At 41.5% G+C, this 144,179-nt stretch overlaps 4 protein-coding genes across 4 annotated transcripts; 2 read left to right on the top strand and 2 right to left on the bottom strand.

The window, feature by feature from the left end:
• The first annotated feature begins 20,047 nt into the window (after nt 1-20,047).
• CCR6 (C-C motif chemokine receptor 6) lies at nt 20,048-22,085 on the top strand. The gene is made up of 2 exons (XM_065632766.1): nt 20,048-20,056; nt 21,003-22,085. The coding sequence occupies exons 1-2, from the start codon at nt 20,048-20,050 to the stop codon at nt 22,083-22,085; spliced, it is 1,092 nt and encodes a 363-aa protein (XP_065488838.1).
• A 17,325-nt stretch (nt 22,086-39,410) lies between these two features.
• On the top strand, nt 39,411-72,906 carry LOC135986437 (centromere protein J-like). The gene is given in 20 exon segments (XM_065630360.1): nt 39,411-39,707; nt 40,454-40,598; nt 43,983-44,228; nt 45,463-45,558; nt 46,595-46,736; nt 48,498-48,606; nt 49,549-50,977; nt 52,129-52,252; nt 55,607-55,772; nt 57,954-58,169; nt 59,902-60,048; nt 65,065-65,223; nt 66,026-66,137; nt 66,575-66,681; nt 66,944-67,096; nt 67,940-68,038; nt 70,572-70,712; nt 71,389-71,473; nt 71,846-71,966; nt 72,717-72,906. Coding segments are annotated over 20 exon segments (4,284 nt in total).
• A 4,305-nt stretch (nt 72,907-77,211) lies between these two features.
• TTLL2 (tubulin tyrosine ligase like 2) lies at nt 77,212-78,885 on the bottom strand. Its single transcript, XM_065632624.1, has one exon. It carries the CDS (start codon nt 78,868-78,870, stop codon nt 77,212-77,214), a length of 1,659 nt encoding a protein of 552 aa, XP_065488696.1. The 5' UTR covers nt 78,871-78,885.
• Nucleotides 78,886-85,359: 6,474 nt separating this feature from the next.
• UNC93A (unc-93 homolog A) lies at nt 85,360-104,090 on the bottom strand. Its single transcript, XM_065632317.1, has 8 exons — nt 104,004-104,090; nt 101,435-101,616; nt 100,406-100,635; nt 97,204-97,329; nt 94,136-94,353; nt 92,822-92,957; nt 91,098-91,229; nt 85,360-85,625 (listed from the first exon to the last, which is right to left on the bottom strand). Exons 1-8 carry the CDS (start codon nt 104,088-104,090, stop codon nt 85,360-85,362), a joined length of 1,377 nt encoding a protein of 458 aa, XP_065488389.1.
• Nucleotides 104,091-144,179: the final 40,089 nt, after the last annotated feature.

A 144,179-nucleotide genomic window follows, 5' to 3' on the forward strand; every position in this document is an offset into this window, starting at 1 on the left:
GGGAGTGCAGCTTTCCCAGGAGGTGAAATGTGGCTGGGAAATGCTGTACGAGGAGGAGGGGTGGTACAGCGAGGGGGTCCCAATATCCAGCTGGAACCCCCGGAGCCCCCTGCCCTGTCTCTTCCCTGGGCTGTCACAGGAGAGAAGCCAGCCTACAGTCACCCAGGCAAGTCCCCAGGACACCTTGTGGGCTGAGGCACCTACAGAGGCATGGACTCACGGTGGGATGCCAGTGAGGACCACTGGGGAGTGGAGAAGTCCTGTTATGGGATATTTAGCGCCGGGACCGAAAGGGAAATAAGGGAGGGATCACAGTGGTTTGAGGGAACAAGTGTGGGCCAACAGAGGGAAAAGGGGGTATAAGGGGCAGGTTGTGTGCAAACAGGCTGCAGGGCAGCAGCTTATCTGGCCATGCCTGTCCCTGCCCAGCACTGTCTGGCCTGCCTCCTCACTGAGCACTGCTTCCAACCCTTTCTAAACATGAATAAAGGTGCTTAAAACAGGCTAAATGGTTGTGGGCTGTGGATGAATTAGGGATGAATTTAGGCAAAATCTTGAAGCATGCATTTCCTTGAAATCAATGTAGTATTTTCCTACCCGAGGAGAGTTTTACAGAGCTGGATTTTAACCTAAAATTATTCTGCCAACCTTTTTGAAAATAGGTACCTTTATAGTGCTAAATGTTTCAAATGAGTGGTTGACATTTTGGCCGATGTTTTCTTCATCTCTTTTCAACTGCAAAGTAGGAGGGCTGTGCTCTGTTTATTAAAAGGAAACTGAAAAAACTGAAAGATAAGTAGTTAAAAAAATTCCAAGCAAACTAAGAGGGGACTACAAAATATTAGTTTTATTTTTCAAAGACTGAAGGGACCTTGGAGATGAGAAATATTTACACTTCATAGTCTAACACACATTAGTAGGTGAAATATGAAATTTAGATAAATTCTTTAAGGAATAAATTGTAGATTTAAGTAATGGATGCTGCCATAACAAAGCAAGCCCTGCCTCCTGCCTCAGCTATTGTAAAATGTAGCACTGCCGAACTGGTGTTCCTCTGTTACACTTAGAAGACTAAGTTAATTAAGCCTTACGTGAAATTTTAAATTAGGCACTTAAATCAGAAACTGTTCAATGAAACTATGAGAAAGTCTGAATTTAAAGCAGGTTTTTGCACTGCAGGTCACTTTAAGGTGTGGTTACAAATGTGGGAAGGTGCTGACATTAGAAATCTGGTGTTCCCAGAGAGAAATAAGATAAATTCTTGTAGACTACTTCTATGAAAGAAAAAATAAATTTTATTAATATTAATACTTTCTTTTCCCCTAGTTTCATGTGCTAATTTGATGGTACTTAATTTGAAGGAGTTGAAAGTACCTGTCAAAAAAATGAGTGCATTGGAGCCATAGGTCTCGTCTAACCTGAGAAGGCAAGGTAGAATAAACCAGTCTGATGTTAACACACAGTAATTCTTCCGTGCTGTTTCCTTGCATGGATGCCCATTTTGCATTAAATATCAATATGAATTAAGCCAAACTGTGGAAAGATGCAAAGGATTTCAGAGAAGTACTAAAAATGTAAGCAGAAATGAATGCCAAGTACCACTTTGAAATAATCCAAAGCAATCCAGTTTATGCAAAGAAAAAGAAAGCAAGCACATACCCATGAGCTGAAAGTAGCCCAAAGAACAGTGAAGCTGAGAAGGCAATGGGTGGTAGCAGAGAGCAAGTTATGCTAAACTGATTGAAATGGTGAGTGTCCTCAGTCAGCACATGAGAGCCACGGCTTGGTGCAGCAAACTGCCTTCGCATTGCCGAAGGGACGGCTGAAGCTGTGCTCCCTTCCCTGGGGTGGATGGCCATGCTCTGTGTAGTGAAGCAGATACTGACTTGGGCAATTTAGAGCAGGGAGCAGCAGATATGGGGATTAATTTGAGTTAAAAATTTAAAAGTCTGAAGAAATAGCAGCAGCACATTAGAGATTAACTGTGAGGAGCACTCTGGTTTTGAAGCAGAAAGTCAGAATTCCATTTGTAAAAAAAAGAAGGTGGACTTCGGCTTTGGCTGTGGCCTGGTTTTGTAGGGGACTTGCTAGAAAACATACTTTTTGGGACGAGATGAAGAATTACAGGAATTAGCAGCTCATGTAGGCTATGTGATCTCATAGCTCTGACCTGCTGGTTTTTGTGTAACAGAAATACCTACAACCCAGCAGCTCTAGCAGTGCATGAAGTAGGCATGGCTTATTTGCAGTGCAAACCATGTAAGGAGTTGTTGTGCCTATGAAACGCACCCTTTCTAGGAGTAGCTCCGCAAAGGCTACTTACTCCCGTCTCCCTCGTCAGTGGTTGGAGCCGGACCGCAGAGCTCCCCTGCCTGCGCTGCAGCACGTTCACCAGCACAGGCAGCAACAGCCCCAGCCCATCTTGGGCTTTGGCTCTACCAAGCAGCTCAGGTTCGGGTGCAATACAGAAAGAGGTGCCTGAGAGAGAGGGAGCTGATAATCTCTTTCTATGTCTCCCTTTGCTGAAGAGAAGCATTTAAGATTCGGTTTAGGCTTAGGGCCGTGTGGAAGTAAGAAAGCATGCAAGTTACAGAGCCATGAACCTCATACAAGACTCGGTACCCAGCATTGACCATTCCTTCTCCTTCACTGCACAGGCTTTGTACCAAAGGATCAAATCTCTGCAGTACAGCTACAAACCTGAAAGAAAAATGGGGTCACAAATATAGGCCAATTACCCATGCATCACGGAACAGGAAATCTTGCAGAACAGCCTTTTTCTTTTTCGTTTGCTCATCTCCCAATGTGGTTTGCTCTTGCGGTCTTTGAATTTTTTTAAAAAAGGATGCATCCTGACTCATGCTGTTGTATTACAATGCTCTTACTGATCACCAAGGATCTGTTTGTCATGGGAAGCAAACTGAAGACTGTCCAGTTGCACGGTCCTTTGCAATAAACAGCATTTATAAATTTTCTTGTCACTACTGTGCTTTGCTCAGGTTGACTGTTTTTTTCCTGCACAATAGAGCCAAATTCTGCTAAGGAATCATTCCGTTGCTACTTGTCCTCCCTGTGCTGCCTTGAGGGGTTTGGAAAGTGAAATGAAACAAACTTTCAATGGGTAGGAACATAAAAGAGATCATCCAGACCAAGCAAACTTAATCTGTTGGAGCTTATTTTCTCCCTCCTTGGTTCCAACAGTACAGGAATCCAGAAGCTGAGCTGTGATAAGCCAACCACATAGCTAAAGACACAGTCCTTCCTTGATTAACAGCTGCCCATCTCCTCCCCTGGCTTTTGTTTTTAACCTGAGAGTTTGATCTAAAACCACAGTAGTCTGTTGTTTGCTACCAGCTAGGGGTACACAGGTATTTGGAATGATTGTTAGTAAGCTATATTCATTAGCCTAACAAACATGATACTTCGTAGAATTTAATGCTCCAGCTCAAAGATGCAGCAGTGCAGAAAAATCTCACACAGTGGAGAATTTCTCAGGGCTTTAGGGAAACCAGAAGTTTTGCCACTTAACGTATTGCCCATCGGCATGAGGAGCTGAGGGTACTGTCCCCACCATGCATTCTGGCTGGGAAGGGGGAGTGCCTGCGCTGTGGGCAAGGCTGCACAAGGAGAGGGAAATTCAATAGTGCATTGTTAAACCTACCTAAGTGGATAAGTGCAGGGACACTGACATCTTCTATGGCCTTGTGTTAACCTCTACCTGCAGAAAACCACATGTTTAGATAAAATTACACAAGCACAAATTTGTATCTAGTCTCAGGCACAGAAAGGAGGGATGAAGGACAGTGGAGGATGCTCTGCCATATGTTACGAGACTGAACAGCCAGTGGTGAGGCAGTGTGGGACCAGTGCTGAGGTCCTGGTAGAGCATGGTGAGGTACACTCGGGCTGCATGGTGTGGAGCCTTCCTCCCTCTCAGACCTGTTCAGTGGTGTTAGCGAGAGGTTGAGGTATTCTTCCTTCATGTTAGTATGATGCATTGTGAGAAGGTAAAAACCGCTATTCTCAGTAATGCCCTCTACATTCATAAGTCCTGAGGCCTGACAGACTGGGAACTCAGCCATGCTAGCCACACCATAGGTAGCCACAAGATGGTGGCTTAAAAAGTCCCTTAACCAATTGTTTCGAGTTCCATCCCTTTGTACATGGTCTATTTCCTCTTTACTTTCATTTCTAACTTTCCCCACCTCCTTTGTTGCCTCTATTCCGCTGTGTCTCCTACTGGATCCTTCTCCCTCTGTTGCTGTGCCTGCAATGCCCTGCTCATCCCATCTCCCAGTTGCACTTGGTTTCTGCAGAGTGACACCACGAACCCGACTGACACAGCTGTGCTCTCACCAGCCACCTCTGCTCCCAGCACCAGGAGAAATCACTTTTGTCCGAACAGGGTTGGTGGAAGGGCCATCTAGCCCTTATGGCACCAACATGCATCTCCCAAGGTATGTTCACAGGTCTGCCACAGGCTTTACAGGTGACTCTGGCTAAGCTGCTTAAAGTTTCTGTGTGCCAAGTCCTCGACTGTAAAATGCGGCTGGATGGACCTGCTGCAAGCTGGCCGTTTGTCAGACTGTACAGCTCGTGAAGTTGGTTACATCCCCGAGCACCACTAGTGCCTGCGTGGATCTTGTCCCATGCTGGTCCAGCCACTCTCTTCCTCTCCAACCAGGGACAGTGGCCTGTCATTACAACTCAACAACTCTGCTGAAAGATGGGATGGTTTGCAGCTGGCCCACTGTTTCAATCTGGGATAGTTCTGAGGAGACAGCAACGCTGTTGCTCAGAAGGAAATAAAAACCACCTGGTGGTGACCCTAGCCTTTAGAGCAATTTGGAGATGGGAAAGTGAGAGATAACAGGCTCTGCTCTGGATGCGAGTAAAGACAGTTCAACACACTTTTGTATGTGGGTAGGAGCACTGACTAATGTATCTACTGGTCTTTTCAGGGTCCTGGAAGAAAACTCTTGAATTACATTCAGCTTGAGCAGAAGATTTGATTTCCCCCTAAGAACACTATGTAGTTCCAGAAGAGTTCAACAGTGGAGACTTGCACTTTTGGTAGTACACTAAAGCTGTTGTGCGGTAGAAGGAGATGAAGGAACTGGGCAGACTGAGAGCTTAAACCTTCACGAGGGTCTGCTAGGCAGAATTGAGCACCCCATAGATCAGAAGTCCTCGTACAGGGACTGTGTTCAAACTATAGTTTGAAGCTCAAAGCGTTTGAGTAGGATAGGGACAGAAGAGATCCACCTTGAGAGAGCTGGCTGGCAGCTATCTCAGGAAGAGGCTGCTGTCTGCAAGAGCTCCAAAGCCTCAGTGTGAGCTGGATGCTAAGGTACTCTAACACAGACTGAAAACCACTCCGGGCCTTGCAAGACAGCAGAAAGAGAGATGAAAGACATTTAACATAAGATGTTACCACCTCAAATATAACAAGATAAAGTTGGAGGCAGAGAGAAATCTCTGCATTTATGACTATTAAAGAAATAAGTCTGCTTCTAGTCTTTTCCAATGATTAGAATAATGAGATTTCAATTTCATCAGAAATGATTTGGAGCCCTCTCTAAAACAAAGCAGCTGTAGCATACACTTTATAGCAAACCAAACTCTCTCAAAACTTCTTTCCTCTTTATTCAAATAGCAGCTTTTTATTTAACATATGATCAGAGGGGAGCTTTTACGAATAAAACCTTTTGCCGCCCTCAGTGAGGGGGCATCTCCCACAGTAAAAGCTCAAAATAACTTTTAATCACAAATCTCCTGTTGCTTCTAAAAATCTTTCAGTCTCATGTTCTGCCCTGCCTTCTACACTCCCTGTTGCACTCAGCTGTGACAGAAAAGGAAAATTAGTGTAAACAAAAGTTGCATCAAAGTCGTAAGAAAACCTTCAGGGAGAACTGAAAAAATGCTGGCTTTTCCCACACCCTGCATTTCACTTAACCAGGCAGGATCTGCATTATGTGGATGAGGGCTTCTCCCCAGCCTCCTCCTCCCCTTTCGCAGGTAGCGGGGCACATCTGGGCAGAGGTGTCAGTTCTGGAGTTCAGCCTTTCCCTTACCTACCACTATCTTGCACCAAGAAGTGTCTACCTGAGTACTGAAACCTCGCAGCTAGCTCAAATGATGAGGAACCTGCAAGGAGATAAATGACTATCGCAATACCATACCATAACAGGAATTTGTTTTTTGAGTCATTAATCCTGACATTGGTTCCACTTCTGTAGAGCTGAGGGAACTTCTAAATTCTGAAGTGTCGCTCACAGTTACCACGCAGTAACATCTCAGTAACACCGGACACAAGTCTAGTAATTATGATTAACTCCTTTCATAGTTACTCTTCAGTGATACCATTAAGTGAGGCATTACAGTGCAAGCTCTTTTGTTGTATTTTTTGGCTTACATTTTTTAAGCAGCCCCACGTTATCACTTCAGGATGTCCAGGAACTTTCTGGCTGAGCTCAGCTGGTGGGAGTCCATCCCTTTTTCCAGCCCAGCTGAGGCATGGTGTTTAGCACATAAAATTACTCGGAAAAATGCAGCAAAAATTCTGTATTAGGGGATGCTGTTTGCCTGGTTTAGCACCACTGAAGCACTAACAGCAAGGATTCTTTGACAAGGTTGCAAGCCAGCCTCTGCTAGAGGTGGTGTGGATCGGGCTGGCCGGACAGGTCTGGCAGTGTCTGAGGAAGAACAAACCCCTCTAGTCCTGTGGCCTACATTTGCTGTGGGAAGTGGCATGACAACCTTCTCTTTTTCACCCATGTAGATTGAGACCTAGAATTGCCCTCCCCACTTGTGATAGGAGTAGTGATGACAGGGAAGCAGGTTTTCCCTCCATCCTCACAAAAGAGAGTAGGTAAAGCTTGCATCACAAAACACCTGTATATGTCAAAATGGAGAGAACAAAACAGCCCCCTGTACACACCCTGGATAACAGTAGGTTGCTGTGTGAACTTGAACATGAGGAATATACCCCACTGTGAGGCTGGGTGAGGAAAAGACCTGGCTTGCCAGTGAATGCTGGTCTTGAAGTCAATGTAACAGAAATCTCTGCCTGTTGGACAGGGAGAAGGGGGCTCCCAAAGGATGGGATGCTCTGTGTGCCAGCCCCAGCAGGGCAACCCAGACATGATCAGCAAACACAACACATTGTGTCCTTCCAGGAAGCCGTCATTGTCCTGCCAGAACCAGGACAGGATGAGGCTTAGGGGATCCTTTCCAGACTTTACGTGTCACTGTGGGTTACTGCAGACAAACCTCACCTGTGTGGATGAGACCTTCCCTCTTAGCTGCAGGTGGAAAGGACAGCTCATGCCAAGGACAACCCTTTTTCCACATGCAGAAGGAGGGGAGGCAAGATGGACCCAAATCTACTTAGGACCAAGGTCTGGGATCTTTCCACTGGCTTTCACCTGATCCCTGAATGAGTTGGTTCCATTTACTAAACAAGGGGAAAATTCCTCACTTGAAAAACAAAAACAAAAAAGAAAAACAAAAACAAAAAAAAAAAACAAAACATGCCAACAAAGAAAGGAATAACATTTTTCTGTTGTTTCAGCAGGCTAAGACAGCCACCTGGAGAGAAAGATGGGTTCCAGAGCCCAGGAGAACGGGGGCAATGGCTGCCTGTGACAGCTGACACGTTGTCTCAACTGTTTCTTGAAACCTGGCTGAAAAATACCTTTGGGACTATTCACACATTTAGACGTAGGCAGAAGTCAAAATGCCTCAGTAGACTGAGGTCTCCCCTGATTCAGAAGGGGCTGAAGAGTCAGTGCTGCAGCATTCAATGAAATGCCATGGTTAGCAGTGGGCACGCTGACCCCATGCCTTCACTTTACACTAATGTTGAGAAGTCAAAGAACAGATTACACAAATTTCACGTAGCTAACATTTGAGAAACTGATTACAGTTTTGGATTCTTTTTTTTTGTGTTTGATATTAAAAGGTGGCCTGCTAATGGTTCTTGCGATGTGTGCCTCGAGTTAGAGAATTAGTCCTGGCACTGAGGACTGAACAGGAAGCGGATATGCTTGAGATGAACAGAAAAAAGGTGCAGAGGAGCAGCACCTCCACCTTGATGGCTGCTAGCAGGTAGAAGAAAATGACTGGTTGGGCCAGGTCTCATTTCAGCATTTCAGCTAGCAATGGTCAGAGGTGTTTGAGGAGAAACTGAGGTTTGAAATAGGAAAAGGAATATTGTGTCTGTAAAGTAATGGAAGAACAAAACTGCTGGCCCAAATATTCCCAGGTGAGGTGTGATCCTGACTCCAAACACAGACTGTTGATGTCAATTGAATGTGGACAGAAAGAACGCTTTGAGGGGGGGAGAAAGAAGCGTATCTGTCAGATGGTCCTCTCTGAAGGGAGGGACTATGCTGGGGTATGTTAATATCAGTTCCTACCTGTCCCTCTTTGTAGAAGGAAGCAGATGGAGTCAAGACTGCTTTGTGTGAGGCCACAGAGAGCAGCTGTGGGCAGCAACTGCAGATCCTGGTGAAGGTCTCCTTGCTGGTGCCTAGGTGGTGATTCCTGAGTTAGGCACTAAAGCTTCTGGGTAGTGAGAGCCCACTGGGGATGAGTGACAGACCAGTGCAAATTCAGATGTCTGCCAAGCCTGGTCAACAAAACAGGAGGAAGTTGTTGTGAAGCAGAAAGTGGTTAATATTAGCACACTTTCCCAAATCTTAGTGGTGGAGGCAACCACAACATCCTGGGGAGGAGGGTGTATGGGCAGCTATCAGTCACCAGCTTTCTCAAGTGTGTCATTACAGATATCTATGCTTTTTGCCTTCAGTAAAGAAATGTGCCTGTGCTGCACAACACAATAACATGAGGAAATGGGTGAGGTGCCTGGACAGGCATCAAAACCAGTGTAACCTGGAGCAAGATAAATAGATCCTTTGGGGCTGTACTGCATCTGGCACCTGAGTTATCTGGCATAGCTTTGCACCAGGCAAGGAATATACACTAAGAGAGCTGTTAAAAAGTCTTGGACTTGCTGCAGTTAGAGAAGTTTCCTTGCCAAGGTCAGGAGCCATAACCAAGTTTCCAGTTTTCTAGCTCTAAATTCAAATTGATGCCGAAATGGCTACATAACTGAATCCAGCCCTTTGTGCTACCAGTGCCACCTGGCAGAAGAGTTGTACCTGGATATCTGGGCTAATAATCTACTGTTCTTCACTATCCAGCCTGTTGCACTACCATATTGATTCAGTAGATTTAGCTGTGCTGGATGGTTCTCTAACATACCTGCCCCACAGCATTCTCAGGTGCCTGTCTTAGTGTGGGTAGATGATATTTATGGAAACAAACTCATCACCTCTCAGGAATGAGATGTAAGGACATGCTTGCATTCTCTGTGCAGCACAGAATTAATCAATAGCAGTTGCCAACTTGCTGCTCCTGTGAGGAAACGATCAGTAATGTGCCTCCTGTTACTTCTTTGGTTTCTTTTTTTTTTTTTTCTTTTTTACCACCTCAATAATCACAGTGGAAAAATCAATTTTATCAAAGACCTAGAGATCAAATGATAACAGCAGTTGCCCACTCTTAGAAGGGAAGTGAAAGGTGAACCGTCTGCTGCAAGATGAATTCAGAGAGCTGTGTTAGCTCTTCACAGCCGAGGATCCTGTGCCAGGAACCGCTCTCTCTGTGATCTGTTTGGCACAGCACTCTAATGTGCATTTACTTTCTCTTCTAATCCACACTGAAATTCAGGGGTATGCTCAAGTCTCTAAAGGGAATGAGGTACCTAGCTTCTGTTCATTGGACTAAGAGTTAAGTGCCCAATATGTTTAAAGCTTATTAAAAGGAGAATGATTTAAACATGTGCTTGATTATCTCACTGATCCCCATCTGACTAGAGTGGGAATCCGTGATTAGGAGACAACCTCCTTCCTGCACCAGTCTGCACAAGTGGCATTTCAGTGGCGACTGTTTAGGAACCGTGATTCCTGCTGTGCAGAAGATCTGAAAAGAGATTTTCCCCCCTTGCAGAGCAATCTCTTTTGGGAGTTTTTCTTTGGGTGGCCTCAGATCATTGGTGTGGTTAGTGGTTATAGCCTGCAGTATGGTGTAGAAGAATTATAAAATGAGGGAGTCATTGTCTCATTGAAGTGGTCAGCCAGCCCCTCCAATTTGTCTTTATGATTGGGTAAATCACAGTCCATGAGCTGAAAAGCACACGCTGCACCTTGATCCACACAGATGGAAAGAATTCTTCTTCGAGTTGTATCCGGCTAACCCAGCAACCACATGTCATTCAGGCACAATTTCAAATTTCATTCTTCCATTTCAGCATTTATGGTTTTAGGTGGGAGTCAGGATCGCAGATGCCTTAAAATTTCCATGCGAAACAACCAATTACATCATTAGTAATAAAAGCACCTTTCAAACTCTTATGTTTTACTTCTTACTCAGGCCATGGAGGCTACTGCTGTAATAAAAGAGGTGACTGGGGCATTCCACAGTGTAAAAGCAGTCATATAAAGAAAGTACAACTCTAAAAAGAAATCAGGTCAATAAATTCAACATAGTCAGGTTGAAATGTCGGTGCTTGGGAGGACAGACTGATGACAGGCTTTAAGAAACTACTTCGGTTGTTATTTCAATGAGACCCGAAACAGAGAGCAAGCGACTGAGTGAGCAAGAAAAAGCGTTACCACAATGGGTATGGTCTGACTATAGCATCAAAAACATAGAAATTATGTCAGCGACTGCATATTGAACTCTGCTTGTCTCTTTGCCTTGTGTTTGCAGCATTTCTGATATGGAAACTCACTTGTCCTCTACAGTCTAGTGTAAGTTAGTCATACATTGGCAGGCAATTCAGCAGAACTTTCTTGCAAGGGACTATTTACTTCAAAAGGCAGCAGATATTTGGAAATATTTTGCAATATTCTGTCTTCTTTGTAGTGATACATTTCATTTAAAAAACTCAGATCCACTTTAGAAAGAATCTGGGTTTAAGCCTCTCAGTGTAGCTCCTGTGTTAAGCTTGGTCTTATAATGACTTACTGTGTAAGTGTTGCAATAACATGGGCTTGGTTTCATGGATTTGTTGACCCAGATGGGGCTGAAGAATGTTGTAATAGGTACTTTTGATATATAAATCTCCACTGGATGAGGATTACACAGGAATGAAGCCACTTTCCTCCTCTGTGACCTCAGAAAGGACATTTACAATGAAAGCAATCTCTTCCCGCTGAGGAAAAGAAAACGGCAAAGCGCACCTGTATGCAGAGCATTGCACAGGTGGTGGAGACTAAGAGACTGGGACTCATGTTACACTTTCTTCCTTGGGATTTCAGGAACAAACACATATTTTTCGGTCCGTAAAATAGTTTCTTCTGGGCAAAGTAGGTAGATAAGGGAGAATACAAGTGCCTGTCATCTTCATTCAATTGCCCCTTGGCAAGACAAAGATTGTATCATTCTGTTCATCATAACCTTGGGAGATGCTCTCACCAGATATGGTTCTTAAACCTCTTTAAGATAAGCAGCTGAAGGGCAATTGTAGGAAACAGACCGAATACGATATAATTCAGGTAAAAATTCTTAAATTAAAGAAGTATAACTGATAGGAAATTGTCTGCTCAAGTTGTTTCTTAATGGAAAAAATAATTATTTCAATAAACCAGATTTTTCCCTCAGAATGTCTACTGTCTCAGAAACATTTTAATGAAAAAATGAAAAATTGGAAAATGCTGTTCCTATATCTCAAGGAAGTTTTTGTTTCTTATGAATTCCAATCCTTTTCCTGTCTAGGCTTCTGTGAAACCTTAGACCTTGGAATGATATTACTCATTGCCTACTTTCTCTATCCAAAGCTAAGAAATGTAGTCTGATTGGTAAGCTCAGACTAGAAAAGATAATAAAAGCATAAACAACTCTATAATAACTCACCTGTGCATCTTGGTGCTTTTTCTAAACAGTCATTTTTTGCTATACAAATTTCCATCAAAAATACGACAATTTTTTGTTTAAAAGTTTTGTTTTCATCAGCATTTTCTCCAAGAAAATAAAATATTTTTAAACAGCTTTTCTGAAGCCAGTGATTATCAATTGGAGGATACACTTACTGTTCTTCATGCTTCTTTCTGGAAGCCAGGCCAGCTAGGAGCTAGGCTGGTTCTAAGAAGTGATGCTGCAGTGAAGCAGAGGAGTGCTCTGAGTATGACTGTGCTCCTCCTTCAGAAATTCCATGTTCAGCATGAGAAGAAATCACCTCTGAGCTTTCACCATTTTCACATGACTAGCAAATTGTTTCCCATAATTTTTTTTTTTAATCACGCTTCATTTTCATTTTAAACAGAAGGTACATTGGTGGAAGAAAACTAGTGGATTGCGAGGTCTTACAAATGCAATAATGAGTCTTGGGCTAGGGGCTAAACACTGGTTATGCAGTCCCTCTCCTTCCCAACTGCTCTGTTTAATAACTTCAGTCATTTAATCTCCTGAGCCTTATTTGCCCTCAAGGCAAAAACCCTGTAGACGGCTTTGGGAGGGCTCTGTCTTCTCTAATTGGTTTGACAGAGGGGATCAAGTAATTAAAACATTGATGGGCACCAGTCAATGCAGGATGTATGTCAGTGCTGGGATGAAGTTATTTCAGTCCCTGACACCTCACAATGTGTGCAGAGGGCTGTGTCTGACATGACGGGGTAGATGGAATCAGGTGGGAGTGAGGCTGAAAATACGAACAAAAAAGATCAAAGGGGAAGCGAGTAAGTGGTGCTATAAATGTAATGCTGGAGAGAGGTTATGAAGACAACAAGAGGTGGAGATAAGAGAAATCTATAAAACCTGATCAAAGAAAGTGGAAGAAAGAGGCAGAACAGAAAACTAAATACAGAAACACCAAAACCAGAAAAAGCATGTTTGAAAGGGAGTGAAAAGCCAGATGCAAACAAAATAAGGAAAGTTTGAAAGAATTAACGAGAAAAAATATATTGACAATATAGGATGGTAATGATAAAAAATTAAATAGGTAATACAAACAATCTGAATGTAAATATATATAGTTTATATTTTGCAGCCCAAAAGAATGATGGAAAGAGCAGAATCTCAGTGGATGGCTGGATTTTTGAATAAGATTAGACTAATCTAGGTTTAACTGAATGAACATTAAAGCAGGATGGAACAGCATGGAGTGTATGTGCTGCCTCTCTTTTAGAATTAAAAAAAAAAACCAAACCAAAACCAACCCAAACAATAACCTGAGTCATTCCAGAAGAAACTTGTGGATTCTGGAATAACTCACATGGTGGTTTTGTTTTCCTTATCTTTCATTATTTTCTTTCCTTAATTAGTGGTGCAGAAAACTAACATGTGGTGAAATTTGAGAAACCACAATAACCATATTAGCTAAATGAGAGTAGATTCCTTTCAGGGCTATAACATATGAACGAAAACTAACTACATGTGGGGGCTTAATTTGCATAATATGCAGATTTTCGAGTAGTTGTCTTAAAAAGAAAAAACCCTTTCCACTTGCCACAGCGTGAAGGTGAAGCAGAAAGTGTCTGCAAGGAAGGCTGCCTGTGCTTTGTAACTAGGTCAGAAGAAAATGTACTGAGAAGGTAAGTTAGACTAATTACCTTGTGTTAACTTCGGCATTTACCACCACGGTGAATTCTTCACCCTCTGAAAGACTATTATTCATGCTGAATATTGCATATGTTGCAGACTAAAAGCATGAGATACAGTTAAATTAGAGAACACCTGAATACGGAACAAGATGAGCAATAGTTTTTGTAATGGATAAGCTAAAATTCTGATTTATCTTTTAATTAACCGTTAAAAATCCGATTTATCTGTTACTGACTCTCATTCCATGAAATAGTATTGATGATATTCTGCTGTTTCACAGGCTAATCTGTTAAAATTCCAAAAGTAAGTTGTTATCTGAACGAGATGTTGGAATCTGTTACTAGCAGCAGAAGTGCTTGTTTGAATAAAGACTACAATCATCATGGACTTGGTTGGTGATTTGAAGTCACATCCATTTTTTTAATATAGAGGGAATTTCTACTTCTATTGCTCATTATTCGCTGCTTACATGACTGCCATGGATTAGGTTTGTCTTTGCGTAATGAAGTTTGCTTTGCAAGAAGCAGATCCATCTCTTCAGTCCCAGGGTTACGGTAAAAAAAGTATTTGAAAGATCCACAGTGAAATGGGCCACAACGAAATACCGGCAAATTCTTTTACTGACATAGAATGTGCTCCTACTCTGATTCTGCTGGTTTTAACAGGATTTGAGCCCATGTTTCAAAATTTCAGACACCGTGAGCAGGAATCAGTGGTTTGCTTCAGACAGCATTTAGACAGAAAGTGAGTTCTCTGTAAACAGGATCTCGACTGTCATATATAGCTGTGTTTTACAAAAAGTATATGTGTCTCAACTTATCAAGAATAAATGTACTGGTCCTTGCAGCACTTGAGGGACAGGAGATTTTAAAATGAAGCTTATATTTTTTTTCCAGAAAGTCCAGAAAACACCTTATGAGTCTCATCTGAAGCCCAAGTCAACTAGATTATTTCCATTACTACATTTTGACATGCAAATAACAGCAAGCTAGCGAAACAGTACAAAAATGTAGTTGAAAAAATTAAAAGTACCTCTTAGCAAAGGTTAAAAGAGTGGCCTGAAAACTTGTGAAGTTTTAATGATGGAAATTGTTATGAATTATGCAATAAATAATATAGTGAAAAGTACTTCACTGTTGTGATTCAGGATGTCCCGAAAGATTCACAAAATCTGGGCACCTTGCCAATCATCTTAATGTAGAATGCCAAAATAGAGTGCAGTTGTTTAGCACCCTCGACCACATCATTGCTGCTGCACCCTCCCCGCTCACAGCCCTGCTGCTGTGCTGTCCTCTCACATTGACCAACAGCTCAGCTCTCCTCACTCATCTTCACAGGCCAATCAAAACAAAGGTTTCCTTCAGCAGCTGCTGCAAATCACTACATCTGGACTGCTTCAGACAGTTAAGATACACGGTTGAGTGTGGTGACTGCTAAGAATACAAGAACTGTCCCACAGACCAAAGGTCCATTCAGTGCCATGTCCTACTTCTGAGGATGGCCAGATGCAGAGACCTGTGGAGAAAAACATCTGTCTCATAAATTGTCCTTTGGTATTCTTGCAGCTAGCAGGAGTCTGTCTTCTGGCCATTGCTGCACCCTGGCTCCCTAACTGCAGCTATTAGTTTGATCTACCAATAGAAATTTAAAACAGAGATAATCTTAGTTGTCTGCTAAAATTATTTCTCCTGGTCTTCTATCTTTACCTGTTCTCTGCACTGAAACTCACACATCTTCTTTCCTCCATTTAACTGGACTTTACCAAACCATATTTCAAATGGTCAACTATTTTATGGATTTAATAATAACTTTCCCCAGATCTGTGATGACAGGAAACAGTTTAGTCCAAACAGCAATATAGAGGCCAAATTAATCTTATAGTGAGCCCATTGAAGTTATTGGAGTCAGAATCCCAAGAGATTTCACACTTCTTTTACTTGTTGTGCCTCAAACAGTGAAGATTGCTTTTCAGCAGTAAGAATCAAAAGATGCATGCACTGTGTCCACATATGCACATGTATATAGGAAAAAACTACTCACATTTCAGGGGTTTTAGGTATCTCTGTGTTGTTCTATGCAAATATGTTGGGATTTTGCCATAGCTGAAGTCAAGGTCTTGGATCCTATGAAAATCGGGCATTGAGAAAATGCAAAGTGCCTGCTTACATGATTGCGAATCATTATGACATGATACTTTAAATCTACCAAGTCACATTTTGACATTATGCAGCATTTTTGTTCCATTCACTGGGTATGGCTAGTGGAAAGCAGCACCACGCTTACACTGCTAGGGAGCCACTGCTACTATGATGTGCTCAGTTTTGAAAAGAAGATGAGTGTGACATCCATCATCCTGCATTTCTTTAGGTTCAGTGTTGTATTAATTTAATCATATCTTTCAAGGCTGCCTGTATTAATACCATCTGCTGTCTCTAATGAGATCATGAGCTGCAACTGAAAGTTCATACACACAATTTCTAAAATAAAACAAGTTTGAAAGGTTTTTTTACTAGTTTTGGCTTTTCCTGCTAATGCAAATATCTAAGGTCTGGAAAAGAAACATTTATAGGTTTTAAAATTCAGGAATCATAACATGAAATATTTTCATGTCTAGCTGCAACTAACTTCAACAAGAGATCTGAACAAACAGGCAAATACAATTGCATTTTCCTTCTTTACCTGGGCATTTGCATATTTTGTGTTAGCAGTTCGGGCAAAACATTTGGATAATGTGCACCATGACATATACAAGATTATTACTTTTTCTTCAAGAAGCAGCTATTATTCAATTCAGCAATTAACACTCGTCTCAGTTTTGCAGTTCTACTGTAAGTGATCTTGTTGATTGAAATTATTAATGATTAAACTGCTCATCTGCATGACATTAAGTGCACTCTTTGCAAAAACAGGCCATCACTCAAGATGTGTTCTGACCACCGTGACAATTAACACCCTGCTTTTTATGAGTCAAATGTTAACCTGATTATTTCAAAAATAATATCAGTAGGTAGCTTAATTAGTAAATGGCTTCCCTCCAGCTTGCATATTTCCAGCACAGATAAGGTTAAATATTTTCCTTTACGTAAAAAAGTGGGTTATTGTTAATGCTTGTCAGGAGGAAGTGGTGATTATTTCAATTTAACTCTGTACTTTTAACTAATGCTGTTATTTCTTGTTTTTTGAATTGAAGTGTACTCCTGTTGAGACTGACGGTACATGTGCTCGAGGCAGACACAAAAGAATGTGACAGAATCACGCATTTTCTTTCACCTGATCTTCAGACAATTTTCAAATCTGGTAAGTACTAAAATAAAATACATAATCTATTATGTGTGTATGTGTGATGAATATATTAAACTGAACATGTCAGTAGGAGTGTACTTACAATGGCCAGCAAAGCTTAAAAAGTCCTTGATTCCCTCCAAGTACTGAGAATTTCTTTCCTTATAGAAATCTGTCTTTTTCCTGAGGTCTTTCTTTATCTGTTATCTTTTGCTTCTATAATTCAAAAACGTATCTGTATTTAAGATTGCAGTTTAGTCTTACTTTTGAGTATACATATATTGCTTTCATAGTGAAAAGAAATATGGTAGAGTGGATAAAGTGGAAAAACAGTAAGCTAAAAAATGCAAGGCTTATATATTTAATATTCAGAACATAATTTTGTGTGCACATGCATAGACATGTGCCCATATGTAGTATATAAACAATTTTAGAACACACACCCACCCTAGTAGATATGGACTTTTTTATAATTACCTAATACATTAATGTTAAGTAAAGCCATAAATATGCAGATTATAAATTATAAAGGTGCCTATTGAAAGACTGTTAGAAAGATTTAAATTGAAAAGAAAATTGTGTTTATAGGATTTCTGATTCAACTTCCTTTGCAACCAGTATGCCTTTTAACAACTTCATTGAATGCTGTTTCAAATTCAGAGAAGGAAATCAGCTCAAGAGATTTAAACCAGGTCCTAAATCTGATCTCCAGAATTCTGGTTTCAGTTTGAGTCCTTCTCTACTTTCATACCAACCATCCTCAAGACGCTTTTGCTGGACAGTGGAAGTCCTTTTGTGAATAAATGTGCGAGTGGTGGTGCCTTTGTGGATTCTTGTAGCACCAGGACAGCTCTCCCACGGTGAGTAGTTGTTCCCTAGGGGCTTTCTGCTGAGCTCTAATGGGGACTAGAGAACCCTTCTTCAGTGCTATTCCAAAGACATCTCCTTTCTTAGCCCTCCTCGCAGGCTGTAGGAAATACCCGTGCTCCCTTTCTTCTAAATGCCTTCACCCTGTCTTCTTCCTTCTACATGTTATACTAATGTTTGACAGTTGTTTTGGCTAAGAGGAATGAAGACTGACTGTTATGTAGAGAATATATACTGTCAGGCTCTCTTTGTTTATTATAACCATGTATGTCCTAGAAAGATATGAATGACAAATGCCTAGAAAGTAATTTTTCTTGCAGCAGTAAAATAACAGTTTCTAAAATAATAACCTAGACAAGTACCCCTTTAATGCTGTTACCAAGCAAGAGCATGAGTGTCCGGCTGAAGGGCATCAGAGGAGAGTAAAGTGGCAGATTGAGACTACAGTTGCTCAAAGATGGGCTAGGGACCACAGCCCCAGATGATCTGTACAGCTTACCTGCTTGCCTTATATATCTTTTCACTTCTGAGACACACTTTAAGTTGTTTAAAGCTTGCTTCAGAAAGTGTTCAAACACTTTCAGGCTGTCATATTCTTGCAGCTTCTAGAAATCATCTTTGAAAGCCAGCAGAGGAAGCTGGAGAGGTGGTTGAAGATTTATTTAAAGAGCAGGAAAGCCAGAGAAGCTGTGATGCTTACACAACATCATGCAGTATGGGTCTATACCCATCTGCAGCCCTCTGGTGTGAGCCAGCCTCCTCACATGAGTCACAGCAAGTCTCATCCTCATTACACTTTTGGAGAACATTCAGTCCTCTCCCTCCACCAACTTCCCAGACATATCTGGACTGTGTCTGCCCCACTTTTACAGATTATCTGTTTCTGTCAAAATTCAGGTAATTCCCAAACAGGAAGGATTTGTTCATCTAGACTTAAAGCTGACCCATGTGCACTTCCTAGTTAACAGCACAACCAACAAAAAGCAGAGAAACTCTAGATGAAAATGCCATCCACAGCCTTAGCAAATATGGGATTTCATGTTGTCCAGTCCCTGCAGTTCCTGCTTTGCTGGTATGTGCTGTTCTCCCAGAGCAGGTAATGGAAAGGAGGACTGAACTCAAGCAAAAAAATGCTGAGGAACTAAATCTCCTGCTCATGAGTTCCTGCGTGAGGTTAAATGAGTAATTTAAGCCCAGCTTTGCTCATGTGGCCACCAATGGCATGTTCCTTATTTTATCCATTTATCTGTGACTTTAGACTCTGGTCTGATTTGCAGGAGTCTGAGCCTTGCTGCAACCAGTGTCAATGGATTTAATCCTTTACATAACTGAAGTCCTTCATAATGCTAAACACTCTTAAAAGTGATGTTAGGGGAACAGATATCTCAAACTGAACATCTCGAGTGAATACTTACTGTAATGACTCAGTACTCAGGTTCCTTCCCTGTAAAATAAAGGAAATCATGCCTCCTCACCACACAGTGTTGTACAAATTAATTAATTACTATTTGTAAAATACTTAAGTATTACAGTGATAAAGAAAATAAATTATTTTAATAGAGTGCAGTCTATAACATGAAGATCTGTGCACTGAACAAAACCAAAACAACACTAGTGCCCAGTCTGTTCATACATTATGTACTTTCCTTTGCACTATAAGAAGCAATTATCCTGGAACTCTTACTTTACCTCACTAGTGTAATAAAAAAGGGCAAGTAATGTGATATTAAGAGTGCTGAGACACACTGATAAAATGCCACAGTAAAAAAAAAAATGTTAAAGTGCCATATTACTTTTATGGAGTATACTAAAGTAGTGCTGTTTACTTGTCTGTACTTCCCTCAGTACACTGATTGTCATTTCAGAATTTCTGAAAGTAAAATTTAATTTAATTTATTGTGGTGTAAAGTCAATGTGAAGTAAGAGTCATTTATTCTCATATATTACCAGCCCTATGAATAAACATTCCATATGTAAGACTATACTCTTAATGATACTGATACAAACCATCCACTTCCCACAACTGCACATTGTGCTGCAAAGATGTCTGATTTGTTGAGATGCTCCTGTGTATTGTTGATATACCTGAAGTGATGCCATTTTTCTTTGAATGATTTGATTTTCTTTGATTGCTTCATTTACAATTATGGTTTTTTACTTGTTGACGTTTCTTGTGCTGTACCCCTATCCAATCTACTTTATTTTCTTGTCAGAAATCCTTGAGAAAGCATTTTGAAGTTGTCCTCAAGTTTTCTCCTCAATTTTTCTTCCTCAGAAGTGTACTGCCAAAATGAATTTTGTAAGTACCTAACTGGTAAACTATATTAATACATCAATAAAGCAATGAATCTGGAAGTCCCAGCTCTTTCAGGCTGCTGGTCCAAGTGCCCTAATCTCAGGAGTGATTAGCTGAAGACTTGTTCTGACAGCAGAGTTTACTGTCAAAGCACAGTGTTTATTGGTTTTGCACTCTCCTAATGTAGCTCCAGGTTTGGTGCCCATGGTGCGGGTAACTGTGCCTCAGGATGGCCATCCTGGATCGCCTGTCTGGCTGAGCGGAGAGAAGAAATCATTTTGGGGCTTGATTGAGCCAAGTTGTGTTGGTATGAAAAGTATAACATACTATTAAGGCCTGTTCCCCTCCCTTGATGGTAAACCAAGCTTAGACCTCTACTTCAAATTCAGACTTTTACACTGTGAGTGTTATCTGACAGCAGACTAATCCTTTCTGCATAATGGAAACCTTTGGGCCATCCAAAAATATTATCTCCATGTTCATATTTTAATTAAGATTTTATGAAATTCTCTAGTTAGTTATAGAATCATAGAATTGTTTAGGTTGGAAAAGAACTTAAAGATCATCAAGTCCAGCTGTTAATCTAGCACTGTCAAGTTGTTTCAAGTCTCCTTTACAGGGTTAAATACACTTGTAATTGGGGTGTGTGGTTGGTGGAAACAGTGCAAAACATGTAGTGTTGGAAGAGACAACTGTGTACTATTTTGAGATGAGTTTGATATAGACTTGAAGGTGAGGCATGGGAAGAACTGGACAGAACTATTACAGTTATCAAAAGGGAAATGTCACTTCTATTTCAAATCAGCAAGCCATATGATACTTCTATACTATTTTTTAAAATTTTCCAGTGTACCTTGTATTTGTATGACTTTGTTATCTATCATCTTCCTACTATATAGAAATTAGAGATTAATGCCTATGTGTTAACTGGTGATCTTCTTTTTTACAGACAGAACCTCGTACCGCAGACTATCCATATTATTCAGACTACGCTTCTTTAATCACACCACCTTGTTCTAAGCTGGAAGTCAGGAACTTCACAAAATCATTTCTGCCAGTTGTGTATTCATTGATTTGTGTCATCGGCCTAGTTGGTAACATCTTTGTAGTGATGACCTTTGCTTTATATGAAAGAACCAAGTCCATGACGGATGTGTACCTCTTCAACATGGCCATAGCAGACATACTATTTGTTCTCACTCTCCCGCTGTGGGCAGTGAATTATGCTGCTGAAAAATGGATTTTTGGTGATTTTATTTGCAAAATAACCAGAGGTATCTATGCAATCAACTTCAGCTGTGGCATGCTGCTTTTGGCCTTTATCAGCGTGGACCGGTACATTGCTATAGTACAGGCAACAAAATCATTTAAACTCAGAGCAAGAACACTCGCATATAGCAAACTCATTTGTTTGGCCGTGTGGGTATCATCAATTTTAATCTCTAGTTCCTCTTTTCTATACAGTGAAAGTTACACCCTCACCAATGAAACCAAAGAGATTTGTGATCACAGATTTGACAGAATGTCTGAAAGCACAATGCTGAAATCATTGCTGCTGTGCCTACAAGTGGGATTCGGATTTTTTATACCTTTCTTATTCATGATTTTTTGCTATACATTCATTATCAAATCCTTACAACAAGCTCAGAATTCCAAAAGAAACAAAGCAATACGTGTGATCATATTAATTGTAGCTGTTTTCTTAGTTTGCCAGGTACCTTACAACATTGTTCTTCTTGTGACAGCGATAAATATGGGCAAGGTAGGCAGATCTTGTGACAATGAAAAGATAATGGCCTATGCAAAATACATCACTGAAGCCATAGCATTTTTACACTGTTGTGTGAACCCTGTGCTCTATGCTTTCATTGGAGTGAAGTTCAGAAGTTATTTTGTGAAGATAATGAAGGACCTATGGTGCATGAGATACAAGAAATACAATAAACGTAGTTCAAGGACAAACTCTGAGATCTATCATTCAAGACAGACTAGTGAAATTCTGACTGACAATGCATCTTCTTTTACTATATAATACAATTTGAACATCATTATTACCAAAGGACTCTTCTCACCGAGCAACCCAAACCAGTGTCACTGTGCCTGTGACAGCAAGTCATTTGGGCTTCTCTGCACCTCTAAGGGAGCTCCCACAATCTATAACTCCTTTAAGAAAAAGAATTCAGATAAAAGAATAACACTGTCCTGTGGAAAACTGAAATCTTATTCACCTCAACATTCATGCTCTTCTGAAGTACACTCTCTTATAATTATCAGAAAAGTGAAGTTTACAGAGGAACCTGCCTTGTTTTCTAAGGAAAAACTGCATCTCATCTGTCCTACATCACTGAAATATCCCAAAAGTACTAAGTAAATGAATCAGGTTATGTCCAGGCTCATTCTACCTACATTTATGTTGTTTCTGTTAATTACTTCTACCTGGAAATCCTATTTAAGTGTAGGTCTGTGCTTTTGTTGCAGACAGGTCACACTATGGCAATACTAACTTAAAGATATGGAATTTTGAGCAAAGCATGGCAAGGAAAGCAAACAGAGAAATGAAGAAAAAGGCTCAAGGCTGCTGACATAGCTGGGCTTAGGTGTTAAGTCTCATACAGCTTTGCCCAATTCTATACTCCACCTGCACATCGGGAGTTGCTTACATCAAGGCTGATACTGTTCTAAGCCAAGTGACATGTCTATAAAAAAGAATACTAGAAAAAATGAAAACTGTTAAAGAGAACACTGAAATATCCACACAAAGGTTTTCTGACATCTCTTGAAATTATCTTCTGAATGGAGAATGGAGCTTTGCTTGACAGATTCTTCTCTATGTTTGGCACAGGATTCAGCTGCTGGAATCCATCAAAGCTGATCAACTGGTGAACATCTCTGCAAAAAGTTGTTTCTTTCTAGCTGAAATTCACGCTCTACTTTTTAGAAGGCGACAAACTGTACAGAACTTCAATTATTCCAACACTTTTTGTTGGAACTTGATAGGTGACAAAACATGATGAGTTTCTTGGTATTTAGGTAGCCATTAGCAGAGTTTCCTTAGGAATGGATTTACTAGGACAAACACGCATATATGAAATTTACTTTATTATCTTCAGAAATTATTAAGGACTGTAACTAAAAATAAAATCGGAATCTGACTTAATTCAGCCAGAATTTTTAGTGAGTCAGTATTTGACTCACTATGAATATAGGAATATTTATGATGGTGTGTGGATTTGCTCCAGTGTAGGACATTACACTCCTACGGCTGTGTAAATTAATGCAACTTGCAGCTTGCTGTTTACCTTGGTTGTGGTTCTTTTTTTAAGTTCATGGCTGAAGAGATAGCAGAGTTTGGATCACTAACCACACCATTCAGTGGCAATGGAAAGGGCCAAGAAGGACAGTGCTGGAGCTGAAGATCCCTTGAGGAAGGGCATTGATATGGCACCACGTTAGCACCGCCTTGACTGGTGCAATCCATCCTTGCTCACAGTGCAGTATGAGGTTTTTAAATGTCAATGCCAGGTGTGATCAAGATTGCATATATTTATCATGACTGAATAACAACTTAGGCAATACTATGATACAAAATTATGTAAATGCAGATGCATGCATTTGCTGTATATAGCACTGAAGATGTTCTAGAGGAGAATTCAACAAATAAAAGAAGTAACTCAAAAGTAAAAAATCCCTTCAGATCTAAGGATTTCTTGCTACATGGTATGCCTTGAAACATTCTCTTATTTGGTGCAAAATCTCTCATATCTGAACGATGTAGCCTCTCTCTTTCAAAGCCTGCATGAGGCGACGTGCCCCAGGGCAGGAAGTCCATGACTGAAGCCCAGCGAGTCCCATGGTGGCTCCTGGGCAGAGGCTCAAAAGGCCTACAAGGCTCAAAAGTGTACCCCCACCTTCCTGCCGGCCCTGCTGCCGTGTCTGCATTGGCCTTCAGCCACCGACCAACCCAAGTGCCACCCCAGCAGCTGCCAGAGTGGGGTTGTGGGGGGAGATGGCAGCCAAGGGGCAGTTGCTGACCCTGTCACTGTCACTGTCCCACTGGAGCGGGATCACTGACAGGCCCTAGGTGGAGAGGGATGGCCCCTGGGCAGGGTGAGCACTCCATAGCTGTCAAGAAGAGGTTCATGGCTGAACGGTTGAGGGAAGAGGGGAAGGAGGGCAAAACTCAGTCCTGCTGGCCACCAAGGTGTTCCCCAGGGACAGGGTCCCACCGCGCTGCCTTGCAGATCGCCAGCCCCTGGTAACCGGAGGGACCCTGGCACATTGGAAAGGGTGGCAGTGGGACATCTGCCTCAAGTGGGAGGCAACACAGACTCCCCGCTGCTGTCTTGTGGGAGGGAAAAATGCTCACTGGAAATGATGTTGAAATGTATTAAACGTACCCATGATTCTTGTCAATGAGAAGCGTCTTGACGGGAAGAGGAACATCGCGTGTCTGTGAGAACACAAAAGTGCTTGGGGTATGAATTGTGCTGATGTCAGTGTCTGGCGAATAATTCCACTTGAGTAACAGCTGAAATATCAATTGCCACGAATGATTGCCCTGTCTCCAGGAAAAACAGGGGTGAAGGGTAGGATGGGCTCCCAAGGGGCTGCTGAGCAAGGTGGAACTTCAGCTCCAGCCTGTGGGGCACTGGCTTTCTTATTTACTTACCTACTTAAAAATTTAATTTACATACAACACGTTCTTACCATTCTTTGTGGAATCTACTGTAAGGTAAAAGAACAAGGCCAGTTCAGAGTGAAAGCAGTGGCGGAGCAGAACTCCACTGCTTAATGTTCAGAAGCAGGTGGTCATAATGGCAGGCTGGCCAATTGATGCTGCTGATGGACCCTCAGATATTCTGTCTTTCTTTTCCTGGCCATGTCAGCAGAACTGAGAGATGAGCTAGGGTGGGTGTTGGGATTTTGGGACACGAAAAGAGCAGATATATAGGAACCTGGGTGTTACTTTCTCTGCTTATGGAGTAATTTTTTGGAGCTTGCTGTGGAGGCTGCTTTTTATTTAAATATTTAAATTTTGTGGTAGCTGTGCAGTACACTGCATAGCAAACACATGGTGAAATTTTCTTTTTTGTTGCATGTATTCTGTTATTTTTGAAGAAAAAAGATTTGGTTTTATATAGATCCTTATTTCCTACCATATTTAAAGAGAGAAGGATACATACTGTATTGCGTCACATTGTACACACATAAGATGCAGCTGATAAGACGCAGCTGATAAGCTTTGAGAAGACAATTCATATCCTCCTTCAGCTGGGGCTGGGGCTGGGTTGTGGTATTGGCTGCATGTGCAAGGTCTCTGCTTGTTAGCAAGTTCCATTCTGCTTTTGGTGGCTTCATGGCAGCCCTGCTTGACACTTCCTATTCAAGTAGTTCAGAAGGAGGCAGGTCATCAGTGCATGGTGTTAAATAAAGGCATAATATCTCAGTGCCTAAAGCTAAATCTGTTTTCTGACATATATAATCTTGAAAAGGGACCTAATCTATTAATCGGCTTTCCATAAAAAGCATCAGCTTTCTTCCCATAGTATTTAAATGTCATGTGTTATCTTTTCTATTTATATATTCATTTTCTTTGAAAAGTGATGCCCGTAAGTTGGTGAACCTTCAAGAGGGTCACAGTGGACAGGGGAGATCGAAGTCATTTGGGCCTTGTTACTAGCAAGGAAAGGCACAGAAAAGAAAATGAAAATTATATGCAAAGATAGATAGCAGTTTGAGATGAGTGGAAACTAAAGAGAAACAGGAAAAGAACAGTCTACAGAGGAATATTTTTGTGATGGAAGGTTGTTGATTATGATCAAGTACATAACTCTGATTTTATTATTTAGACCAAACTCTGCTTTAGATCTTTGTAGGGCAATCTTGTTGACTAGAACTGTGGAAATTTTGGGGGGTTTTGCTACAAAAGTAGCAAGAAGTTGGTACTTGAAGATTTCAGAATTTGGATTGAATTGGAAAAAATAGTTCTAGATTAGATGAAAATGATAGTGTTTTCAAAATGTCAAAATAGTTTGTCTCATAAAACATCTAAAATGTTTTGACATTTCTGGTTAGTTTTCAGATACTATAATAAGAGCCAAGGAAATTATTTCACTAAACCACTGAAAGAGGCTCATAATCTGTTTTTTTTTATGGTGCTGTGGAACAATCAGGGTATTCCCTTCTATCACCTCCTGTGGTATGAGGTACAACTTCTGGGTTAGGAGCTCATAATCTCTTTGTCCACGCAAAGTACAGTTCCAAAGAGAAAAAAAAAAAGGAAAAAAAAGGAAGATGTTTCACTCTTAAATTGTGCTACACCAATAGCTCTTGATTGTTTTCTGGGCAGTGTAGTGTCCTTCAGGCTGAAGAGGGAATTAAACGACATCTTCTCTACTGTGGGTGAATGACATGAGACCTGGTGGTAATGATATGACCACTAAGCAAGGAGTTGTGCTCAGGGCAGCTCTGAGCATAGTTAAGTTCCTTTTATGACAAGTTCCTTAAAACAAATTCCTCAAAACAAGTTCCTCATTTTTGGGTGAATGAACTCCTTTATCTAAGCTGAGATGAAAAGTGTCTGGGTTTTACTTAGTCAAGAAAATAAAACCTATTCATTAAAAAGATATTTTGATGGTGACTTATCCAGCAAGTCAGGATCCCTTTCCCTAGAAAATGAAAAAACTTTTGCTTGTACAATTTTGTAGCTGATATCCATAGTCAGTTTTCTTTGGATTGATGATATTATGTAACCCAACTGTATATCCTGATGCACCATTCATATTTTTAATGAAATCATCATCTCCCATTTATTTTCGTTGCCTTTTAATTAGAAATACACACTGAATTACTGCATTATCAATTTGAGCTAGAGCAGTCAAATTAATATGCTTGTATTAAAACTTTTAAAAGCTCTTATTCAGTTTTAGTATAGATTTGTCATTCCTAGACATTTATTTTAGTTAATACAAGTTATGAAATAATATGTATTTAATCTGTAGGAACTAGAATTTATTTATAAAGTTGTGATTCACCGAGGACTAGGGGAAGTAGATAACACCCAGCTCCTCCCATAAGAAACAATGGCTGAACATTGAAGTAAGAACTTTTCTTCAAAATATAAAATATCCATGATCTTTATTTATGTCAACCGTAGACAACCCTGATGTTTTAATACAAAATATGGTACTTTTATTTGTGAATAACTTGTCATAAAGGAAAAAAAATTCTAATTACCAAAAAATCAGTGATATTTTTTTGTTTCTTAGCCTGGATTGCATTGTCCAGCTATAGCCTCGTTGTGATTTCTGGTCCCATTTCTGAAAAACTTTTACAGACATAGGGAACCATTAAAGTAATTACAAACTGGAACTCTACTTGCTATCCTTGATCTTATTTGTTCATCTTTTGCTAGTATTCAGTTTTTAACCTCTGAATTTCTCGTCAGTATCAGATCAATTTTTGCTTCTAATCCACATAATTTGTTATAAATTTTTGCTAGTATCAAATATGTTTTTAGAAAAACAATTTCTAGATTCTGTATTCCATTACAAAAATATAGAATGGAAGAGAAAAAAAGGAATACTAACATACAGAAAATATATTATTTGTTAGAATGCATGAATGAAGTGTATTTATGGTAGATGGTTTGATTTCTAAGTGACACCCACTTGTGAAAGCTAAAATAGTCTTAGCAATGTATCCTAGATGAATTGTGATGTATCCTATGTGAATTATAATGTATTGTAATCATCTGTCTCATAACATTTTAATAGAAAAATGTAAATACCTTTGTATTGATTTTTCTGATTCAGATTCAAAACAGATTGAGCTCATAACAACAGTGCTAAAAATAGTACTGTTTTCAGAGGCTTTTTGCAGTTTATTGCCTTTTCAGACTGGTGGATATATTTCTTGGTCTTACACTTCAGAAGCAACTGCTAGTAATAAAGGACAGTATCAGCAGGGATGCAAATTGTCCAAACAGAGACTGAAGAACCTGGTGTGCCTTTTACATTGTAGTTAATTTGGCTTGAACACAGTGTTTGTTAATGAAAACATTATGTACTCTAGGATTTTCATATAAACAGGATTTTTTTGACAGGCTTATAAATGCAGGAAACATTTTCTACTCTGTGCTCATTAACCTCTCTTGTTCTTGTCTTAGGCTGCATGCAGCTGGATTCATTTCAAAATATTTCTAACTGCTGCTGCTCTCAACATCCTCCCTCTCAAGTTTTCTATAAATACCTGTAGTTTTGTAATTTGACTTTAAAATCTGTTATTGAAAGAAGCTATAGAAATCATGGTTTTAAGATGGCTTTATTGCTCACAGTAGAGGGCTAGATTTCTTTTCACTTTTTCTGTTCTTTGTATTTATTTCCATAAAGGTACATGTTATTATTTTGTGGTAATGATACAACAGCAGAAACACATTAACTTGCATGAATTTATAGCTAAACTTGCAAAATATTAGACATAAAACCTCAGTGATGGCTAATTCCGCTCACTTGATCTTTGTATGAAATATTCTCTAAAATGCTTTCTTATTTGAATCTGTGAAGTCACATTTAAAATATTCATGCTCAGATTATCCTAAACTAACTTCCTGTCTCTTCAGTCCCTATAGATTTAAGGCCTAAAGACATGTTTTTAATCACTTAGTTTAGACTTTTAATATAATAATATGTTGGTATATTATAAATATATCATTAATAATATACGTGCATTATAAGCTTTACCTTGTTGCTTTCTTCAAACCTAAGGTTTGTGGCTAAACTGAAATTGCATAAGATTGTTGCCTGTTCCGTTTGCTGATATGTCCCTTCCTAGAGTTGTTACTGCTTCTTCTCAGTGAAGGAGGACAAAAACGAAGAACCTTATATTCTCTGAAAATAGAGTAGTTTTCCTCCTTTCAACCTTTAAGTGTTTTTATCTGATCTTAATAGGTTTGATAATGGTAAGCTGTTACTTTACCACCAAATATTCACTGGCAACTGGAACATCTGGAAGTGCAACAGCTGCTCTTCTGCAGAATCAGGTGCAGCTGTGCCTCGTTAAGGTCTCAATAATTATGAGGGGCCAGGCTGTGTGCTTATTGTGCAGTTCCAACAACAAGTATTTTTGCTGGTTTTCCTTACAAAACATTCAAAAATCAGTCGGGTTTTTTTGCGTGTGTGTTTTTTTTGGTTTGGGGTTTTTTTTTGTTTGTTTGGGTGGGGTTTTTTGTTTGGTTGTTTTTGTTTTGTTTTGTTTTGTTTTTTCCCTCCCTCCCCATGATAGAGGCATCAAGTTATTTAACCACGGATACATGCTCTAAGGATATTTATGGACAAATATTTCCTAGCAAAAAAATTGTTTAAGAAACTTATTTCCCCGAATTTCTTGCTACAAGTCTCACATTCTCAGGTAAGACTTTGTACCTGACTCTGAGTTCTGCTCACACCTTTTTGCAGTGTTTTATTCACATGCAGTACCTGGGCTTTCAGGTTATTGAAAGTTATTGTGACTCAGGTGAAGGTCACCAGTGACCTCCCAAAGGGAGGGAGCTTTTTAAACTTTAGCAAATATGAAGGTGTGTTTCAAAATAATCCCAGAGAAGGCGCAAAACACAGGAAAAATATGAATGTAAACAACTGGAATAAATCCTGAAGTTTCTTCACAGTTCTGCACCTGGTCTTTAAGTTCGGTAGAAAATTAGTTGAAACATTTTTGTTGTATTTTCAAAATTTGGTAATAGTAGTACATTATTGTTTTGCAATCTTCTCTTTGGAAAACTATGTGATACGGAGAACACCAACTGTTTTTATATCGACCGAGCATCTGACTTTTCTTAGCAAGTCAGATCCTTCTTAAGATAGTGTTTATTCGTAATGGCTGGTGTTGTGTTAGCATCTGAATGTCTGTTAGTTTTGCTGTGTGTAACTATACATTTAGATGATTCTTCTCTGCATTATACTAGTTTTATACTGTTGCAATTCTGAAAATCTCCATCAACAGATTGTCATAGGTACATATTTGCACTTTTTCACTATCTCACTTAGAATATTACTGAAATCAAAGGGGCTTTGTCCCCTAAATTCAGTCCCTGCTCAGTCTGTAAAAGTTAATTTCTGGTATATATCTGTATATTTTCAATTCACTAGGTTATATGATTTAATTATACAGTATAGTTCCACAAGGAGAGAAAATAAACATGTATAGTGCCACAAAAACTGCATTTATCTTGTCTGAAAGCTCTCTCTCTGGTTTTGCAGTTAATTGCATTGTGGGAGAATATTGAAGGACAATTTCATTTTACACATTTCAGAGTCTGGTAGCCTGAAGCAATTTGTAATATTCATGAAGACTGAAAATGCTCAAGAGATTCAAGTGAAGACCAAGTTTTGATACAGCATTGGTAGAATGAAATTATTGGCAGAGAAGATAGAAAAGTTCTTTATTTTGCTGCTCAATTATACATTGCATGATCTCTGATAAAGTAATGGGTATTTGGTGGTGCATGCAGTGAATTAAGGTGGGTTTTTTTAAATTTTGTTTTGCTTTTTGTTGTTGTTTATTTTGTTTTTTTGCTTGCTTTTTTAAAATCTGTTTGCCCTTTAAGTAAAAATACATTCTTGTGTAAAAATTACTTCCAAGTACTGTTTCATTACAGAAATGTTCACAGTTTTAATGTACATTTTATGCATTTAAAACAAAATTTAAAGTAACTGGTTTTAAGGAAAAAAGGAGAAAGAGGTAAAATAAAGGCAAATAAAGGGCCAAATCTGGATTGAAGCACAAAATCAAAATTACAAACATTCTTAGAGCTTTGTAAAGGCCTTCACCGCAAACCACAAACCCAATAGCTCTTTGAAGGGTTCTGCCTGGACGCTGTGGCTGTAAAGTCTGTGACCTTTCTGTCAGTGCCCTTGATCACTTGATAAAAATTAGTATTTGTTGTTAGAGCTGTAAAACCAGGTTTTTGGGAAACCTTCTTGACTCCAGCTTGTCTGCTGACTTCTACCCTACAGGAAAACTTCTGGGAATGCAGTTATCAGAAATTAATATTCCTTAAAATCTGCTTCCTCCTAAAAGGCAGCTAATATGCCTGAGACTTGGGCAAATTTGGATACTCCAGAGGGCCTGAGAAAGTCCTGAGTTTCTCCAGCTGATAACTGGAGCACACAGGAATCTTGTTAGACATGGTTCTATGTTCATATGCTTCTTGCCTCAAGACAGGAGCCAAAGCACGACAGTGAACTGAAAGGATAGACAAAAGTTGCTACATGACAGTGCAGGATATGGGATTTGACGGCTACAAAAACATACTCGGTGATGTTTTCAGCATATGTTCATTTATGACTCGTCCCATGGACTTTCATATCCCATAGAACCAGGCATAGAAAAATCTCTGGGGGAAAACGATTGAAGGAAACCTCAGCTGTTATAGGACCTGACATCAGCTGAGACATATTTACAGGGTTCTGGCTGCAGAGAGGTTTATGCCCCCACATTTCCACATTGCCACTATCGGATGCATCATGTTTGGGTAGAGAAGCTTATCTGGAAGAATTGTGCATGAAAGGAACTTATAGTGAGATTTTAAAATACCCTTAATGAAGAGCCAAAGGCACAGCTCTCAAACTGTCCATAGAAGTCTGCCTTGCAAAGGAAGGAGCGGTTAGTGGTAACTGGCAGAAAGTCAGTTTTGTTGATGTGAGCTGTATCCACATTATTGCTGTTACAGTCTGTTATAATCAGAGTGCCCCTCTTGTGGACTTTGCTCAAGGTGGCCTGGTAATTCTAGCTGGAAAAGTAGATGTGATGGTATAAAGAGACTGAGTCAATTATGTAGTATCACCTAGTTCAGAAATATAGCAGTGCTCCAATTTAAATACTGTCTGCAAATTATCGTTACTGTCTTCTTGACCTGAGTTTGGAGGCTTGGGAACTTTTTGGGCTTTTCATCAGTCTGAGTTCTGTAGCCAGGAAGTTATGCCATTGCTCATCGATTATGAATTTTTGAAATTTCACATTTAATATCATGACATGTTGTGAGACATTGATGCTGTCCTGAGAACCTTTTCAGACAGCATGCCTTTCTTTTAGGTGTAACATTATTTTCGTTGTTACATTTTTTAAAAAAGTCTGCGTGCTCAAATTTATGTTAGTCTGTTTGCTCACTCAGAATAGTGCAAGATTTCCCTCTAGTGGTTAAAACTCGTACAAATTTTCTGAAAGCATAATGCAATATCTGTAGTACGTAGTTTTTTGTAATTTTACACCACAAAAGATGCGCAGGAACGTCACTTTAAATACATGTTATTTGTAGATGTAACCAAAGCTTTTCTGCAGCTAAACAGAGACATACTACAGAGCATAGTGCAGTCATGCAGTTTACCCTTTTTTCCAAAGCCAGGTCTTTTTCATTGTTGTGGGCTTGAGTTGCTTTGCGTAATGGAGAATATGTACCCATTTATATCAGTACACTTAACTTTCCCCTTCCTCTGTCGGCGGAGGGCGGGTATTCTTCAGTTAATGGATTTTTTTTTTTTTTTTTTTTTTGTGGCAGACACCAGTGTCTCTAGAGAATTAAACTCTGGCCCTTTTTTACTCCGCCTGCAAACTCCTCTTCTTCTAAGACACACCAACAGATCATACAAGGGATAAAACATCACATGGTCATTCCAGAATTTCAGGCTTGCTTTCTGGGAGCTATTTGGTTAATTCCTGTTCTGTCTAGGGATTAATTTATAGAAATGAACAACAGGAGAGGAAGTTTGAAGTCCATTGTCAAGCTGCTTTTAATTACTATTCTATTTTGGGGTTCAATTATAGTGAGTTGCCCATGCCTACTTGTTTTGTCTAAGGGAGGTACTGGTTTTGTTGCACTTGTCAATATGCAAATTGATCCCAGTTCCACCCTGAAAATTCCACATATCCTTGATTGCCAGGGAGTAAGCAGAACTATTGAAAAGGATCAGGCCAACCTTGCAGAGGCAAATGTGTCTTTTTATGTAGAGCTTTTCCTCCAAATTCGGTTGTACATGGTTCTGATAGCTTCTTTGTAAGCTCTGTGTGACATTTATGTATGTATTTGTACACATATATTATTTACTTATGTATTTATATATTATGTATGTATTTATACACTTGAGTAGTGCTTCCTGGTTTGTGAACTTTCAGGTGTCATTTAATCCAGCTTTTATCTTCCCTAAAATGGTTGTCAGAGGTCCCTGTGCCCGAAGTGTCCCTGCTGGTTCATATTTGTCAGCTTCTCAAGGCTTTGTGATCACTTCCTCTGCTAGACAGCCTCAGCTAAATGTACAGCAGGGTAGACTTCAGCTGGTTTTGGACTGAGTTTTGCTCCCATCATGTTTGCTCCCATTACGTTTTCTTCTTGAATAGGATTGGTTTTGGATATGAGAGGACTGCCAACATCTCACCATGTTGGTGCCATGGATTCTGAGGATGTGGCAGATCAGTCACAGCCCCACTGTGGGGCAGAGGGTTGTTATCAGAGGCTTGGATAGGAAATGGGCAGTGAGAGAAATGTAACATACCTATAACACGAGAACATAAGAAAAACTGTAGGACACTTTTGCAGTTCCAGAGGCATCTTTATTATGACATGCTGACAGCTTTTGTTTAGCTTCATGCAATTTGTGACCTCCTTCCATGTTTGTTTTCAATTCCAGACTAGTCTTTTTGTTGGGGCTGGTGAAAGGCACAGGTGGCTTTCATGTCATTGATAGAGACAAGCTATGCGATGTGTTCACAGGCAGCAGGATTTCTCTTTAGTTCAGCTTCTGCTGTCTGTAGCTGTATTTTTTTCAAGTACTTCTTTCAGTGTGACTGAGAACAAATCAACAGGAAGGTCAATAAACTGTATAGCGCAGATGTGTGTGAGGAGGTAGGGGAAGATGTAAGTACCCAGAAAGAAACTTGGAGAAAAAGACTGAAGTTGAGCAATAAAATTTCCATATTGGAAAGACAGTTCTTTCTGGAACTATGTTAATTTATTTTGTAACATATATTCTAGTTTAGTTGTATGAAGCAAACCACAACCTCATTCCTTCCTCCAAACCTCTTATCTGCCAAAATTTAAGGGAAAGAACCGGGTCTAAGTAATATCTGCTCCCCAGTCACAGGTCTCTTCTCTGACATTTTGACTTTTTTTTTCCTTTAATTTGTTCATCCTTTCCCTCCTCTTGCAGTGCTGTTTGTTTCTTATTTTGTGTCTTTGTAGAGCTACCTGAGTTGGTCTCGCAGTAGGCAGGAGAAGAAACTGAGGGATCTGTAATGCAAAGGGAGCTGACTGCTAAACGGATGTTCTTTCTTCAGTGACTTTCCCTCTGCTCCAGCAGTGTGGAGCTCTCCTGAGCAAGCCAAACAAGGTGGCTGTTTCAGCACTTCTTTGAGCTGCATTTTCAGAATGTTGATCATATTTAATAGGTAGCTGAGCCATCCTATATTTAATAGAGGTCTTTTTCTATATGGCATGGTGTACAAATGGGAAAAAAAATCCTAAACAAACTGATTTGAAAGATTTCAACCATGACAATAATTCTGTTGTAGTGAAACTTGAATGAAAAATATGCATGGCAACAGAAATCTCTCCTGAGGCTTCTTTGCAGAGGCCAAGATAAATCATATGCACTTAAAGTACCCTGGAGTATCCTAAATGGTAGATTATAAATGAGCTGTGCTTAAATGATAGTAACTCATGTCAACTAGATTATACTGAATTGTGGATACCGTTACTAAGTTGCTAGTAACATACACTCAAAACTAGTAAACAAAACACACTATCAAGTAACCAATTCAAGAAGAGCAAGCTCTTATGCTGTGGCAGCTACATCCTGGGGGAAGTCATGAGCTTGGTCTGAAACTGCTTATCCAAAAATCCAGGAGCAAATACCAAAAGGCTGGATGTCGCAGAGATTTAAAAAACCCCAAACAAACAAAAAAACCCCAAACAAACAACCACCACCACCAACAAACCCAAACCAAACCACAAGCAAACAAACAAAAAGCAACCAAAAACCAGAAAAGTGAGTCTGTGCTTTACGTTTTAGCTGCTTTCAAAGACTCCATCTTGCTAGTGAGGCAGCCTGCAGCATCTTGCTGGAAGGAGACCTGGCATCCACTTGGAGAAGGAAGGGAAAATTCTAGAAACACCGATGTTAATGTACACAGACTTCACAGAAAAATATTTCCATGGCAGAGGTGTCAGGCTGCGGTTCAGCCGAGCTGCTCAGGTTGAGCAGCAGTGTCACTCCACCACCAAGGAAGGGCTTCAGCGTTGCTCCACTTCACTATAGTGGCACGAATGATGCTGCAGCAGCAAAAAATGAGACAATAGGTGTGGAATTGGCCATAGATAAGAAATAATTTGTCACCGTTCGATGTTGGTGATTACAGTAATGAGTTTTAGCAGTCGTCAAATAGTGGCTTTCAAATGGCTAGTCATTGTGGTCATAGGGAACAAGCAACAGCTTAATACAAATAAATGGCTATATTCTTCACCTTAAATAAGTGCATGATTTCCTATTACACCATCAAACTATTGCATATTGCATAAGACAAATAAATCTTAAAGTATAATGAAAAATAAGCAAATACAAATGTAACACAACCCCATTAATAAGTTTAAAAAAAAAAAAATCACCCAATACACCTTCTAAAACTACTTGTGAACACATCTCTTACAATGAAAGACTTGAAGATTATAGTTAAATCCTAAATATCACTAGGAACTATCTGAAAAATCCATTTTGCTTATCTTGATACCAATCTTGCTTTTCTCTTGAATCACTCGAGGTGTGAAGTTAGATAATTGCTCTGGTATTACTGATAGCTCTATTTCCCCCTATAAAATTCCTCGGTTAGCTAAGTATTTAAAAAAAAAAAAGGATTTTTCTGGTGATGTGTGTTATTTTTCATTGTATTAGTTTAGACATGTCTCAAAGCATACAGAAGTCAATGGGAATTAATGGACGAACTTCATCCTTTTTATGTTATTGTTGTTTTTTGTATTGTATGTTCACCTTTACAGAAGCCAAATATAACCCATGAAGCAGCTGCATACTTATTTGTATAAGCAAATTTTAAAATAGAGTGTAATTTTGTTATGGGGTTGTACCATTCCCAGCAGAGAAGGATCAAGATCTGTGCATGGGATTGTTAGGTATCAGAGCACTGCTGATATAGAATAAGAAAAAAATCCATTGGATTTTGGAGATTGCAGTGAGTGTCAACTAAGTCCAACACTTCAATACTTGTTGAATATTTTATATTATGTGCTGCTTAAAGAAAATTATCACCATTTATTTATGTCTCTTTGTTCTGTTTATCTATAGGCATCATGTTTATGGCTGTTGCTCCATGCTTAATACAATTTAAAAAAACAAAAGGAGAATTTACAAATAAGAACTTCTCATTGCTCTCTGGCAGGGAGACACTTGGGGAACTGCTCCAGGGTTTAGGAAAGTTTTTCTCCCAAAAAGTCTTGTAGCCAGTGCTCCAGGAAGAGGAGTCTTTGAGGTGTTCCCGTCACCGACAGCTCTCGCACAGCTGCGAGTCTGGCTCTGAGGTTTCTGCTGAGGCTTCTGCTGAGGTCTGCAGGCCTGAGCATCTATGGTTAACTTCCCAATGCTGTTTTTGGGGAACTTATTAAAACTGTTGGGCTTTCAGTAAGATATCTACTTGTTTTCATTGGAATTTTTGAGAATTTAGCAGTTTTAAAGATTGGGTCACATATGCATATGTGTACTGACTATGCACACACATACTGACCTCATACATGCCATTATCACATCAAGTGCTTTAAAATTACGTGGTCAGAAGGCTCTGTGAAAATGCAAATAATTCGCATATTTATTTTGTGTTATATTTATTAAGACACTGCCTGAGATAAAACATTCATCTTTATCATAGTTTTTAAATTAAAAAATCTGCTAAAACCGAGAATCCCCACAAACACTTAACAACTGTCAGCCTGCACCATGCTTCCTTGTTTGCTCATGCTGGCTGCCAAGGTGCTCTATGCAAGGGTATTTCTACCCCACCAGGAGCAGTTTTGACCGTTTTGGCCATATTTACTGAGGAACTACTTTGTTGCCTGGAGAAAGGGAGGTTTTGTGGGGTTTTGACTGAGGAAGAACTGCAGGGGCGGGGGCTGTGGCTGAGAGCTGCTGTTTACCCACTAATTCCCTGGCAACCCTCAACAATGAAACAGCAAACATTGAAAAGATTAATGATAGAGCGAGTTTTAGTGTTCGATTTCTTATGCAAACCAAAGGCAGCTACCAGCCTTGGCAAAGTTAATTCTAATAAGCAAATGATTTCTTACCTCTGAAACCTCATACATTAATATACCTCCCCCCTACCTTTCTGAGATAGCAAGATATTAAGCTAATGAAGAAGATCAACTATGATCAACAGTTCTTGGATTTTTTTCATTCTACTTTTAATGGGATATATATGGGATATATGCTGGCACTGTCAAGTTAGTCACTCGGAGACCTCCTTATCAGTGTTGAGGTTTGAACGTCTTTTCCATGCTGATGATTTCAGGGAGGTTTCCTTACAAAATCCCGTTCTTCATAAGTTTTTACCTGCTGTGCAGTGGATGTGGTGCCTAAAGGGACGTAACAAAGAAACAAACAAAAAGCCACAACTAATCTGCATATAGTGTTACACTCAGAAAATCACCAGCAGGTTGGAACTTTTAGCTCCATTTACATTTGACCTGAAGTGGTGACCTGTCAGTGCAGCAAACTCCCGTGTCCTGTGCAATACCAGGATCCAGCCAATACTGCTGCTGGCAGCAGAGGAACAGGCTGACTCAGGAACTTCATGTTCCTTCTTAGGTTTTGGAGGGAATTACAATATAGGGTCATGGGCTCTACTCTTTTCTTGAAATATCATTTCTTAGCTCGTCCTTTCTGATCTGTCCCTGTCCAGTCCTCTGTCTTCACTACACCTGCTTCCTGTTGTTTTTTTTTTCACTCCTATATTTTAGTGCACAAGCATCTGCCCAGACAGCCTGGACTTCAGTTGTTTTAGATTCGTAGATTTTTTTAAATAAAATGTTTCCAGTAGTACTGTACATAACTCTGAAGGGAGTTTAAGCCTGCAAACAACATAACGTTTCCTAGCTACATGTGATGGATCTGTCAAATCAGGTATTGAACCTGGCAGGGTGTGTATACAACTTATGCAAACCACTTACATTAAAGTAGGAAGAAGGCATTAAATAATTTTCTTGTGAGCAAATGAAGTTCTTGGAGACTCCACTTTCCTCAAAGAATGCAAAAAAACCCCCTTTAAATCTTCCCACAGCAGAACAAGATGGGGGACCTCACTAGCTTTAGCTGCTGAAATATACTTCCCTACCTCAATTTTTTTAAGGTAAGTAGCAAATTCCTGGCCTCTGTCTTGGAAGGACTGAAGCCCAGTGCCTGAAGAGGGGAAGCAGAATGTTTGTGTTGCGCAGCTGTCTCAGCCATACCGGTCTCAAATAGAAGGGATACAAGCTGTAGCAGTGTTATCCTATAACATCTTTTTGAAATAAACATTCTTCTGAGCTACTTAAACATTGAGTGGTTTCCTAGTGGTGGTTTCGTTGTGGTTTGTTTGTGTGGTGGTTTTTTTTCTTTATTTTTTTTTCACATGCCATTTGTTTTCTCCTGTTTCCTCCTGGTATCTTCATTTTCTGCTTTCTGCAGTATTCTTTGGACGTTAAGCACTTTCTCTGAATTTAAAGGCTGAAGATTTAGCTGAAAGACAAGGTTAGGACAGCTCAGCAAATGCTTCTAGTGGTGAATAGGTTTTTGTTTTCATTGTAACTAAGTGTTATATCTGTTCCTGTTTGTCTAAGGCTTAAGGATTTAATAGTGAAAGAGCAGGCAGTACATCTAAGCCATTTTACCTGGTAGAAATATTGTGATTTTATAGGTCTTTTTGTATTACATGTATCCTAACAGTGATTTTTTTTATATAGATATATTTATGTGTACTTCTATATATACATGCAAAAACATATAGAAATATATGTATAGGTATGGTTTACAGTTTCTGAAGTCAGGAGATACCCTACATTCAGCCTGGGCTAAAAAATAATCTACTGGATGAAAAAAAACAAAACAAACCACAGTATTTACTATGTCAGTATGACACCTTTGCTCATGGTGGTTTTTACTGCACATCCCTAACATGGATTTTTGGAAAGCAGGGCATGGAATCAGATGCTTTTAAGGAGGAAAATCATATGTCACAGCAGACTGCCAGTGATCTGGCAAGCACTGTACCGTGTTCCAAAATAATAATTGACAAGATCATGCTTTCTTTATCCTCAGGTTGGGTTTCCAACATGAATGAATCCTCTGGCAAGCAGTGTCCACTTTTATACAGCTCAGAAGCCAGTGGTATGATGGGCAACAATAATGACTCAACAGAAGACCTGAACCATGACCCAGCATTTCAGCATATAAGGCAATTAGGTAATTTGTCCAGTTCTGCTTTTTTTCCTCAAAAGTTTTCTTCCAGTGTAACCCAGGCTGGAATTCATGATGCAAGTGACACCTTGGAAATGTTCACTCCTCCTCTGCTCCCTGCCTCAGAGCTTGGGATGAACTGTTATGCTCCCATCTACAAAAACATGGAACAGGTTAGTTTGCTTTAAATAATCACTGAATTTATAACTGCATATTACATATTTCTGGTAGTTGCACAGCCTCTTCAGGAAGGAAGGTTCAGTAACTTTTGTGTCTATTGGTAGGAAGCTTTACTGGCAAGCATGGCTAAGTGCATCATAATTCTGTGCTTGATTATGTTGCTCTAATAAATCCATTAAATAAAGTGCTTTTCCCAAGAGACAATCATTTTTTTTCTCTTGTTGGGTAGTTACTGTTATCTCCTTCCCTCTGGTAAAAAAGATTGCTCGTTCTGGCTCCACATTCTCACGTGTGTAAAGGTCGTGAGGCATGTTCATGTTCTTATTTCTGTACGTCTTTACATCAGTCCTCTTCTCATCCTTGATCCTCTTTTTTGGCTTTTTTCCATTTCTGACTTTTCCTCCTCTTCTTAGTTTGGACAAAGAAATGGACAGGAGTAACTCCACAGTATCTCTTCCAATGAGTGCTCTATGTGCTTCTTTTAAGATAGTAAACAATACAGTGATTCAGTTGCACATTGAAAAAAGCCTCATGTTTCCAATATAGTTGAATGTATTATTTAGGGCGTGTCTGTGCTGGCAGTTTTCAATCCTTTCTCCACTGGAAATCTATCACAATTTTAGCCTTTTTTGATGACATAAAAATCATAAGTACTTGTGCTAACAAGGCAGCATCTTCTGCCTCTTCCCCTAAGACCAACTCACCTCAGGCCTTCTTTTCTTATTACTGTTGGTACCAGAAACATCAAGAAACACAGTTTGATACTATATCTTCATGATATTTTCAGACTCCAGGGCAGCAGGACCAGGTGATGAGGCAGCGTGTGGAGCAGCTGCAAAGGCTGGTGGCTGAACAGCAGAAAATCATTGCGCTTTACAACCCAGGTACTTGGGGGCTCCCTCCTGATGCTGCAGCACCCTTGCCTGCTGATGCTCACACTCAGGCAGTGAAACGTGGCCGTTCCTTAAAGAAAGAGAAGGTTTGATGGTTGTTTTCCATGGCTGAGAGCTTGTTCTCTGGCAGCTGGGCTAAAACATTCATTTCTTTACGCACATTTTACACAAGCTGTAAACCCCAGGAAACATTTGTTTCCACTTTCGTACACTAAAATTCCAGGAGAACTAGGAAGAGGAGTCCTTTATGTTTAAATATAGTCCTCCCGTACAGACTTATACTGAAGTATGGCTTTGAATGATACTGCAGAAAGTTATAGTATAATGGTGAGCATTACAGAAAAGTGGAAATATTCTTTTTTCTGTACCTCTATATGAAAGTTACAGCTTTAACTTAGATAAAAGGAGCAGAAGAAAGGCAACATGCCATGCTTCTGTTAACAGACTTACCTTTAATAGTACAGCCTGTTCTTCACAGCATGATACAACCCATTGAACAGCTTCATTTTACCAGTGATATTGCCAGAAAACGCCATCTGCTCAGCGAGCAGAAAAAGAGGAGACCTCTGCTTTCAACCTTGTCCACAGTAGTAGCACATTCTCCTCAGCGTGTGACCCCATGGTGGAAGAAGAATTTAGGGAAATCATGTAGACTTGTGAGAGCATTGGCCAGGCTTTATCAGGGCTGCTTGTGCATAACATTGGGCAGGGAGTGTCTGTAAGGGCAAGGAAGGTGAGGGGATCCTTGGATCACTGCTGCTCCTCAGACAACCTGCTGTGGAGGCAGCTTCACCTCACCCATGTGGTAGGAGCCTGAGCAGCCTAAGGCATCCCCTGTCTGCATCTCTGCATTGTTCTGGCACCAGTTTTCTCAGTCTAATTTCAAACTTCTTTGCCCAGTTGAGGAGCTGCAAGGTCTCATTCTGCTATGATATCAGAGGACAGTTAGGAGAAGAAGATGATGGCATCTTGCATGCTAGAGCTCACTGTAGCCCAATGGGGGTCTTACAAATAGCTTTTTAAAGCTGAACAGCTGCAGGTTTTTTTCAAAACCTTCTTCTCATGTTCTAAGCATACAAAGTGTGAGGAAGTGCTCTCAGTTAAAGACAGCCATGTATTTTGCTGTTCCTCCATGCATGTACAAAAATACTTCATAGCACATCTAGTTTGACCAGTTTGGATAGAATAATTTATAATAAAAAATTAATTTCAGCTGCCATAAGAGGAACTTCTGCTTGTAAAGGTCCTTGCAAAATAGTAAGCATTACTTTAGGTAGCATTAGTGATAATAATAATAAAACCACCAAGAATTTATGGTCTTTTGCTTTTTCCCTCCTCTTGGAAAATCTGGGAGTTGGCACTTGTTAGTTGGCTTTAGAGGAACATGACTTTACATTATTGTTGCTTAAAAGAAACTGAAATTTTAGCAAGTTTAATCTACCTTGGTAATGTACATAATAGCAATTATTAGCCAACAAAATAAAAGGCTTTAGAAGAGCTTTAGATACCAGCAGGCCTGGCTGTCATTGTACTGATTTTCCTGATGGAGCAATGCCACTGCAAAATTGTTGTCAAGAGCCACTGCTGTATACTAGGGAGACAGCCTGAGAAAGAGACAGAATGCTATGGCTGAGTAAATGAAATCTTCATGATCTTGTGCTTTTTGCCTCAGAGAAAAGCTGGGTTGGAATGGCAGGCAAATGCTCAGTGAGTTGTCTGTGATGACCAGGTTGAACAAATACACAGTCTGCAACTTCCAAGTTTTCCAATAAAAGCAGAACAACCACACAGCAATGATGTTGCTCATTAATCCTTGCCCAAATAGCACAATCAGCAGGACACTTGTTACTTCCATCAGTCTGCTGTGAGCAGAACAGTTAGGCTGCACCACTTTCTTCAGGTTCTCAGGAAAGAAGAAACAGTGTGAGAAAGAAAGTGTCCTTGGTCCAGTTACACTTCATCACGTAAACTCCTCTTCCCCCCACCTCAGTACTGTAAGTCACTTGATACATTTCTGAAGGAAGTACAGTTTGTATCATGAACTCAAGACCAACCTCATAAAGTAAGAAATGTATTTATAGGGTGCTGTTTGGGTGTATTTACATATCCAGATACATTTAGCTAACACATAAAGCCACAAAAGAAATGGTTACTTGACCAAAATCTGCACTGAAAGTTCTCATTTGTTTGTGGAGGCATTGTAGGTTGAGGGTAGCAAAAGACATTTCATATTCTGGTCCCATTAAGCTCTAAAGAAGCAAAATATGAAGAACTACTAGGGCTATGATTTATCTTTATTATGATAAAGGTAGTTGCTTTAATATTGCCATGCATTTAAAGAAATACAGAATCACAGAATTACAGAATGTTTGGGGTTGGAAGGGACCTCAAAAGATCATCCAGTCCAATCCCCTGGCCAGAGCAGGAACACCCAGATGAGGTTACACAGGAAGGTGTCCAGGCGGATTTTGAATGTCTCCAGAGAAGGAGAATCCACAACCCCCCTGGGCAGCCTGTTCCAGTGCTCTGTCACCCCTACAGTGACCAGCAGTGAAGTCAAAACCTCATTGAACTACAAGCTGTCATTTTAATGTCTCATGAAAAGACAGAAGTGGTTTTGGCCACCTGCTAGCTGCCTGGTTAGAGCATCTGTCCAGAAGTAGCGAATTGGGCTTTTTTTTGAGTCTCTGCCAGGCAGGATTTGAATCCATAAATCAGCCTTCTTCCCAAAAAAAGTCCTAACTGAGGTGTGAGGCAATTTCAGTCGCAGGTACTTTCTCTTCTTCTTGTTGAAGCTGGGTCATGGGACAGAAAGGAATTGTGTTATGCAGAAAGAAAATTAGAAGCAAACCTAATATTGTAACCTTATAAAGAGATTTCTTCCCTGGAAGCCGTGTGCCCGTCCTCTGGTCTCTATACAGAACTACTTACTTTTTTTCCACTTGGAAGTCTTCTAATCAAATGAGTAACCAGCCACCCAGAGCTAAATGGGAAACGCTCCCCTCTTTTGCACTGTGGAATGCCTCAGAGATACTTTGCAATACTTAACTTTCCCCTTTTAAGGGACTTAAGGAGTCCCAAGGGAAGTGTTTGTTTTACATGCTCACAAGTACTTTGCAAATGCTCTTTAATTCAGCATCCCTGTAGTATATGATAATTTTGGTTATGACTGATGATTGCAGCAAGCACGTTTGACAATTTAAATAAAATAACAAAAGTAGAATTTCATTATTTCACTCTGAACATGCAAACCACCAGGAAACACGAAAGCTACGTTGGTTTTGTGCAATACCAGTTTAGCAAGAGATTTCTAGTTCAGTGCAAAATATTTATCTTAAGCTCCTCTAATTTTTATTTTCTGATAATTATTTTCAGGCTTTTCTGTTTCTCCTGGGATACCTTCCCAACTAGGAGACGTGATGCCACCCCTTCTGTGCCCACCAGCTACTTTAATTCCTGACCAGTTCCCATCAGAAAAGTCTTCCCAGGCTGAGAGCCTGGAGTTCTTACAGACCTCTCCCTTGTTGATGTGCCCGGCTTGGCAAAGCAGATCCCCACTCTTCGTGCCAAATGAGAGCAGTTCAGAAGTCTCGGGAGACCATATGCAGCTTTCAGACTCAGGTGGGTAAAACATGCTGGAAATCTGGAGCTAAGGCTGTTGTGCAGATCCTGTGAATTTTTGCCCTTGCCAGTGGTTGTTATTGATTTTATTGCAGATCAGGGAAGGGTGCTTTGTTTTCATGGTGGACTTGTTATAAAATCTTTTAAGGTATTTTAAACTTGTTGGGTTTTTTTCTACTTTTTGAATCACAGTTATCTTGCATCTCATACTGACAGAGAAACTGGACCTTGTAGATAGAAATGGAGCCAGAAGTCATTCAATTGGAAAAGCTGACTTATGTGAAGTAGGGAGTATGCTACATGTAGGGGTAGAAGCATAAAAAGTAGGAAGTGGATATAGCTTCCAAAGGTGAGAGAACATGTTTCTTTATCTAAGAAGGCCTGCTCTTCATCAGCAATCTTGGTGTTTCTCACATTGATATGGAGTCGTGTTCTTTGGAGGAAAACCAATGTAAACTGCTACTTGGTGGTTTCTTTTTGCTACGCTTTACCAGCCTTTTCTTCTGTGGGAAGATACCAAATGGTGAGAAAGAACAGAGAGCGATCTGCAAGAAATCTAAAGTTTATTTCAAAATGGGGGGAAGAGGAACAAAAAGAAGTGGGAATGAAATGGCTTAAAGAGGATGACAATGTAAATCAAACCTGCATCCTGGATACCTTTGAACTTTTATAGCAAGACCTGACTGATGCTGTGAGACAGTCTCATAGTACAATTGAAACTTTGATTTCATATTCTTCAAGCTAGCTCAGGACCAGTACTCTCACTGAAAGAGTCTTGTCTGCTTCTTGTGCCCTGCACCACTATTTTCTTGTGAGGTTATCCTGAACCTGGGTCAGTTGCCCAGTGAATTTTACCAGAGAGCTTCAGAAATACTTCTGCCAGCTCAAATGTGGGGAGGAAGGTGGTTGGGGACATCAGGAACCTGAGAGTAAGAACGCATTAGGACAGGGGGAGGTACGACTGCTTTTTTGACAGCAGCACTGACTTAGACCTGCTTTGTGTGTGTAAAACGTCGTCTTGAAGGTGCAGAGGCCTCAGTACATCAGGTTAACTCCTGACTGGAAGCTGGTCAGTGCAGATGCTATGAAATACCCTTCAGCTGAATGTGTACTCGAGGACTGGGCTGAACTGAGACTTTCCTGACTGTTGTGACAAGTGTGGGGTTTTTACTGCTGGAAGCATAAACATGAGTGTACCAACAGCTTGTATAACACTTTACATTCTTATTTAAAGGGATAAGCACCGAGCCATTGCTTCAGTGTACTGAGAGTCCCACAAAAAAACTTTCCAGACAAGATGCTCAAGAAGAGAGCAGAAAAGAAAACAAAGGTGAATTACACAGCTGCTTGGACACATTGTTCTTGCCTTCCACTGGGGAGCACTAGTTGAAAATTACAGCTCTCCTATTAGAGCATGCTGGAGAGAGCATAGCCCCACACATGAGACTCTGAGAAGGGACACATGTTCTGCATCCCTTGCAGCTGCCAACCTGCTGGGTCACCTCTGGTTCCTCACACATATTCTCATGCAAGGCAGGTGAGAAGGTGACAGAGAGAGCACTGCTTGCCTGCCGTCAGACTGGAGATTTTTGGTGTGTAGCTGGGAAATGCTGAGGGAAGGACGTAAAGCTTTTGTATTCTTGTTGTAGGACCAGAAAGTCCTTTCAGTATGTTGTGAAGGACTTCAGAAGCTCAGGGTGCATTAATGTGATAAAGTGATCTATATAGTTCCTGGCTACTGCAACAGTGTGTTCTATAAATGAGCCAGTAAAAGCTGTTTTCTCCAGCTGACAGGCCTAACTTGAGCTAAAAGAGCAAGTCTCCATTAGCTGACACTTAGAAAAAAAGATTAATTGAAGTGGGAGCTGCCTTCTTGTAGTGAACATAGCCAGTAAGCTTCAATAGAAAGATGTACAAATTTGCACTTTTATGAAATGGGGTAGAAAATGCCTAGTTAGAAAGTCTCATATATACAAATACAGTTTAATGAACTGGCTTGCAGGTCACATAATTACAGACACATGAGTAGTTCAGTACTGTCTAGCAAAGTGTCTTCACTGCAATGTTCTGCAGTGAACACATTAACCAAGCATTACAAATCTCTAGAGGTAAAGAGTACAAATCATACCATTTGCCCATTCCTTATATCTAGCAACTAGACTTGAGGATCAGGAGCCTCTTTTTTTCATGGGTTGCGTCCTTCCACCTACTTAATTCAATTGTATTTTGTGGAGTGTTTTCAAAAATCAAAATCTTGCATATGTTGTTGAAAACATAAACATTTCTAATTTATTTCATTATGTTTATTTTTCATTTATTCATTCTATAAAGGCTTTGTTTTCATTGCCCTTTTTCCTGCTGCTTAGATAACAGTCAATTAAAAGAAATAAGTTTCCCTGAAACTTTTTCTACTGTCAGAGAAGAACAAAGAGACCAAGTAAAAGAGGAGATTCCTCTGTCTCCCTTCAGCACAGAGGGGAGGATGAAGACTGGAAGCATGGAAGACAGGTGAGAAATTATCTTAACCAGTCAGTCAAGCTACAAAAGCGTGTTTTCCTTGATTGTACATGTAATATGTGTATTATATTTGCAACACAAAAGTTCTTACCTTTGCTTGAGAGTGGCCAGGTATGCATGGGCAGGGATTGGACAAGTCCAGGGACTGGCAGTTGATCTGCCTCTATATAATAGGATGCTGGTTTAGCCAAGTTAAATGAACTGGTCTTGCAACTATGATATTCAAAGTCTAGAATTAAGGCAAAAGCTGGCAGGGAGAGAGGTAAGATCTTTTGTTATACCATCATTTCTTCTGCAGTGGCCATCAGTTTGTAACAGCAGCATCAGTCTGATTAACTCCTTCATTCTTGTCTTTGCTTGGCCTCTTCAACTGTGCCAAGACCAATTTTTATGTGCCTGTATAGTGAACAGGTCAGCCAAGTAATCCTTGTTAAAATTATATGGAGAGGAAAAAAGTACCTTGGTTGGCATTAGTGATGGAAGAAATGCCCATAGTGTTGTTACCTTTCCTCAGCTGACGCAGATAGAAGCAACAGCTTTTCAGCACATGGAGCCTTCCATCAAGTATAAAAGAGAAGCATCAAACTTCTAAGCAAGTACAGACTGGGAGCAATCATCATTAATGTGTTTTACTGTGTTAACCATGTGGGAGCTGGGCAGAGAAGGAAGACAGGGACCTCCACAGCAAAAAGCTGAGAAGAGGTGGCAGGACCATAAGTACCTCTTGGCAAGCAGGCCGGACCACATATGCCTTTTTGAATCAGCAGCGAGCTTCTGAAGTCTGTTTCCCAGTCACCCCCACTTGCTGTACTTTGGTTCACATCATGGTCTTAGCATGAGCTGGAAGAAACTGAAGCGCAGAACGTACTCCAGTTCTTCGTGGCCTTGTCACTATGGGACCAGGCTTGAAGTAAACTTCCACGAAATGCCTATTATCTAATGCTGAGTCCTCAGCAAGAACAGTTTTGCTCTACAAATCTAATCTTGTTAGGCCATGCTGCTTGCTAACAGATAGAGCTGGACTGACCAAAAAAAAAAAAAAAAAAAAGAAGAGATTATCTGTGGTACAGTAGTGATAGGTGGAGTATAGAAAGAAGAGTAACTTGCTGTGTGACTAGTAACTCTATTAAACCCAGTATTTTTTAATATTCAGTAGAAATTATTAGTAAGTGCTTTAATTAAGGCTCTAAGCACATTTCTAATGAAATAAGATATGTCCTTGTATGCTGTATTATGCTTCATTTTGAGTCAGTGTTCAATTTGTCCTTCCACAACACTATAGACATTATTTTTCTCCTCTATCACTCTTCACCAGCTAATTCAAACCACTCTGTCAGAGAGATAGCGGGTTCTTTGTCAGTGTAACGAGCTCTAGTCTGGAGAAAATGCCTGAAATATTTTTCCTTTTCACTATTTTATGGTTTTAAGGACTGATCCCAGCCAAAAAACTGTTACTTGCTAAAAGCATAACTAATGTTTAGCCTAGACAGGATGTTTTAAAGTGAGACTTAGGTGTCACATAATAGTGGGCTTTTTACTAACATGCTTCACATTAAAAAAAAAAAAAGGAGAGAAGACTTCAGTTCTAAAGTCAACATCAGCTCCATGAGAATTATTGAAAGAAAATTACAGTGTGTTTCAAAAAGATGGACCCAATTTCAAAGCACAGTCCATTTAAATTGGGTCCATCTTTTTAAAACACCCTGTAGTTGGAGAACCTTATCAATAATTACCTTCCTGTTCCTTGCCTAGGCCAATCACACCAGAAATTGGTACTAGACGGAAGCCTTCTGAAGAATTTGTTGAAGAACAACTTACAGTAGATAATAATCTCATAGCAAAAGACCAGAAGGAGCAGCAGGTACTGTGCCATTGGTGCATTCACTTTGTTTTTGACAAGTTCTCATGGACTTGGGTATTGTTTGGGCTCTGTTTTGGCTCGTTGGATGGCAGTGCATTTTTCCACTATTTATTCAAGTGATGTTGGAAGACTTTTCCCAAAAGTAAAAAAACTATTAGTCACAGTTGTATTCCCCAACGCTTCTCTTCTTCTCTTTCCACATACTTTCTGGGTGATAGTTTGTGCTGGAGTATCAACATACTTAGATAAATTAGACCTCGAAGTTGATTCTGCTAGTTTATTTCATAATAAATGGTCCATGCAGTCTCTCATGTGCAACTAATGCGAGAATGGGGGCACTTCCAAATACAGTTTTTGTACAAGGGCCAAGTACAGTAATACTGTTCTGCTTTTTGCCTTATGTGCAGCTTGAGATGAGTTTGTCTGACACCCCTAGGTGTCAGACTCAGCATTTTGTTAGGCTCGTTGGCTTGGAAGATGCGCATTATGCCATTCAGGAATTTTCTCAATGTCTCCCCGGCAAAATAACATCTCAGACTGTTGCACATATATATATATATATATATATATATATATATATATATATATATATATATATATATGTATGTATATTTCTGTGTCACATTGTAAAAAAACACTCAAACTTCCTTTAAAAACAAAGACAGACAGAACTTGTCTCATTTTCTTTTATATAAACACTTAGCACCATCTTAACCATCCAACTCTACTAAAGAATTAATTGAGGTGTCACATGGTGACTGCTTCTAAAAGTTCTTGTACCTTCCCTGTAGTCTCAGGACTGTTACTTATGCACTCAGTTATCCATAGCCAGTGTCTTTAAGACTTCTGGTGTCTCAGCTTTTTTCATTATCATAAATATCTTCCTTTCTGGAGAATAATTCTCAGACTGACTGTCAGGATTTTTTGTGTTTTGTTTTTTAGAGTAAGGCAAAAGTAACACCTCAGAAGGCTTTTCTGAAACGAAAAGAAGGTATATCAAGGCTCAAAAAAACTAAACAGAAGTCTTTAAAAGAAGACAGCAAGCATTCCAGAAGAGCTGGTTTGGACTGCTGGGATCATTTCTCCCAGCCTGGCCAAGTGGATGTAGGAATACTACAGTCAGGGGAATGCTCTCAGTTAAATCTGCAGGTCAGTAGCTCCATGCAGATGGAAACACATGAAAAAAAAGCAGACTGTGCTTTACTTGAGTGGGAGATAGAGGCTGAAGGTGAGTGTGAAGCAAAAGTAGTTGAGCAAAGTACAGAAGAAAAAGAAGTGACTGGGAGAGATGAAGATGCAAAGGAAAATCCTGTTGACTCACCACAGAGAAGTTGGCCTGAACTCCTATTAATACAACCATGTCCTGAAACAGTCGCAGAAATGAACCTAGAAGTAGATGAGGAAAGGGAAACTCATCATATGGATTCTCTAGGGCAAGCAGGCAGAACTGATGGAAGACCTGTGGAGAGTACTCTGCAAAAGGGCCTAGGTAGGGTGGATGGCACCCTGAAGGGTCATGTCACAGAGGGAGCAAAAATGCCCTTGGAAGTCCTACAAAAGCATTCTCCGCTTCAGGATTTAGACACAGTTTGCATCAAGGAGACAGAGTGGAGTGCAGGCCCTGTGTTCACGCAGGGACAGAAGTGGGTTCAGGTATGCCCACAGGAACTTTTTTTGGGGAGCCAGAGTGCAGAAAGCAAAAGTAAAATCCATACTGGGTTTAAGATGGTCGATGATAAGATAGTAAAAGTTACACATAGCTCACCTGAGGCTGTGGAGAAGGGAAGCTCATCCTCAGTCTTGCAGCAGGAGTGGCAAGGGAAGGGGACAGCTGCCTCAATGTGGCATGTTGCATCTTTGTCCTGCGAGTCAAGCTGCTTATCATCCAATAGTGATGACGACCCCAAATCTCACCACACTCAGTATCCATCCCAGCATGAGCCTCAAGGAGTAGATCATACTGATAGACATTTGGATCTCTCTGATGGTGATTATGCCAGTGATGAGCCCAGCGAAACAGAAAAAATGTCTGTTAAAAAGTACAGCAGATCACCCCCAGGGAAGCAAGACATCCAAGCGATCGCAAGACAACAAGGGCTCTCCTGCAGCACAAGCAGCAGCGATTCCAGTACCGGGGGTGTCAGGCTGAAAGGGAGCAAGGCTCGCTCTTCTCTTCAGCAGTCCCTATTTCATCTCACAAGATCAAAAAGGAGAGAGCATGAGCCTGAATCAAAGAATGAGGACAGGGCCAGGGATGTTAAAAGCCTGGATCTGCCGTCCTCAACAGTGGCTGGTGAGATTCCTGCTTTCAAGATTAAAGAAACCCCTGCAGCGGAGGAACCACAGAAAAAACTGTTTACAGACACATTAGGTAAGAGCTACCCGAGTTTTGATTTACATTTATTTTTCATAGGGAAAAAAATTTCTCTTGGATTTCTGACTCATTCTATGCATGCTCCCTAGGTATATGTCCACTCTGCCAGTATTTCTGAGTCCTAAACTGGAAAAAAAAAAAAAAAAAGAGGAGAGGAGAGAGATATATCTGCAAGCCCCTTGTTTTGCTTGGCTCTCCATCATCACTAGCAATTTTTCCTACGTCTTTTGCTTTAGATGCACTTTCAGGTGCAGACTTTTGACCCTATGAGATGGGTGAGAAGTTCAGTGAGTCCTTGGAGTCAGTGCTAAAGTTTCCCGTAGCTTAGGTGTGCTCTGAGCCCTTGACAGTGAGTTCCTCACATTTTCTATTTACGCTCCTCAGAAATAACATGACTCTAAAAAGATGGGCAAAATAATTTCTCAAATTTGCATATTTTTTTCCTAAGACACAGAGAATCTCACATCAGTGGAAAATTACAATTTTCTAAGAACACCTTTATTCAGTTTGTCCTGAATGCGGTCCAAGTTCTTTGGTCAACAAATCTTTCCAGGATTTTGGCCCAGTGACCTTAGCTCTGGCAAGGAAATGGTATTCTTTTTATCAAACTGGTTCTCAACTTTTCTTATTTCTTAGTTTCCACTGAAGGACTTCCCCCACGTTGACTCCTCATTCCAAACCTATTGGCTGTCTCTTTGTGTGGGATCAGTCAGAAATTGGTTGTCCTACCTGAAGTAACTGCCAGAGCAGAAATATTAACTTTTGATGGCTTTTAATTGCTCTGTTACAACTTGCTAAGCACACTCTACTCTGTGTCAGGCTGCCATTAAAAAAGGGCTCCTGAGGCCTCTTTGAAAGTTGCATTCAAAATAACGTTGAACTATCGTGTGGCATTCACACTCCTGAAAAGGAATTCAGCTACTGACTCTGATATATCCCCAAATCTGTTTCACTTATCATGTTTTGTAGGTCTTGGATTGCACTACTAAGAACTATGCTGGGAATGGAATATTTGCATAATTAGGCAAAGACACGTTAATTCTGTTTGATAGATTAAGTAATAAAGCTTACTGCACTTATGCAGTCTGTGATTTTAAATACGAAGACAAAGTTCATAAATATTCACAGATTTCTGTGTACTAACACAGATATCTTTATAGAAGAAACCCAGAGCATCCCTACCAGAGGATTAGAGACTGCTGTATGTCATGGACGAACCCCTTTACTGACAAGGGTGAAAGAAGAACAAGAGAAAGCAATCAATTTTCGCAGGTAAATCTCTATACACCAGAAACCGATTTGCATGTGCAGTTAAGGCCAATATTTCCTTCAGTATCCTTGAAATCAGGCTGCTAAATTCATGCTTATTAGCTATCATCTTTCAGCTGTGTCTATGTTGTTTCAGAACTGAAACACTCATTTAGCCGTCTGGATAAAAAGTGCGAACCGAGGGGTGCCAACTCTGAAAACACTGGTACAATTTGGGTTTTAAAGCTGAGTAAAGCCAAATGCTTTTTATAAGTTGCTGAACATCTTCAGATTACACTGAAATCAGTAAGAACTCAGGATAAGTTATTTTATTATTTTATGGGCCTCTGATGGAGTAAAGGATAAACTTCTCATACCATAGTCACATCAAGGCAGCCCATATTTCCAAAGATAACAAAAAGTGTATAGCATATGTCAGTGCCAACAGCACCGTTATTTCAGAAATATTTATCTTCAGACTAGACTGAGGATGAATTTGTTACCATATAGATGAAAAACTTGAAAATTCACAAGAGAGTTTCTTTTGTAATCTGTAATTATTAAATGCTGAAAACCTTTGGTTTTGTTTTGGTACATTTTCATAGAAGTGAAATAATTCCTTACTGCAAAATCCCTGCAAGAAATAAGCTTTGAAACTATGGGGTTTGGAATAGATGTGCGATTACAACTGTAACTAATTATAGGTTATGCAAATGCCTCATCAAAATTTAGCATGCTTACAATCAAATCGAATATATATTTTTTAATTTGATGAAATCTGTTACAAATTACTAGGTATCATCAACTGTAAACACAGAAGAGATTATTTTCCTTTTTGCATTTCAAGCCTAGTTCTTAACTAGTAGCAAATAAGCCTAATTTATTGTTTTGGGGTTATAATATATCACGCAAACTAAAAAATTTTTTCTCACATCTGCTTGTTCATTCCTTTTGATTTCAAAGACCATGGAATGAGTGACAAAGAATATTTCTGAATGACAGTTATCGGTTTGAATTATTTCCTCCTATAGCTGTATTTTAGCAAAATACTTTCACTGTCTTAAAAATATATTATTTCAATCAAGATCCTTTTTGTTTGTGATCTTGCTAACATATTGGAAGATGATCACCAGCTGATCATGATAGGTGTTCCAGATGCGAATATCTGTGGGATTTGGCAATTCATAAAACTACTAATGAAATTAAGTGCTGCTTTTACTTTTACTGATGTAAATTTTTGCTGTGGAGGGATGTATTGGGGCAGAATTATTGTAGTGCACTCTCTGCCGGCCCTGTGTTCGCTGCCTGCTGATGGTGCTGCCTCACATGGCTTCGATTTTTTGTAATAGCGCAGGTTTTCAAAAGAGCTCTCTGTGAATTTATGTATGTCATTAGCCACAGTAGCTAATTTTTTATGCAAAAATACCTGCCTAGTAAAATGCGTGCATCTTTTCACTCACTTTTTGTAATTTATGAGCTAAAATGAATTACAAAACGCAGCTTCTCCTCCTTGACTGCATTGGTCCTGTGCTGATTTATTTAATCTGAGAATCTGCTTTGTATTTTTAAACCAGTAAGCCTACAGGGAAGATAGGATGGCCACTACATTGATGGCATTTCACTTGTGCCATGTTGACAACTTGCTGGAAGCAATGAAAATCCTTTTGAGAGCGGCACAACATGCCTGGACCTGCCCAGCCTATCCATTCTTTCGTTTCAAGGAACTTTGTTTTAAACCTTTGCAGACACAAATAACACAGGCAAGGGGGTGAAAACAGTTGGGACGTAGTGTGTTGCATGTATCTGGTGCCTAAGAGAGCCTAGAGAGTGCTCCAGGCAGCAGCCGGTGACTCCACTCTTGCAGCACTGAGGTAGTTACCCTTGACATCAGTCAGAGGATTCAGTGATGATCATTTCCTTGTTCCTTCAACCAGGACAACTTGTTTGCCATTTTTAATACGTAATTTCCTTGTAGTATCAAATCTGTACTCTTCCTGGACCAACAGTAATAGCCAGCAGGAAACTAACAAATAATTTACTATCATATTAAAAATGAATTCAGCAGCTGGATCATAGTAATACAAATACACTCCATTTGAGGATATGTAAAGATTTATACTCTCCCCCTCTTGCTGGGTTTTTAAGTGCATTTCTAGGTCACTAATGCCTTGAGACATTGAGTCCAAAGGCAAAACCTCTTCTGGGTGCTGAGCTCCCTCATTTAACTCTTAGAGTATATTTACCTACAGAAAGCTCAACATGACCTGGCAATGTGCAGTTGTGGCCCAGAAAGGCAACCATATCCTGGGCTGCATCAAAAGAAGTGTGACTAACAGGTCAAAGGAGATGATTCCCCTAGCTCTACTCCACTCTTGGTGAGACTCCACCTAGAATGCTTCATCCAGCTCTGGGGCCCCCAACATAGGAAGCACGTGGACCTGTTGGAGTGAGTCCAGGGGAGGTGATCAGAGGGCTGGAGCACCTCTCCTGTGAAAACAAGCTGAGAGAGTTGAGGTTGTTCAGCCTGGAGAAGACTCTGGGAAGACCTTATTGCAGCCTTCCAGTACCTAAAGAGGACCTACAGGAAAGTTGGAGAGGTACCTTTTGCAAGGACATGTATTGATAGGACAAGAGGCAATGGCTTTAAACTGAAAGAGGGTAGATTTAGATTAGATATAAGGAAGGAATTCTTCACCCCGAGGGTGGTGAGGCACTGGAACAGGCTGCCCAGAGAACTTGTGGATACCAGATCTCTAGAAATCCTCAAGGCCGGGTTGAATGGGATAGTGATCAACCTGGTCTAGTGGCAGGTGTTCCTGCCCATGGCAGGGCGGGTTGGACTAGATGATTTTTAAGGTCCCTTCCAACCCAAACCATTTTATGATTCTACGATAAAGTAAAGTACTTTATCCCCTTTCGTTCAAGTCCATGGCTGTGCTCATTTGTAGGAATGACTAGGCTGCTGGAAATACAGCTCAGTTCGCAGCCTTGCATGATGAAGTGCTTCTTAGGTGCAAAGCCAGGGAACAAGCTGTGCCTTCTGCAGGTCTGCTCTAATTTAGCTATTTCTCTGAACAAAAATGTGCTTAAAAGACTCTAAGTTCATGGTCACTATGAGATCAGAAAACTTCAATCAGAATTATTCCATCTGCTCAGTAGAATAAATTTTGCAGCTGAATACACACATGAGTGTTCCCAGTGATGAAGGACCTCAATTTTGACAAGTGCTGGTAATTTTTTGCCACTCCCAGCAGAATCAACATATATGGAAGACATCCAAGCCCTCCAAAAATCATTCCCAAATAAGGCACATCTACAGACAGTCCTTTGTTATATTCTTTGTGCCAACTTCATACTCTTTGTTTACCTTCTGAACAGAACACAAATGGACCAGCTCAAGACTTTTAGGAGCCAGGAGATGACTCACCCTTTGGAAAACAACAGAGATCAAATTCACACACTACAGAAAGAAAAAATTGCCCATAGCAAGTTCAAAGGAACAGCTAGAGTCACTGGAGAGAATGTGAAATCACAAGAACTACAAGTAAGGTGTCTTCTGTAGAATAAATATGCAGTTCTCAACAATTAATATCCTTCCATACCGGCATCTTATGGTAGTACCTGAGTCCTTCCATTTGTCATAGGTGGCCAATTATTCATGCTACTTCTTGAGGACAGTTGTGTGTACAGTGAAGTTGTATCATGTTAATAAGACATTGCTTTGGCTTGTGTTTTAAATATATATCCCACTGTCTTTATATGAGACAAAAAATACGTGGTAAGGAAGACTGGGGGGTTCCCATGTTCCTTGTACTTCCTTGTAGTCGTTTTACCAGATCTGAGCCGGTTCTTGAAAAATATCCAACTCTTACCATAGTTGGCTTTACATTATGTTAGTGGCACAGAATTATTTGCCATCATTCTCTATTCTCATCCCTGAGCTGGGAGTTAGTTGATTTTTTTTTTTCCTTAAACTATCCTGACCTTTGCCTTTGATGTATTATATTTTGATGATATCTGTGTATCTAACAACCTGACCTGCCTAATAACATCTCTGAGTCATTTATTGTGGTTTATTCTAAGTTCCTTTAGGGCATTCTATCTCTTTGAATCCTCTATTTCAGCCTCCTTAGTGATAAAGCAATCTCTGAATATCTGTGGTTATTATCCCTCTTAAAAATAGCTATACACAATATAACTTTAAGTAATTTTCTAGAACAGTCACTGATAAAGAGAAGAAAAAATGGTGCGCCATGTGAGACAGTGATAAAGGAGATGGGGGCAGCTAAAGCTGTATTTTTATAGGATAAAAGAGTAGGCAATGGTAATGCTCAGAAATGTCTGGAACAATGTTCTGCTTCAAAAAGATATCTAAACCAAACTGACAGATTTGACAGCAAACTGACAAGTTCAATGATTTTCTTGACCAGAAAAGTTTCAGAACAAATTAAACTGGCGAGATAGTACTTTGTACAAACGTTCTCTACTTTCTTTATTTTTCATGTGTACATTTTTGAAATACATGTTTTTGTGCCATACGCATGGTGAATATTTTCTATGTTCATGTTCTATATTCCTCTAGAGGTAACATTTACAACAGGAATTGATTAACTGTTTCAGTGAGTTTATTTTACTATTTTGAATATAGTCTGCACAATATTTTGAAACATCAACTTTATTTCCAGGTTTCACCTCAGATTTAAAAAAATCGTTAGAATTTCTGCTAGGGAATAATTGTGTTTCCTGATTAGGTCTAGCCCTAGAGATGAAGTTTGATAGAATTGTTTTAATCTTTTGTTTGCACCTGATAACATAATGAGTGTAGGTTCAAAAAATTAGTTTTCCATAAAACAATTATAAAACACTTTCTGAGACACTTATCTATGTGATTCCCAAGTTCAGAAGTCTACTTCTTCTTGAAAATGGCCAATAGATATGCGAAATTCTGACAAGGCAGCTCACAGCAAAGAAAGGATGGTGACGAGGATACAAATGTGCAGATACACAAGTGAAGGGAAAGTAGGAAAGGGTTGCATGTGACAATTGGTTGACTACAGAACAAACTGCACATTTCTAGCTTAACTCCACCGAAGTTGCATTTGCAACATCTAGCATGAGTGCTTCAAAGGAAGAGGACTCAGTGCTGGCATCAGCTCAGCTGAGGGAAGGAGAAGGGAGTAGGGAAAAATATTGGAGATGCATGTATGTGGAAAAGTCCTCTTCAAAGTACACCAAATTTCACTACTTTGATTTTCCTGAACTCCATTGAAAGTTGTCTTTGTGATCCCCTGCTGTTTGTAAGGACCATTTGACTAATCATATGCCCTTGTCACTACATGAAGATCTGATGAAGTGACATTTTTGCCATTAAAATATACCTTGTATCTTTTGCTTTTTTTGAAAACATCCACATTTAATGGTGTTTTTTTCCATGATTAGTTTGCATTTCCTGATTTTTCCTTCACACAGCAAGGACTTCCCTCTGCTCGCTTCGTAATGGTTTGTTTGTTTTATAATTTCAACTACAGGATTTTGCAGGGCAGTGTTTTGGTTGTGATTTTTTTTTTAAGAGATAATTTCAAATATGTTCTATTTATATTGCAGACCTTTATACTGTAGACCTTCAAGCAGAACAAAATACTCCATGCTTCCTTCTGGGTGTATAAGGTGGGCATGCCTAGTCCAGAGCAGGCAATGACATGGCACACTTTTTTTCTACTGGTAGATATTAAAACAGCAGATTGTGGGACTGCAGGAGGAGTTCAAAAGAAATGAGTCCTGCTGGCATGCTGCCTATGGCAAGCTGAGAGACCAGGTTGAGATACTGACCAGGCAGAACATCGAGCTTCGAGATGAGCTCAGAGTTTCAGAACATCAGAGATGGAAAGCAGAAAAAAACACAGAAGCCGTGAATTTCATGGACAGAAAATCAGAGACTCTGGTACTGAAAGATCTTCTCTGTTTAATAGCGTCTGAAAAATTCAGGCATAGTTTCCTTTGGAACTGGCATGTGTGAATACTGTTCCTCCATTCCTGCCACAATTAGCCTGAAGGGAGGAAATTCAGCTCTGTAGTAAGCCATGTTAAAATATACTCTTAGTGTGGTCCTCTTCCACTCAGCCTTAGTTATCCATGATATGGACACCTCTACAAGATAATTCAGCCAACCTGTCTTAGACATTTATATCGGGGCAGATGTCTCCCTCCACTAGCTGGGAAGGGAGTTTGGAGAACTCATTTACATTCAGTGCCTAAATTAGACAATTGAAGTCTCCTGAAATTAATTCCAGTATTTATGTATATAATGCCATTTATGTTTTTAATAAAAGAGCTCTTCAGCCAGATGCTGACTGCTTTTTCGCAATAGATATAGTGGGACCTTTTATATAATCTCATTTCAGTTCTTATTTTGTGCTGTTATCTTTCTGGGAAGAAAACCCTATCGGTGTCCGGCCTTATAAATTTGGACTCCTGAATGAGAGTTTCACTGGGGTGGAGCAGGAAAGAGAATCAGGGTGGAAAATATAGCTGCCTAGTGTAAACGTCTCCGGTAATCTCCTGAAATCAAAGGGGTTTAATCGTAGGTTAACAGATTCTATTGCCATTTCTCATTCAGTGTCCCATTTGTTTAATATACTTGTAGAGTTACTTGCTACCTTACTATAAAACTGGGTAACTTCCTTTAAGGGAGTTAAAGGGAGAAGAGAGTTGTTACTCACTTCACACACAGGAGACAGCAAGTCTTAGTGAAATTAAAATGTACAGACTAGAATTCAAAAGGCAGAATTCTGGTTTGAGTGGGTCATTTCATCTCCCATGTATTCAAGGGAGAAAAATAAGTTCCTTTATAGAGGGATCAGTTTCATCCTATGTGCATCAAGGCGACAAGAACAGATAATAATCTTCTAGATGGTACAGTCTGGTGAGATGAAGCCCACTCTTCCATAGACTGGCTGAACCTAGGAGAAAATAAAATTGCATCATTTACTCCTAGGTATTTCCCTAATTTGCAACTCTAATTTCTAGTAATGTATCTTTAAAGACGTTAAAACCACCGATTAACCTGTCTTTTGCTTTATGGTTTGAAGAAGTTTTGGTCTCTTTATTTGATTTTAATGTACTTGTTAATGCAATTTTTCACCTAGCACTATTAAGTTCAATTGAAAATGTAATTTCAAGTTACATTTCACTTTATTTTTAATTTTCCCAAACCTACCTGTTCACATGACTCATCCTTTTATAGATTGTGAAGATCAGAAAAAACTATTAGTCACATGTACAGAATGAAAATATATAAAAATTCCAATAAAAGCAAGGATAAGAAAAAGCTAACTGACTTCTGATTTAGGTCGGATTTCTGTGTTATTTCTACTGTTTTGGGACATTTGGTGATGTAGAACTACTGCTCAAGCCACAGAAGATTTTTGTTGTGTGAGAGTAATATTAGGATGCTGTATGTAAAGATGCTAGGATGCCATATGCAAAGATTCTTGTGTCTCATATCAGGGAGTTTCAGTCCGTAGAGAGCAAGATACTGAATTTCATTCATTGTGTTTAAATATGATCATATTTATTACAACAGAAGAGCTCAAGGCTCAGATGGCTTTGAATATTGATTCTACTAGCTGTGCCTTGAACGGAAAATTATGTATTTATAATAAATTCTCCATTAGGTTGCAGAAGCTGTTCTGCGAGAGACAGCATCTTCTCTCAAACAAAAAGAAAGGTCATGGAGAGATAACCACAAGAACTACAACATCTCTCATGTGGGGCCAAAGATATCTTTGCAGAAACACCTCTTTAGAGACGTGAATAGCAAGGTATGTACTCTTATTGCCAGTAATAACTTTTCCATAGTTTCAAATATTTATCAAAGAGAATGTTATTTGTAATCAAAATTTGTGCAAATGAAAGTCCCTGTATAAGCATGGTCACGTTTTCTTGCAGTGCAATTGTGCTGTGATTCAGAACAACTTTGCTTGTAGTTTTTTTCCTGGTTTTGCAGTAGCAGGTGACAACACCTTTTTTTTCCTTTTCCAGACCTAACTGAGTTGTCTGTTGTTTCCAGATATGCTCTGAGTTAATTGTACTTGATACTTCACGGATTGATCTTACAGGGAACTGCCATACCTTGCCTCAGCAAACCATAAATGCAGTATTTTTCCATTTGAGGCCTTACTTGCCAATAAGCACTAGTGGCCTACCTGCCTGATAAAGTCAGAAGAAAAAGCACTTAGCTCTTTACAAGCTGTGACAAGTTAACTCAGCATGTCAAGTGAGATGCTCGTTTCTGGCTGCTCCTCTGCAGCCAGCTTACCACATTTCTTATACATCTCACTGTTTGGAATATATAGATATCTAAATATCTTGTCATGCTTTTCTTTCTCTTGGCCTTGAATGTCTTGCTTATTGTTATGAGCATCTTGATTATTACAAGTCCCCATTCTTCCTTTTCTGCACACTTAGCTGAAATCCGTGCTTTGTTCAAGTGAACAATCTCTGAAACTCTTCCTGCCTACTGGAAACTAATCTCCTGCCTCCATTGGCTAAAGCAAAACTTAGCTCAGGTCACCCAACACACTGTTCTCTCTGCCTGTTTAGGGACTGAGATCAATGTAAAACATGTCAGATGAGAAAGGAAGCAACTATTCCAATGTAGTGATCATGACAGTGTGTGGCTTGAAAGTCACAAGACGGTGGCTTTAGTGAATCCTGCATTGTATGAAAAGAGATAATGATAAGAATTACTATAAACTGAATATGCTTGAAAGAGCAGAATCAGTCAATGTTAAATAGTAGCTTCAAAGAGGATGCAGGTATTAGGTGCTTGCCTTCAAGACTAAGCAATATGTGTTGTTTATAAGTCAGAGGTTGAGGGTTTAGCTGCAGGAAATTGGTTTATTTGTTCTATACTGATGTCAGATCTCCCCAGCCCCTTCTACAGCTGGGATCTCTCCATTCCTCTGTGCTGCAGTGGACAGAATTACAAGCCAGACAAGTAATATAGTATATAATATCTGCGGTTAAAGCAGCCAGTAAAGTTAAAAAAATCTATCTTTGGTAGCTTACCCTGGAAATTTTCAAGGTATGAAAGAGTTTGTTTCATCTGAACATCTCAAGCACTCTTGCAAAATGAGGAAAAACCAGAAACATGTGTTCTACATGGAGACTCCCTAAGACCCATTGAGTTAATTTTCCTCCTGTGGCACACAGCCACATGCAAAAAAAATTGTGGCTTCAGCAACAGTTCTGAGAAGGGAGAAGCTGAGGACAGCAGACTTTTGAGCTTGCCATTATCTGAGCTTTCACCATCCAGCCAGCATTGGATCTAATCCAACTGGAATCCAATACAAGCATGAGCTAGACTGGTGGGCAAAGTGCCCACATGTCCTGAGTGAACTCTGAAATGTTTGACAGAGACACACGTTTTTTATCAGATCTGATGTCAGAAGAAGGCCTTGCAGTGAATAGAGTGGCTGCTGATTATTGGAATCTAGAGTTGAAGGCTCAGGTACATGGAACTTAAACAGAAGCCCAAAATCTGTGTTGTAACCATAGATCAGAACATGGTGACTCACTTGCATTTCCTTTGTATTTCATGTCTCTTGCTAGCAGGTGGATGCTTTCCCTCAAAGATTCTGTGAATCTGGACAATTCTAAATTTTGGACATAGATAAAACAAACTCTCATGCTGTTTCTATCCAGAATTGAGAAACTTTGCATGGGAGTGCATCAAAGTGAATGGGATAACCTTGAGTAACAGAAGTAGAGATGCATGCCACAGGCACAGGTTTATACCTCTATGAGATATTTAAGTTAAAGATAGCTAGGACTGGTGACTTTTATCAGCTGTAATCAAGAAGAAAAAACAAGACTTAACATCTGACAAAGCTAATAGAATTTGAGGATATGTACAAAAACAACTGGGGAGCAAATCTGAACAATGATCAGTACAGATTAAAGACAGATTTTTTTAGAAGACATTATTTTATGAAAAAAAACCCCTATCTGAGAGATGTTCTGCATCTCTGAAAAACATATATTCTGGTTCCCTATAATACTTTTATCAATGATGATTTCTGTTTGTACTGTAGCGTGTCCTAGCTGGTGAGGAAGGGGCCACTTCAAGCTGTGCTTAGGTGAGACAAGATAAATGTCCATTTTAACCGCATATCACTAGCGATTCTTTCAGAATATGGCTTGAAAGATGTATGGATTGGCCAAAATGGTTAATATTTATTAATAATGAATATTTATTAATAGAAATTGTCTCCAAACAAGCTGGTTTCTGAATGCATCACGTTATACATTTGGCAGGAACAAGTTGTCAGTTTCCTGCCAGATATGCAACTACGGATAGATATTAGTGATTTCTATGAGAAAAGATACATTCATTTGCACAGGTATGCTGATAACATTTATTAGGGTTTTTCTTGGAAATGTTTCAACCAAGGTCACATGCGCTTACTTCCAGTCTTATTAGATGAATTTTACTATCCAATCTTGCAAGGGATTTTAATGACCTTTAAGCATGTTATTTCATTGTCTATGAATGTTCTTCCTGACCATTTACTAACTCTGAAGCAGGGAACTATGAGTTCTGGGAACAGGTAGACAGACTTTTGTAGCATTAGAATTTTCACTGCTTTATGCATGAGTATTTCTTGCTTTTTCTCAGCTTTTTGATCTGTTCGTGGGAATGCAAATTCTATGTGATACAAACTGTGATACTTGAAGGTCACAAGCGATACTTATTTATGGCAATTGGCAAATGAAAGATTTCCAGGACAATTTGATTTGTATCAGAATGACAAAGAACTGCAGGTATTAACATATGGGAGGAAAAAGCTCATTAGAAAATTTAAAGGATTATTGTTGAGTGTAAGAATCAAGGAGAACATCATATTTTTAAAGTTTCTCTGGTCTAGGTGGGCCCTGAGTACCAACACCTCCTCCTGCTCTCCATTGCATGCCTGATAGCATAGATCTGAGGACAGAGGAAGAGAAGTGGGACTCCAGCAGTCTGGGCTGACATTGGCTTGAATTGCTGTAAAACTGCACCAATAGCTTTTCAAGTTCTCTCAGATCACTTGGGAGTTTCAGTCTTGAGACCTTTAGCAATAAAATGATAGCTTATGATCTCTTTGTTTCTATCCTTCTGCAATTTCTGAGATAATATCTCTTAATCAAAAATAGTTTTTAAGGTCTTCAGTACTATATAATTTGTCTTGATCTGAAGTCCCAGGTATATTTTGACAGTTCAATGACTCGTATTTGAAATCATTATTATATTTAGAGAACTCAGGCATATTCACAGAATCTGTCTGCAGAAAACCTCTTCAAATTTAAAATACAAATCATATTCCATTAATTCCATTAATTTCTGTACTTTTTAGTGTCTGTGTCTGAAGGAGTTAATCAGTTACCTGCCTCCTGCTCAGAACCATTTTATGGTTGGAGGAAAAGATTTAGCCTTTTATAATTTTACAATAGGGTTTCTTTCTTGGCTTCTACCTTGTAAGTGCACCCATTAAATTGTAATGTCATTTATTAATATAAATAAGAGATTACTATCCACAACAACAACAACAAATCACCTAAATTTAATTGATTAAATGGAGAAAATTTTACAGCTGTCAAAAAATGGCCATAGTGACTGTTGTCAGTGAAGGAATTGTACAATCATCCTGTGTTTGTGCTTTGTTAGTTCCATGTCCCTTGAGCAATAGTTCATGGGCTTGGGCAAATGAAGCCAATGGCAAATATATTCTTTCCATGGACTGTTTACACTCACCTTCCCAATCAGCCACTCTCCTATGTGTGAGACATTTCAAAATTAGAGTACCTGGTACCATTTCCACGGGTTTTTTTGTTCCTGATCACCATGTGCTCACTCCTAGTCATTCACCAGATCAATGCATTAGAGATTTTTCTGCTATCAGATCTGTTAGACAAGGACATTGTCCTTGCCATTTCTGGGTCGACTTCAGCGATGTGGGCAGTGAGACTATGCCTTTGTCTCATACTGCCAGACATTTCTGCATTTGGTTCAGTACCTTCAGCGATTTGACTAGGCAAGAGTGCAGCCTCAGTTTTCCTGTCATATCAATGTAATGTTTTCTTTGCAGCTGCCAACCCCTGACAGTCATTGCATAAATCCCATACATCTCATGGTGATCATGCAGGAATATTGTATGTTTCCTCTGTGCTCTGATTTAAGGTCTCCAAGAAAAATTGGTGAATTTTCTCCAAGCAAATTCGGTTGCTTTTGAGCAACTGTGACCTTTCCAGTCTAAATATCTGATACAGATTGTTTGAAGCTGTTCATATCTCATTCCCTTCTGTGGCTTATATCTGTCTGAGGGTGCTACAAGGCTTGTGTCAGCCTTACCTGATGGAGAGGTATGAGGGCAAAATGTAAAAAGGATGGACAACTGGCAAGCAAAAATGAACTGTCACGCAATATATTTTACTGGAGTCAGCTCAGTTGTGGTGTCCCAGGGAGGGATATCTGTCCTGTTGTTGGCAGGGTGGTTGGACTGTGTGATCAGAGCCTGAGAGCAGCTGTTGGCCTCACACTATGTGCCTACAATTGCCCTCATCTTGCATCATTCTCCAAGTAGAGAAAAACGTGGGAAGCAAAATAACACCCAGATAAAGATTTAAGTATAAAATGTGTGTGTGTGTGTTGTGCATCTGTGCGTATGCCCACACATAAAAATCAATATTTTCCTAAAAGTTTTAAATGCCTAATGATGCACCTGTTGTAGAAGCATTTTAAATGCTATTTGAAGATGCTTATATCAATTTAATACAAATGTATTCAAACCTTTCAGGCAATAAAAAGCTCTGTGCAAAAGACTGATCCTTTGAGATTGGTGACAAAGGAACATCGAGAAAATAAACCATCCAACTGCTCCCTTGGCAGAAGCACAACACCAACTGGTAGGAGAACACCTCACCAAGGAAGACTGACACCTTTTGAACCAGAAAACGTAAGCCAGTAGCAAGGTCTATTTAGGCTGCATTTATTTTCTTTTTACAGTATTGTTCAGAAGCTGGATCGAGATCATGATCCCCACATAACTGGTTCTTGGTCTTCTTTCCCTGGTACTCCAGGTTTTTTGGCAGAGATTATCTCAGAGACTGTTCATACATTGAGCTATTCAGGTACCTGCAGGCCAAAGCATGTGTGAAAGCTTTGAAACCTGCCACCCCTGCCCTCAGAAAAAGTTCAGAGGTCATCACAAGCACCAAGCATTGGGGCATCGCATGGGCCAGGAGCTCCCTGGGGCCCAGGGCCCAGGGGGTTTGGCAGGGCAGGGCCCATCCCATTGTCCCTGTCAGGGAGAAGGGCAGGCTGGCAATGGGAGTCAGGGTCAGGCCAGAATACCAAGTGTCAAAGCCCATAGTGATGAGGCAGATCTGGAGTTACACCAGAAAGTCAGTCCATGAGTCAGGGCTGGGGTTTGGATCAATGCGGTGCATGGCCAGGCTCAGGCATGGCTGCGATGCAACCTGACAAGGACCAAGTGTGAGAGCCACAGCTGAAATGCAGCTCCCGAGAAAAGAAGGGGGTGAGCGGGGGCTGTCTCAGGCTTCTTCCAGCTCTTTCACCCACATCTCTTTCTTCACAACAGTCTGAACCAAGATTAGGCGCCTGCACCATATCAGCAGGTTCTGCATGCAGGCAGCTAAAGTCCGAGGAAGGGGAAGCGCACTCTGGCCATGTCACTGTTAGCTCCCATGTTGCAGAGAAGCACGACTGTTTGTCAGGGCCTCTCCATTTTGCTGCAGGTTGCACATCAAGTCTCTCTGACTGGGAGAAGAACAGATGATAGGAAGTTACCTGGAGCTGTCTCGCATCTGCGTCATTTTAAGGAGCCTAACTTATCTTCCTATGTAAAAGGTAAGATTTGTGGGAACTTTCTGCCTGCTTATAGTGGTCTGCAAATGACTTGGAGACACTGGTCCCCAGCTCTTGGCTTGCAGGCAATATGTCGTCAGTAAAACTCTCCTATGATTCTTAGATGAATTACAAAATTGTATTTTACAAGAGAGGGAGAACAGATTGTGCTATTGGCTTCAATTTACTCATTTAGTTTGCTGTCCTGGAAGCCCAGAAGGTGGAGAATGGACATGGTCTGCATTGTCTTTGGTCCAGAATAAAGCACCTTCACACGGATGAGCAAGCTGTTAGCAAATACTATCAGTATAAGAAACAATGTCTTACAAGAATTTGAGAGCTAGTGTCTCTAAAAAAATCTTCTGAGATAGGTAGGGAAACATGATGCAGCAATTTTCATATGCTTTCAATGACCCCTTTCACTTTTCTTTTTTTCATAGGCAGGCCATTGCCCATTTCTGATAGCTCAGAAGACATGCCTCTCTCACATAACCACAGCAACAACACTTGCAGCTTTGCACTCTGCAGTAATCATGAAGTAACTGAGGTATTTCACTATGTAACTCTATAAAATAATTCAGTGAGTCTGTGATCTTAGTTTTCATAGATAGCATGCTAACTCCCATTTAGCTGGGAACAATACTCTCCTAGTTTTATTTTCTTGCCTCTCCTCATAATAAATACACTCTTTAAAGCAATATTGCAATGGATTCAAATAATATAGTAGATTTCTTTATCAATATATTCCTGCACAACCATTGGACATCAATAAATGTATGTTGCTAGTTAACATTTTAATTTTGGCTCAGGAAGAAGAGACTCTTAATCTTGAAAAACTGGAAAAATCACTAAAACCTCAGAATAAAGTGGCTTTTGTGACTACACACAGGAGAAGTGGCATAACTACATATGACAACAAAGTACCTTCAGACAGTTCTGCTTTTCTGGATGCTGAAGCAAAGGTTTGAGAAACTTATGGTTCTGGCTTTTATGTGGTCAGCAGCTATCTTCTTTCCTTTTCTGAATTGAAACAAAACACACCAAGAAAAAGAAAATCTTCCATTCCTATTTCCTATGCTATGCAATGGACACAGAGCTTTAGGGATGGATCTGTCAACTTAAAGCATTGTGCTTACAGCTTTTTACTGGAGCACATCATTGCCCTCTGGGGAGCAGCACTCCCTGTTCCTTTGGATCCCACAATTCAAAACACATCATGTCTTCCAACTGTAATTAACATTAGTTCGTAACTGTTCTAGATGCTAAGTGCCAGCTGTCAATTAACTTAAGGCTCCTTTATAAAGCTGCTGGACAGTGCAAAGAGCACTGACTGTAGTGGTAAATTGGATGTGTAACACCGTGAATAGTTACATAGTTAGCATTACCTACAGCTAAGAACCATGCAATTTGTTTTGGAAGAGTGGGTCTAGTTAATACAGGTACCTTTCTTTGCAAATCAGTTACCCAATGTTCAGAGATAGTTCTGTTTGTTCTTGTGTTTATTCTCTACATTTCCTACAGGGTAGTTTCACCAGAATGCACTCTTCTCCCCTCAGTTTTGGACTTTCTCTATGCTATCTTTTGCTCTGCAAACTGAAGTTAATTGGAGTTAATGTACAACATTTCTAGTTATGACTGAAATTCACTACAAATGCAAATTCATTACAAACGCAAGGCAATACCAGAAAGAAGGGCAACTTTCTTCTGTGTCTGTGAAAGTAAACATGGGTTTTACTTAGTTAATTAAAACATGTTAAAACTACTTCTGTTTATATAACACTGACTGTGATGTTTTCATTATATAGCCTCCAAAATCAATATTATCTCAAAGATCGGTATTACATCAAGAAAGAAGAAAAAGTGAGGAAAAGGTGCAGGAAAAAATAGAGTATCGTGATGGAAAGGTGAGATAACAATGCAAACAGATGCAAACAGGTGCAAACAGATGCAAACAGGTGCAAACAGATGCAAAAATACTTGCAGAAATCACCAATAGGACTGCAGTATAGATGGGAATGACTACTTCAAGTAGCCAGAGACGATTATGTCTCCAATTAAGTGTCTGTTCCTTAAAGGAGAGCTAAAGTTCACACCATGAATGGTAGACAATATGTATAGCTGACAGGCTGGAAATCAAGTAACCAAATTATTTTCTTATCTCTGACATGGATTTGCTCTATGACATTCACCAAGTCCTTTTTGTTTCAGCTACCTCATTTGTGGGCTGGGAGGAATGATATACTTACCATTAGAGATGTGCTAGTGGGGTAGTGATTGTGTTTTGTAGAGCAAGATTAAAGGTTGTTCTTTTATTTCCTTGGAAGTGAGTATAATGGCAGTGAGCTGTGCCAGCTGGACACCACATGTGGGAGAAGCCTTTTGTTATAGACAGCTGGCTACACTTTGAGTAGCATCACCAGAGCTGTGCTCAATGCAGCCTGTCCAGTTTGCTCAAGCCACCTGTCAAAATCCCCATTGACTCCCCAGTTGCATCTTGAAATTGTTTCCAACTGTGCCTTGTCCTGAAGCCCATAGCTCAGCATGGCAGCTGGTTTTGCCCCTTTTCTGGAAATCGCTGTCTTCCAGGAGTGGACAAGCAGGCAATTCTTGCTGGCTTCCCATTGTGTCCCTACACTCCTTGACACCCAACTGGATAATTTGTTCCTGAGTGGCCATGACACCTTTCCTGCGCAGCACCTCAGGAATGATCTTGAAAGGCTGATTCTGAAGATGTCTATGCCTTGGAAATCCGGTGTCTTGCTGTTGGGAAGGGTTGTCAGCAAGGTGACCAAGTGAACTGGTGCTAGTTTCCCTGCTGATAGACAAGCACTCTTTCCAACACTGTCTCTGCTCATCTGGGCCAGATCTGAACTCAGTCCCAGATATTTCTTCAATTACACTACTCTAAGCAGGCTCATCCTATTAAAACATTCCTGTGATATTGGCTGAGAGTGATCTCTGACAAATTACAGTTGTCAATTCTGGGTAAGGCTGTTGGTTAGATAAAGTTGAGACAGTAATTCTGTTTCTGTGTCTGTTCAGTTCTGGGCTTCTCACACCACCAATACAGGCGTCGATTAATGGATAACTTCCAGTGAGCAGTCACAGAAATAGCTTTTGCAATATAGCAGTTGTTCAGATAATATTGGTTTAAGATGACAGTTCTTTTATTGCTAATGCTGAGATGGGCTCTGTGAAAGCTTCTACCAATCATATTTCCCTCTTGTAGAAGTAGAAAATACAATATCTGTTGTTTCGATCCTCAAAAGAAAAGTAATTGTGAAAAAAGTTCACTCTGACATTTTTATCACTGGATTTTATTCATAAAATTGAGTGGTGGGCTGGACTTCCTTGTGCAACTAGAGAGAGAAGTCAAAGGGGGATTGATGCCTTTAGAAAGAAATATTAACTCTCATTTAAACTATGTGGAACTTCTTGTAGCAATGCCTTTTGTCATAAGTAGGTGTAAGAACATCTTTCTGTTACAAACTAGTAATTTTTAAATAAAATCATTTCTAAAAAACTAAAATCTTGCCCTCAGTAATCATTACAATGACTGTTTGGGGAAATGCCACATACATTTCTCTCAAGCATATTTATTACTTGGTTTTGGTTGGGAGGTATTCCCATTTTGTAGAGAGTCTGATAAGATTGGAGCCATATGACAGAGCTATAGAGCACCTTCTGATTGTCTTCTTCCTTGAACTTCACCAAAATAATTATATTATGGGATTTGATATATGCTGAACAGAACCAGCTGCCATAGTAATTCCAGGAAAATTGATTAACCAGTGGCTATGCTAGGTATGAAGCCTTCTTTGACCAATGTATTGTTCATAGAACAACAGAACATAGAGCACACTGATGACATTATTGCCCCCTGTTGTTAAGAAGTCTTCAGCAATTTTGCAGATCTCTGCATGCAGCCACATTTTATTTGGTAGTACTGAATGATTGAACAATCTTACATTACCTGAAATGAAATAGTTGTCAACATATGTCAGCAGTCTGTCTTGATACATCAAGTTCAATCACTTTGGTTCATACAATCCAGAACAGGGGTCTCTTGAGTGTGGAATGTGTACCAGCATATGTGAAAGTAGATACAGCCAGCAACTCACTAAAGTTGATGAAGGAAAAACCTGAATGGCTTCCCTATGACCACAGGGCTGTGTGCCTCACCTTGCTTAACAAAAAAGCAAGGTGGTGGGGTGGGAATGTGGACTGAGTGCTAGAAGTGAGTTTACTTTGTGAAAATTACTTTTGGTCTCTTTCACGCACAAATGAAGCAAAAATAATGTACCTGTGCTGCAGAGCTAGCTTTTGAAATACAAAGGCAAGTGTGACTTACTTCAAGCGCCAATTTAATTGGAAGACAGTGCAATGTTACTCATTTCCTTTAACTTCATTTACATTAGATGCTCTATGTGTTTGAAGGTAGAAGAGGTGCTCACTGACGGACGTCAAATCATCACTTTCCGCAATGGTACTAAAAAAGAGATCAGTGCTGATAAAAGGATGACTACGATCAGCTTTTTCAACGGAGATGTAAAGAAGATCATGCCAGATCAGAGAGTGGTGTGTAACATTGTTTTTTCTTTAAGGAAAATTAAATTATTAAGTGATTTTCCAACAAAGTCCTACGGTTTATCTTGATCTGTTGGTTCTGAGAGAAATTTATGAGGAAGGGTGTTAGTTTAAGAACCATGAGTGATGAGACTGCTTCATCTACAAGGACAAAAGCGGAAAGAGAAGAAGGCAACAGTCAAAGGAACAAATGGGTAGCTGGCCAAGCAGATTAAAGGAGACTGAAAGAAGGTGAAGGGCAGGGGCAGTCATCTGAAGCAAGGACTGGGTTTTATATATTTCTAGAGTAGGCAGCACAGGGGGTTCTTCCTTCTTGGTGTTATGTAAATATAAATAGTTAATAATAATGTGAGCTAGAGGGGAAATAAGTGAGGACTTGGCAGCAGTGGGACTATTTTAAATTAATACTGCACGGATGGGAGCCAAAGCAAAGAGATGGGAAGATGACTTTCGTGCCTGCACTGTTGTTTTGTACAGCCATGAGGAGGGGTGTGAATGAGGGGAAGGAACAGCAATGCAAACATAGCTACTCTAATGGATGGCAGATACAGAAAAAGACCTTGAAATGACTTTTTTTAAGCTGGCTTATTTTTAAGCATATTGTTATGGTTGAATCTGCTTATGCATATATTGTGAACATGCTGCAAACACTTTACTCTCCTTCCAGATTTATTATTATGCAGATGCACAGACAACCCACACTGCTTATCCAGATGGCCTGGAGGTGCTGCAGTTCCCTAATAATCAGATAGGTATGCAAGAACTTATAAATGTGAACTACATGCGCAGGAAGGTTTCTGTTATGGAAGTGTCATCTGATTCTGACTCCAGTAGACTGGGTTTTTTTTCTTCTCAATTTCCATTGTCTTTGCATTTGACTTTCAGTATGTTCCATCACTTTACTACTCAGTTTCCTCCTACAAAGCAAAGATTATAATGGGGTGTAAATGCATCTCTTCTAATTTTGATTATCTGATTATGTGATCCTTTAATTTCTTCAGCAGTATGCTGGGTATCATTTCCATCCTCACTAAAATGTCAAAAAAAAATCTGATCTAGCTCTTTGTAATGCAACATGAAAGGATACTATAATAGACAGACTTTTTACATCTTCTTTTCCACAGAAAAACATTATCCTGATGGCACACAAGAAATTGTGTTCCCAGATCACACAGTGAAATGCCTCTATAGTGATGGATTCAAGGAAACTTTTTTCCCAGATGGTACAGTAGTAAAAGTACAGAAGTAAGTCTCAAGTTAATTACAGGAACCAGGCATTGTGCACAGGTACAATGATAATGGCATTTAAAACTGTGGTTGGATTCTGCATGAATGGGAAATTTCCAGATGAAAGGAGAAATGATTTGTAAGATAACAAGGGTTTTGCTGCAATGAGGCACTGAAAATTTGTTCGCTTCCACCTTGGATGATAGATCACCATTTGTCACTGGCAAAGTGACTGTGAAATATTCCTCATTTAGTTCCATGTAACTTTACATGGGCCAAGGTTACTGGGAAATGACCAGTCGTCTATGTTAACAATGGGACTTGGGATGAGGACTCCTGAGCTCTATTCCTAGCTTTTTGGCCCCCTTTCTGATCTCAGGAAAGGCATTTCATGTATTATCTCTCAATTTCTCCATGTAAAATGAGGAAAAATAACAATAGCACTTTCTTAGACATGTCTCTTCTGGGCTTAGGGACGATCCTGTTGTAAAATAGATTTCTTGCTTGCAAAGTGCCTTGAGAACCCTGTATGAAAAAGTCATGTAAAAGGCAGATCCCACCATTCATTAGGTATTATACTATGTATTGAAGTATTTTTGTATTGAAATCTTATTGTGAGATCAGATCTCTAATGCCAACCCATGCAAATTCTGAGGTGAATTACAACATGAGGAAGTTGCCACTTGACGTTATTTTCCACTTCCATTGTGTCACATTACATGGCTCAGTGAGACAGGTTAATAACAGATGCATTGCTGTTTCTTTCAGAAATGGAGATAAAATAGTGACATTCAGTAATGGCCAAAAGGAGGTTCACACTTCACAGTTCAAGAGGCGGGAGTACCCAGATGGCACTGTAAAAACTGTGTACTGTAATGGCAGACAAGAAACCAAGTACTCCACTGGACGAGTTCGAATCAAAGATGAGGAGGGTAATATCATCCTAGACAAGAGGTGATTCCTCCCCTCAAAGGGGGGCACTGTACATAAGTAGCTCAACCTATTTTCCTGTCACATCAGAACTGTTAAGAAGATTTAAGCCTTGTAAAAGTGAATGGATGGATCTGTAGAGCTGAAATTTACTTTGTTTGGGTGACTGGTGCTCAGTGTGGAATAACTTTACCTAAATGAAATGTCTTTCAAGTGAGACTTGAAGGAAATGCAGTCATGTATGTCTCATTAAAATAAATGCCCATAGTACTTCTCATCAAAGTGTTTGTTTCATGATACTAATCACACTTTCCCTTGTTTTTCTGTTAGTTAGTGACAAAAGCTGCTACAATTAAGAAGCATGGCATAAGAACCTCAAATCTACAAAGTTTTTTGCATTTCACTTCAGTGCTGCCTTCTGCTGAGTAAAACAAATCTACATTTGTTTGTTTGTTTGGGATTTTGTTATTGTTGGTTTTGTTTGTTTGGGGTTGGTTTGTTTCTTTTGTGTTTTTGTTGTTTTTTCTTTCTTTTTCCTCTCTTAACCACCATTAAAAATGTGGAAGTGATTGATGTTTTCAGTTTGGCTGGGTTCTTTGGAGCAGAAGGTCCCAATGTGCATCAGGCTTTATCATGAGCTGTACATTAGACCAAAACTTGAGCAGGAGTTCAGTGAACAGTCACACCTCTGCATGTCTTTTCCAATGTATATGATTCCATAATTATATGATCATAATCTAAGAACTCTGTCTCATGCATTTGAAGACAAAATGTAATGTTTATTCCATCTGTTGAGGTTTCATTGCAGGATGACAACACAACCGTGGGAGATGCATTGTTAACCCCCTCTGCCCTCCTCCCTCCCCCCTTCCCACTAAAGACAGACGATTGGGAGGGAAAGAGGACTGGGAGAAGAGATTTGGAAAAAATAAAAATATTTTACTAATGCTACTAATAAAAATAGAGAAAATAATACAAAATATGCAAAACCAATCTTGAAAGTCCCGGCAAGTGCTCCGGCAGATGTAGGACCGGCACCCGAAGTCCTGGACTGGACCCTGCAGCCAACTGGAGCTGGATTCAGTCTGTCACTAGGCCTCAGTTCGCAGGGATGACTCGCAAGGTCCTCTCCTAATGTCAGCTATAAGGAAAAGGGATGAGATCCTCGTGATCTCCCACTTTTATATGAAGTATCACGTGAATGGGATGGAATACTTAGTTGGTCAGTTTCAGTCACCTCCTGCTTGCATATCTTGCAGGATGCATCCACCCTTATCAATGACCTTACATTCCATTGCTATGTCTACCAAAACATGTACCTGGCTTTCAGGAAAATGCAGTTAGTAAGAAGACTTTAGCTGACAGAAAAAATTCACTAAAAGAGAAAACTTGTTTTTAACAAAACCAGGACACCATCCTAGTCATTATTCCAGATGAAAGAGCCCTTTCTTTTTCCTCCAGCACTCTTTCACCAGACCTCCTCTGTGATGCTTTGTTTTTGAATTAACCTCTCCCACTACTGCCTTTATTCTGCCAGTAGTTGAAAAATATTTCTGGTCAGTGAATCTTTCCAGCCTCAAGTCTCTTTGGATTACACTTGATACCTAGGAGAACAAATCATTTATCAGATGCTGCTTTCAACTGCCTTCCCCGTAGATTACCTGTCCATCATCTATCTGGAATTTTTCCAAAGCACTGGAGTATTTCCCTTGTAGACTTCAACTCATTCATTACCTGCCCATTGACTAAGAAGGCCAATTATCTGCTCATGCCCTTCAATTTCCTTAGCAACACACTTTCATAGCATGCTGCTTTAGCTTTTTCTCATACCTAAGTGCAAAATAATTGCAAGATTATGGAATTTCTCTTTCTTCAGTTTCTAGTGAGTCAGACTGTCAACAAATCACCAAATCACAGAGCATCTTTGGAAGAAATGGATTGCATACAACAAGAAGCATTGCTAATATTGATCATACACGTGCTGCAGTTTATTAATTAAATCATGATACCCTGAACATCCACACAGTTTTGATGTCAGCTGGTGTGATAATAGAATTGCATTGATTTTCCTTTACTCCTGTATAACAAAGGAACAATTTATAAACCTGTTCTTTTCACTACGGAAATATTTAATATATTTTATGTGTTCTGTAAAAGGAATCTCTAATTAAAAGAAATCCAAGAGATGATTCTTTTCCACGTGTTTCACCAAGAATTTCAGTTCAGTGATGCCTTTTACTCAATAAAACAAATCTACATTGTTTTTTTTTCTTCTCAATTAAGCATCACGAATGAAGTGAATGTGATTAATGTTTTCAGTTTGGCTGGGAAACTGGATGTGATACTAATGTTTTGTAGAGGATCACTGTTTTTATTCCCAGGAATTCCTTTTAACAAAAGGGCCCTGTTCTCCAGTTAATATGCTGACATTCTCTTTGTTTCCATAGTAATACAGAAAACAGGCTTTGTTCGCACCTTTTAGTCTTAAATCACCATTCGCCATTCAATAACCTGTGTATATAATCCCCTCCAATTGTAAATCAAATAAGAAACGATTTTATGTGTATGCTGCTTGCTCCTTGCTTCATTAAGCACTCTCTACTGCACTTGGAGGAAGCACTTGGATTCTGGAATAATGAGGCCTGCGATCCTGCACAGGCGTAACACTTGAGCGACATGTGCAAGGCAGTCTGTAAAACTGTGTGTGTGCAGACACACATGTGTGCAGGCACCTTGCTGACGCGTGCAAACACGTTGCTGATGTGTGCATTGCCCTGGTTGACTCCTGCTTACAGTGAGCTTGTGATGATACCCAAGTATGGGTCTGGTTCCACTTTCTGGCATATCAACAGCAAAACTTCCATCGGCGAAATCAAAGGGCAAGACTACTGAGGATTTCATGGTACTTTTGTCAACCAGTGTGTGGCCACCATTTTTACCAAGATATGTTTTTCACGTGATATTTTATAGCGTAATAGCAAAGGGATTATTGAAATAAGGGGCACAAATTTGGTTTGAAAAGGAGGAGACAGAAAACCACCTGCATAAATGACAAGCTCTGTCAGGTGTAACTGGGAGTCCTTCACAGACCAGTGATGACACATGTCACACTGTTTTTCTCAGGCTGATTCTCACAACCTATGTCCTCCACCTTCCACTTGCATTAGTGAACCAGAAGCAGTAATGGCTCTAGCAGCTATAGTTCATTGTTGTAGGAAAACAACCCAATTTAAGTGTGACTGCATATGTACTTAAACTGTAGCCATGCACATACCTACTTCACTATGGTTTTGTCCTGGAGGGTTTATAGTGAAAAAAAATTAATGAATCCTTCAGGGAGATAGAACACAGTTGGGAAACCCCACTTTTCATCTTTCCATAGGTTTTCTGGCATTAGCACAAGCCTGCTACAGCCATTATTTGGCCTCAATTTTGATTCAAATTTAGAATATGCTCCAACTTCTGAACTGTTACTTCCATTCAAACAACTGAGGGCAACAGAGATGTACAAGGGCAGAGCAGTATTTTGACCATCATTTCAAATGCTTCAGTTCAGTGCTAGTATTTTTTCATGCACAGTTGATAACAAAAGTTTTATTGCAAGCAAAACAAAGCTGCCTAACCACTGTACCCATCAGGTGGCTAATTCAGAGCCTGCGAGAGACAGGATCGATCCAGTCTTCTGAATGTGATATCTGCCTCTGTTACCTTGGGAAGCCTAATTATTTCTTTATTAAGAGTTTTTCTGAAACAAAACACTGGAGCAGCATATAGATCTTTAAACAATTGCTTTCTGTAAGAATTTCTACAGAATCCTACTGGTAATAAAATGGAAGTTATCTCATACTGTTATTTCATGCAACGTAAAATTAATTTCTGGAAATGAATGCTGGGAAGCTCACTGGATTCTTTGAAAACATGATAGTTTTGTGTCATTCATATTACCTGCACCTTTGTAAAGTGAGTGCATGTTGAATGTTCTCCAGTGTAAAGTAACTAGTTTTCTAAGTCATAAAGCCCCCTTAGTTCAGAAAAGAAAAGAAGCAAAGATCATGGAGAAAAATAATAAACAAAGAAAGTCATTTCTGAGAATGTTTTGAGAAATTAAATTCTCCATTTTTATTCTAGGATTACTTTAATATTGCAAGAATTACTTAAAAAATTAGCACTTTAATTTTTAAAAATAATCTTTCATGGTAATTGCTAAATTACGATTTTAAAATTGTGTATTGTGTGAGATATCTCTCTTTCCAATTCAGTTTCAGTGTACATCTACCTCCTTGAAGCTGAAGTTGTAATTTATGATATGGCTATACAACCTACCTTCATGAATTTACACTGAAGTTAAACATCCTACCTTTTTCTTTGTATTCTGCTCTTTTGATGGTAACTGTTTGCTCACTAATTTGTTTATTTCCTTTATGATGCTCTTTACATCTGTCCCATCCTTGGAAGCTCGAAGTGCAGCTTCATTGAAAGGAAAAATAAGGACAAAATCTCCTACCCGGGGGATAGGTCTCTGGTCTTTATCAGAGAGGAAATAGGGGCGTGTGGTCAACTTGCACTTGCAGAAGTCAGGTGTAGGTAACCAGTGGCTCAGTTGGTCAGATTTGTGTGGAGAATACCCAGCTCCTTGGAGTTGCTTATTTTTAGCTTCAGCTTTTTCTGAAGAGGGTGTTTTTGGCATGTTCATCCTTTCCCGCATCTGGGAAGTCAGTGTTTTTCTTGGATATGCTTTGGCAGTTTTCTTGCTCGGGGTAGCCACCTTACCAGTTGATACTCTTGCAGCCTGAAGGGCAGGTTGTACAGAAGAAGCAGAAGTACATTTAGCCACTTTTTGGCAAGTGAGTAAGCCAGAAGCCTCCCTGGTGGCACTCCCACCTGCTGTGCTCCAGGGCACCCGTCTTCTACCAGCCTTTGTCCCGGCCACTTGGTTTTGTCTGAAAGCGTCAATCTGTCTGTAGTTCAGCAGTTCAACAATATCGTGAAGAAGTTTTCTCTTCACAGTGTCATCAGTGGAACAGTCTAAACGCAAGGCCGGGTTGTAGTTGACTTCTAAAAGCCATGGCTTGAACTTCTCATCAATCAGGATGTCAAAGCCAAAGAGCTCAAAGCAATTGGAAGCCACTGGTAAAGGGGTTACTGCAAGCAGGGTGAGAATCACTATATTATTGATCTTCTGCCAGAGGAGCATGTCATCAACCCCAAATATTCGAAGGTAAGAACGAAATTTACTGAATGTCCATTTGCTGCCACAGCCAATGCCTTCCTTATATTTTTCATATGAAGCCCCGTATTTGTTGATGCTGGTGTTTGTTAGGTGGGCATAGACGTTGTCCAGAGAACCAAGGTCAAACTTTTCAGTGGCAAACCTCACCAGTCCTTCTTCGTAAGTGTAAATGGTGAGGGGGCAAAAACTGGTGACACAGACATAGAGGCGCAGATCCAGTTTGTACCCTGAAATGAGCAAAGGGTTGCTAATGTACTTCTGCACAATAACTGTACAGTCATACACTAAGTCTTTAATGTCTTGGAAAATGAGTATGCCCCTTCCCCGGGAAAGACCCACAGGCTTGCAAATCCAGTAGCTAGATCTTCTGCCTCGTGACTGCCTCTCCTTGCTGTATTCTGATATGAATTTGATGTAGTCATTGGGCATGATGAACGCCACTGGACTAAATTCATACAGAGCTGATCCATATGATCCTCTCATACGTTTCAGATGCCTTGCCAAATAGTCTTTTCTGGTGATCCGGACAGCTTCTGGGTAGTGGTTGAGCCTCTGCCAGGGTTTAATACTGTGGTGGTCTGTCATACGGAAAGGTGAGTTCCGCCAGTACAGGTTCCAGTCGGCATCATCTTGCTCCTCTTTGTCAAATTCAGTCCAGCCACGCTCCAGTAAAACCTCACGGACTACTGCAGGGGCATTCTCATGGAGACGGAACACCAAAGGCCTCCAGATCTCTCTTGTATCATAGTCATCTGCCATCATTTCCACCTTACTAGCTGAAAGGAAACAGAATCGCCAAAGGAAACAATGAAACCAATGCCACAGATTGTGCAAGCAGGCATCACCCTGACTGTACTCTTAATGCCCATCACTGTCAACGTATGAGCAAAGCATGTCACCCCATGCGTTTCTATGGTCCACAACTGAGAAGTCAAAGGCTGTGTTTCAGCTCAAAGCTATGCAAAAGGGCATCAATTCCAGATAGCTGTAAGGCAGCACAAAGCATTGATTGCTGCAGAGTTATATGTCTCCACCCTTTATTTACTTTTTTCTTTGAGGCAGCTTACTAGAGCAGTAGTTGTCTCAAAGCTTTTCTTATTCTTAGATACACAGAAATTTCTTTTGGTTGTTTTTTGGGTTTTTTTTTTGCAACTGCCTTCAGCTTAACAGTCGTAACTTTGCACTGCTGAGACATTCTGCTAATGTATCGTGTTACCCTGCTTTGAGCAAACTCTCTTGGTTAAGATTATAAAGTCCGATGCAAAACTGATGGCAGACAGCAGGAAAACACATATTGATATCAATGCTCTTTTCCTCCTTTGACACGAGCTGATTTAACTCACTGATAATGTTCTGCTATCCCTCCAGTGAGCTCCTCTCCAGATCCTGAAAAGCAGGGCACATTCTTGTCTCATTGCTCTCCTCTCAAGACAATAATGTTCCATAGAAACATATGTAGATTTTGAATGAAATACCATTTCCCATTATCTATACTGGAAGTAGATGATGGTCCCTGTCTATTTTGATGGGTAAGAAACACATTTTGAGTTATTTTGGTCATAGCAATTATCATATAAAGAGTTCATGAAGTGTGCTTTTCCCTCCCCAGCTAGTTCAAACTAAAACAACATGTACTACTGGCTGATGGCACAGAGGGCAAAAAAAAGTCCTCTGAACCTGTAGATTTGAGAGTGTTGCTGTTTCTCTCTGTTTTAGTTTCCTGAAACCCTGTAAACCTGCTCCGTGAGGATTAGACTCTGTGTTTGGAATGGAGAGTGTCTTGGATGAAAGAAGAATGTTTGTGCTGAGGACCATTCTGACACAGTATTAACATACCGACCTTCACCTCCTTTCAGAAAACAGCAAGCATAAGATACAAAGTGGGTGAGACATACACTGGACACGACTCCTTTACATCCTACTACCAAAGTGACATCCTTGCTTTCTTTTCAGGTTGAGTTTTAGACTCAAGAATGAGTATCCTCTGTCTTCCAAACAACTACAGAAACCAAGAGAATATGTCACACCTGAAAGTACTCAAAGCAGTGTGCAGCTGAGTTGGCAAGGGATGCTTTTTCTGTGGAAAAAATTATGATTTGTTGAAATGCAAAGCTTTTTTCCAGAGAACAAGAGTAATCTTTTGCCAGCCTTTGGTCCAGGATGTGAGGAATGAGGCTTCTATTGGAAGTCGACCTCAGGCCTCATTAATGGGCTGGGACTGTGGCCAAAATCTGAATTTCTCTATAAGATGACTTTTTATATTCCAAAGTAATACGTAATTCTATATTCCAATAGTAATATGAATGTATGTAGTGATGTTTTACAGTCAGATTTGCAGTACCATTCCATCTCAGGTGTTGGAAGGGAGCAAGATCTAAACAGCACTGGGATTATTTCTCTGAATCTCCTTAGAGATCAGAGATTCCCTCCTTGTACAGGCAGCATTGAATTCTCCTTAGTGAGAGCTTTCCTTGGGTGGGGAGTTTATAGGAACAGGAGAGAGAGATGATAAGCAGGTACTGAAGTGCAGTCATGATCTAATAGGACTTATGTAAAACAACACGAAGGGGTAAACAGTCTTGCTGTGTCTCTTGCAGTCAGTTCTTCTTTTCAGACCTCAGAAAGCTGGTGGCTTGCTGCATAGCTTGCACACAAACCTAATGTGGTGGACTCAGGAAATGTTTGTTATCTTCACTTCCACTTTCTTTCCAGGGAGTTCTCTTTCCTGTCTGCTTATTAGACAGCACTATGTCACACAACAAAATGAAAAATATATATAGAGAAAACAAAACAAGTTTTGTAGGAGTTGGTTCAAATCTTTGGGCAAAGATAACAAATTTAAAAAATTATGTAATTGAAAGCAGCCATGCTAAGCATTTGGATGAGTCAACTTATAGACTGCAGTTAGCTTTGTCTTTTCTGTGCTGCTCAACATTGCTACTAGCAGTGTTTCAGCAAAAAGCACTGTTGTACATTAATTCTGTGCCATTACACTCTCCACTAGGTAATGATAAATTAAGCTATTAGTAATGCCTGAACAATGAAGCCTTCTTTGGTAGATGTTCATGTCAGCTTGTATTAACGCAATATCTTTCATACCTCTGGCATTCAGGAAGTAATTTACAGGAGATTGGCTCAAATTCCCTGGTAATTAAGTGTAAAGAAAATAAAATACTTCAACTAACAAAGAGCACCTACCTGCTTTTAAGGACCTCATATCATATAAGCAGAAGCTCTTGAAGTGCAATTATGAAAGAGTAACTCTAGGATAAAACATTGGTCTAAATGAATGAACACAAATTCCATTCCCTTTACTCTCTATAAACGTGTGCCCAAATGAACAGCCATCTCCTCATCAGCCTGCATTCCCAAGGGCCTTGTGTTCAGCCCATTCCTTAATAACCTAGAAACTCACTTGCGTGTTTGCAGACATTTTTCCACAATTCAAAAAATGCTACAGCTGTTTCTGGCAACATGCAAGTTCAACACGTACCTACTGCGGCTGCCAAGTGGCACCCAGAAGCAGTGACCTTCCCCCTGAGGACAGCAGGACGCTGTCATCTGTGACCTCAGCGTTCCGAGGCCATGCAGTTGTGCTGATGTCACGGCAGCAGACCCTGCACCAGCATCCCTGGGGAAGCGCTCAGGTGAGCTGGGGCTTTGTGCTGGCCATGGCTGCTGCCAGCAGTTCATGTTTTCCAGTCGCTCAGTTTTACACCTACGGGAGGAAATAAAATCCTTAATAGTTAGGTATCAAACGTGCTTGTTTGCCAAGCTAACATGGAATGTCTCTGTGTAATTAGACTCAGTAGACTGACTGGTGCTTTTTCATGTCAAGTCTTTAATTCCTCAGGATGACAGACCACAACGCAGGTCTGGAAGCTGCCTGCCTTGAGATTTAATTTCGGAAATAACCATTTTAATCATTTCTTGAAGTGATGGCTTCTGTCTGGTACACCACCCAGGTTCGCCCTGCCTGTCTCCGGCTGAACAGCTTCCTCCCAAAACTCTTGTGGACTGGCACCGGGTGGCAGGCGGGGTCCGGGGCTGCTCACCCACCCGCAGCTGCGCACCCACCCGGGCAGCCCTGCACACACGCTCCGAGCGCCCGCGGCCTCTCGGCGCTGCGACGCTGCCAGCAGCACCAAACGCGCGTCCCCGGAGGCGCAGAAGCGCGGCCGAACTGCTGCACGTCGCGCTCAGCTTAGCAAAAGTATTAGTATTTAAAGCCGTGGCCGCTGGTTGTGCCGGGGCGGGCACCCGGCTGAGCTCCCCCACTCCGCGGCCGCATGTCGTACCTGTGCCCGCCGGGGCCCGCGGGCCTTCCCCGCTCTCCGCCCGGGCCGCTGCATGCCCCGCCGCCTGCTGCGGGCCACCCCCGGCCGGAGCAGCCGGCCGAGGCGGGCGGCGCCGGGGGAAGGGCCGGCGGGCGGCCGCGGGCCGTTGCTTGGCGATGGGGAAGGACGGGTGCGGGCGGCGGGGCGCGGCGGAGCTCCCCCCGGCTGCCCCGGGTCTTCCCGTGCAGGGACTGGGGCTGTTGTTTTAAGCGCCCGAAGCCTTTTTACCCGAGCCGGCCTGGGAGGACGCACACGAAGGGAGCCCAGAAGGATGAAAACCCGTCAGCTGCGGCTCCCCTTTCTCCCACCTCAGTCCTTACCTGCTGCCCTTGCTCACGGTGCTCTCTTCTGCCTATTGCCTTTATAGTAAACAAACTCACATGAATTCTATAACTGTGTGCCGTCCGTGCACAATGATATCCTATATGGCAGTTTCTGTTTAGATCATATCCAAGACAGATGGTCGGCTTTATCCTCCCTCTGTCCCAGGAGTAAGCACGATCACTGCATCGCCACATGTAGCTGTGGTTTTCATCACCAAGGCAATGGAGTTTTTCCTCACACTACCTGTGGGATGAAAAAGTTGGTTTTCCCCTTATTTTACAGTTGGGAAAATAACTACAGCAACGTTCTATGACAAAATAAAGAGTGGAAACAGCTCCCCAAACGGCAGGCCACAAGTTCCTGTCTCCCATGTTGACTCTGTATTGGTGATACTGGGCTTCTCTCCAAGGTCAGAACACCTCTTTCTCGCTCCTTGGTGGCTCCTCACATTTTCAGCTGGAATCTATGGAGTGAGGAGCCATTTGCTGGGATGCCATTGCTGAATTGTACTGCAGACAAATCCTCGGTGCACAGAGTACAAAACAATTAAGGAGGTGCACTAGATTGATCCTGGCCACCAACAAAGCACCCACCTAATTGCTCATTCACCTCCCTGAGCAACAGGAGAGGGGAGAGAATCAAAAGAGAAAAACTGAGAAAACTCATGGGTCAAGATAAAGACAGTTTAATAGGTGAAGCAAAATGTGCAAACAAAGCAAAATAAGGAATTAAGTCAGTACTTCCCATCATCAGGCAGGTGTCCAGCCAATTCCTGGAAAGCAGGACCTCAGCCTGTGTAGAGGTTGCTTGGAAAGAGGAGGATTCGGAGATCTCTGTTTCACTGTTATTGAGTTGAAATCAAGTTTCTATATCAGATGGAAGCAAGGCAGGGTAAGAATCAGCAGCAACCTAACAAATCCATCTGTAATCTCTGGGTAGCTGGGAGGCTGTCAGGATTCTGCAGCCACAATAGTTTTGCCATTTGTATTTCCAACAGAGATTAACAGCATGCTTTTGAGCTGACAGGGTAAAGGCACAAGAAAAAGGTGAATCTGTGAGGGAGCCCACCTGTCGGCTTCTTTTCTGCAGTACATAATAAACTCTACTTAGTTGTGGGAGACCTGGAAAAGTAGCTTAACATATTAAAAGCCATGAAGCAACACAGGGGAAGTCTGGAGGGGAGTTCAGGTTCTCGGGAACAAGAAATGTTAGAGAGATAGTGAAGTAGCATGAAAGATACTGTTATTTAAAAGCCCTAACAATTTGGGGATTTTTTTCCACATAAATTGTGTTATTGATTTCTATCATGCTGTCACACCATATGGTGCCTCATCCTCCTGTTATGGCTGATAACTGAGAAATAGTTTCAAATGTTAGCTCCGTGACATGCAGCAACTTAACTAGCCATGTAGTTTATTTCCAGGGGCAGCACTCACCTTGGAGATGAACAGCATTTGTCTCCAATTCCTTTTATGCTGTCTGCCTCACACAGAGGATCCGATCATAGTGTCATTATCAGTAACGATCATGATATCTGTGCAGTGTTTCCTCATCAAGATATAGGGACTCTGCTCAGTAATTGCACTGTAGCACTCTTCTTGCAGTAAAACCACAAAAACAAAAATCTGGAAACAATATAGTATGTATAAAACTAAACAGAAGTTGAGATGAGACCAGGGAAATCCCCATGTGAACCACTGCTAGATGCATATAGGCCTCAAAGAGATATTACAGCATAGGTCCATCTTCCTTTTCTCCTTACTCTACGGCTTGCACTGTTATCTGCGTCCTCTGCATGGTTGGGCTCCCAAAGTAACATGCCCTGGCTGCTTATCTTGAAAACAACTCTGTCCGTGGATGGGAAAGTGGAATGCGAAAGACTGAAGGATCTGGTCATGCAGAAGGCATCTATCTTGGGAGAAAGCTGCTGTAAGCAGCGAGGGAAAAATTGGAAACAGGAAGACCAAAAGAGAAAGAGTGCAGGGGCAGAGGGGTGACATGGGCAGAAACACAGTTGTCTGCTGAACTAAGGTTGGTGGGCTCAGCAGTTGGCAGATTTTGTAGTGTTCAGATATGAACTGTAGATATAGCCAGTTTATAACTTGATGTTATTTACAGCAAGTGTTAAAGAAAGTACGATAAGAACAATAAAAATCTTTGTAAATGCTGGTTTCATTAAATTTTATGTGTTGTTCACAGTAAGCTGAGCAACCTCAGTTGCTGTCATCTTCTGATAGTCCATGTGGGATTTTCAGGTTTGATTGTAAAGCTATGGTACTAGGTCTGATCCACAAATACAAAAATGTGAGGACTTTAAGAATCTTGTTTAGCTTTATTAAGACTTTATTAATTAAAAAAAGAGAAAACATTTAGTTTGACTTCTGTATGGAAGAGTGAAGTCAAATAATCTTCACTGATAAATCTGAGATGTCAAAAGACATTTTTCACTCCTAAGACAGTTAGGTTTTACCGGCCTTGAAACCTATTTCTTTGCCCCTTTCTGGAGACAGTACATGTTGAAATACCCTTGAAGATGTGCCTGTAAGAGCTGGCCAGTTTGCTTTGGCTCCACCGCTCTGAACCTGTTGGATTACATGTATGTTTCCTGAGTGAGGGCTCCTACATTTTCCTTCTTTGTAGCAGTAGGGGCTCCAGGGGAGCTCTTAGCTTCAAGATATTCAACTGCTCCATATGTCACCATAGACAACACAAGCACAGACAACAAAATGTATAGTTTGATGCAGACTTGCAATTTGGTGCTATAACCAAAAGCAATGACGAATCCAAGTGATTCCCAGAGACGGTAATTGGCAAAGGCAGCCTCCTTGTGTTTCTCAAATAAAATGCCATAGAGTCCTAGAAGAAAGGAGAGACACGGCTTGTGAAGGTCTGAAACCATGTATTTTTTGCAGAGGGAATAAATAGACCACAATGAGGACAAAAGACTCTGCTTCATAAATGTCAGAGGAAGGAAAATACAAGCTTTGTTTTAAAACATTTTTGCACTCCTGTGAATTGTTATAAGTGAAATAACAGAGCAAAAATGACAAAATAGAGAATATCAGAGAAAAAGGGAAAGCAGAAGGAAGGACAGAAGGACGGAAAGAAGGAGGGAAGGAGGGAAGGAAAGAAGGAAGGAAGGAAGGAAGGAAGGAAGGAAGGAAGGAAGGAAGGAAGGAAGGAAGGAAGGAAGGAAGGAAGGTTTCTATTGAAGTGAGATGGAAGGAAGTTTGTTTTTCAGATTATCAGCCACAAAAGAGAAGGTTCTTGTACTGATAAGTAAGGAAGAATAGGAGGTGGACAGGAATAGCCCTTGACACTGTAGAGTCTCCATGTGTAACTGTTGGTAGGGTTATACCAAGTCCTTACAGGCTTTCAAAGAACAGGCAGTTTTGTTTAGGGACATGGTTCTTAAGGACCAAGTTGCCCTTTCAGTGTGGGGTAGAAAGGATCAAAGAACCATAGGGACCTCCCTGCTGCCATCCTTCACCACTTTCGTGGGGAACCTGCATGGACCCTGCACGCAATTGCTGTCTACCTGTTCCTGAAACTATTTCTTGCAGCCACCTAAGAACATGCAGAGATCGTTCATGTAAAATGCATGTCCCTTGTTTTCACAAGAACTTGGGCCTCAGGGAGCCCCCGGGTGAGGCTCGCACAGTGTTGCCCATGGTAGCAACATGTGCTATTCATATTTGCTAGGAGAAACAAGCTGAGCCAAAGCACTTCAGTTAGAAAGTTGAGGAGAGCACTACAGCTGAGCTCAGATTTAATATGCAAAGGAGATTCGCCTCTCTGAGATAACCAGGTTTTCAAATTTTCAGCTCCGGGATGGATTGGCAAAAATAATATTCTTGATGCATATAGAACCTCTGAGCCACAACTGGAAAACTTGCTTGACATAGAGACATAATTAAACTGATTGTCCTAATGCAGTCGTGTTCACCGGGAAGCTCCCGCTGAGTCCAGTCAGCTGCACAACCAGAACTGGGAGTCAGGGAGGGATTCCCAGCCCCCAGGTCTGACCAGCTGGGCACACAGGCAAGGAGAGAGAGCTTGCTCTTCTCTGGGCACTGAGCTAGCGTCAGTGGTGGTGAAACAGCGGGAGTTTCCAGTGACTCAGCTGTGGTGTGCAGGGAGGGCAGGGGAGGAATATCATGAAACTTGACTCTTCTCATCCACTTCTCTATCTAACAACACATCTGTATGAAATATGCATAATCAGTCAAAAGGCACAGAGGACTACAAAGTTCTTGAGAAGTCTGGGTAGGCTCAACTAACCATTTTCAGTTTTGGTAAGAAGGGGGAGATATCATCTATATGTAAAAATTCACTGCTTCCTGATGACTATAAGAGGACATTTACTGAATGATTCAATTTAGATGTAATGGAAAATCTGGACAAGTGCATCACAAGATGTACTTAGCTCATTAAATTGCCTGAGTGTAGTGTGAATTATTTGATAATCCTTCATAGTTTTGCCTAATAAATGAACAAGTACAAGTTGTTAATATAATTTTACTGATATGCCCTGTGCTATCTTCTGAAAAGGGATTAGTGAGGAGAGTGTAATACATAAAGAGGTTTCTAATGCGTAAAGATTCTGGCTTTCAGGTGGCACCTGTTTTCCCTTGATATTTTGAAGCCTTCTTTTTTGATCAAAGCAATGGGAGAATCGAGTGGGGATCTAGTCCAAGGTTCAGCTATAGGAAGGGCTGACTTGGCAGGAAAATTCTCATTTCCAGGGTGCATATGTGGTATTAGCTAGCAGTTACATAGGAACACAATCATGGCTTCTCCTCAAAGCTAAATATTTCTCCTCATCACAAACACTGTCGAGAGCAATGGGGTGCAAGTTGCCTGGCTGAAGCTTTAGCAGGACCTGCCAGGCTGTCTGTGGGGATAGGCAGGTACGTCTGAATTCTTGCAGCTCACTTCATGGAAATTATCCAACCTAATTACCACTCCCTCTTTTCCAACTCCTTCCCCTGGGCAGGAATGGGTATATAACAGCAATGCTGGAAATCATCTAAGTCCAGGTCTATAAACTTTCCAGACTGATTCGTATCCTTTCTAGAAGCTCACGTCAGCCTGGAAAGAACTTTATTTTACTGTAGCCTATCCTATAGCTCTGTGCTATACGATTATTGTGACTCAAGTGCAGTTATGGCTGGGGGGTAATAATAGCATCTGTTAGATAAGAGAGGGCACTGCGCGCATTGAAACAAAGCAGCTTTCACAGGAAATAAATGAGAGTGTCCACATACTTACACAAACATGTTAAGAAACTTTGTAGGATGAAGTGACTCATTTACTGTGAGCCTATATCCCCTCTAGGGGGAACTCCAGTATTAACTATCCACAGCAGGCCAAGGAAAGCCATCTTCCATCACCACAGAATGCCTTAAGTGTGTGGCACAATGCCATTGTATTTATTCAGTGGTTAATCTCCTGAGGCCCAGGCATCAGTCATGGGAGCTTCCCAAGGGAAGGGCCACAGACCTTGGTCCCCAATGCTGTTTTAGAGGTCTCATCTCACCTGGCAGACTTTGGAGCTGGCAATTTCTCATGTGATGTATAACTGTATAAAACTGATGAAGGGGAGAAGAGATTTAGTCCTAAATGGGCATGTCACACTGAAGATCCTGTTCTGGGATGCAGCATTCTGGAGTAATGTCACTGCACCTCTCTGTTAAGATTAATATCATTCCGTGATGTTTCAGTGTGACAATGCGGCAAACTGTATAATTTTATGACTGGGAGCCATGGAACAGCTGAAAAATGTACAGACAAAAAAGATACTGTGCAAGCATAAGGAACATTTGTTTGTTTGTTTGTTTTTTCTCAGCTAACACAAATGTGAGATTTTCACAAGGATCATGCAGGAATCTGGGAATGCAGATGACCTGTTACAGTGCTGTAACAGAGGTCAGTCTTGTCACAGCACTGCAGAGCTCACTCGCCATCAAGTAAGGACAGAACTTTGTCCACCACCTATGCCTCATCCAGGGGCTGGGAACTGCAGCCACTTCCCAGGCTCCTTCTCTGACACTTAGGTCCTCTGTACTTGTCCCTTTTCCTAACAAAGGCACCAGGTGCCTCTTTGTCAGGCATGTAGGGATATTACCAAGGAGAAGTCTTTCTCAAAAGACATCTCAAATGTGTATAAATGCCCAAAGAGGATGGAGCCAGCGTCTTTCTGGTGGCGTCCAGTGACAAGACAAAGGGCAGGTGGCACAAACTGAAACACAGGAGGTTCCCTCTGAACATCAGGAAAAGCTTTTTTCACTGTGAGGGTGTTTGAGCACTGGCACAGGTTGCCGAGGGAGGATGTGGAGTCTCCATCCCTGGAGATCTTCAAAAGCTGACTGGACATGGTCCTGGGTAACTGGCTTCGGGTGGCCCTACTTGAGCAGGAGAGTTGGACAACGTGGCTTCAAGAGGTCCCTTCCAACCTCAACCCTTCTGTGATTCTCAAGAAAGCCAGGTGTCTGAGGGCAAGGCTTTCTAGAAAAGAGAGAAGCAGGGTAAAGGGCAGGTGCTTTATCTCAGTGAGAAACTGAGATACGGCTTTCAAGAGTGTTGGGAAGGAGCCAGATGAAAAGTCAGGAAGACTGTGACTGAAGAAGCAGGGGGAATGAACAGCTTTACTTCAAAGAGAGCGATTCCTCACTGATGTTGTCCTTCCATGAACCTGAATAATGAGAGCGCTGATTTAAAATTGTACCAGATGGAAGAGAGAAGATGAGAGGGTATCACTTGATGTATGTGCTAGCTCTCCTCTAAGGGATATGAGCTGGAGCTGCTGGAGGGCCAGAGAAGTCTGGCTGGTCACTTCTTTGTGTGCAGAAGGGGTCTCTACTGTGCTGGAAAGGAGATCGCTGTGAGTGCCTGATGTGGGCCCAGATGAGCTAGTTCTGTCATATTCTTATGACATCTGCCAAATATGAATTTGAGATAAACAATATTCATGAAATAAGAGGAAAAATATGGGAGCAGATGGGAAAGCAAGTAACTGTCTTACTGATATGGGCTATGGCATTGATTTTAAAGGAGTGTGACTGACAGTGATTAGCAGACTTTACTTCAAGTCATCACAGACTATAGCTCTTTTTTGCCCTCTCCAGCACTTAAGAGTCTGCCTTTAGTCTCTATAAGAGAACTTCCTCTAGTTGTGATTGAGGAATAAATTTAAATAATCCGTTACGGAAGTCAGTTTGTATCAGTTCATTATCTGAACTGTCAGTACATAATAATTGCACTATATCAAGAGCAGTAGAACATAAAAGATGATATAAACAACCATAGTACATCAGATAAGAAGTCCAATGGTAGGTATACTTCCAGTAACAGACTCCTAGGATGAATGTGAGAAATGAGGCAAGTATACAGTGGTCTCCCCCCCACATCCCTCCTGACTGTCAATCAAAGACATGGGGACTTTCTTAGTTGGAGATTTTCTCTGGACCACCAGGCTTTTTTTAACTCCCAAGAACATTTTCCCCTGAAGTAATGTTAATTCCACCTTAAAAACATTTACATTTTTGGCAATGAATTCCATCCTTTGATTATGCATTGTGTGAAAAAAAACCCATTTCTTTTGATTTCTGTAAATCTTGCTGCCTTATAACTTTATTTGTTGCTACTAGTTCTGTTATTAAGAAAAACAGTGAATCTCTAATCACCTTCTCCATACTATTAATGATCTTACTGACTGCTTTCCTTACTTATCACTTGTCCAGGCTAAAGTCTGTTAGTCTTCCTTCAAGTGGAAGCCTCCCATGACTCTGCTCTTTTTTATTGCCTTCTTACGCCTTATCACATTTGATTAAGCTTTTGAAATGGATAAAATCAGAACTGCATGGATTTACTTGGTTCCATAATGTTGTTCTCTGTGGTTTTCTCATTCAATTTTTTTCTAATAACTCCTAACAGCCAATTTGCTGCTGCTTTTTTTTTGTTGAGCTTTGAGTTGATTTTTTATCGAGAGTGCTCTCCTTTATTGCAAAAGACAGCCTAAATGTATAATTCTTCTGAATTTTCTAATTTTCTTTGAAATACTTATACTCCTCCAGAATATTTATTCTGAATATCCATTATCATCTGCAGTGTTCTTTCCTCTTCGTCTTGGAAAAAAAAAATTAACGAATATTTTACTTTCTTATTCCCAGCTTGTTCTTATTTTTTCTACTTTCCAGTGAGCTAACATATTTCCTTTAGATGCTGTCTTAAATCCATTATCATTTTCCTGCACGTGTCGTTTTATAAATACAAACAGGCACTTTTTTATATCTCAAGAGGATTCATTTCACTGTCACCAGGACTTACCATTAGTTTGTGTCTGCCAAATGGCATCGGATAGGCCCCAAAGAGCAGGGAATACGAAAAACACAGCAAGCTGCTTAGGATGAGGTTTCCACAGCAGTAGTGCTATTATGCAGGCGGTGTTTGTAACTGTAGCTGTTGATTTAGAAAGAAAGAAGAGAAATATAAATGCTATTACAAACAGGACAGATAGTGGTAGATAACACTTCCAAATTCTTTCCCCAACTAGAGCACAAGGCAATCTGAAAATCTTTCTGGTTCATGGAGATTTGCACTGACTGAGTTGATATCACATGAAATACAAGACAATGCAGTCCTTCTGCAGGCTTCAGATAATAATTCTGGGCAGTGACCGGAGCTGAGAGATCCTGGGCGCTGATATGGCTGTTGGCCCAAAGGTCAAGAACTGCCACTGAGTAGGAGAAGGAGCTGCTGAAAGACTTGCAGTCATCATGTGGGGTGTGTGGGAAGGGGGAAGGAACCACCCTTCTGCTCTCCTTACCTAGTTCTTAAATGCAGGCTTCCTTTCAGGGCCAGAGGAGACGGTTACGGATATCTAGAGGGTCTGGTGACTTTTGTCTTTCTTTTTAAGAGCAGAATGTAAATGAGTCACTGGTTCCTCCCCGCACAGGAACACCTCTACAGGCTGAGTAGCAAGATCACTAAACAGAACAGAGGGGTTCAGAGGTCTTCCATAGCTAACACTGTAGGGGTTTATTATTATTATCCGGGATTTTTTAAAATCTAAAATAAGTTTCACAAGGTGAGACATACACGTAGGACAGACATGTACAGAAGAATCTCTCAACTAGTGACTATAGCATAAAGGACTCTGAATTTCCTTTTCCTTGCCAAGGTTTAAAGTTTCCTGCAGAGGAAACGCCTAGAATGTCTAGATGCACGTTGACTCAGTCAGTGACATTTCTAATAATACAAGTTGCTGTGTAGTGGAAGTAAGGTATCAGTACACTTCAGTACAAATACCTTAGTGGATACGGGGACACTAATGAAATATTTCTTGGTATTTTTCTGCCTCCATTACTCTGCAACTCATTGGAACAGTGTTCTCTGGAGAGGAAGATGTTCTCAAATAAATAAAACTCTTCTCATGCCAACCTGAAAATTACTGACACATACAGAGGCCCTCGAGTTATCCTAGCCAGACACACTGGCATATGACTTTGTTTCATTTTTCTCCCTATAGAGCAAGTATTGAAAAGGACATCAGGCCAACTTTTAAAAATTTTCCTGAAATTCCTAGATTGGTTGCCTACATTCCAAGTTCACCACCCCCTGAGACTCAAATCAACAGTGGATCTCATGAGGTTTGCTGTTGCTTTCACTCCATTAAGGTGAGGAGGTTTCATCCCAACGGAGAAATCCATCTCAGGTCTACTGTAGGCCTCAAGCTCTGTGTTGTAAGATCATTTCTCACTGGTTGCATCAGAGCTGTGAAGCATCAAAGCTCTAGGGCACTTTCTGAGTAGACAGCACCCTCAAAAGCAGGGTGAAACTACACCACCAGCAAAGTGATGTATGGCAATGACCTCAATAAAGTGGTTAACTATGCTGCCTCTCTTCTCATGAATGAGTTTTGCCTCCAGATTGACTTTGGTTTTAATTGATAGCTGACAGTGAGCTCTCCCTTTATAGTGCATGCAAAGCAGGGAGCACTGGATTTGATATGTTACACAAGGTGATCAGTCCTTCAAGTGACCTTTACATACCGAATGCAAACAGAAGTTTTCTACCAGTGAACTGAGAGATCTTTCCAAAGAGCAGAGAGCAGAGGGAATTTACAGCTGAAAAGCAGATCATCGCATAACCAACATAATGTATCCCCAGGGCACAGGTCACATACGTCTGGAAGAGAAGAGACAGTGGTGACATGTTTTCTTCCATGAAAATATCCAGCTAAGGTTCAAGGGTCTTAGCTTGAGTATTTGGTAAATAGCCAGCATGGATGAGATCAAAGGAGCACAGCTACAGAGTTTGCTGACAAGTCCCTGGCATACTGACATAGTTGGCCTTCAGCCAGGATATTCCTAACCCACTTCCCAATCAGACTGATGCCATGCAAACAGAGCAGTAATAAGCAGGAGAAGAAACCAGAGCACTGCCCACTGTGCAAATAAAACTCCTGAAATTAGGAGCATTAGGAATTTAGCATTAGCATTAGCGCTAGGAATTTTCTGCTATTCCCTTCATAGCCCAAGAAATGAAAATTGATAGTCACCACTATGGCCATTACAGAGCAGCTCCCAAGAAGTGAAGAGGACCTCACCTATAAGAGTATACACTCATAGAGATGGCCATGGAATAAGTGCCCCTTTCAATCCATTCGAACACAGCAGCAAGTGCCCCTCCTCCGTCTGCTTATGTGCAAGGTTTGAAAGCTTAAGTGTCAAATAAGCAACTCGGGAAGTTTGCCCCCTTTCTTTGGAGGCTTTCTCAACAAATGTCTGGAGAACACACCTGCTGTGGGTGTCGATTTGTAGAGGAACTGGAGGAGCAGAGGCCGTTTTGATCGTTTCAGTCCGTCAGGGTTTGGACCTGTTGCACTAGTGACTGCTGAGGGATTGCAGCCAGCCACATAGAGGGTCTGCCTTCTTACCGTAAAGGTTCTTAAAATAAAATATGCAGTAAGTGTGCTGACTTGCACTTATACAGACTCTAGGGAAACCAGAAGGAAGGAAGATATAAAAGCTTTGCAGACTTCTGGCTTTTCTCCCAGTTTGTTATTTACAACAAGCTGAAGAGCTTGAACCTGTAGCTCTCTGCTCTGGTCTCCACTGGTGAGTTAAGCTCCATACCGCATTCTCTTTAAGGCTGTTCCAAGGGACATATTTACTGCTGGCCCCTCCTATTTGAAGATGTCACTCAGAGTTCATTCAAGTAGAAGTAAGCAGTAATTTAGCAAACCACAAATTGCCACCGAAAACATCTTAATTTGACAAGTAAATATAGATCAGATGCAATAGTAAGGCACAAAGGCACAAAAAAAAAATCAGACAGAAATAGATTTTCTTTGTCATCCACACCTTTGTGTAGTCACCAGAAAGAAATCCCTGTTCAAACCCACTGTACATTGTCAGAGGAATTAGAAGACACTGTCTTTTATCTTTAAGATGCTGGAAAGTTGCTAGGAACGTAGACCAAAAGGATGGAGTCTCTAATATTTCTTTCTCAGTCTCTGCTTGCTCAGATTTGATCTGGTCCAGAAATATAACAATCAGCAACACAGCTAGCACACCACTAGCTGCAAAAACAAAACAAAAAGTTCATGAAAAAATGAGGAATGCTGGAAGAATGATGGGAAGTCGCTTGCTGCTGTTATTGTTCTGACTTAGTGCTTAGCTCTCTGTGGGATGTTTTGGCAGATGCCTCTGATTCTGCTGCAGTGCAAAGGCCATTTCTGTGAAAACAAGGCAGCCTGATCAACATTCACATCTTCTGCATACAGCTGTGCACCTCGCAGGTTCCCTCAGCTCAGCTGTGACGGGGCAGCGGCGACGGCCGCCGGGCCGGCTGCTGGGCCGCAGGGGGTGATCCTCACCCTGCCAGGGCCGGCCAGGGGCCGCGGGGATGGGGAGCTGGCCAGAAACAGCTCCCTCGGGAGCTATCAAAAGACTTTAAGTCAACAGGAGAGGGGATTATTCACTTCCAGTGCCAAGGTTTTCATGGCTAGAGGTGATCTTCCTTCAAATCCATGCAAAGAAAAATAAAGGGCTAGAAGTAGAACTGCTGTCTTGGATCTCCGTATATGTTGCCTTTTTTTTTTTTTTTTGTCAGCTTGGAGCCATACTTTGAGTACACAATATGTGCCATTTTAAAGTTGATAGTGAGCAACTCTGGGTGACTTGAAAAAGATGGAATTTACAGCTTTGAACCTCTAATTTCCTAGCAGAAGCAGCATATGAAAGAATGCATGGGGTAGTTAATAGAAAATGATCATGCATACGTCGCTCTAGGTTTGCTGCTTGTTTTTTTTTCATGTAATCAAGAAGATAACTGTGACTCATAATATACACAAAGCAGCCACAGATTTACAACTGATTGCTTTGTTACAGATGCAAGGCATGATTATGTTTCCTCTCTTACTTATGCTGACTAGAAATCCATCCGTGGAAACAAGTGGAGTTCAGAGAAAGAGGGAAACCAGGCACCTTTTCTCATCCACATCGCCTGTTTAATGTGCTCCTACATTACTATGTATGGGCATGCTCTTTTCTGTGAACCTTAAAATGTCCAAATATATTAGCAGATTTACACTAAATTGCCATCAATTTTTTATTCTTTATTGTTTCTACCAGAATGAAATTATATTCTCCAGTGTCCTGGTTCTCCACTGTGGCTGAGCTGTAAACCCTTCATCATGTAAATCATTGTTGGTTCTGCCAAGGTGTTTATTACTGCTTACGGGCTTTTACAGGACTTATATGGGCAAGAGCAGGACATCCACATTTACAAGACAAATATTCTAACAAATATGTCAAATAAATCAAGAGCAATTGTAGGAGATAAATAACTGCATGGCTTAGTAGTAGTTGGTATGAACATAAATAGAAACATCCACAGTCCTCGAGAAAACTAAACAACGGAAGACTTATTCATTATTATCTCCACCCAAGCTGGGCAAAATATGTGTTCAGCAACCAAAGAGAGGAGACATTTTAAAAATGTCTATGAATGAAATATTTAGCTATTTGGTTTCCCTCGAGGTAGGAAAAGACATATCTTTTATTAAGAGCTTAAAAGAAAAATGAAACCCTACTGATGCATGGTCAGTAGACAGCAGGGTTGCATTCATTTTGCATGAGCAAAGCCTGAGGGAGTGCTGTATATGTTAGTCATCAAATTTAAATTTAAATTTGTGAGCCAAACATGCCTTTAGCAGAAAGGCATAAGCTCCAGCACAATGTGGAAGGAAAGTAGGAGGATAGTCTTTGCATTTTCTCACCAGTTAGGAATGGAGGTTGGAGAAGGAGGGGGGTTTAGCTGTGGTGCACTTGTCTAATGAGGGCTGGCTCTGACCAGATCATATACTCTCTGTTTGAGCGTATGACAAATTCTGTGCATCTGTCTCAGCACAGAGAGTACATCTATTTGCAGAGACTGAAGAGATATTTTGACAGAGCTAAGGTGGCATATTGCCTTGCTAGATACTTCCCCTTTATCCAGAGAAGAACTTGTTTTGAGCCGGATACGTTTTGAACTTTCCTTGCTGAATGAATCTTTGCATATCTGTATTTGTCTTTCTGATTTCTGATGGCATCAGCGTTCCCTCTCTTCGATTCCTTTCCATCCTTGTGCAAGGAAGGTCTATAGCAGCTGTAGTTACTAAATGGGAAACACACCGATTTGCCTAGTGCTTCATGTTTTCTTCACTTTTGACATTAAGATATTATAATTCAAGCATCACAGCTGAGAATTCACTGAAGTTGTAAAACCTCAGCAGGGATCCAAAAACCTGCCCCCAAATGACCGCATGTTCTGGGAGCCACTGTTCAGGTCCACCTCTAATTACAGTGCCGTTCTTGTGCTAATGCTGTTTTACACATGGCAAGACACCAGCCAGTTCTGATAGGCATCCCCAGATAACCAGAAGTTGGTGAGTTCAAGTACCACTAGCTGGGCAGCTCTTAGCATCTTGGACCTCTGCACATACATATACATCTGCCCAGTGCTATCGGTAACTAGTTCACTATTGCTGATCCTGAAGACAGTGAATTTAAAACTATTTCATGCATAACTGGATAAGCTGCTGCAATCCTCTAATTGCAATGTGGGCGTAATTTTGATTTTTGTCTGTGAAGCAACACTGACTTTGGGTGAAACAGTGGGGTCACCATGCTGGGCTTCAGCTTTATTCCGGGTGAAACGTGTAAATAATGTCTGACTCCTTTAGACAAAAATGATATGACACTGGCACAAAGCATTTGAAACTATTTAGGAAGGAGTTATTTACAGCTCTCACATATCTTATTTCCTTTTAGCAAATTGGATTGAAGGAGAAAGTAGGAAACTTAATCTGCAAAACCATGCTAGGTTTCGCAAGTAATAGGTTCCCCATCAGTGATATGCATTAAAGATGGTGTGGATTACTTACCTGTGTAGATCCCTAGCAGAGTGTAGATTAAGGAGTTGGAGGGTTCTGCTAACCCAGTGGTGTTAGTGGGCTCGGTCATGCAGTCATATGCTCCGCAGCATGCCAGGTTTTTTTCTGAGATTTCCACTAATTCAGTAAAAACCAAAAGAAAGGTAGGACAGGGAAGAAATCAGATGAGTGCACACTATATGTAAGGATATAAGGAGAAAGGAATCCAGCACATGGTGATTGGTCCTGATTTCAAATCCTTCCTGGTTAGAGATGTTTAACTTCAGAGTCCCAGTCTAACACACAAAAATCTGATTTAACAGAAACAGTTGCTCAAGACAACACACTGAATTGGTGGTTACATGGAGACATGGACTAAAGCCAGAGACTGCAATCTGAATCCAAGCTTGATTTGCAGTGTTTAAAGTTCCAGTGTGTATCTGTACCTTTTAATCATAATACCCCATAAAACAGGTCCCTTGGTTTACCACCACTGAACTAATGGACCACAGTTCTTACAGCCAGAGCACGTTATCCCTCTCTGGGTAATTTCTGTATACGTTATAGGAAGAGAAACCATCTCGAGACATCTTTTTGTTTTATAAGTTTAAATTACGATTACCCACTAATGCAGCCTTCCAAGAAATCAGCTTTTCCTGGCTTTTTCACTTTATTACTGGCTTTATTATGCTTTGAGAACATACTTGAAACTAGAACAGTTTGGCAGGGTTTGGAGTAAGACTTTTGCTTTGTTCAGTCCCATCAGTGTTGTGCTGAGCATGTGTCAAAGCCACAAATGTGCATGTACTCACGCACCCTTCGTGTCACCACAACACTGTGCCCACTCCCTCTAGTTCCCTTTCTGTAAAGGAAAAATACTAACCCAAACTGTGAGCCTGAATAAGCTGTGCAGTGGGAAGGATGATCAAAAAAACCATACAATTATTTCAGTGCTCTCACTGCAGAATTTGTCACTGGACCAAGCATAATAAAGGACAACACAGTATACCTTGGCTGATTCCTTGAACAGGACTTGAACTGTAATTTTTCAGTTAGAGTTATTGTGTAACTATTTTTGGTGTGTTTTTTCCCCATTGCTTCTAATCAAAGCTGCTGCAATGTGAATCAGCTGTTTAACTAGCTTCATAAACAACTTTAGGTTCAACATCAGATAAAACTTCATAACAAAGAAAACCATTACCTTATTATAGCCAGTGGCTACTGCTACAGAGTTTGGACAAACAGGCCCTCAGCAAAATACCATATGCAAAAGCTGAGTCATACTAGTGAAGTGTGGAAGTGTGTAAAATAATTTTTTTTATGTGTTCGCACATCATCTGAAGATAAAGATGCACATGCAATTAGTGATATGGAAGCTGCAAGGCAGGGTTTGCTCTGTCCCTCTAGAAATAAGGCTGTAATACTGATGAGTGAGAAAGGATGAGTCTTGGAATTTACATTGATTACTGTCTTCTGTGGTAGTGTTACCTCACGGTGCAGCCTGCCTTGCTGTGTCTGGATACAGTGATGCAAGCAACATGTCAAGTGTATGTACGTGTCTGAATTTTAGGCATTTTGATTCTGTGGGCACACACCATATCTTTCTGACTGCTCAGTGAAATTATACATTTTAAGTGTATGGACAATATGGGTGGATATCTTTGCTGCACTGTCAGAGGAGAGGAAAAGAAGTGAGTGCCTGGAGACCCTTACGCCCCTGCAAGAAACATCCTGTAGATTAAAGCTGAGTCTCACTGAGAAGGCACAGTTGGGAAGCTTATAGTCTGACTGCTTGTCACTGTTGTGAAGATATGCAAGGCCTTTGGCTTTGCGGGCTGTTCATAGCACACTTACCAGGAGCACAGCCTTTCCTGAAATCCAATGTAACTGATCAAAAATCAGTAAAAGTTAGAGTTTCATTAGGATTTAAAGGAATGTCCTCAGATGTAAAACTAGGAGAGGATTTCCAAGAAAGAAAAACAGTATTTTAATCCTCTTATCAACATCATTTAACATGATGTGTGCCGTGAGGCAGAGTAAAATGGTTGCAGTCTGTGCAGACCCCACAGCTGCACCACAACCTCTGCCCTGCAAATGGAACCAGAATGGCCATTCCCTTCCAAGACATTGTGTGGCTCAGCGATCAGGTCAGCAGGGACCAGCTGCACTTGATACAGTCCTTTAGCTTTCTGCTTTGATGGTGTTTCACCTATAGTTGCTTGAGTTTAAACAGTGCATGATTCTCCACAAGTGTCACACCATGTGACAATTACCATGCCATAAACCCAAGGATTCAAAGATTAAAACCTGATGCCAGCTCCCTGGCATTTAGGTTTAACTGAATACCTGTTTGAATACCCTCCAGAGGACATACTGTTCAACTGAGCCAGGAAAGAGAAGTAACTTCTTGCTATTCATAGTAGCAGTGTATCTGGAAAGCTCTTTTCATGTCCATCCTGTTCTGACTTTGATAGGAGACGGAATGCACAGGAGACTGCAATGCTAATAGACTGCAGCACTTTGAATCTCTAAGGTGGCATCCAAGTATTTATCTTCACAACTGCCCCTTTAAAGCTTACACGAATTACAAGCATGGGAAATTAGGGCAGAACTGTTGAGTGATTTCTTCAACCTGCATTGACATCTCCTGTCTGGGCCTGAAATACAGCAGAGGAGCCCTGGCATGCAGGCTCTTGCCAACAGCTACTTCTATTTCTTCTTGACAATTCTGTAAAGCACTAATTTTCAGCAAGCACCAGCATCAGCTTGACTAACCTCAAATGCTTAACAGCAGATTAATCCAATACTACAGGCTTTGCAAAAAGGCTGCTTTCAGTGTTTTGCCTTTTGTTTTAACCACTTTAAATAGAAGGCAAATGTGAAAGATTGTCACTGCCAGCAGCCTATCTGTGCTCTACAACACGGGAGTGGAATTCAAAATGAATTTGGTAGACAATTGTTTCTGAGCTAGTTGTCTGAACTCTCTTTGTAGCTGAGGAATAGTAGATAGGAAATAGACACTTCCAGAGAGAAATTTAGCCCCTCTATTTCAGACATCTACCTTCAGATGAGCTAAATCACATCTGAAGTGCCTGTTTCCACTGACTATAAAGGCAATGGAGAATCACTAGCTCAGCTACAGAAAACTACCTTTTAACTATCTAGAATTAGCTGATGTTTATAAAGAGAAACAAGATCGTTAAATATATTTTACCTTTGTTGGAATCTCGGCTAAATATCAAGGACGAGATCAGATTTCCCCAGATGCCGGAGGACTGAAATATCAGAAAGAAGACCCCAAAGTATTGGTTGATAATGTCTTTTGCATTTTTTCCTGCTTTCTCAGCATATGAATTGCCAGCAATGGTGAGGTAAGTGCATTTGGCAGACCAGAGCGGTGCTCCTCCTAAGCCCAGGATCACAGAGGTAGGGATTAGTGTGTACCTGCCAAAGGATACTTTATTTAGCATAGATATCATCCATTAGCATAATAATCATTCGCCCAAAGATCCAGAGGCAAAAATAGACAACAAAGAAATATATTTATACTTTGAGTGGTTCCATAAATCTACTATGTGGAGCTATGAAAGGGCCAGTCTTTTGAAGCTTAGGATGTGTGAGCACTCCCAGCTGTGTCCAGGGGCTAGGTCTGGGTTAGGCTGGCTGGGTCTGTGCTTTTGTGTCCTGTCCTCTTGTAACTGAGAATTAAATTGCACCTGCACTTGGGAAGATGGATCACAACTTTTATCTGCAGAGTTGTGTTCCCTGTCACTGGAGAGCAGAGGGAAATTGTTCATCCACTTCTGAAAGGGCAAGGCAGGAGCTGGCCTTCTCCTGTCATCCTCTGCTCCCGGAGCCACTGGCTGGAAGACAGCATTCCTATACCAGTCTTTTCAGAAATATTCCTGAAAGTCATTTGGATTTTAAATGGAACTTCTGATTGATTTATTTTTTTTTTTTCTGAAGGGAAATCTCCGCTACACACATGAGTTAGAGAAGCAGCTTTCAGATGGGCTGATGCATTCATTCTGGCTTTTTGCACATGTTGACCTTTCTGCTTCACCTGCTATTGGATTTATTTATCCCTGTTTCCTGTAGGTAACACCTTTTGCATCCAGCTTTCAAATCCACAACACAGAGGCAGAGGAGAAATTGAGGAAAAAAAAAAAAAAAAAGAAAGAATTTTCCCCTTACTGATTTTTTTTCAAACACAATAGACAGGGTTGGAGTATTTAAATTGTACCAGCTAGCGTAGAAGTTCCCTAATGAGAACGTGATGTAGCAGCACATAGAGCCTGCGATGGTCCACTTGCAGCCCAGCTTCTTGATGAGGAGTGGAGGGAGGAACATGGATGATAAGATGAGCGCAGCATAGATAACACTTAGGGAAGCAACACCCAGGCCTTCTGCTGAGTGGAGACTGCTCTGCGTGGACAAAAACAGCGGCTGAGATTATTTTTATCACAGGCATGTGTTACTGTGGTGTACAGTGGCTTCAGGCAGAAATAGACATGGAAGCTGGGGCTGACTATTGCTATCTCCTTTCCTCAAAGCAGCCTAATAATGGATTTATGGTTTTTCTCACAATGATAGCCCATTTATGAAAATGGGATACAGAACCAGGTGACAATTGCTCAGATTCAAAGCTTTGGTCAGACTTTAGATTATTCAGTGTAACTCATTTGTCTTTGAAAGCTACCTGAATGAAGGATAACCTCTTTTCTTGGCCTTCCCTTTTTGTCTCAGGCAGGAATATCCTCAGATCTACATTGCAAAGGCCGACTTAACAACAGTGGAAGATTCTTTGCTTTAAACTACAGGTCTGATAATTACTAAATTCTTCAGAGACCAAGGTCCAAATATCCTAATATGCTCACAGCAGCCCTTTCTAGTTGGAAGTAATCTATTCACCCACATTTTCACAAGGGAGGAATAACATTTTACTGATCTAAATAGGTTTTATATTTTTATGCTCAAACTGTTTCTCCTCTTGTTTTGATACCATGAAAGTTTCAATGAGAAGATCAAGATGCTGCTTATCAACATTTTCCTATTTATTTCCATTAAAAGCTGACATGATCCAGTACAATTTTGGAAGGGGGAGTGGATGCTGGGAGGGTAGCACTGGAGAGCACTGGAGGAGAACGAGGCTGCTGGTGGCTGCACTGAACACTTCCAAGCCCTGTGGTGGCTGCGTGGTCAGGCTGTGCAGGACCATGGTGGCAGCCACCTGGCACCCTTGGCGAGAGGCCGGCACCAGGACAGCAAGGTGAGGAGGTTCTCTCTCAAGCAGTGTCAACGTACATGAGAATCGGAATGGCTGTTTTGTGAAAGGGCTTCCTGATCACTGAGGTCCTATTTCTGAAATACTACATGCCTGGTTTTGTCAGCTACAGCTTCCAAAAATTAGAAGCCAGGCCTCCAAAATCATATGATTATCCTAATTGCTACTGGTTTTTTATGTTTGTTTGGTTTTGGTTTTTTTGGGGGTGGGAATGTTGAAATAAATAATGCAAATTTCTAATGCTTGTCCTACAGGCTACAATACAATAAAATAACCTCCTTCTAGTTGTATCTCAGCCAGTCCTCTTTAACCACTGAGACAAAATGGAGAGAGAGGAGGGCTACTTAGTGAATCAACATCCCTTCTTCCTGCAGCATTACGGGAGGATTTACATTCCAATGTTAACCTAAGCATGGTCCATTTCAGATGGTGGGGCTGACTTGCAGCTTCTTGGGTTTATCTTCCCCTACCTTGTTAGTCTGCCCAGCTCATAACATCTCCATCTATTTTTGGGACTGTTTTTGCAGAACTCCCACAAACTTGGAATTTAACAGTGTCAGTGATCAGAAACTTCTCAAGGAGAGGAGAAGAGAAAGATGTAAGGGGCTACTAATAGCAGGGACCTCTTCATGAAAAGAGGTCAACCCCTTGTTACTGCAAAGTGGATCATATAATATATCAAGCTCTACCTTTAAAGCACACAGGTTCCCACACCGGTGGGAAAATCTGACCCAATTGATCAGGATCATCTTTTAATATCATGCCTAAAGTTGCTTATGGATGACTTACACCCATTTTTTTGTCATTAGACTAGCAGAGTCATCTAGTCTGAGAAGTTCCTCCTTGTGTTTTTCTACTCTGAAGTGTCCATAGACAGCAACAGTAACCCTCAGTCTTTTATTTTGGCTATGCTGAACAAGCCAGCTCTGATGGCATCCTGAGCATTCAAGTCATTCTACAACCCCATTTCTGCTATTGTGTTTTAAGATGTTATTGCCAATAAAATATACAGCTGCCCTTGATGTAAAATAATATTTTTATTATTATGTTATGACGCCAAGAATTGTATTATTTTATACTTAAATTAATGCATTTGGCATACATTTTTATTATTTTACATTGCTGTATACTACTAATAAAATTACAGCGATTTAGAAATCTTCAAAGCAAACCCTTTCCAGAAATGGAATTTGTTTTCTGCTTTGCCATATATTATTTCGAGAAAAATTCTCAGAGAAATTTAGTTTTAATTCAAACAGCTTTTGTGGACATGAAGAATACGTGTCTAACACAAGTGTTTGAACTATTTGAGAGGTACTAGAATTAAATATTTAGTAAATGCTATGGATCTGAGTGATCTTGGCGCATCAGCCTGCACCAAGCTGATGTTCTAACCCACCTCAAAAAAATATTGTGCATGCCTGCCTCGGAGACATCATGGAAAGACTGGCGGGTTTCGCACAACCAGCTGGCCTGATGCCCTTCCAGGCCAGCTGTCCTGCCAACCAGTGGGAAATGCTCCACTTACCTGTAGACTCTGGAGTCCTCCATAAGCAGTGAAGAGAAGTAAAAATCCGAAAGAAATGACCAAAACATTCTTAAGATTCCTTTCCATGTTGATTCGCACAAGACAAAGGTCTGCCGATGCACAAAGCTGATCCAATTATTCCAGGGGATGCTTTGAGCTGGAGAAAAACAGCTTATGTTTTGTTGGAAAAGGTTACTTCTCACTGCATTTGTAGAAGAAAGTGCTGTTAATTATTTGAGGACTGGCCAGTGAACTTTACCTATTCTGATCTTGAAAACTCCTTACGGAGTTGTTACTCATTCACCTGGTGTGACTGAGGCACAAATGAGTGCTCCTAAAGGACATCTATCAGGTTTTATTAGATAGGTCTAGAAGTCACTTGCAACCCTTGAACCAATTTTAGTGTTGCGGTCATACATTACACGGCTCTCTCCTAGCACTAGCACAGGAGAAAAAATGCACAAAGTGGCGTGCCTTTCTGGTATAAAGGGCACTAATCTATAAAGGGCAAAGGTTAAAAGATGGTACTGAAGTCTGTATTAGGCCTATTGCTTAACTAAGGTTACAAAAGAGTATTAGGAAATGAGATTGTTTGTGTTACAGTGTTGTCTGCATGCACCAGCCCTACGGCTGTGCAGCGTAGCAATCCAGGGATGCTGGCTGCTTGGCAAGCGGGAGAGCCTTCATCCCTGCTGAACCCCGTGGCTTTGGTGTTTCAAATTTACCAAGTCATACTCCTGAAAATAGTTTTACTCCATCTTTCCCATCAACTCAGAAGCCAAGAAGAAACATGGCTTTAGCAGATAAATGAAAAAGCAGCTTCCCCTCCCTTCCACTTGCCCCTGGAAAAACAAAGAAACAAAAAAACCAAAACAAAACAAAAAACCAAACCAAAACAACAACAACAAAAACAACAACCAAACAAAAACAACAGCCAAACAAAAACAGCCTGTGTGGGATGTATCTACCTTGCCAGAGCTGCCTGGCTCAAGAAGGGAAAAGTTTCCCCCATGACCAGCCCACCTGGCTCCGTTTGCCTCTGCACTTCCCTAATTTCAGAGCCTGCCCTTGTGAAGTTGCATTGCCTGTTTGGTTGCAAGACATTGGCCATCCTGCAACTCTTGACCGAGCTTTTGAATATTCCTCTTCTGAGCACACAAATTCTTCTCTTTTCCCCTAAGCATGGCAGGGGGAGCCGACCGTCTGCAGACCCTCCCTGCAGCTGTAGCAGAGGATGGATTTGAACTCGAGGGCAAAGTGGAATCCAAAAAAAGTCCATGCTGTAACTTAAGCCTATTGACATGGAGGTGGTTTGTAGGGTGTCCATAGTATCTAGTGGGAATGCACAGCTAAGACTTGATCTAAATCCCACTAGATGGCACAATTTTGCTTCCCACAGGGACGCTCAGCGGTGCGGGGTGGAAGCTTTAATGTATTCATTCATTTAATGCATTAAAGAGGTCATAGCTAGTTTCTACTTTGGAGAAAATTCCAGTATGTGCCTTTTCATTTTCTTCTTTTGTCTTATAATCTTCTTGAATGAAATAATGCAGAAAACATAATCTTTTAATTCTCTATTGTTAATGGTACTTCTATATTGCAAGTCTAGATGGTGAAATACTGCTTTTTTATTTTACAGAGTCTTATGCTCAGCATGCAAACACTTTCAATTAGATCACAATGCTACTCTTGTTTTGCAGTGTTTGTAATCCTCTACAAGGCTTATAAGCCAAACTGGTGGTAGTTTTTCTAATCTATTTAAGTTTTATGAACACTTTCAATTTTCAGGTGAAGAAATTTCAGAAGAAATTTACACCTGGTGATAACATGCTTGTTTCAGGTTTGGACCCCTTAAAAATAGTCTGCAAAATCCTAGGAGTTTGAGATCACAGGTTTAAGACCCCTGGAAAAATGAATGAGAAATAATTATCAACTTCTCCGGCAGAGGCAATAACCAAAGATAGTGCAAAGTGCACTCTAGTTAATAAAGGCCTTTTTATTAGTGCTGTTTCTTGACATGAGCAGTAATAACAACACAGCTTTAAAAAAATCAGCATTAACTGGATGCTATTTTTAAAATGCAGTGTTGAATAGGTTATTTGACGAGCACTTCTGCTCTGCAGGAATTCTTAACTCCTAGCTCAGCCACGTCCTCTTAGCAGCAAATGTCAGAGAGCAAACAGGAGATGATGGGGTTTCTGTGGAGTTTGTTTTTTTTTTCTCTCTCCTTTTGACTGATCAAAGACATTTCAGCCTGTTCTACATCCCTTGCTCAGAGCTTTGGGTTATCACACGGCCCGGTCCTGAGCCCCTCCTTAGGAATGTGCAGAGTCTTTACCAAGCAGATCTGATAAGGCCGAGGAGCTCTTCCTTTGGTACCAGGCAGGAGCGGCTCCAGCAGACCTGCTGTGTATCACCCGTGACACGGCTTTCATTCTTTCTGCCAGTCTAAGATTAAGTGAGCCTCAGGAGCGGTGCAGTGTATTTTGGGCTTAGCTTTCGCACAGGGGACTGCAGCCACCAAACTGAAATGTCTTGCAGAGCGTGATCAGAAAAATGGGAGATAGAAGGGGCTGGTTAAATTCATGACTCCATCCCACAGGCCATTGTGTTTATTTTCTTGTGTTTATTTTCTCAGTGTAAATGAGGGCAGTCTTTGCTTAAAAGATTATAGCACCAGAGGCTAATCTTTGTTGGGGTTTGTGCTTCATAATTATCATTTCCTTATTTACTCTTTGCTGGTTAAATATATTGTTTAGGCAGTTATTTTAACAACAATAACAAAACAAAAACCCCAACATCCAGAATACTCACCATAGGATTTTCTGGTTCAGGAGGCTTTTAACTGATTAGCTCCTTGGTGGTACATAGTACCCCTTGAGCCTCTCTGTAGAAAGGATGAATATTTTTATATGCCAGCTGGCCAATGGTTTGGTGAGCCACATAGGATGGGCAAGTGTTGCAAGTGCTGTTCTCAGAGCTGGCCCTAAGTGGCACTGGTCTCTGAGGAGCTGACACGGAGCAGGAGGTGCACAGGGCATGTGCTTGCTCATGGATGCCTCCAAATACAGGGGTGCGGAGCAGGGAGACTGAGTCTTCATATTCCCCCTTGGAGAAATGAAGCTGATTCTTGCCCTTATCCCATGGTGAAGGCATTGCAGATATTCTAATGGGGAACATCAGGACTGAGCCTGTTGTCCTGAGCTATGGCAGCACTACAAAGCCCTTAGTGTACTTGTTTGTGCTGGAGCTCTTAACTGTGGCAATGCCAGCAGATTGCATGGTCCTTCTCGGTAAGCTACAGAGAGCTACCTGGCTCACACTCCCAGCTGGCAGAACCCATCCTGCTGCTAATTAACGCATCCTGTTGGACACCAGAGCCCTGAGCTGTCTTTCGAGAGACTACTGTGGGGCAGTCAGGAGCCTCCTGTGACTGAGCTACCACCTCCCCAAATGCTTACCTTCTGGGGCTGTCACACAAAAGGCTGTAGCAGCGTGAGTGTCCTGAGGAAGTAAATCACTTCTCCAGAGAGTGGGGTACTGTAAAACATAAGGCTACTGCATCAGGCAACATTAGATGATCTCGATATGAAAAATCTTTCACAGTTTGCAGCTGGCATAGGAAAGCACAGCTGATACCGAGTAGATGCCGAGGCATGTCTAACTCTACTGCAGCCACTCTTTTTTCCAAAGCACTGTTTTCCCAGGAAATTAGACTGTTCTGACATACCTGCAGTGTTCCCACCTGCCAGACCAATGTCTGACTTCTCGATTTTTATTAGCTCCTTCAGAAAAAAAAAAAGGCTAATTAAAATTCAGGGCTGCTTGGTCCAGGCTGCCTACACAGCATCTCCTCTCCTGCTGTGAGAGACTGTCCATGTTACTCTTCCCCTTCTCCTTCACCACTGTTGCTGCCCTGCTGACTTTGGACTTGAGGCGGGAATGGCTAAATGTGCCACACATGCCTTGCAAAGCCCAGCCATCCCTGACAGGGGGTTCGTGATTTTAGGAGTTTACCTCACTGTGGGTTAAGCTCACCCATTTCCTCAGGATTGTGCTCAAATCTGCAAGGGTCACATCACGTCTGGCTTCTCTTGGTGTTTGTGAGGCTGTGCCAATACCATGCTGGTAAGTGCTGGTTGGGAGCTGAAAGGACTGAGGTGCACTGACCTGTTGTTGGTGGCCCAAGAAAATATAGGCTGTTACGTGCTGAGAAAGGGTCAGAACTCAGATGTGAGATCCGTAATATTAAGCCAAACAGATCAAGCAGTAAAAGCTGTTTTCTCCTGGGAAGGGAGGAGAAAGGGAGTTGCCAGTCAGTGAACTCATTTTGTCCACAAAGTCAGAGGAAAATAGTTTTTGTTCCGCCAAAGGCTCCAGCAGCGTGAGTTGCTCCTGTATGACTCTAAAGATCTAAATATCTCCCTCTCCTCTAGCATTTCAGGTCTTATTTCCAAATTTCCTGTATTTCCCTTCTCTCCTGTCAAATACTGCTCCTTTTTCACCATGCAATGTACCCGCTGATATTACCCTTTCATCTGTTCTCCCAAGCCCTCTCTACATGCATGGCTGCATAGACATCAGATGCCACTTCTGTCTGAATCCTACCTGCTGACGTCCTCTGTCTTTCTCTGGAGGCACCAAACTGTCTATCTCAGTCTTCCTTTATGTCTTTGATGCATGCTGTCCTTCCTTACTGCTTTGCTGCTCTCTAGCCATCACCCTGCCTTCATCTCTCTGCTTCTCCCTCACATTGTCTCCTGAGTGCCAACAGACTTTTTGCTTCTTAAGGGAGAGTCACCTGAAAACTGCTGGTTGCGTTCCCGTCTCAAAGGCTGTTACATTACTTTTAGCCTTGCTGGTTGTAAGGTCCCTCTCCCTATTTCTTCAAGACTGCTCTTAATATCTCACAAGGCCCTTTTCTAGCTCCACTACCTTATGGAAGAGGAGGAGAGACACCTTGTCTTCTGGGCTGGTAGCCCAGAGGGGAGAGGGTGCAGGCCACAGGCTTGCATGAAGTCGTGACTTTTATAACAGCGTAGGAGACTTTCCCTGCAGGACGTTTGTCTGGTCTGCTGAATCCAGCTGTCCAAATAGCCAATGTTGTCTCTATAGTAAAGGCAGGACTCAATTTAAGATAGGATGATGTGATGCCAGGCTCACTCATAAATTTTTATGAGCTTCAGAAACAGTTCAAGTGTTGGACTTACAGATGTTACTCACCTCCTGAGATTTTCATCTCTCTCGGCTGGAGCTTTCAATGCATGAACACGTCTATGAGGGTGTTCACAGATACTAATTCTAGCCTAGGGAGAGATTCAAGCATTTTGAAGGTAAAACCCTGCTCTGTGTAGCAGCCAACCTCTCTGCACAGGACAGCTAAGATCAGCCTCTCCAGGCTGACAGCTGCCCGTGAACAACTCCACCAGAATTGTCTTGCATTAATTCTCTTATAAAAAAGTGCTTTCATCTGGTTCAGACTCAGCCTATTCACATTTTACCTTCTTAAAACTGTTGATTGAGCACTGGCATAGTACATGTGCCTTGCCCTGCATTTTGGGTTTTTCGGAATAGCGGGCGTAAACCCATTTCTAATCTTAAACTAGCGTCTGTGACTCAGTTGGTAGGACTTAACACCCTGCTAAGATAAACATGCCACTGTTGTGATCTGTGCTTTTATAATGAAAGGGCAGGGAGGCGGATCCTGCATATGAACAATAGGCTTTTGTATGGCAGCGGCTCTGAAGTCTTAAGAGCCATTCACTGGAAGCTGCTTGACTGCATACTGGTTGTTCACATGAGCATGCATCAGAAATTCCTTGCACACACCCATGATGTGGGCTGGGAGGATGGGACTCTGTCAACAACCCCAAACCATGTTTTTCCTTTTCTTTTGGTTCACAAGTGGCTGCTCATGTTATTAATGTCCACTATCAAGCTAGCACAAAAAAGGGAGTATAATGCTCAGCCAGGAAGCCTCTGTTTTTGAAGGGCACAAAGACTTGTGACCAATTTATCTCCTTGTGGAATTAAGAAAGGGGAAGGAGAATGAGGGTGGGTCCCAGCAAGCAGGGTTGCTTAAAGGTGTATCCGTGTAGACATCCTAGGATGTGGAGGTTCTCACTCTCCAGTGCCTTCCACCTTTCCATTGGCTGCACCTATTGCCGAAGACTGGCATAAGAGGAATATTTACCAGCTGTTTACCACCCACTTGCTATTGATGTAAATATCTATGGCAGATAAAAGGAAAAGGTAGCATGAGTCTTGTCCTCTGTAAGCCTTGCTGCCCCTCGCATGTACTTTCTGTATGCCGCATAGGAGCAGGAGCTACCAAGCTGCAGAAGTGTGAGCAGGGGCTTTTGAGAGTGAAACATAAAAAAAGGGCTGTTCTGTTCAGGCTGGTGTGCAGTATGGCATGAGAGAAAGGAGTTGCTATAGAGAAAAAAGAAGATATAATGGAAGGAATCAGAATAGGCAATTTTGTTGTTGTTTTCTTTCCTGTAGTAAATTTTAACAATAAAACTTCTTCCCTATCCCAGTACATATCACCAGGTTCCTGGGGTAGGTGATTTCCTGTATTACCTGGCCTTTGCTGTGACATAAAATATGGCAAAGCTCCATAATCTTCCTCTAGGGTGACAGAGAGTCTCTCCCAGGCCTGAATAACAGATTCCTTCCCTTGCCCCAGTATTGGTAAATCATGCGGTCATCCAGGACGCTGTTTCTTTATCAGCCGTTCCTGACCCTTTTCCTCCCATCCACAGCCCTGCCTTCTCCCACACATGTCCCTCCACCTGCAGGCCCATTAGTCTGCACCTCCTTGCATTCAATCAAATCAAATTACCTTTTCAAGTAGCTTTCTGTACTTTGAAGTTATGGAGCTATGATAGACCTCCCTGGAAACAGGCACTGGAGTCCAGCAGGGAATGTCTTGACAGTTGCTGCTCTGAACAAGCTTCACATTTCACGTGTGTTTTAGGGAGATTAGCAAGCCCTCTGTGTACTTCTAATCTTGCACCGATCTTTATGGAAGCTGCCCCAGTATGTTCAAGAGGGTTGCAAAACTCCTATCCCATCCTTGTTTTGAAACTCCTCTTCGTTTTGTCAGTCCTTATGTGAGCCTTGAACCAAGAAGCAAACAGCATTTAAGAAGACAGGACACACACAACCCCACCTCTTGCTTATCACCTGAAATAAGAGTAATTACTATTTTGCTAGCATTCCTGCTTGCATATTCATTTCTCATGAACTGTTAATATTCCACCAAATTGATCCCGCCTCCAGAGGAGTGCTGAGATTGCTGATCAGTGTCACCCCATCCATGTCACAGAAGCCATTCCATAACTTCAGGATGGTGAGGACTACCAGTTACCCCCACCATTGTACAGTCAGCACAGAGTGGGGACCTGAAGGTGAAAAGTGACAGTGTATTACCACACGTTCTTTAGTCATTTAGTGATAGCACAGGAAGAGCAGCTGCATACGGATAGTTTCAGCTTGGATCGTACCTCTGGAAAATCATCCTTGTGGTTTTTTTCCTATTGAGGGTCACTCACAGGGTCCGTTCCAGGATCCACGGTGACTTTGGCAACGGCAGCTTCAGTCCTTCATAGGCTGGGGGATGGATGCCCTTGGCTTTCCCATGTGAGAGAGTTAAAGCTTGGCGAAGTCAGATTAAGCAGGAGGCTAAAGACTTCCGAGCATTGTAGGACAACTCTGCAGAAACGTGTAGGAAAAATTGTCAGAGCAGCGGGCAGGAAATCTAGAAGCAATATCTAGTTCCTAACAGACTGCTAACTTTAATAGGCTCTCTGTGAGAAAAGGCATTTCTGTTCCATTTGCTGGATTCCCTAAGGCCAACAAGCAGACCAGAGTGGACTAAATATGTCTGTGGCTACTTTAAAAGAAAAAAATTCAATATGCTTAACTGTCAGAAATTACAAAAATGACGCTCAACGCTACATGATGCTAGCCCTCTGGAGGTATGGTAGTTTTAATAATTCAGCATTAAAGCCTGACTGAATTAAGTTTTATCTTAAACATTCTTTGATGAGGGAATTGAGTGTACTATCAGCAAGTTTGCTGATGACACCAAGCTGGGAGGAGTGGCTGACACGCCAGAGGGCTGTGCTGCCATCCAGCGAGACCTGGACAGGCTAGAGAGTTGGGCGGGGAAAAATTTAATGAAATATAACAAGGGGAAATGTAGAGTCTTGCATCTGGGCAGGAACAACCCCAGGTTCCAGTACAGGTTGGGGAATGACCTATTAGAGAGCAGTGTAGGGGAAAGGGACCTGGGGGTCCTGGTGGACAGCAGGATGACCATGAGCCAGCACTGTGCCCTTGTGGCCAAGAAGGCCAATGGCATCCTGGGGTGTATTAGAAGGGGGGTGGTTAGTAGGTCCAGAGAGGTTCTCCTTCCCCTCTACTCTGCCCTGGTGAGACCTCATCTGGAATATTGTGTCCAGTTCTGGGCCCCTCAGTTCAAGAAGGACAGGGAACTGCTGGAGAGAGTCCAGCGCAGGGCCACAAAGATGATTAAGGGAGTGGAGCATCTCCCTTATGAGGAAAGGCTGAGGGAGCTGGGTCTCTTTAGCTTGGAGAAGAGGAGACTGAGGGGTGACCTCATTAATGTTTATAAATATATAAAGGGTGGGTGTCACGAGGATGGAGCTAGGCTCTTCTCGGTGACAACCAACAGTAAGACAAGGGGTAATGGGTCCAAGCTGGAACACAAGAGGTTCCACTTAAATGTGAGAAGAAACTTCTTCTCAGTGAGGGTGACGGAACACTGGAACAGGCTGCCCAGGGGGGTTGTGGATTCTCCTTCTCTGGAGACATTCAAAACCCGCCTGGACGCCTTCCTGTGTAACCTCACCTAAGTTTTCCTGCTCTGGCAGGGGGATTGGACTAGATGATCTTTTGAGGTCCCTTCCAATCCCTAACATTCTGTGATTCTGTGATTCTGTGATTCTTTTCCAGAGATAGCTTTTAAAGTTACTATAAGTGTCTTTTGTAAGCAGACCAATAGAAAGAAATCCGGAGTACACTGCAGAAAATCTCAGTGCCTTTTCATTGTGAGATCTCTGCTCTGCAAGGGAGGAGAAGAAAATCTGGCAGTAAAACCACATCACATGGAGAAAGAGCACCAGGTAGTTTACTTCAACAGAGAATAGCAGACAGACTGGTAACCTGTTTTTCTGATTATCAAACCCTTAAACAATCAAACTCTTCACATCTTTTAATGATCAGAGGCAGAAGACACATTCACAGCTCTCTGTTATAGGACCAGAACATGCATGACGGGGCTTTCAATAAATATACAAAATCACAGAATCATAGAAGAGTATGAGTTGAAAGGGACCTTCGAAGGTCATCTAGTTCAACCCCCCTGCAACGAGCAGGGACATCTTCAACCAGATCAGGTTGCTCAGAGCCCCGTCCAGCCTGGCCTTGAATGTCTCCAGGGATGGGGCATCTACCACGTCTCTGGGAAACCTGCCCCAGCGTATAATCACCCACATTGTAAAAAAATTCTTCCTTATATCTAGTCTAAATCTACCTTCTTTTAGCTTAAAACTGTTACCCCTTGTCCTATTGCAACAGGGCCTGCTAAAAAGTCTGTCCCCATCTTTCTTAGAGGCCCCTTTTAAGTACTGAAAGGCCCCAGTAAGGTCTCCCTAGAACCCTCTCTTCTCCAGGCTGAACAACCCCAACTCTCTCAGCCTGCCCTCATAGGAGTGGTGTTACAGCCCTCTGATGATTTTTGTGGCTCATCTCAGACCCTCTCCTACAGGTCCATGTTGTGAGGACTCCACAGCTGGATGCAGTACTCCAGGTGGGACCTCACCAGAAGGAATGGTAATTAATTTTTATTTTGATGATTCTGAATGATTCTGGCTTTTGATGATTTTGATAATTCTGAGTGATTCTGGCTTTCTGTGTAAATATGTCCAGTTCTCGCTGATACCTTCAGGTCCCTTAAGCTGAACCTATGTTGAGCCTTGAGGCTGTTTTAAACTTTGGGCCCTCTGGTGCCTGGAACAGCTCCGGTGCCTTTGACCATCCAGGGATTTAGACAGTGCAGCGTGCACAGGCTGTTTCCCCAGAAGGCCCTTCTACAATGGAGAGGAATGGTAAAAACAAGTGAGATGTCTGTATGAATGTAGCTGTTCATGGTAGCTTTTGACTGGAACCAGGGCTGTGAGGAGACATGGTTTGGTACATCAGAGTGCAGGCTATAAGCTAGCTGTCTGCTGTGCAGAATCCCTCTGCAGAGATGAAAAACCAACTAGGAGGAGTCATCTGTTTCTTGTCCTTTGCATTGCTGTTGGAGAAACACTAGGACCTTAATCCCAGGGGCTGAAAGCATTCAGGGCTTGGTTTTTCGATGAGTGGAGCTCAAGGCTGTGTTTTGGGTTGCAACTATTCTTTTACAAGTCAAGATCCTGATATGGGCTTTTAATTAATTATACTTTTAAATCTTCCTCCTTCCTATTTAAATTTTGGGTGTAGATGCAGAATTCCAATGGAGATCAGCTTCTGCTAAGATAGAGCTCTTTGGCAGAATGAGTAACTCAAACCTCAGAGAAAGAGATTAAATATTGCAGCCTAAAGAGTTTGCTGAAATTACAATTCAAAATGGGTAGAAGTCCTTTCATTTCAGTTTTTAAACAGAGGCACGGCTCTCCTCGAGATGTAATCTATGAGGCATGTCAAAGGTTTTTGACATTTAAAATTATAGCTGTCAATTTGTAGCTTTGTGTTTTTTCTCTCTGAAAAGTGAGTAATTTATTTTAGCCCCCAGTGCAGCACCAGTATATTGTTGTTTGTGAAGCTGCTTGGATTAGTAGGTGAGAATCAATAAACGAACCATTTACTGACTGTGAAATTGACTTCTATAATTGAGAGACTACTGAAAATTTTTATATATCTGAGGGAAGCAAATATCAAACTGCATTATATTGTATGTTTGCTGCAGATCTAAAAGAAGTAAGTTGATCCTTTTGGATAAAAGTCACAGGATCACTTAAATATTGGATGGAAGGGACCATTGGATGCCACCTACTCCAACCTCCCACTCCAAGCAGTGTTGCCACAAGCACAAAGTCAGGTCAGCCATGACTTTGTTTAGATCACGTCTTGAAAAACCTCCAAGGAGGGAGCCTACACAGCCTTTCTGGTATCCTGTTCCTGTGCTGTGCTACCCTCCCAGTGAGGAAATGTTTTGCTTTGTGTAATGCAAAAGTAATCATTCATAGTTTCTACTTATTTTCAATTTTATGTTAATATTATTCTGTTAGAAGGAAAAAAAAAAAAAAAAGAAGACCTACCTGCACAAACTTCGAAGGAAAAGGGGGGAATGGCTTCTTTCTGATGCCAGAAATCAGGCATCTTGGGCTACCCATCCAGGCTCCCTAAATGCGCTCTCTATTAATGGGGAAACAGTGGCACTCCCGGATGGAGATTCACAGGGACCACTGGCCAGAATGAAGGGCCTTCTGCTACTTCAGCACTGAAGGTGGTGCGTTTGTGTATTGATTGACATTTAAGTTTATCGAGTCAGGGTGTTTTCTGCTCATTGTTTGCAGTAGCCTGAAACATTACTTAAACATAAGCAGAAAAACTGATACGAGGCCTGGAACAACATAACCTGGGCTGAAGTTAATGTTCCTGTACCAAGGACCACTGCAACATTTATTATTTATTTTTTTTATTAGTATTATCATTATTTATACATTTAGTGAAATAATACTGGATAGTGGGAGTTGCCTGTGGACACTTCTCCTGATGGATCTCACTCCTCAGGCAGGAAGCCCTGTCGTGAGACTTTCCCCAGAGACACACGTGAGCAACGTATTCAGCTGCTAGATGCTTATGGAGAGAGCCTGTTATTTTACAGACTACTTGGGTACCTTAAGTATCCTTACGCAGTAAGGAGTCCACAGTGCCCTCTAGAGAAAGAAGTAGCTGGTCTACAGAATCTATTATGAAATTTATGACAAGTAGATGGTAATATAAGCTCTTGCTAGACACGACGATAGTGCAAAATTAGGCTGATAGTCATGAATGTTGCCTTAGTCTTTATTTTGGATTCATACCTTGAATCTTTTTGCAGGTAATAGGCTGGGGCGAATTACTGAGTTTAAATAACTTGTTCTTTGGAGGACTGAGAATTCGGATCTACATATAGAGTTAGGATATCTATTGTTAGTTTTTGTGAGGTTTATATACTTTTCCTACAGAGTTGCCACATAGCCCCTTTCTCTTGAGTGGAGCATTCTGATGCTCCAAACACCACAGGATTGTATGAACTTGCTTTAAGAAATCAGAAGCACTGTTTTACTTGTTGCTCCGGTTTGATGAAGTCTTTCTGTCTGGTTGAACTCTTTCCATCAGATCAGTTCTTAAGTATTGAGCTTATTTGGCACCTTGCCTCAGTAATTTCCCTGGACTTGCTCAGCGTACTAATTTTCCTCAGTGATTCTTCCACATCTGTTCAGACGCCGAGAATCTCACCCATGGCATGGCTGATCTTTCTTTTACCTTGCTTATTGTATCATCTTCCCAACTCCAGTCTCTGAGCCATGAGTTGATAAAGAGAGAAGCTGAACATAGCAGATATAGTTGACCTGTCAATTTGAACCTGGAAACCTGCTCCTTCAGCATCTGACTCTGTTGAACAAACAAAAACCAGGCATAGCAAATTATCAAAGAGAGCTCTGCCTCTGACTTTCTGCTTTTCCTTAAGAACTTGCTGTGAAGAACTATTTAGTATCATGAAGCATATAAAATGGAAAAAAAAAAAAAGTTGCCTTCCAAAGGCTCAAAGGCTCCCTTAGAAGTGTGTTGGCAGAGGCTCATGAAAAAGGAGGCCAGACATCATGTTAAAAGCTGCAAGGTCAGTGTGAAGATCCATATGGGTCAATGCAGCTTTGAAAGGATGGGAGGAGGGTGGGTAATACGTAGGTACTCTGTCATGGCATCCTGTGTTTGTATGCACTCACTACTCTTGGCAACTAATACAGAAAACCCTTTATGAACTGGGGCCAGATCAATCAAGTGACCTGATTTGCATCCAATTTTGATGAGCTATTGAGTTTTAAAACCAAGGCAGGAACTTGACAATTTGATAACATGAAATGCCACTTTGTGTGTGGCTACTAAAATTGCATTGTATTTAGAAACGAGGCAATCGAATAACATTTTTGGATTCTGTTGTTCCCAAGGAGAGAGAATGTGGGCACCAAGGAGAACAGTTGAAAGAGAACAAGAAATGTGGCATGCAACTTAAAGAGCTCCTCTAGTTCATCGGTCTGTCCCACGGCAGGGTCATTTCTTAAAAAATTGTCTAATCTCTTCTGAAAGATGCCGAAGTAAAGAGGTAGTATGGACCTCCCTTGGAAATAGATTTCAGTCCTTTTACTCATATAAGCTTATTTGAATACATAACTTGAGTCATTCTTGCTTCTGTAGGAACTAATTACTGAGGTCTCACAAGTGCCAGGCAGAATAGAGAGGTAACTTTGCATGTCCTGCAGATGACACTCCTGCCTATAAAGTCTTGGATGACGTTTGTAAAATCATCTTGAATTCTAATCCTGTCTCACTTGTGGTCTCTTCCAGCATCCTGCCTTCTGCAGGTGCGTTCAGTTCTTTCTCTATTCAGGCCTCCAGATCATGAGTGAAATCAATAAGCAGGACTAGATCCAGGATAGATGCTTACAAAACCTCGCTCAGTATCTCCGCTCCCGTCGGGAAACAGCATATGTAGTTGCTGGGTATAGCCCTCTGTGGGTTTGTATGCAACCTGCACTAGCTTGTTTGTGAAAATGTCACGTGAACCAGGGGCAGCAACATAACAAAACAAAGATATGTGACTCCTACTGCTTCTCCTCTAGCTACAAAGCCTGTTACCCATTATAGGAAGGAAATTCTATTGGTGTGACATGAACTTTTTTCTTAACAAATCCATACTGATTGCTACTCATTTCTACTTTTCCTTCAACAATTATTTTGTAACAATTAGATCTACTTTTTTTTTCCTTTTTCTTTTTTTCCTCACCTTTTTTTTTCTTTTCTTTTTCCCCTGGGAATTGAAGTTTTGGTGACAATCGTGCAAATTTTCGTGCATGTTTCCATAACTTTTAAATAGAAAGGTGATTTTCACTTTGTCTACAGGAAAAACTTTCTATACTGGAAAGAGGGATAGTAATATGCAAATCTAAGGACAGTTAATTAAATGCACAGATGGAAAAAGCTGGCTTAGGAGGGCAGTCCGTATAAAATAAAGGTTATTGGAAATCACTTAATAGATCTGTATATTGGATCATGAAAAAGAGTACTAACAGCACTTCTCGTCATGAGATATCGGTGCTGAATTAGGAACATAGAAGTTGTTGCTCTTGATGTTGGCAAACGCAACTTCATCTAGAAAAATAGGATTTTATTTTTGCTTTTTTAAACATAATTTCTCTCTTCTTATTAGAACAACCAAATTTCAGAAGATTCTGACCAAGCCTGTTTAGGACCATGCAGTTTAGTCTGCCTGAGTTTTCAGATAAACCTTTGAAAAGCAATCTTGTCTGCATTGAAAAGATATGCAGGACCACTGCAATCCAACCTTTGACAAGATGTATGTGTTTGCTATAACAGCAAACCCTCTTTTCCTTCTCAGCAGGTTGCAGTTTTCCATTTGTTTCCTTGTTTTCTGGACCATGAAGTCTTTCAGGTGTTACCAGGTATTTTGTGTATTTGGTATTCGTACCAGCCATCTTCCAGGGAGAGCTGCAGGGTGCTTGTGCACAGGAACTCGCCAGACCCAGTGTTGTGAAAGGAGATACAGAACTGCCCTGTTCTGCATTGTTCATTTCCAAGAATTGGGGGCATGAAGCTGGTGTTCTGAGCCCTGAAGCTGGGCAGCAATGCCTTGGCGTAGTACCAGCAATGCTGCCTCAAATACATCCTCATGCATTTAAGTACCTATGTATCTAATGCATTGGGTGGTCCTGCCTACCTAGGCAGCTTTGGACCTTTACGGATTTTCAAGAAAGTCACCACTTGAACAAGGTGAACATATTTGCTTGTTTTATCCAAATGGAGAACTTCGACAAACAAAGGAGTGTTTAACACACAGAGCTAAAGGAAAAAAATGACTGCATGGCTTCCGCTTATCTTTGGTTTCCCAGAAAACAGTGGTGCATGCTCTACAAATAATTGGAGTCATCAAGACCCAACATCTACTTTACGCAAATTTCCTATTCAAGCAGATATCTAAGGTTGCTTTATAAACAAATACAATATAAATGATCTCTTCATCCCACACATAAACATATTAAAGCCTCCTGGGAACTGCATGCTGTAATCTTTCTCTTATGCTTACAGAGGTGCTCCCCAGTGTGAGTTTTACTGGTTGCCTAGAACATCCTTTTGCACAGAGCTGCACACACAATTGGAATGTTTCTGATATGCAACCCAGTAAATCCAGTGAGTTTGAATTAAGTGGGTCGAACATCACCAAATGCACAAAGTCATACATGGCACTTCCTCTCTGTTCCTCTTAAAAGCTAATTGATGGGAAGCTGTATTGCTGGCTGATGAGCTATTACTCTCTGTGGAGAGGCACTGTTGTTGGAGTGAAGTCTTAGAGATTCCAGTAAGTTTGTAGTAAAAGGAGAAGAATCTAGGATTCCTTCAGTCTCAAAGGTCACATCTGTACCCATGTGAACCAGTGTACTTTCACTAATGTCAATGAGTTCAGGATGATTTACAATAGCTGAACATTACTGCCTGTATGTAATTAATCTGTGGGGTTTGGAGGTTTTTTCTGCCTGATTTGGCAGCCACTGAAAGCCAAAGTACATTAATAAGACTGCATGAATTGCCTGTAAAGACAGATACATCTTATCAGAAGCTTCTGCTTTGCTGATGAGTGATGAGTGTGTAGGAGTACTGTGTTGCTAGTCTATCCAAAATAACTCTTAAGAGTAAACAGTCCTCTCCTCTTATATTTGAAAGGGAAACACAGAACAGGAGAAACAGCATATTATGAACACTTTTTTTTTTTTTTTTTTTAATTTCTGAGGAATTAGAAGCAGATCCACAAAAGAACACAAGGCTTTGCAACTCTTGATGCATCACTTTCATGGTGCTTGGGAGAGAAGACCTAGAACTGGTCCCTGTTCCATGTTTTGTTATTTCGTATTAAGCTTTACATAGAATACAATACAGGATCCAGTATCCAGTCTTCACATTTGTTCTTTCTCTGCAGAGTGAATACCTGTGTCAGTGGATTACAGAATCATTTACAACCTTACTGCTTTTCCCCCATCTAATGCATCTACTAGCGTTTTTGTAAAGTGGGAGATGGAGGTGGATTGTATAGCCTGTAAGCTAGCAGGCTGGTCACCCTTCTTGCAGGACGTGAGAGAAATGGGCTTGAGTCTCTGCAAAAAGAAGAGGGAATTGAATTTGTTTCTCAGTCAGTCCTATAGAGGTGTGTTAGGCACATTCAACATATGTGGTTAAAGTCCCTCTGAGGAGACAGGCCCTACAGGAAGCGTCCCCTAGCCTCTTACTGCTAATTATAGGTGTAATCTACTGAATGCAGCCATCTGGGAAGTGATACTATTTAAAGAACTCTCTTTAAGACTCTCTAGCTCTGGAAGGTACTGTGTAAAATCAGGTGCTATCCTGGTTTACATAGACTGTGCTCAATTATCCATAAACTTCATTGGCTGTTGGGTAGGATTTACATTTTAAAGAATCCTGACATCCTTTTATGGATGGATGATTTTGAATCTTAAATGATAGCTTCTTCTCTTTTACTTTGACTGACTACTTCGGATTTAAGTGCTGAGCTATCACACATTTGGGTGTTGTGAACTGGAATTGTAGAACTTTTTTTTACTTCCTAAAACCTCTATAACTTCAATGTGCTGAATTAGAAGAATAGCGATGTCAACACAGAAAAAAACCAAAACAAAACAACCAAACAAAACAACAAACCAAACCAAACCAACAAAAAAAAAACCAAACAAAAAAACCAAACCGAAACAAAACCACGAAACCCCCCCAAAACCCCCACCAACTCCTTTGGAGACATCACATGCAATCCCAGGCAACCATGCCGAAGAAAAAGACAAAATGGGTGGATGGGGACAGGGGGATGGAGTGAGAGCGGGGAAGATAGTCTGTTAGATAGGAAGAGACAAAGACAGCAGAACAAAGGGTGAGAAGCCATGTGCTTGTTATCTACAAATAAACACACTACAGAAGGAGATCTATGTAGGTTAAAGGACAAAGCTGGTGCAAGATCAAATAACTACGAGTTAGCCACAGTGAAATAGAGGCTGCATATAAGCAAGCTGTCAAATCATCAGAGGAAAAGACCTGACAGAAACCCAGATAATTTAAAAAATAACTGTATCACTTTATGGAAGTGACAAATGACACCTGTCAGACCAAATTCAGTAACCAAAGATGTCCTGCTTAGTCCCATGTCCTGTGTCAGCCTTTCAGTAAAAATGAGTTGTTTCTTGCTAATTTTCTGGGAGGTGTATTTTCTCCTATTATGTAAGTGGGTTACAAAATATGCATTCTTATTGTTGTTCAAGTTGCAAACTAAAATATTCAGGTTCACAGTGTATGTAACTCACTCAGGAGTGCACATTCATGCAGGAGGATATTTTTCTAGCAGTGGATAAGCTGGAGGAGAGACTGCACTGCTTTCAGCCCCAGGCTGTCTGAAATGATTTTCCAGTGTCCTCCATTCCCTGTGCTCATGAAATCACAAAGACGGCACTATCAATTCTAAACATTCAAAATTATAACCAGAACCCTTGCTGTAACTGCTAACATCATCATTTTGTCTCCAAGATAGTAAGATTTCAAGAAGTAAAGGATGTCATTTGCCACTTGATTTTGGAGATGCAAGCTTCACTTTTTATAGTTATGAGGATAGCAGCTTACTGTGTTTTTTAAAATGAGAGCTGACATCCTTGTACATAATTCTAGAAAGTGGGACTTCACAAAAATACTAAATAACACGAGACAGAGGGGAGGAAAAAAAAAAGGCGCCTCAATCAGCATGCCACTTTTTTTTTCCAGACAAAAACATAAAACAAACCAGCCTCTCCGGAAAGTATTCTGGTGACATGAGTGTTTTTGTATCTCATTCTTCCTAGCAATGGATGTGGAGGGAAAAACAGCAACACCGAGGTGCAATGTGAGAGGGATACTGGCTTGTTGGGGGAGCAGTGGTCAGGAAGGGCGTAAAGACAAGAGTCTTTCACATGCAATCTCCATTCCTGGAGTTGCTCAGGTCTGACTTTGCCCAGGCAGGCAGAAGAGGAGGGACTATACTTGGAGATAACTAAGGAAAACTTGGCCCCTGGAAGAAACAGGAGGAAGCAGAAAAGTTGAGGGAACCATCTATGACTTTAAATACTTGTTTTTAGCAAACCAGGCTCAACTGCCACCAGTGCAGTCTGGAAACAAGGGCATTTCTACCTGAGAGCAGCTGGGCCAGGCTGACGCTCCTCAGCTACTTGTAGTGCTAGAAGTAGCAATGCTGGAAGCCCCCTCTGTTCTGAACATCACGTTCCAGTTAACAAAAATCAGCCTGACGCTCCTGACCTTGTCCAAACAACTGGGGAGCCTGAACACAAAAGTCATGTGGTCAATTAGTCAAACATAGCATTGCAAGACTTCTTGACCTTTCAAAACTGGACTGAATTTGCCAAACAAGAAAGAGTAGGAATGAAGCAGAACGAGTAATTCAGAAACCCTCTGGGTCTAATCTGCCAATGCTTTGCACCTCCAGCCTCACATCTGGCCTCCTAGCAGAGTAATTAATGAGTGTCAGCAGATTTCCAGGAGTGAGAGCAGAATCCTGCACAACCTGCTCCGCCACTTCTGCTTGTGTGAATTAGAAGAATGTTGTGTTTTATCTCTGTTTTACACAGACAGAAATGTGTGTCCTTGTGTACGTCCGGCAAGCACCTATCCTGGTTGGGTTATTAACTGAATGAATGTTCATTGCGTGTGACTAATGTACCAAAGTAAGGACTCAGGAACAGCTGTACCGGCTCAGTCCTCAGGTACCTCTGCCCCTCCACTTCCTTTCTGTGCCATAGCAGGAGGTGTGGGGAGGAATAAGGTTGGGGCAAGGGCGTACCATGCTCCTCTCTTCCAGTATCTAGTTGTTTTCAGGTTATTTTCTGGAATCTGATGCAGTCCTCTTTAGTAACCCTTAGCTGATCTCATCTTCAAGTACTTGCAGTGCGTGCATGAAGCTGCCAGCAGATTTGTCCCTCAGGAACAGACGCGTCATGAAGCCAATGCCACTGAGATGGCAGCTGCCTGGATTTATTGGTATTTTCTCACCACGATTTGCGTGTTCTTCCTTGATAGCTGTTATCTTCTCCTCTGGAAATAGTGGCAGCCGTCTATTTTCCTGTTTATTATGCTTTGGGAGTATTTTCAGTGAGGTTTCCAGGGCTGCCCACCTTTGTCCTCAGCACCCCATTCCTCCTTTGCACCCCTGTGTGCACCTGCGGGCATCCCCAGGTACTCACAGGCAAGAAATGAAAAGGAAAGGAAAGGAAAGGAAAGGAAAGGAAAGGAAAAGAAAGGAAAGGAAAGGAAAGGAAAGGAAAGGAAAGGAAAGGAAAGGAAAGGAAAGGAAAGGAAAGGAAAGGAAAGGAAAGGAAAGGAAATAGAAAAAGTGTCTTATGAAGAAACAAAGCTGCATGCCCCATTGTCTGACAATCGTGCAACTGCCTTGTCTGGCTTTGAACCAAGCTCCAAATTATTTTTGTCGGTCTGCCCCTGGGGCAAGGCTGCACGGGGAGCCAGTGAGGGCACCCTGGACACAGAAACTGTTGGGTACACTCATCCTCCACGCCAGATCAGAGCAGTGACTCAGTGGGAAGGGTGCTGTGTGGTGGGTTACCAGCAGTGGTATGAACGACATCACTATCAGGCAGGGGGGCTCATAGGAGAAGCCTCATTCTTCACATTGTTAGTGTGTCTTCTCTGAATTCTCCCCTTCTCTGAATTCCCCAAACTTAGGAAACCTGGCTATATAATTTGTGGTAATGGGAGATTACACCTGCACTTTTCCCAGGGAAAAACAAAAAATTAAACAAATAAAGAAACAAACAAACAAATAATTAATTAATTAAAATAATGCAAAACCTGGAGATGGATTTATATCGGAAAAACAGGCCTGGGCACTAATTTAGGACAATTTGAACTGGATGCTCAGCCTGGCCTCTACCTTAAATGAGCACAATGAATGTCAGATCAAAACTCTGAAAACTTGCATCTAAATGCAGATGTGAACTGTGTGGCTTGAATTTTTCTCTGCAGGAAATCAGTTTTATTTGAGTAATACAGTAGTCTTCTACTTAGGCAGTCAGTGAAAGGGACAGTAGCAGGATACCCTGGGGATAGTCCCTTTCTAGTTGCCTGGAAAAAATATTACTGCTGATGAATCCGTTAAAGCAATAGCTTCCTTGTAAGCCTGTTAATGCTCAATAATATGGGTCCTTCTGTATATTTACTCACCATATTTTTGCTTTTTGCTGGGAAAGCTCATCATTGGTGCTGCACCTTTTGGACTGAGGAGAGGTGCATACAAGTGGAGCATCCAACACTGCGGTCAGCAGCACGACTGGAGACCAGCCAGCCTTTCCGGACTGGCCACCACTCACATGCTGCACTGACATTGCACAACTTCTAATATTTTGCTGCCCTAGGCAACCACCTGTTATGCTTTTTTGTTGCAAAGCCAGTCTGCCATGGAAACGCTTCCAGCCCACCAGCAACTGCCGTGCTGTTAGGTCATTACAGAGATGTTAAAATGTGGATTGCAGATGTATGCGCTGGGACCTGAAACACAAAGTACTGTATTGTTTTGAGATGAGACTGCCTTCACCCTTGTTTGTGCCAGTGGAGCCTGGTGCAAATTCTTCTGTATCACCTGAGACTCCACTATGCCAGGGCAGGTAGAATCATGCACCTGAACCCTGATTTAATAATTGATGTGTTTCATGAAAAGCAGTAGTAAATGTTGCGTCAGCCAACAGAGTGACCACCCTGATGCCACCAGCAGCTGCCTAGAAGCCCAGAGTGAGTGTGCTGCATGAATTGCTGTCCTCAGGATGGCCAGGAATAGAGAGCCAAGTGTATGAACTGTCATGGCAAGGTGGGCAGTGACACAGCGACATTGTTTCACAGGGCCAACAGTCTTGCTCAAGAGCAGCAATGGAAGGATGAGAAGGGTTTGTCCCACTGATTCTGCACACATGGCTCGTGGCCCTTTAAAGCCATCTTGTGTGACCTCAGTGACTCAACAAGAGGGACATCAGCAAAACAGAAAGGAAATACCAAAGCCCAACACAACTGTTTCCAAGCAAGAGGGTTTCTGGTGGAGAGCCAGGTGCTAATGCCCAGCCTGACACGGCAGCTGATGGAGCTGAGGGGGCCCGGTGCTGCTCACTGTGTGTGTCAGAAGCTGGCTGCTCCTCGTGCAAACCCAAATGGGCTGCACGTTTCTGTGAGCTGAGCTCTGCTATTCCACTTGTGTGCGGGATATACAGTACATCTGCAATAATTAATTTCTCAGGCTATTGTTACTCTCTTGTGGATCAGTCCTTTGCTGCTTCTGAAGCCTGCTGACTGCATTCAATATCTCTTCCTGTTTAACTTTGTTATTCCGGCCTCCTACTTTAATTTTTTTAGTGCCCGTCTTTTCATTTTCCCCTTGAACTAGAGAATTTGCCTGAAGTACGGATGAGTCACAGATACCGTATTTCCTCTTCTTTGAAGCACATTTACATTTTTGAGGAATTACAGCTGACAGCGATCAACCATATGTTCCAAAATATCCTTTCAGGGAGGAGAAGGGAGGAACAGTGATGCTGAAATCAGCCTGAAAGGTAAATGACTGAAAGAGGGAGAGGGAAATAAGAGACAGAGAGTCTGAGAAAGGCAGCTGGATGCAGGCACTCGCTGTGCAGCATTTGATGGCAGTGCCTCAACTGATAACATTCCTGTAATCAGAAACACTTTGTCATACCTGTCAGCAGCCATTCAAGCATATCACAGGCAGGTCTAAATACAAATATCAGAAGCAAAAGGTATAAATATTCAGAAAGTCAATTCATTTCCTCTGTTACTAGCCCAGCATTTTCTGAAGTGAGGGAAAGTTTGTTTATAATGGGGTGTAAAACACTCTACCAACACTGCATTAGCCCATCAAAGCCATTGAACTAATTTAAGCTGGGATAGAGTTAATTTTCTCATCATAGCTTGTACTGTGCTATGTTTTGGATTTGTGCTGGAAACAGTGTTGATAACACAGAGATATTTTAGTTATTGCTGGTCAGGGCTTGCACAGTGTCAAGGCCTTTTCTGCTCCTCACACGACCCCGCCAGCAAGCGGGTTGGGGGTGCACAAGAAGCCGTGAGGGGACACAGCTGGGACAGCTGACCCCAACTGACCAAAGGGAAATCCCAGACCACATGATGTCATGCTCAGCAATAAAAGCTGGGGGGAAAAGTTTGACAGGGCTGCTGTTGCTTGGGGCAGGCTGGGCGTTGGTCGGCTGGTGGTGAGCAGTTGTGGGGGTTTTTGTCGGCTTCTTTTTTTTTTTTTTTTTTTTTTTAGTTTTTCTTTTATTTGTTTCCTTTTTTTAACTTATTAAACTGCCTTTATTTCACTCCATGAATTTTCTAACTTTTGCCCTTCCGACTCCCTTCTCCATCCCGCTGCAGCGGGGGAGGTGAGCAAGCCTTGCGTGCGACGCTTGGCTGCCTGCCGGGCCAGCCCACAGCAGCCCCACAGCTCCAGAGGAGCTCCATGCTGGGGCTCCCACCTGGCGGATTGCAGTAGTGCAATCCTCGCCCTCTGCCCCCGTGAGGCCGCATCTGGAGCACTGCATCCAGTTCTGGGACCTCCAGCTTAAGAAGGACAAGGAATTACTGGAGGGAGTCCAGCATGGAGCTACAAAGATGATCAGGGGTCTGGAGCATCTTTCTTATGAGGAAAGATGGAGAGAGCTGGGTCTGTTCAAGCTGGAGAAGAGAAGGCTGAGAGGGGATTTTATCAATGTTTATAAATATCTCAAGGGTGGGTGTCAAGAGGATGGGACCAGACTCCTTTCAGTGGTGCCCAACGACAGGATGAGGGGCAACAGGCACAGACTGAAGCACAGGAGGTTCCCTCTGAACATGAGGAGAAACTTCTTTACTTTGAGGGTGCCAGAGCACTGGAACAGGCTGCCCAGAGAGGTTGTGGAGTCTCCTTCTCTGGAAACATTCAAGACTCACCTGGACACATTCCTGTGTGATCTGCTCTGGGCGAACCTGCTTTAGCAGGTGGGTTGGACTAGGTGATCTCCAGAGGCCTCTTCCAACCACAACCATTTTGTGATTCTGTGATTTTTAAAGCCTTTCATTTTTGTCTCAGAGGTCAACTGAAAATGAAGGTTCCCAGCTTGTCTTGTGTCCCAAGCTGTTTCTTAAAGCAAGTCTTGTGGTTTAGTTTCTCACGTTTCCATGGGGTTTTTTGTTGGAGGATTTTTTTTTTTCCCCATAAAGATGTAGCAAGTATTTGCTTCATAAAGAAGTCTGCTACTGAGGTTACTAAAGCTAAAGTTTGTAAGGCTGTGTAAGGTGCAATAGTGGAAGTCCTATCTACGAGCATAGGAGTGAAAATCAGACTTCTCATATGCAGTCATTGACAAGTCAGCCTAATTCCAACTGCCTCTTTCTGTGTGTCAGAGTACCTTACATAAAAGCCCATCAAGAGCTCATCTGTAGCAGCAAGTATTTGTGTAACAATCAGTGATGGCACACTGCAGTGCCCAGAAAGGGTCATGCTGACCTTCAGTAATGACTGGAAGAAGATCATGTTACAGTCTCACTGCACTGAATGAGTTATTCCGGCTAATCTTTTGTAACTCCAGCACAAAACAGGCTCCACGGCTGCTCTTTTGAAGCAGCATACATAGAAAGGAGTCTGCTCTTTGCACCTGCCTCTGTGAGTTTTCACTGCACAGCTGATGGGTGCACCTAGGAAGGTACAATGTGCATAAACCATCCTGCTTCCTGGTTATCTCCTCGTTCCCAGTGTCCTGCCTTGTCTCACCTGATAGTACAAAAAATGTTGTCAGTTCTTGCTGCTTCCAGGTAGCGCATGGGTTTGGCAGGAGAGGAGAGTGCCAGCACTCAGACGCTGCGTTGTGGGAGGCTGGTCCTCTGGAGATCTGCTTGGTTGGGGACAATCTGGGGTGTGAAGGAAAGGACAGCAAGGAGAATGAGGCACTCATTATTCATTAAAAAAAAAAAAAACAACAAAAACATCTCTCCGTGTACTTGCTTGTTTTTCTGAAGATCTGCTGATAAATCTCAGAATATTGGGAAAATACAGTGATGGAATGGGAAACATGGACTATTTATTGGGGTTTTTTTTGGTATAGGTAGAGGCTTACTTCCCATATCTGTGTTGGATGAGATATTTCACTCCAGTTCACTCACTTCCTCAAGGACTATCTTCACCCTCTTGCCATTCTGGGGAAAGCATGACCTGTTCTTTTCTCCACGTCTCTCAAAGACATTCCCATGATGAGAGGCATTAAGGCAATTCTAGGTGGATGGCCTGCCAGCCTTCCATTTATGTGTGAGGGGGCAAGCTGGTTTAACATGGTCACTGCAAAATGGATAGAGTTACCTGAACAGTGTCCAAATGGGGTCTTGCTATCTGTGAGCACAAGTGGTCCCCAAGCAGACTCAATGAAGTTGGTAGCACACTGCTAACAGTAGATGGTAGGATATTTGAATGAAGGACTAAGGGTCTGACTAAATAGATGAGAGATTAAGGCTTCCAAACTACTTGCAGCAGGCATAGTATTGCCTGTGAAGTTTGCATGGCCATTTTTTCCAATGTCATTGGTTACAGTGGAGAAAAAGCACAGGTGCTTTGAACCTAGTCCTGGCTGCTGCTGTTTGTGTCTGGCAGATGAGTTACATTAATAAATGCCCAGTGATAGCTGCATTGCTGTTGCAGTCATTCCCTGACAGTGTTTGAAATTTTGCTTTGTTTGCTAAGTGGGATGCTATTTACACAGCTATCCAGTTTATCGCCACTTCTTTAATGTGGGTGAGTGTGTCAGCTGTGGCAGGTCTAATAAAAGATACTGGATCCACAGCCTTAGAAACTGAAGAGATGGAGCCCCAACAAGAAATTTCCTTCCCAATGGTTCCTTGCCCAAAATATTGGGAGGGAGAAAAGAGGAGGCTCTTGTCTGACCCAGTGAGCTCCTGCTACTGGGAAAGTCCCTCTGGACCCTGTGCAATCAGTGTAGTTTAGAAGAGTGCTTGAGTTCAGAGCTGACTGAGGAACAAGGAGACTCCTTCAGCTGATCTTGTCATTTCCTGGACATGCTGATAAAGATCTGTTGGTTTTTTACATAATTCACATCCCAATAGCTTGCTCATTCCTAGTTAGTTTTGCAGAAGATCTTAACATTAGCATAACAGCAGTGGCTATGTATTCTGCCAACTCTTTTTTAATGTAAGTGTGAGGAGACTAACCACTGGAGCTCACTGCCACTGCTAATTCACTGCACACCTCTGCCTTTTCTTCAAAAGGTATCAATGACCATTTGTGGGCCCCGGTGGCAGTGTTGTTTTTTCCCCAGCATTTGGTGATCTAAAGTAAAATTTGTAACTTCTATTCTAGCACTAGCAATAGTGAAAGCACAAGTGAATACCAGCTATCAGGCTTTCAACCACCTCTGCCCACACTCTTGTTCAACGTGGCTTTTGGTAATACAGTAGCAGACAGTGTCTTATCTATGCTATTTTTCCTTCTTCATAATGCTGGAGATATGACATTGGAAAGTTTGAAGAAGATAAATGCAAATAGACAAAGGGCAATCAGTTTTTCTCCTGGAATTTAAATCAAGAGGACCTACTACTGCTGATGATGATTGTCACGCCAGAGTAACTTGGTATAAATCACTGGGGTTACAGATAGTGCAAACTGTATGGGAGAGGAAAGAGGCCTGGGACTCTCCAGTTTTCAAAGTCTTTGCTGTAACCACTTGTCCATTGCCTTTGTTGTGTCTCTTGCCTTAGTGCTGTGAATACCAGCAAAGTGCTGGGATATGAAGGAGAGGACTCTGAGATAAATGGAGCTGGAGCAAAGGGTCATGCAATGCAATACAGCAAGGCTCAAGTTAAAGATACTGGCATCTGCACACAGGAATGCCAAACTCCCAGGAGTGCTGGCAGAGGTACTTGACAGGGTTTACTTTCAGGTACTGAGAAGGCCAAGATAAAAGCAGGCTTCAGTGTATTCTGATGATTGCTGCTCGCACCCTCCTTTGTGTTGATGTCTCTGTAGCCTGTACCTCTAGTTTCTAGTCCACCTTAGAGCTTTGAGACCTTCTGTTACAAACTTCATCACAATCAGTATATTTTGGTGAAAGATTTTGGCTTTGACTTAATCAGCATTTTTATGGCATGGCTGAAAACTGAAAATGACCCTATTAATTGGGTGTATCTTTATCTTTAAGACATCTGTTTACTCTGTATATTTGTTATGAACTTAAAGATCACAATGATGGTCAACTGATTTAACACTCCAGATTGAAAGACTTTTTGAACTTCCTGCTCTTCACAGATTCTATTTTTCCCTTTCAAGTGGAAAAATTAAAGCAGTAATTAACAAATGCACATCTGAAATTGGGAGATCTCTCTACAGACTGCAGAGGTGTCTTTACACAGGAAATGTTGTTTCCAGTAATTGAATATAGTGGTATAATTTATAGCTGCTCAGCCACAAGTTTGCACAAATCAGACATAATGCTCCTGATTAATTAGATTTTGTGTTTATCGCAACACCTCAATCTTCAGGCCAAAGATGAGTTCCCGTTTATTTACAGCCTTCCAGGAGGCAAAATGTTTCTGAGAACTGGAATTGCTTGGCTTCCCACATCACTGCCAGTCAGACGGGCTGCCCTTCACATGACAGCATTTGTCGTGGTTTGCCCAGCGCCATATATCCCATTGCTGAATTAGCTGTCCTGTCATCCTGGGACACATGCAGCATGTGAAGTTGTATGAGCATGTGACCACACATGCATGGCAATCGTTTGGTGCTGTTCCCTGTTTGAAAGAGATAAAGATTTTTTTTTTTTTAATGTGAATTGGGAAAGCAAATCCTAGATTATTAGAGTGGGGTTTTTGTAGATGATTCCAGGATTGGTTTGCGGTTTGGTGGTTGGGGTTTTTTTACCTTTTTTCCCCAGCATTTAGTGCCTTTGGGTAGTATAATCCCCATGCAAAATTATATTGCTTGTTCTGGAACAGGTCTGGTTAGCTCCAGTGAAGCAGAACATTGATATGATGGTCTATTATTGTTACTTTCTATGTTTTAAAGCACTAGCATTGTGTTTAGCATTGACTGAAACACAGGACATAATGGGCAGCCTATTGACTGTCTCTGAGCTCACTGCTCACACAGCGGCTGGGATGGGAGAAGGTGGTTTGTTCAGTTCCTCACATAACACTGCAGCAGTCTTTGCTGCTGAGCACTGTAGCTCCCTCCTCATGTCATAGGTACAGATGTCAAGGCCATTCCTGGATTTATCAAGTCCTTAGTCATTTGGGCTCTGAAGAAGGGAAGAAATTAAGCTAAAAAATGAAAGCTCTGGAATTTTTCCTTTAGTAAAGAAAGTAACATTGTGTGAAGTGCCCTGATACACACTTTTGTAGTCCCAAAATACAAAGCATTTTTAAAAACCTAAACAAAAAGCCTGATTTTCACGCAAAACCAAAGTAACGCAAAGTCTGCGCGGATGCCAAGGGGCAGGTGAGCCCTCTTGCCAGCAGCAAGGCTGCCTCCAGACTCACAGGAGATAAGCAGTTTCGGTGTTGGTGGTGCAGGCGGAGTGATGAGCATGGAGGGCCAGGAGCTCACCTTCCTCACCCTGCGGCTTGGTGGCCTGCTCCTTCCCACTGCCCGGCTGACACCGAGGTTCCTGGAAGAGGGAAGGACTCTCTGGTTTGCTTTGTGGGAGTAAGTGGCGGTCATGACTAAGGTACAGCACTGAAAAATAACCGGGTGATATCAGCCTTTTTTCAAAGCGGGGAGGGAAGAGATAAGGAAAAAAAGGTGGGTGCAAGGGAAGGTTTGCTGGCATGTGTAGAAAAGGTGGAATTCAGTTCCATGAAGGAAATAAACTAAGATGTATAATGTTCCCTGTAACATTTCACTTTACTATTTAGGCAGGGCCTTTTTGAAGTCAGTGGGAGTCTTTCCACTGCTTTCAGTGGATTTTGGAACAGGCCCATCCAATTGTTTGGGTTGCTGACATATATCTGGCCCTTTACCTGTTGCTTTAAATGAATGCTGCACAGGAAAAGCATCGGTTTCCCCTCCGCTCAGAAAGCACCTAATGTGTTATAGCTGCAGCCTCGTGCGTTGAAGCAAATGGGTGGACCCAGCAGCCTGGTGTTTATTTACCCATGCTAGTTTTGAGTTTACTTCAGCACAGGAGTTTGTGCAGAGGACGTGACTGCTCTGCACAGTCCTGTTCCGTGACTGACCGTGACTGTGACACAGTCTTCTGGAAGCTGGACCCCGGGAAGGAACAATGTGTCCTGCTGAGCAAGGGCTGCTTTGGAGCCAGCTACCATGCCAGGAGCAGAGGCATGTCCTAACCCTACCCCCTTACAGCACATGTTCCTTTTCAGCATGTGACAGCTTTGATACAGGGCTCTTCCCAGTCCCAAGCAAAGGTTTAGCGTGTTTTGCATGGTTTGGGGAGGGGTTGAAGTTGTGCTAGTCTTTAGTTTAGAGATCACAGCTCTTCAGCAAATAAAACCCCACTGCTCTACAAACTTGGAGAAATGCCATTCTTTTCCATGTCCATCTACAGAGGAGAAAGGGGAGAAGCATAGAGGAGATGCTTGTGGAGTAAGTTAGCAGCAAGGTCAAGTCTGCTCATTCCAATCATACTGTCTATTTGCAGTTTTTCAGGCAGACCTTCATGATTCTGAGTACTCTGCGGAAAAAAACCCCAACCAAACAAAAAAAACCCGCCACAGTACTGGAAACCCATTCATTTTTTTAAAACCAAAAAAATAACCGAGTTTTTATTTGTAACGGCTAAGGAACAAGTGAGAGGCCCAAAGTCCATCTAAATGTAGAATCAGTCAGTGCTTTAATGTGCCCAAAGTTAGAAGTGAACCTTTGTTTTTTCTTAAAGTCAAATAAGTCACTGTGTGCCAGGTGGGTGTTACTGGTCTGCTGCTCCAGACTCTCCAGTGCTAAAATACTGTGCTGCAGTGCTCTCCTACAAATCACTTGTGCTGGCTTTGCGATGTCCCTAGTCTGGAATTTTTCATACTGATATTTTTGTGTGTCCTTTCTGAGATGCTATTACTTGGGATTTTACTACATGCTGCTGAGTTCAGGCTAGTCCAGCAGCCACTGAAGTAAAAAGACTATTTCTCTTTGGATGGGTCCACAGTTCTGACGAAATGCAAGATACTGTTGTCACAGGTGGGGAAACCTGCTACAACTTCTTAGGACTTCTGAGTAATGAGTATGGAACTGTTTTTGAGGAAGTGCTTGGCTATCTAGCCAGTCAAGCAGAATACCCCTTCCTCTCACCACACCAGAGGTGAAAGAACAAACAGATGCCTTCAGGATTAACACCTGTGTTGTGACAGGGACAGGTAAGGACAGCACCAGGCTGGCAGGATAAAGAGAAGAGAAGCCTTTGCCTCAGGCTCTGTTCCCTTAGCAGAGACTCCAGGGAAAGCTGAATGTAGGAGAAGGATGAAATTGCTTAAAGGATATGAGATAGCTTCAGTGAACACCAAGGATGACTGAAAATTGCATATAGATATGCTGGTTTTGAATAACTATGGGGGCCACCTCTGATCTCAGAAGGGCCGCAAACAGGCTGAACACAGGTTCTCTTCTCCAGGATGGCCCTTCCACAACCAGCTGAAGGATGCCAGAAGTGAAGGAAAATCCTGTTACAGCAGCCTCTACTCAGTCTCACAGGAAGCTCAATGTGCAAGAGAAGCGTGTTGAATGTCCAGCAAGGAATTTCTACAGGGGTGGTCGCAGCTCCACTGGGGAGCATGATGTAGGAGTGATGAATGTGCATCAGGCTCTGCACTCCAGTTCTGCAGATGAGTAGCTGAGTTAAGGAGCAATATTTCCATCAACAGTTGTCCGTCAACACGTACAGGGTGTGTAGCCAGTCAGGCTCCTCTTTAACTAGCATGCTGCTTGGCTTGTGAGCCAAAAGGTTGTGGCGGAAAGGGAAACAAATTGCAGATGCCTCTTGGTGTAATATCTATCTAGCAGTTTTAATGTATTAATCTCTGTGCTATCTGAGCACACAATTTCCAGCTATGTCCCTGTGAATTCTTATCTCTCACAAGGTGTGGTTGTGTTTTACAAATAACCTTGCACTGGCTGGCTGAAATATGAGCCCACAGCATTTAGACCAATAATACTGTACAAGTTGTAGTGTTTTCCTCAGAGTCGTGGGTATCGGTTAGCTGCAAAGCTGCCAAAGGACATTCCACAGTCAGAGGAAATTGAGTGTAGGTGTGCAGCTCAGAGCCCAAGTGCATACTTTATAAACTCTCAGTTGTTATAAGGATGAGTGTCACAATAATCATCCTACTATCAAATTCACGGCTGGGTGTGCTGCATTTTTTTCTTTTAACTCAAATGTCATGTAAAAGTTGCCAGTGTTTTCCAGACGTTTCATTTCTGGAAATGGGTGAAATTGAAGCAAAGCTAGCTAGCTGACACATTTACATGTGTGCAAATACTGCTTTAGTTGTGCAGTGTTTGGGTTTTTTTAAGTGCCAAAAAGATTTTAACATATTCATGCATTATCTGAGGCTGAAGGACTCTGGCAGAAAAAAGAGACTTGGATGTTTATTGTCTGATGTCAATCAGACATCTTTGAGTGCTGGAGAACAAGTCTCTTTAACTGGCCGGCATCACCAGCTGGATAAGTAGACAGTCACTCACAGGAGGCATATACAAAGTATTTATATATTGTGCATATACAAAATATTTTGCCCTCAAGGATTGACCCAGTCTGGCATAAGACAGAAATTGTTGGGGTTTTGTTATGCCTAAATCAAGTTTTTAAAGCACAGAACCTTTCCCAAGAGACCTCCTGGGGCAGCGTCCGGGACAATCAGCGTTGGTTCTGACAAACTCCAAATGACGGCTGCCTCCAGTCTGGGAGCTGCTCTACACAACCAGCTATTTCTGTGGGGTTTGCTGACACCACAAGTGAGTGCACCTGGGAAGAATTTCTCTGAGACTGGGAAGGAGCTGTGTTGGTCTTGAGCATCCCCCTCTGCCCAATACTAATGCTTTTCCAGTGCCTGCCATCTATGGCGCACACAAGAAAGCCCCATCCCCTACAGTGAAAAGTTCCAAGGAAGGTCTTCTGCCAAGGGATTCTCAGTGTTTCTCTTTCTCCTGGGTTTGCCTCCTGTGGTATTTCAGGCAGAAGGGTGGAGCAATGACCTGGGGATGTCTTCCAGCTCTTTTCCTCTCCTGTGATGAAGAATTTTAACTTGGCCTCTGAGGCCACCAGGGTCTTGCCCAGCCCATTGCAGGCTGAGTCCCCATGAGCCATGGGCTGACATGTCTCCTCCAGCTGGCAGGAAACGGCTTGTAGTCAGAGAGGCAGAAACAGGAGCATAAAAGCAGTATCAGCAATGACAGTCCTCTCTTTTCACTTGGTTACTTCTTGGATTAACCTGTTTTAAAAGCCATTAGTATCCTGACAGCATAAATGAGGAGAAGCCTGTTTCATTTAGATGATGTTAGGGATTCTTTCTCTACTTTGAAGCCATTTTTCCTGCTCTCTGCCTTGTCCTTCATGGACACCCTGGGAAAAGCAAACCTCTTTACTCACACTGCAGAGTCTCCGTGTACTCCCCCTTCTTTTTTTCCTAAACTACACCCCAAGGGAGCAGAAAGGCTGTAGAAATGCTACCTAGCCCTGAGACAAGCCATAAGATAGGTACCCCCCATCAGCCATGCACGATTCTCCATTTGCAGAAGTCCTGGCCCGGAGGTGACTCGGTAATTTCACTGCTGGAACCGAGTGTCTTGCAGGCAACACTAATGCTGAGGAGTGGGGAGCTGATGGCTTTTTTTGCTGAAGGTAAAAATAATTTCTGGTAAGTGTAATACAGTAGTTGTTAAGAAGGAGGCAATCACTGTCTTTGTATTGTGCACATAAGCAGCACAGCAGGCCCTGACTACCTATCAGGTTCTCTTGAAGGCATATTGGCTTGGCAATCCTGAATCCATATCTGGGTGCTTTCTAAGCCTGATGCCCCTTCATTTCCTTCTAGTGCTCAGGGGCCATATCAGCAGGCAGGAGCTATTTTCAGAAGAAAATACTCTTAATTTTTTGAGACTCAACCTCCCGTCTTCCTAGGGAAGCTGAAGAGCATGCCAGGTGGTGTACTGTACAGGTGTCTTCTGCATGTTGGCTTAGGCATCCAGGGCCTCCCAGCCCTGTGCTGTCACAGAGCATTTCCTGACATTGTTCACTGGAACAGCTACTTCTTTCATCATGTTTTTCACTGAAACCACCTTTCCCCACTACTCCTGCAAACCGTATTATTCTTGCGGAGGTTGCATTTCAGTGGTTCAGTGACCCATGTAATCTACCCTTTTGTACCAAAATGCTTAAATTACTGTTTTGCAATTTGAAATGAGCAGTGCTGCAAAAATGCTAAACATTATCAGTTGCTGTTTTTATTTCCTTCCTTTGGAACAGGAATGAATGAAACAGTTGTTATAAATAAGACTATATTACTCATGCCTTGTACTGCTAACTAATCCGAATCTCAAGTGAGCCTTTTTTGTCCTCTGTAGGACAGATATTACTATCTTTCTGGCCAGTTTGCAGTTTGAGTATTGCATTTTGTTTGTTACTGCTCCCCATGGATTCAGTCTGATGTGTTGTTCTTTTTTACATGCCACTCCACCCCCAGCACAATGTCTTGCCTTACACGCTGCATCCAGGCAGTGTTTTAAGTCATTACCTTTGGGGTTTGTCTGCCTCACAGTGCCTAGCAAACCTGAATCAGCTAGGACTCTGTCCATACTACTGAAGCTAATAAAGTCTTTTTCATTAACAATAATGGGAATTCAATCTTCTTCTGGCATGCTACTGCACATCCTGAATTCCCAATGATTTTTAGCAGGACCAAGTGGCACAAAGGCATTCCATTGCAGGCCAAAATTGTGCATCTAGCTCCCACTGACGAACATTGGAGACACATAGTAGCTTTTTAAGGTCTTGTCCTTAGACTTGGAATGCATTTCAGGGATTTTGTATGAAAGGTACCATAGATGCACAGCTCAGTACTACAAAAGTAGGAAGATAAATATAATTGTGGTATTTCACCAGCTCAGCGACTTCTGTGGTCCAGTACAGTGTATCCAAGAGTGACCAAAACAAACCACTTCAAAGAAAGGTGCAAAAAATCCTTCTGTCCCACATTAGGTAGCTATGGGGTAAATGCTGATACTGCTCCTTCCAACCCACCATATTTAATAGCTCACTAGCGCACTGAAGCTTACAGATGTACATATCTTCTAAAACTCTCACATCGCTTTTGAGAATTAATATTTTTGGCGCTGGATGTTCTTGTTTTCTGTATCAATGGCTGATTCTTTTATCTCTGAGATGTTTGTAGGGCTATTAAGTTGTGCCACTGAAATGTGCCCTACTGAAAAAACACTCGCTGCTGGTGCAAAGCACAAATGTATTCCTCTCATCTCATTGATCACTACTGGCACAGCCCAAAAAGCAAAGTGAGGGTTGTTGAATGAGGAGCAGAGAAGTTTTTGGGGAAGCGTGTTAAAATTTCCATCTTCCATGAGGTGACTCATAAAAACAGTGAACAGAGATTATTATTTCAAGGATTTTGCAAGACCTCTTGTCTATGTCCTTTTAAATAAATGCTACTTAGTTTGTTTCCCCTGCCTCATGTAATAATCATGGGCTACTTCTGCTGTGCTTGCCAAGCATGTTCACTCTTCACCAGATGAAGCTTACCTACTAGCGCGCCTTGCAATAGAGATTATTCAGTGCAGCTGAATCCCAGTTTTTGCTTGTTTTGTGACACACTGCTCATTAGGCAAGGTGGATGCTGTCGTCTCTGTGTAGAAGAACAGAGTGTCAGTGCTATCTCATTTTCAGTTTGTATCTCATTACAGACATCCAGTTTCTGTGGTCACTGAGTTTCCCCTTGTTGCTTGTTAGCTTTCCTCTTAGTGTTATCTCGTCATCTTTCAAGGATGCAATAGTCACCTCTGCAGGGCAAAGAATCTCAGTAGGCAGATTGTTTTGCTGAGGGAAAAGCACACATATAGTTTAGCATTTAATGAACGGACTCTGAAGGGGAGAATTTAAATCAGCACTTGGGGCTGAAGGTGTATGGAGAAAGAGAAAATATTGTCATCAGTGGCAGAAGGAGCTATATGACATAAGGACAGGAGAATACTATGCTGTAAACATAGAGCTAAAATGCTTAGATTTTCTTGTAGGTCAGATCCAGTTTATGAAACACTGGAAGACCTTTTGTAGAGCTGATGTTGAATGCAGGTGTGACAGAGAGCTGAGATGAGGTATGGTGGTTCCCTCCTCATGTAACAGACACATGAGGCCGTATTGGGTGGGGGAGATATTTCCCACAGGGTAACCCGCTGAGGAAGTCACTGCAGCTACAGCCTTCTTACACACACATGGAGCAGCTGATGTCTAGGATATGGACTTGTTATTCCTTCTTCTCACTCCGATATCTTAGTCTCCCTGCCAATGGCCTCATGCCATTCCCTTGCTCAATACATGTCCACTGTTCCTTCCCATGCCATCCCCTTCCTCCACCCAGTTCTTTAACCCCTTGAGAATCCCATTTCTGGAAGCTGCACTGCCTATCCTCAAGTTGCATGTTCCTTCAGGCATGAGGAGGCTCTTTACGATATCAAAATTTCCCAGTTTCCTTCTGCACTGAGGCAGTCGTAGTCAGCTCTTCTGTGAAGAGGCACTCCAGGCAGTAGTGATGCAATTTAGCTTATTTTATGTGGAAAGGCCAAACCCACTAATGCTGTTGTTTGCCTTTCTAAAGAGCCCCTGACCATCAGGAGCTGAGAGCTCATGCATTTCTGGAAAGCAGGTTCCACTAAGAGGTCTCAAGCAGATCATCCACAAAGTGATGTGCTCCAAATCACGAGGCACATGCTTCACCCCTAGCTAAATAAACTGACTTCATTACTTCCCTCCCCTCTTCATTTGCTCTTTCACCTTCTTTGCAGAGTCCTCTTCTCCCTCCATATGTATTTTCTTCATTATGCCAACTAGATGTCTACATATCACCCTCCTTTCTCTGGGCATTATTTTCTCCTGATAGCTTGTATACATTTTTACTGCCTCGGCCTGGGTGACTTAGCTCTTGTCTCACTGCTTTGCCAAAAAATACCTATCTTTTTCCTCTAGGTGTTCATCTCTTGGTTGTGACTGACAGTATATGAAATCTGGTTTCTGCAGGAGGCTTTATTTCCCCTCCTGCTACCCCCACAACAAGGACAGGTTTTGCAATTCTTCAAAGTGAATGTTTTAAATACCTGTAGATGTTCCAGGGATCAGACTCTGTGACCCTCAGCTCTTATTCACAGCATTCTCCTGCAGGAGGAATCACTCTTGAACATGCAAAGTTTAACTTAAATATGGGCCCAAATCAAGAGTGGTACCTGCACATCTGTGCGTATTGAGCGACAGTCAGTTTCGGAGCTGTTCAGGGTACTGTGCCCAGGTCCATCCCTGTCAGGAGCTGATCCAGATCTGCTGATTCAAAAACCTGCTAGAGCATCCTTGAACTAGCAAATGGCTGCCCCTGCAGAGGCAACATCCATGCAAAGCTGCAAGGCCTCAGGGAGTAGATGGACAAGTATTCTCACCCATGTGCAATGATGTTATTTAGATACCAGTGAACACTTTGAAGAGCATCCTCACCATGGCTCTGCACATCCATGCTGTGTTGCCCAGTGGAGTTAGGGCAAGTTGTTATTGCCAACAGTAATGCTACATTCATGTAGCAAAACAACTGCAGTGGAGATGAGTGAGGAAATGTGTCCAAAAAACATTTTCTACTGGGTGGGAAGAAAGGGAAGGGGCAAAGGAGAAAACCCTGTACAATGAAAGACATATTTTAGCAAGCTGACTACAGAATAGAAAGAAGATGGACATTATAAGGCCTACCATAATGTACATTTGATAAAAAAACTAGATGAGTTCAAAATAATTTTTCAAGGTTAATTGAACAGAAGTGTTGTTTGTTGGTTTTTTATTTTGTTTTGTTTGGAGTTTTTTTGTTTTTGCTTTTGTTTTGTGGTTTTTTGTTTGTTTTGGTTTTGGTTTTGTTTGTTTGGTTTGTTTTGTTTGTTCTTTTTTTCTGTACAAAATTTTTTCTGTCTCTTGCACTTGAATCTTCTCCTAACCTGCTGTACAATGCCAGTATATCTCCTTCCTTCATGGAGAAGGGCTATTGGGCTCCACGCTTAGGGTAGGATTTCTTTAATTTCATGTTCACTCAATTCTTCTCACTGGACTTTCATCTGTGTGTCTGGGTACACTGAAGCAGATGTGCTGCCAATAGGGAACATGCTCCCACTTCTCCTTTTATTTCTCTCTGGCTGGACTGGAGCCGAGAGCCGTGTAAAGTGGCAGTGGATTTTGATTTCCCACTGCCCTTGTCGGGGTGGATTTATGCTAGAATAACAGCCAAGGTATGTATCTCTGGCCTCCCACTGTAGCTCCCATTGAGGTAAAGAAAAGGGTCTACTTCAGCAATTAAATTGGAAGACATCTCAAGAATGAGTAACTATCTCCATGGCTCCCAGCCCCAGAGGCTCCATATGGACTCGACCAGCTGGGCATCTGTGGAGCTTTGGCTCTAGTTCAAGAGGCACAACTCCTATTCACACGTGTGTTTCTGAGTCTCTATTTCTGCCCCATCCAGCAGCACCACCACCCCCCACCACACACCCACAAGCCATCCCAGTATCCATGTCCATAAAGTTTAACATTGACTTGCTGCAGATGAAAGATGGTCACGAGCCTCAGCAGGTCATTATAATCCCCTAATAAAACATCCACCGGTATTGGCAAGAAAGCCCCCAGGGAATATATCTTCTGGAAAGACAACAATTAAAAGAGATGGTTGGGGTAATTGTGCTTGATTGAAGGGAGAAATACTTTTTCTAGCAGAAAAATGAGCACTTAAAAATGTTCGGCCAGCCGAGGACAATTATCTGACTGGTGATGCGCAAGTACAGAGGGCAGTTAATCCATTTACAATCACTCTCACAGTCAGGAGAGTGACTGGAAAATGACACCAGGCTGGTTCTTGCTCTGGGTGCAGGTAGGGGGGACTTTGGTGATGGTTGGACCAGGCTTGTTAGCATAACCCCTCTTTTCCTTGCTGTGACTTCTCACCAGGTGTATTCAGTTGGCAACAAGGTGCTTCCTTTCTCCTTACAAACCTGCAGAGGTAGCCTGGGGCCTGTGATTGAAGAGGGGAATTATTCTCTCCCTCCCCAAGTGTTGCCTGTAATACACAATCTGCTTCCATGGTTTAGCTGAAAATGCTAAATATACCGACTGCCTACTGTGGCAGCACTGGCCCCAACAGGAGAAGCTGTTCTTCCTGTCAAAAAAAATATAGCGGCATGACTGACATGTATGCACAATGCACCAGCTGAGGAAAACAAAGCCACTTCTGTGGTCTTTCCCCCCACTGATATGTTTTAAATTCTGAGTCACAAAATAATTTTTCCCCCCCCTGGCCACACTAGGATGATGAAAGGCAAGAGAGCTGGCTTGTGAGTGATACAAAAATGACAGTTTTCTAAATTTACTCAGAAGCCTTCAGAACCAGTCCATCCTGGGATTTGTCTGCAGCAGGAACCAAAACACCTGCTTGGATTTCCTTTTGCTTGCACGAGTAAAACACTTCAAACTCACGTATGTGCTACAAAAGAGGCAAGAAAAGCTTGAGCACTGACATGCTTCCCCGCGGCCCCCCTTTCCCTGTAACTGTGAAGATCTGAATTCAGATGCTCATTTGCACCAGCACAACAAAGAGAGAGAGAAGCCTTCGGGTTTTCTCTTGTTTAAGGAGAATTACAAACCACCAAAGTGCTGCCGTGGAGGATCAGATGCAAACATTACCTCATCACCATGTAGTGTTATTGGCTGGAGATAACTGGAGGTGGGGTGTTGGTGCCTACCCACTCGGTGAGCGCTGGGTTTGCTCATTATCTCTTTCTTTTTCTTTCAAAATAACTGACCCTTTTAATGGATGTCACCTACAGGGACAGCCTGCCTTTGTGGAAGCGTCTTACAGAACCTGGGAGGAACAGCAAAAACGTGATCCTAAAGAGACTGAATGAGATAAATAGAAACAATTTTAAAATAAATAATTATTTAAATGCAATAAGCAATTGTGCATTCAATATGGCAGTTTTAACCATACTTTTAAAAATGCTATTAAATCCCACAGAACAGCTCTAAAAATTAATGTAGACACTTGAATCCATAAGGCTTCCTGAATTTTATTTGTTTTATTAAGTCTCTGCATGCTTCCTAAGGCTAAATCATGTAATTTTTATTCAGAACCACCCTCGGTGATTTGGCTTCAGAAAAGTTGTCATTGATTGCAATGAGCATGAAAACCCTGGTGTTGACCTGGGTCCTCAGTCATTGAGAGCAGACTGCCCTGTCAGGAAACACTAGGAAATTAGAACTTCAGCCCCAAGATAAATCCCAAAATACTTTATGGGAGAGAAAGTTACTTCTCCTTTTACAGACAAGGAAAACAACAGCAGTTAAAGTCACCTGCAAATGTGAGAGCTGCACAAAAGTGGCAGAATTAAGACTAGAGTCATTATGTGAATCTAAGCAACGCTCTTCCCACTGGCCTTGGTTTTCACTTAGATCTCACTTCTGTGAAATTCCTTTTCTCATAAAAGCAATTTGACGTAAATGAAGAAAGTATCTCAAGGTTTATTTCATGATGAGTAACACAGCCAGGTGCAGACCCAGTTCCAAGACCCTCTTCAGCATCTGTGCCATACAAAGCTGTATGCCATGTGTGCTGCGAATGCCCTTTAATCCTTAATTTCCTTTATGTGGGTTACTAATAGAGGACTGAATTCTCTCGCTCTTTGTCTCTGTGGTGTCGTTTCCTTTGTTTCCTTTTAGGAGCAGCACAAGGGGATAGAGAGAAGACAAACTGCATTATACTGGCAATTAACTATCTCAGCAATACAGTGGCACCACGACAGTGGTAATGCTGTGTAACAATTTGCATACATTAGTTTTCATATCCCAGGAAAGCAATTTCTGTAGCATTCAAGAGGAAAATAAGGAGAAAAAAAAGGGAGGGAACAAAGGTTGAGCTGGGGTAAATATGAGATTTTAATTCAGCATTGTATTCAAAGAAAGAGAATGAGTGAAGCCCCGAAAGTACTTGGAGCCTTGTTAACACAGATGCAATTATTCCTGAAGCAGTTAGTTGACAGCGCTGATCCTGTTTGGGGAGATATACAGCACATTTAGGGCACACTGATTTCAGACAGCACTGTGGGCGCAGACTGTCTCAGCTGAAAGCAACATCGTGGCCCCGCATGTGCAGCACCCCTGATGCTGCACAGGCACTGTCCTCTCCCTGCATTGCTGCCTGGATAGTGGGTTTAAATTCCTGCAAGGAAAAGAGCTCTAAGCAAAAGAGAAGCCCCCCCAAAACCTGTCACTGTATCAGATGATCACATACTAGCAGCGTTTCCATTGGAGAAATAGAAGCTTTGGCAGCGACAATTTATCTGTTGCTGTGAAACTCCTTTGCATCCTGGGCTCCCTTACACATCAGGGCTGTTAGAAGTAATGAAAATAGCCTCCTGGATGTTAAGAGGAGATAGAGGCTCTCAGACCTGGGGTACAACGTGGTAGTCAGTCCATTGCAGGGGCTGGTCGGAGGTAGGGAAAGAGACTCAACTGTGGCTGCTGCAGCTGCTGGGTCTCTGCT

This window comes from Caloenas nicobarica, chromosome 3, assembly GCF_036013445.1.
Source record: "Caloenas nicobarica isolate bCalNic1 chromosome 3, bCalNic1.hap1, whole genome shotgun sequence".
Lineage (NCBI taxonomy): Eukaryota > Metazoa > Chordata > Aves > Columbiformes > Columbidae > Caloenas > Caloenas nicobarica.

Coding starts and splice junctions, on each gene's coding strand:
- UNC93A (XM_065632317.1), bottom strand. CDS start 104,090: ATGGAAAGGAATCTTAAGAATGTTTTGGTCATTTCTTTCGGATTTTTA. Junction 97,330..100,405: donor TAGCCGAGATTCCAACAAAG/GTAAAATATATT, acceptor TTACTGAATTAG/TGGAAATCTCAGAAAAAAAC. Junction 85,626..91,097: donor TTGGCAGACACAAACTAATG/GTAAGTCCTGGT, acceptor CCTTTCTTCTAG/GACTCTATGGCATTTTATTT.
- TTLL2 (XM_065632624.1), bottom strand. CDS start 78,870: ATGATGGCAGATGACTATGATACAAGAGAGATCTGGAGGCCTTTGGTG.